Source organism: Cervus elaphus, chromosome 8 (assembly GCF_910594005.1).
Source record: "Cervus elaphus chromosome 8, mCerEla1.1, whole genome shotgun sequence".
NCBI lineage: Eukaryota > Metazoa > Chordata > Mammalia > Artiodactyla > Cervidae > Cervus > Cervus elaphus.
The window spans coordinates 22,953,815-23,056,202 of record NC_057822.1 but is presented as its reverse complement, the minus strand read 5'-3'; the positions used below and the strand labels follow the sequence as shown (position 1 = coordinate 23,056,202).

Here is a 102,388-nt window from a genome sequence, read left to right as displayed (position 1 = left end):
AACTCCAGCTCCTAATAATTCAGCACAGGGATAGAGGACCAAACCCAATAGTGAAATGCTACCCTTACATGTATCATCCACAAGTAGACACATAAGCATCTCATTGACAACACAGGAAAGAGATACTATATAAAAAGTTTCTGGGAAGCAAAAGATGGTATGTATCCTCCAACCACTTCTCATCCAGCATGTGCTAGAGCAATGTTCTAATTTTATTTTAGTTGAACTTTTTTTTTCCAAAAGTCTTTGGAGAACTCAGTTGCAAACTGAATAATCCTTTCCTCCTCTGTCAGTTCTACTGGTAGATATCTCCTGCTCAGGGCAGTTTGCAAGACCGTAATCTACAAGTTTGGAGGGGAATTATCTTCACCCTTAGGTTTTTCAAGCTTCTAATCCTTGAATGCTTTTAGGGTTACACATGGAACAAGTCTAGCTCTCTAGTTCATAAAAACTACTCTCTAGTGTAGCATTAGTTGCTCAGTCGTGTCTGACTTTGTGACCCCGTGGACTGTAGCCTGCCAGGCTCCTCTGTCCATGGAATTCTCCAGGCAAGAATACTGGGAGTGGGTAGCCAATTGCTTCTTGAGGGGATTTTCCTGACCCAGGGATTGAACCTGGGTCTCCATTGCAGGCAGATTCTTTACCATCTGAAACACCAGAGAAGCCGGTACCTGTAAAAAGCACCAATTAAAATACCATGAACTAGAATGTAGAAGACAATTTATACACTCTCGCACTTCCATGTGAAGTAGCTTGAAACTTGGGACCAACTTGAACGACTACTTAATTTGCTATATGAGAGTAAGTATTACAGAAGTTTGATGTGTGGGCAAGAGGAGCATGTGGGTATGAGGGTATTGCCTAAAGGACTGTACTCAAGAGCATTCAGTGACCATTCCAGGACCCCTTTTTGACTGATGTCTAGTCCATGTTGAGAAGACCGTCGTTACGACTGTGGGAAGTTGATTGGATATGAGAGCACTGACTCAACCTTCGTACCGGAGAAAGATGTTGAAGTCATTTACTTTGAAATTCTGACACTCCCATCCTCCAGTTTCCTCAGCCCCCAAAAGGTTCCTTACCCAAAAGAGTAATATTGATGTCTATAGACTCAATTATCTAAGCATCATTCTTTTTTACTGTAGTTCATACTGTTATTATATGCATATATAAAATAGGGCATATTATTCTCAAAAGTGTTTAATGTGGTTTTAAGGAAGTGAAATATTAGTAAAAACTATCCCTGCAACTAGACATTATAGTAAGTGAAGTAAGTCAGAAAAAAAATAACATGGTATCACTTATATGTGGAATCCAAAATACGGCACAAATGAAGGTAATTATGAAACAGACTCAGATAAAGAGAACTAACTTGTGGTTGCCAGTGGGGATGGGAGAGGAATGGACTGGGACTTCTATATTACATATCGAATCGATAAACAAGAATATTAAGCAAAACAAATACACCCCCCCCCACCCCCCGCCACCAACTATTATCCTAGTTAGGAATGAAACAAGGCTGTTTTTTTAGTGTTCAGCATGTTAGGGATTTGGGCCACAAGATGGTGCTCTAACCCTACTTCTCAGTGAAGTATGCGTGGCATGCAAAGTAACATTAGGGGGAACACTTTTCTCCCCAAAGGGGAAAGATTGATTACATGGAATTATAGCGAAATACGACTTCTAGACCTCCTACAGCTCTCTTCTGCGGCCTCGCCTTTTCTCCCCTCAGGATGTAAGGAATTTCACATATGAGCAATTCACTTCTGATGAATGAGCCAATGTTTGGACCTCGTTTTATCTTTACTAGAAAGAGTGAAAATTTAAGGGTTGTCATAGATAATACGTAGAAAAGACCTTTTTTTTTTTTTTTCTTTTTTTGGCCCCTTCTTGTTATTCTTTCCTCCTCTTCTTTATGATGGAAGAAAATGCATGGCAGAGGCAAGGGACACTGTCCATCTTGACACTTAATAAAACCGGATGTGGCCATCCTTCTCATGGGGGTGGGGGTAGGGTGGGGTCCAGCTCACAGCGTTCCCCAGCTGCAGGCAGCCCCTTGAGGACATGGTCAGGCAGCATGCCACACACCTCTGCATCTTTAAGCCCACCTTTTCTCTTCCCTTCAGCAGATCCCCGAGTCTTCTCTCAGTGAAGCCCTCTAGCATGGTTGCTTGACCCTAGAGCCATGGTTCACAACTTCTGTTGCTTCTCAGAGCATTTGAAAGCCACAGTTCTGGGATACCAAGGCTGATTGCTATACTGAATTGAATCTTGCAAACTGAGGACAATTTTTCCAAGAAAAAAAATGCATGCAGTCAAAAATCACAACCGCAAGCACACAGGCTTCTGAAAGAAGCAAGCTTTCTTGGCATTAGTAGTGTCTGTGCTTCCCACTCAGTGTTCATTGGCTCTTGTCCAATTACCTGGCTGCCTGTTAGTTCTCACTAATGACCAAAGAGTAAGGGTTTTAAGAAAATTTTTTGAGATGGAGAAAATTGAATACGTTAGTTCATTCCCCTTCAATTGAGGAGGAACCCATTATTTGATTATTCAGTGAACACCTTTTTAACCGATCTGTTGTGTGGTAAAATTGCACAGTGAACGTGTGACTTTATTTTAATGAGTTTTGCAGAAGAGAAATGAGGATATTGTCAGCTGGAGAAGGACATTTTCAGTCAGACGAGGAAGGTCTATCTGACTTTCTGATGACACTTTCTTTACATAAACTATTGGTATCAGCGTCTCCACAGCAAAACATGTCAGTAAGAAAGATTTATCAGCAGACGATACAGTTAATGAGGCAAATGCAGTCAAAACTCAGCACAACCCTCAGACTAACAACAACGATCACCATTAGGTCAGGCTCCTGACAATCTGCCACTCAGGTTTTGATCCTGGGATTGCTTTTCATCTAAGAGGGACAAGCACAAAGGCCTACCTGTCTTCTCTTTACCTTCTGCAGCTGGGATTATAAACTTTACTTAAAGTTTTTTGTTATTTTTTATTAAACTTTTTTTCTAATGTGGACCATTTTAAAGTCTTTATTGAACTTGTTAATAATTATGTTTTGGTTTTTTGGCCACAAGGCATATGGGGTCTTAGTTCCTCAATCGGGGATTGAACCCACGCCACCTGCGTTAGAAGGCAAAGTCTTAATCATTGGACCACCAGGGAAGACCCAGGATTACAAACTGGATGAAAGAGGTACAGCATTAAGGAGTTTAAAAATTTATTTACATTTTGCTGCCTCATATACAATAATCTGCAAGCAACGATGTACCTGGCATTGTGTGGAGTAGTGGTTTCTCGTTTAGCAAATTCCTCCTTTAAATCAGAACTGCATCCTTTTTTCTTCAGGATTTCAGTGAGTGTCAGAGGTGCAGTTTGGGGAATATTGAAAGAAACAGAGCTTAGCCAGCGGTGTTGTCCACTCTTTGGCCACCCAAAGTGGACTCTTGGTAGGACACAGTGTCTTTCTGCATCACAGGAGGTCAAGGACACAGCAGTCAGCCATCAGCTTACAAAAAACCTCACCTCTCCCAGGCAGTCACCACCAATCACATCTACTCGGCCTGTTCCCAGCAAACTCCACCCTTCCTCCTTCAGTTTTTTAGGTCCCTTAGTGCAGAGCTCAGGTGTCCTTCCATTTTTAATTTCGGAAAAACAGAGCTACAGGGACAAAAGCTACCCCTTTGTGTCTTTTTGTAAAGTTCTCTTAGGACTGGCATTTTTTTCAAGTCATCTGTCATCATTTCCTTTTCAGGACAAAGACTCAGGCCGACAAGACAGCGCTTTCAACTTACTTGGGTCAGTGCCCACTCTTTTTCCCATTGTGTCTCAGGTGAATTGAAATCCCCGTCTCATTAAGTGTCCAAGGAGTGAGTTTCCTGGTTGTTGATCTCTGCTTTTCCAGCTTGTCCGGGGGTTTTCCCCACACCAGCTGCGTGTCCTACAATTCAACTCAATTTCAACACTACCTACCTGGAGAGAGCATCAGGTTCCATAGATTAAGGGCTCAGAAGACTGCTTCCACTTGACATGCCAGTTGGAAGCTCAGGTTGTTACCTGTGCCTCTGACCCACTGGCTATAAATCAGAGGTTTCCATGACCCTTCCGTGGGTTCACTAAATTTGCTAGAGCAGCTCACAGAATGCAGAGGAGTGTTTCATTTACTAGATTACTGGTTTCTTATAAGAGGACATAACTCAGGGACAGCCAGATGGAAGAGATCAATAGGGCAAGGGCTGAGGGAAGGGCAAGGGTAAGGAGTTTTCAAGGAGCATGCTGCCCTCCCTGTATCTCAACTGTTGAGTTCACCAATCCAAGAGCTCTGCAAACCATCATCTTGGGTTTTCACAGACTTCATTTCATAGCCTGCTGCTGTTGCTGCTGCTGAGTTGCTAAGTCGGGTCTGACTTTTGGTGACCCCATGGACTGTAGCCCACCAAGCTCCTCTGTCCAGGGGATTTCCCAGGCAAGAATGCTGGAGTGGGCTGCAATTTCCTTTTCCAGGGGATCTTCCTGATCCAGGGATTGAACTCCCATCTCCTGCATTGGCAGACGGATTCTTTACCACTGAGCCACCTGGCTTCATAAGCATGATTGGTGAAATCATTGGCCATCAGTGACTGATAGAACCGCTAGCCAGCCCCCTAACCCGAGAGGTTGGGGTGTGGGGCCCCCAAATCACATGGTTGGTATTCCTGGTGACCAGTCCCCATCCTTGGGAGCTGCAAGTTACCTTAACATATTAACATAACAAAAGACACCTTAATTGTGCTCCTCACTTAAGACATTCCAAGAGTTTGGGGAGTTCTGTGCCAGAAGCCGGGATGAGGAACAAATACTTTATATATATATTTTTATTATAAATCACAGCACCACAGCAAATATAATCTTTTACCCCAGGTCTGTCATCTTTGTGGCAATCTCCGTATTTTAAATTTATTCCAGTTTCCTTCCAAGTGTTCATAAATGTTATCATTTTGAAGGCAAGGCCTTCAGACCCACTAAGTGTATCAAAATATAAAAGTTGAATTTTAGAAAAATAATTTGATGAACTTTCCCCCTAAATCCAGGAATTATAAACAAGGTTTACGAATCAGCTCCCTGGGCTGGGACGATCCCCCGGAGAAGGGCATGGCAACCCACTCCAGTATTCTTGCCTGGAGAATCCCCATGGACAGAGGCGCCTGGAGGGCCTGTAGTCCATGGGGTCACAAGAATCGGACAGGACTGAGCGACTAAGCACAAACACGAGTCAGCCAGGATCAAAACTGGGTATTGACTGATGAATATAAAAAAAGTTAATAGAAACTGCAGTAGGACTGGAGGCCAGAAGGGGGAGCTCTCACACCTGTGAAAGATGAACCCAGCAAGGAAAAGACAGACTTTTTGTACCAGGCAAAGACTCAGCCTGTGGGAAGCCATGAACCCTTTTCTATCACAGCTCTCAACTTCCTGTTCTCCTCTATAAAAGCATTTCCTTCTCTTGCCATGGGGGTAGATAGTACTCCTCTCACTATAGTTGCATATCCCAAATTGTAATTCTCTGCTTATCCCGAATAAACCCATCTTTGCTGAAGAAATACCTGGCATTCTACATGTTTTAGGCCAACAGGAGGAAGGGCTAAAGATGAGCTAAGTTGAGCAGATCAAATGAAAGAGAGAGGATATACAGATATATATGGGCTTCCCCCATGGCTCAGAGGGTAAAGAATCCGCCCACGGGGCAGGAAACATGGATTCGAAGCTTGGGTCAGGAAGATCCCCTGGAGGAGAAAAATGGCAACCCATTCCGGTATTCTTGCCTGAAAAAAATCCCATGGACAGAGGAGCCTGGTGGGCTACAGTTCACAGGCTCGCAAAGAGTCAGAGACAACTGACTCATAGATATATATAGCCTGAGACCCTTGGTGTTATGAACCTTCCATGTTCATAACTTCCACATTCAAAACTTCCATGTTCCAAGTTTTATATATCATAAATTTGAAACATTAAAATATTTTGAAGAAGCATTTAAAAATGAGACCAGATACTGCCAAATTTAACATGCCCAGTAAAATCTGACTAATTTACTGGGGAGCAGACTGCCTGTATTACATAACAGGGCCACTACATTGACAAGACAAACTCTTTTGGTCCTTTCTGGAATGAGAAGTGCAGAGTCGAGTCTTAGTGCTGCAGGCACTTTTATATCTTCCTGGACTAACGAGCACTTGGTCCTACTTCCTTATCTTAAATATACACTTGCAATAGTTAAAGACTTTTCTAGGCTAAGATTCTCTCACCCTTCTAAAATCAAGCCACTTAGGGAATGGACAATATTTATCTTTGTACTGCCTGGTACTTGGTACCCAGCAGGAATACGAATGAATGACTGAAGTGTATAATTCTCAAATTACTACTAACATTATACCTTTTTAAAACTATTCAAAATAACTGGATGGGATCATAAAATTGAACACCAGTAAAACTAGCATGTTTGCTAGAATACAAGTGGTCTCATGCAACCATTCAAATTCTTTTACACTTAAATCAGGAAAACAATTGTCTCCTCGCTCCCTTCTCTCTTGGTTAATAATCAAGGTGGTGGTTGTTCAGTTGCCGAGTCACATCCGATTCTTTACAACCCCATGGACCGTAGCTAGAGAATACTAGGGAAGTTTGCCATTTCCTTCTCCAGGGGATCTACCCAAACCAAGGGATCAAACCCACGTCTCCTGCTTGGCAGGTGGATTCTTTACCTCTGAACCACCTGGAAACCCTAACAATCAAGGTATCCACATTTAAAAAGTTGCAAACAGCAAGACTCAATCTATCTGACAAATAATTGTAAACGACAAACTGGTGAAGAGTTGAACATGAGGTTTTAACATACAAGGAGAGCAATAGAGCTAATGGGTTTTAAAAAAAAGTAGTTTTTGATTACTATTCTTACAAACTATTTTTACTTAGAATACAAACTATTCTTATTTAGATAAGGGTACCCAAATCTCTAGAAAATTAATAAAACAGATAAAATAAAAATGGTAAACTTAGAATTGTGATGAGTTCTCCAAAAACACAAAAGACAAAAAAAATCCCACAAAAACTTGCTTTGAAAAACAAGCATTCTAGCCTGTCATCAAAAATGAAACCACCACTGTCCACCGGGTAACTTCTTTCTGCTCTTGCTACCAAACCCCTCCCTACCTTTGCTGGGAAACCTCAGCCCTGGCCTGAGGAACCCTATCTGAAATTAGAGACAGGATTTCTCTGTGACAGAAGTTCCCCTGAACTGATGCTTTTGAACTGTGGTGTTGGAGAAGACTCTTGAGAGTCCTTGAACTGCAAGATCAAACTAGTCAATCCTAAAGGAAATCAGTCCTGCATATTCATTGGAAGAACTGATGCTGAAGCTAAAGTTTAAATACTTTGGCCATCTGATGTGAAGAACCGACTCCTCATAAAAGACCCTGATGCTGGGAAAGATGGAAGGCAGGAGAAGGGGATGACAGAGGATGAGATGGTTGGATGGCATCACCAACTCAATGGACATGAGTTTGAGCAAGCTGCAGGAGCTGGTGATGGACAGGGAGGCCTGGCATGCTGCAGTCCATGGGGCTGCAAAGAGTCAGACACGACTGAGTGACTAAACTGTGGGTGCTGTGCTAAGTCACTCAGTTGCATCCGACTCTTTGCAACCCCATGGACCATAGCCTGCCAGGCTCTTCTGTCCATAGAATTCTTCAATCAAGAATACTGGAGTGGGTTGCTATGCCCTCCTCCAGGGGATCTTCTCGACCCAGGGATTGAACCCAGGTCTCTTGTTTCTCCTGCGCTGGAACAGACGGAGATTTGGGGAGGTGCTGGCGTCAGGGGTTTTTTTGCTGTTTGCCTAAGTGCAAAGGTTTATTAGAAGAGGTTCCTGCTGCTGCTGCTGCTGCTGCTAAGTCGCTTCAGCCATGTCCGACTCTGTGCGACCCCATAGACGGCAGCCCACCAGGCTCCGCCGTCCCTGGGATTCTGCAGGCAAGAACACTGCAGTGGGTTGCCATTTCCTTCTCCAATGCATGAAAGTGAAAAGTGAAAGTGAAGTCACTCAGTCGTGTCTGACTCTTACGACCCCATGGACTGCAGCCCACCAGGCTCCTCCATCCATGGGATTTTCCAGGCAAGAGTACTGGAATAGGGTGCCATTGCCTTCTTTGAGAAGAGGCTGAGGTATTTTTAAAAGGCTGTTTCTTTTGTTGTATTTTCAAATAGCAGAGAAATAGCTTTTTCTTCTTCTTCTTCTTCTTTTTTTTTTTTTACTACTCATAACACTTTATTTTTACTTTGTACAAAATACAAAAATGCAAATCCAAAGAGTACAGACCAGTAGTGACAGGCACACTGCACAACAGCAAACCTTGTCTAGCAAGACATTAGTTTTTTAAACTTTATTTTAGTGGATACATGCATTATATAAAATAACAACAACAAAAACACACAAAGAGGGTAAAGATTTCACTATTTCTACCCCCAAAGTAATGCAAGATTACTTTTAAGACTTTGGATGAGACCAAAAAAATTTTAAAAGGCCAATAATATTTTTTTCATATAAAAGTAAAAGCTACCATAAAATGTCCTTTTTTCCCCTCCCCCATCACACTGACTAAATTTTTCTGAAAAGCCACACATATAAACAAAACAAAACAAAAATCCTAAACTGGACAGTAAATACTCAAGAGGGTTGTTAACCTAGGTAACCGCTCAGTAGTTTAAAGAATCTTTTAGACATTTTGAAGCCTTTCTATTCATTTCTCAGTACAGTGTTCCACCATCCTGCCCTTTTCCCCCTTAAGACTTCCCAGAACAGAAATGCTGCATCATTGAGTCTCTGAACCTAAGAACTAGTTTTGAAAAAGAAAGTCATGTACAAAAATATTTAACAGAACTAGGAAAGATGTAGGAAAGGAGTCTTTTCTTCATAGCAAAGTAGTCTTTGCTTTGCATGGTTCCTTCCATATATTCTTCAAGGTTTGTTTATCTGCCCCATGAATAAGACAGCACCTAGAGAATTAAAAGGAAAGAATGCATAACTCTAGTCTTTCAGATAAGATGGAAGGTATATCCAAGGGGAGGTTTCTGGGCTGTCCTTAACCCCACTGCTCTTAAGCAATGCTATCCAATGGAACTTTCTGCAGTGATGGGAATGGTCTGCATCTTCACTGTCCAATATGGTAGCCACTGGTCACGTGTGGCTATGGAGCCTTTGAAATGTGGTTTAAGAAACTGAATTTTAAATTACATTTCAATTGTTGTTGTTTAGTCACCAAGTAATGTCCAACTCTTTTGCAACCCCACGGACTGCAGCCTGCCAGGTTCCTCTGTCCGTGGGATTTCCCAGGCAAGAATACTGGAGTGGGTTGCCACTTCCTTCTCCAGGGGATGTTCCCAACCCAGGGATCGAACCCAAGTCTCCTGCATTGGCAGGTGGATTCTTTACCACTGAGTCACCTGGGAAGCCCTTCATTTTAATTAAAGTTAAAAAGCTAAGTCTCACGTGTGGCTAGAGGCTCCTGTTTGGACTGTTTGGCTCAGGAGCACACTAATTATAATGATTAAGATACAGTGAGATAAAAGGATAGGAGGCAGCTTAGGTTATTGATCAAAAGCAGAGTAAAAGCTAGAATATGTTAGTTTCTACTCTGCACCAACATGAAGACAACCTCTTCACAAAGACAGTCTTAATTATTCTTCATAACTGTACTAAGAGTTAGGAATTACTGTTATTCTAATTTTAAAGATGAAGCTAAAAAACAGAGCCAACTTTGAACCCATGACTTGAGGAGCTAAGATTGACTGAACTAACAATTCTCAGGTCATAACAGCAGGGTGTCCTTACAAAGGTTGAAGACATGTAGCTTCCTGAAAAATTTACCTAATTGCATTTATTTAAAAAAAAAAAAAAAGTCAGCAGATGTCAAAAAGCCCCAAAGGACTGCAGAGCTCTTCAGGTGTTAAAAAAAAAAAAAAAACAAAGAGACAAAACCTAAAATCCTATGTTTTAGAGATGCCATCACACTGTGTAAAAACAGTCTGATTCTCCTTTCTCTGCAAAGGACTGTTACATGACTCAAAGTGTTGGCACTTGCTGACACATGGGAGAAGGATTCAAAGCTGCACGATGGAGTGAACAATGGGAGAGGACAATCACTCACCTGTAGGATTATGTCGGATGAAAAACAGAAAAGGTCTGTCTACTATAAACCAGGGAGGCGATGACCTTGCAATCAGAATCGCAGCTGCGGGAAGAAAAGGAAAACCCATTGTACACCCAGCATGAGGCCGCAAAGGCAGCATGTAAGTCAAGGCAGGACATCATTCCCGTCCCAGAGGCTGGCCATGAAACAACAGGCCCCGTGGTCACCACTGACAGCACAGCCCCCATGGGCCAGGCCCTTTCCAATCCACCTCATTTAGTTCACACAAGCCCATCTCCTTTCAAAAACATGCTTACTCCAGGTAGCGCTCTTAGGAGGATGAACTGAAACACACTACAGCTCTTAGAACAATGTGTGTGTATGTGCTCAGTCGCTCAGTTGTGTCTGACTCTGCAACCCCATGGACTGCAGCCCATCAGGCTCCTCTGTCCATGGGATTTCCCAGGCAAGAATACTGGAGTGGGTTGCCATTTCCTCCTCCAGGGGATCTTCCAGACCCAGGGATCGAGCCTGTGTCTCTTGCATCTCCTGCATAGGCAGGTGGGTTCTTTAACAGTGTTTGCTACTTAATAAGCACCCAATGCATAGTCACTGTTACTATTAACTGCATTTCATTCATACCATCTACCTAGCTAAGGCCTGGCCCCTGGTCCTTCTGGCCTATCCAAATCCTTTCCCGGTACCAAGGACCAGCTCACTTCTCATCCATTTTGTCTGTGCCTTCTCCTTTGGGCTCATCATCTAGACTTTCTTCACATTGCCAGTGTAGACTGCTCATCTGGGGCCTACCACCTGACGTTGCTGTTCTGGTGTGGACACTGGAAGCAAACGTATCTATGCTTATGGTCTTAGATACGTTTTCCCTGCCCTGTTTCCCAATGGTAGCTTTGATCTAATAAGCCAGTGATAAGGCCTTGCAGAAGGGCAGAGGCCTGGCATAACTGCCCCATGCTTGCTGCGATGGCCTAGTCGTCTTCCTCAAGCCCCTGGGAAGCTTTAATGACTTGGGCTTGACGTTGTAAGGGAAACAGCTACAGCTATGCTTGGACAAACCCCTCAACCTAGGGTTATTACAATTAAATCAAAAGTCAGCAAGAGATATGGACTGAACTGTATCCCTCAAAATCTGTCTGCTGAATCCCTAGCCCCAAGTGTGACTGTGTTTGCAGACAGGGCCTTTAGGGAATCTTTATTTCATTTTCAAATTTTTAAATTGGATTTTGGCTGTGCTGGGTCTTCGCTGCTGCACGGGTTTTTCTCTAGTTGCGGCACGCAGGCTTCTCGTTGTGGTGGCTTCTATTTTTGGGGAGCACGGGCTCCAGGGCGCAGGGGCCTCAGTGGGTTCGGCTCCCCGGGCTCCAGGGCACAGGCTCAGGAGTTGTGGCGCATGGCCTCAGTGGCTCCACGACACGTGGGATCTTCCCGGATCAGGGATCAAACCTGTGTCTCCTGCGCCGGCAGGCGGATCCTTTACTACTAGAGCCACGAGGGAAGCCCCAGGAAGGCTTTCAGTTTAAATGAGGCCCTGAAGGCAGGGCTCGAATCCAACAGGACTGGTGTCCTTACAGGAAGAGAGGGAGAGGCCAGGGCTGTGAACACAGGAAAAGCTGTGGGGGGCACAGTGAGCGGGTGGCCGCCTGCAAGCCAAGGAGACAGGCCTCGGGAGACACCAGTCTTGACAACACCTTGATACTGGACTTCTGCCTCCAGAAACGAGAAGTACATTTCTGTTGCTTAAGCCGCCTACTCTGGGGCAGCTTGCCATGGCAGTCCTGGCAGACTAACACAGCAAGGCTGGCTTCAAGGGCATGTGACCTGGGCAGTCACAAGACCCCACACTCACAGCGGCCCTACACTTGGTCTAGTGCTTTGTGGATGCTGACTTGAAATTTTTTTTTTTAATATTATTTACTTATTTGACTGTACTGGGTCATAGTTGTGGCATGCAGGATCTTTAGTTGTGGCATGTGGGGTCTAGTTCCCTGATGAGGGATCGAACCCAGGCCCCCTGCACTGGGAGCACAGTCTTAGCCACTGGACCACCAGGGAAGTCCTTGAAATTCTTAGTAAGTTTTGAACAAAAGGCTCCATGTTTTCATTTAGCACAGGGCCCTGCAACTTACATAGGCGATCCTGATAGTACTAATTGGCAACACTGCTCAATAACTTTGGCAAAATTTAGATGTCATTTTCTAGCTCTCTGTTTTAAATGCTATTTTAAGGAAATAAAAATTAAATGCTTATTCTAGAAAGGCAATAAAGGGTCTATTTTGAGTCCAAGTGGTACATTTTAATGACCAGAAATATTTGACCCAGTTACAAGGAAAGCTAAGACAGTCACTTTATGAGTTCACAGAGTTTGGCCAAATCTATTCATCCAATCTCATATGGATAATTAGGGGGTACAAAAACCAACCTAAGACTGTTCTGTTTTCTCCTTCATTATATGAGCCATTGAGGAGAAAGCACATGGGGAAGTTCTAATTATCGAGGAAGGCTATGGAGCAATCCTGCCAGAATTCAACAGTTGCTTGCTAATTCTTCACTTGGTCCTGGATAGACTCGATTGGCTATTTTCCTATTAGTGGTTGCTAGTATTTTGTGTTTCAGTATGAAGATGGGGCTTTTCTGCCAATAAGAAGGCACAATATGCTTGATCTATCTGACAGTGGGGGCGGCAGGTGTCAGTTAACCACCATCCTTAGGTCAAGTCTGAGGGGTCCTGTTTTTATGAAGAAAGATGTATTAGAACACAGCCGTGCCCATTTGCTTGTATAGTCAGTCTATTCTGCTTTCACACTGCAAAGGCAGAGCTGAGAAGTGGAGAGGGAGCCTGTACGATTTTATCAGTTTATGATAAAATCATAAACTATGTCCCATCCCGCTCTTGACAGAAAAGGTCTGCTGACTCCTGTCCTGGAGGAATTTCTACTGAAGTACTTTCTGTCATGGAACAGACCCTGAGCTTCATGGATGCGGATTTTCCCAAATTCACCACTGTCTCCCAAGGGTCAGCCCGCAGCGCCTGGCTAGAAATCGGCTCAGGACACAGTAGCTGGGTTGATGAAGGGACGGGGTGTGCTTGCTCCCGGCCCCGAGACCCAGGGCTTACTCACTTGTTGCTGCTGAAGCTTTGGTTCCATCTTCACTGACTTCGATTTTTGCTTTTTGCAAGATGTGAGAAACATGAAGGTTTTCTGACCCTGTTTCCAGAAAATAAAACAGAAACAGCATTTGCTTGATATGTAGGCCGCTGGGTTGGGTGAGAGAAGTAATCTTGAAGCCAGGACAAGTTTCAGTCCTTAAAAGGGGTTAGGAAAGGGTGGGACGGATCGAGATAGCAGCATGGAAACATATACATTACCATATGTAAAATAGATAGCCAGTATGACACGCGGGGAGCTCAAACTATGACAACGTAGGGGGATGGCATGGGGTGGGAGGGGTTTCCAGAGGGAGGGACATATGTATACCTGTGGCTGATGCATGTTGATGGATGGCAGAAACCAAAACAATATTGTAAAGCAATTATCCTTCAATTAAAAATAAATAAACTAAAACAAAAAACAAAAAAGTGTCAGAAGAAGTGACTTCTGACAGTCCCCGTGATGGAAGGGTGTAGGGTGACTGTCACTGTGGTGAATTTCAGTCTCTGCTAAGGAACTGTGACGTCACTTCACAGCAGGGAGTCCAGGACCCCAAGTGTGTTAATGCCTCGGTCGGTTCAACTCCGATCACTTAAGAATTTTATTAAAAAAAAAATAAAAAGAGGGGAGCTTTAAAAAGGTAATCTAGTTTTCTGGAAGAAGCAAGCCAACAGTATTACTTTTCAATTACAGAATCTCAGATCCAGAAAAAATACGGAACATAAACACAAGGAACCTGTGGCCCAGAGTGTTAAGAAACTGTCTCCCAGTCCCATGGCTCATTGGTGGCAGAGTAAGAGCCGTCTTTTCCTAACAGAAGTCCCTCACTTCAGGGCTGAGTAGTGACCGAGGAGGAGGAGCCAGGCTCAGAACTGCAGCCAGGCCCCTGGGACCTTCTACTGAACACCCTTTCCTTCTCAGCAGATCTCACCATTCCAGCAACACCCACTGGGGTCAGCATCTGAGGAGGATGCAAACAGAAATTACTGTTGACCCTGAGGGGACACAGGTCTGGTGCGAAGGGAGAAAAGTGCTTTTTGGGTCGTCTGCTTTGAAATCGTCTGCACTGGTGCTCGGCTCTCATGACTGATTGTGAATGAGAGACGCGTTTCCAGGGCCCTCATCACCTGCACACGGTTAAACAGAATGTCTCAGAAGACTTTCTGGCAGCTGCTCCTCCCTCGGAACACCTGTGAACACCCTGTCACAGGTATCTAGTATTTAAGCTACAAGGCGGGATCCTGAAGGGGAAAGTGCAGGGTTCACTGGGATGAGGAACCTTGTTCAGGCGAAGATGCTGAGTCAGTAGGTCTGAGTCAGACCCACGATCGTGAATTTCAGACAAGGAGATGCTAATACAGCTGGATAAGGGAAGAGAGTTTGGTTAACATGGGATGAGAGTCTCAGAATATCTATGGAGCTGCAGTTTTACCAGGGGAGTCGCATTAGTCCCCACGACAGGTACCTACGTGTTCACTAACAGGCAACTGAGGTTGGTACTGAACTATTCTCTTATCACTAAAGGGGAAAAGTATGAAATGGAGCACAAATAATGTTTAAGCCTTGTCTGTGGAAGAAGCTGGCTGTGCTATCAATTAAAAAGACAAAGGACCATCCATTGAGATATGACTCTAGGGAAAAAAATTACATGTAACTGGCAAATGAAGGGATATCATACCAGCTGTGTCCTAGATGGTTTGGCAAAGGCAATTAATCAGCCTCCTTTGAATTTATATTTCAGATTAATGGGATTGAGATGCCAAAATCCTATTTGCACATACTGGCATCTGCAGTGGTTTGGTGGAAGTTAAGCCATTTGAGAGCTCAAACATTGTTGATCTTGAAAATTTGAAAATACAGGGGAAAATTGTGCATTTGGAAAAAGAAGAGACTAATATCTAATTAAGAGCCAAATTTTTAGGTAATGGAAACAATACATGAAGTGTTTCTTTAAATGCATGCAGTCACGTAGGTTTCCCATGAAATGTACATAGGAAATGCCTCATGCTGATATAAGTGTGAAGGCTCAGTAGCATCATTTGGCAAGGCATCCAATGAAACACTGAAGAGCTTTATAGCAACACATTCCTAATGTTGACCTTTTCTTTCTGAATAAATCAGAAACTTGGTTTATAACATACTGTTCAAGTCTAAGAGCAAGTTTTAAATTGAACATACTCGTTATTTTTGCAAAATTCGCCTTTGATGGATCAAACATATCGGTGATGCCAAGGACTTTCAGCGGCTCCTTCAAATCTGTTTGAGCTACAGCTGTGAACCTAGCACAAAAGCAGAAAACAGAGGAAAAATCATTATAAATGATACAAAAGGATATAATCCATGCCAGTGGAAAAAAATGTTTACAGACATGTTTGTAAATGTATACTCTGAACAGTCATATCTTAAATTTTAATCCCAAGATTTAAGTACCAGGTAAGTAGAGAACAACCCATCTCTCAAACATGCACATGGCAAAACGGAACAGTAACAGCAAGTAGGGGGGTCCTCACCCTCATGGGCAATAGGCTCCCCATTCCAGCCCAAGGAAGAGCTATGGAAGTACTTTCTCTTATGCTGAATGGGGAGATGCAGGGTTGCAATAGGAAATAATCTCCGTATTCTCTTACAAGTTAATTGCTAAAGGGATGTTGCCTTTAAGCTTAAATTATACCTACTGGCCCATCTCTGGGAACCCTGCCTCCCAGGTATCAGCATTAAGCTAACAGACTTTTGTTTAGCTCATAAGAAATAGGCCAGGCCCACCTGTGAATGATTGCAGGGAGGAAGAAATTGACACATCCCCTCCGGAGACTGATGGAAACCAGGAAATGTTCCACTTTACTCCCTCCCCTTTCAGTATAAAAGAAGCCTGAATTCTAATTCAGGCAAGATGGTTCTTTGGGACACCGGTCCACCATCTTCACAGTCTGCTGACTCTCTGAATAAAGTCGCTATTCCTTGCCCCAGCAACTCATCTCTCTCTCTCTTCCCTTTCTTTTAGAATATTTATTTATTTGGCTGCTCCAGGTCTTAGCCGCGGCACTCGGGATCTTTGATCTTTGTTGTGGCATGTGGGATCTTTAGTTGTGGAATGTGGGACCTAGTTCCCTGACTGGGGATTGAACCCAGGCCCCTTGCATTGGGAGCAGGAAGTCTTAGCTACTGGACCACCAGGGAAGTCCTAGCAACTCATCTCTTTATTGGTTGCTCAATGAGCAGTAGACTTGGTAACAGGGTATTGACAAGTGTTCAGTATTCTACAGTCTATCCCCGTATCCAACCACAGAACCACCATCGTTATTGGGATTGTGGATGGTCAAAGGGAGGAGATACATTCCTGCTAGTTACGTGTTTGCATTCTGGAAGCATTTTATCATTAAAACTGGGGCATTAGGAATGACATTCCTTTGCGTATGATATGGATTTGTTGGATACTTGGACTATCTGGCGTTATAGCTATATATGTAAATGTCAGTTATTAAATCTGTCATCAGAAGATGTGTTTACCAGATTTTATCACATCCTGTGGGAGAGCAGCAAGGGTAAGTGAGCAGACTCATCACAGATGGGCTATAATGGTAATTTACCATTACAATGATAATTTATGTACATCACCAGCCTATTCATTTACGGCAAGCACTGCCTTATGTGAAGGCTTATTTTACAACAAAAAACTCTTGGGAGGATTATTATAATACTTATGATGAATATATGCCTCTGATTGCTTAACTCAGTGACTAGAGAATTAAAAGCTATCAGAACTGGAAGGTATGAGTGTGTGTGTGCTCGATCGTATCCAACTCTTTGCAACCCCATGGATGTAGCCTGCCAGGTTCCTCTGTCCATGGGATTTCTCAGGCAAGAATACTGGAGCGGGTTGCCATGTCCTATGCCAGGGGGTTTTCCCGACCCAGAGATCAAACCTGCACTGGCAGGCGAATTCTTGACCACTGAGCCACCAGAGAAGCCCCCTTTGAACGGTGAGCATTACGAAAACCCCTTGTAGTGCCACCGCAGCTTGTGGTCTGGTGGAGGGCCTGGTGACCAGGCTGTTTTCTCTCCGTCCCCATCGTCATTATCCTGCCACGGAATAGGCACGCGGATTGAAAACCAACTTCTACAAAAGCACAGCTTTGTATTCCCACCATGCAATTTCTGCACAATTAAGTGGGGCTCGTGTTGCGCCAGCCTTCGGTTGTCCGGTACGGGACACAGTCACTCCCAGGGCTGTGTTTCCTCTTTTAGGGACGGGGCTACTTACTTGGGCAGGATGACCTGCACGCGCTTGGGCACCATAGTGCTCACCCAGCTATCGATGGTCTTGGTGCTGATGTGAGGGACGATGGCGGACAGCGGGACGGAGCTCTCTGTCGGCAGCGCAATCAGCATGCTGATGCTTTCGCCGTGGTAGGGCAGCTCAATGAAGTTGTACCATAAGCCACTGGGGGTGCTTGTCGACCCTAAAGAAATCAGAGGCAGGTTCAGGGCACCCTTGGTGACGTCCAGGAGGGACACGAGCGGTTGCTGATGGCCAGGGTAGCTTTTATTTATTTCATTGTGTTGACTTTGGGGCACATACTTTTATTGTTCTCCATTTTTTATATGCCCATTTCCCAAACATGTTTATTCACCTTTTGAATCTTTCAGATCCTCGGGGCCGACCACATACTGTGTGAGTTAGTCGCCCAGTCACATCCAACTCTTTGTGATGCCATGGACTGTAGCCCACCAGGCTCCTCTGCCCATGGGATTATCCTAGGCAAGGATACTGCAGTGGGTTTCCATTTCCATCTCCAGGGAATTTTCCTCACCGCACCCCCCACCCCCCCAGGCATCAAACCTGCGTCTCTTACGTCTCCTGCATTGGCAGGTGGGTTTTTTACTGTCTGAGCCTCCAGGGAACCCCCCACCACACACCACACAGTAGGCATCAACAAGCACTTCATTTTCAAAGGATGGCCATTCATGCATCCATTCTCCTTTTAACAGTAAGAAGATGACTGATATTCAGGCCCCATATGTATTTTTTTAAAAGATGAGAAACAGCTCATTTTCAAAATCAAGATAACATTCAGGCGAGTGTGTCAGGTGGTTTGGTCCTAACTGCTTCGCCTTTTATTTCGTTTTTTGTATTATAAGATATCTAGAAGACAAATAAATGCCCAGCCACATTCATCTACACATTACTCACTGCTTTCCCCCTTCATTTTCTGTTTCTATGAAAGCTTCCAAAAACAGCTTTCTTAGAAAGTCAAAGATAAGGGCAATTATTTCTTCCTTCCCTGGTAAAGAATTCTTTAGTCTAGACATGTCTAGAATGCCTTTGGCCACACTAAATCTAAGTAGAATTAAACCAGATCACAAGGCATGTAGAATACAGTGCTTTGTAAGAAGCTGACCTTTATCAGATGGATGAAGGGGTGAATGTGAGCTGCCTAAGCATGATTCTTTTGGTGGAGCCTCCGTGTGTGTGAAGAAAAGTTGGGGGTGGGTAGCTTCCCCTGTTTAGGGTCCGCTCTGTGCCAGGCCCACACCAACCATGCCAACACATTTAGGATCTACAGCACCCCACAAAGTAGATTTAAGCCGTCCTATTTCACAGCTGTGAAAGTGAAAGTGTTAGGCACCCAGTCGTGTCTGACTTTGCAACCCCATGGACTGCAGCCAGCCAGGCCCCTCTGCCCACGGGATTCTCCAGGTAAGAATACTGGAGTGGGCTGCCATTCCCTTCTCCAGGCGATCTTCCCAACTAAAAGGTCGAACCTGGGTCTCCTGCGTTGCAGGCGGATTCTTTACTGTCTGAATCACCAGGAAGAATTTTACAGTTGGGGAGGCTACAATCAGAGACACTAACTAACCTGTCAAGAAGAGACACGAGGCTGAGAAGTGGAGCAGAGCTCCTTATTGACTCAGTACATCTAAACCCAAAGGTGCTCCTCCTTCACTCCCAGACCCCCTACTCACACCTCATCCATTCCGGTAACTACCATCAGGGCTTTCTGATAGTTCATGGTACCCGTGCTTACTAACAAAGACCCAAGAATGATTTAAACCAGCACTTCTCACAAAGTCGTCTAGAGAACACACAGCCTGCAAGCCACCTGGTAGACAAAATGAATTCCACATCCCAGGAAGCACCGGATTCTTCTTGCACATTCATAATACACAACAGTCTGAGCAAAAGGCTCTGAGAGGTCCCGAAGAAAACTGTTCAACTCTAGTTATTCCCAGGTTTCCCAAATTAATTTGACCTTAGAATCCTTTTATCCCACGTGAAGGGGCTTCCCTAGTGGCTTGGTGATAAAGATTCCACCTACCAATGCAGGAGACAATTTCTGGGTTCAATTCCTGGGTCTGGAAGACTCTGGAGAATGAAATGGCTGCCCACTCCAGTATCCTTGCCTGGAGAACCCCATGGACAGAGGAGCCTGGTGGGCTATAGTCCGTGGGGTCACAAAGAGTTGGACAGGACTTAGTGACTACATAACAACAATAATCCCCTGTGCAGCATTCAAAACATTTAGCAACTAAGCAGTACAACTGAGGATCGCCCATCAGAGTAAGCCACAAGTGCAGTCATGGCGGGTGTTGGGGAGAAGCCCAGGGTGCGGGTGTGGGGCCCAGAGGGGCCGTGAGCATCCCAGGAAAAGAGCCTTCCCCAGGGCATGCCTGAGCATCCCAAGAAACCTTCACACGAGCCATGCAGTGGGAGAGCTGTTAGAGTTAACTACGTGAATGGAAAATCAGCATTTCTGGATCATGTGGAATTCTGAAATGTTTTCTTGAACACTTCCAGCTTTAGAAGAAGACCTCGGTGATCCTGGTGAGGTTCCTTAACCTCTGTGTGCCTCCTGGTTTGGAGAACAGAGAGATCAGGCATACAAAAAGTGTGGAGAAATGTATAGCCAACAAGGTCCTACTGTAATAGCACAGGGCACTCTGCTCAATGTTAAGTGGCAGCCTGGAGGGGGGACTTGAGGGACAGCAGATACACGTGTATGTGTGGCTGAGTCCCTCCGCTGCCCACCTAAAACTATCACAACATTGTCAATCAGCTATACTCTAACATACAATAAAAAGTTAAAAAGTGTGTAGCCCACAAGATTATTGTGAGGATGAAGTGAGAAGCCATATACAAGGTACTCAGCGGGGTTTCCCTGGTGGCTTAGTGGTAAAGAACCCACCCACCTGCCAACGCAGGAGATGTGGGTCTGATCTCTGGCTTGGGAAGATCCCCTGGAGGAGGAAATGGCAACTCACTCCAGTATCCTTGCCTGGGAAAAATCCCACGGACAGAGGAGCCTGGTGGGCTATACAGTCCTTGGGGTCGCAGAGTCGGACACAATTTAGCAACTAAACAACAAGGTTCCCAGCAGGGCCCAGCCACAGTGGGTGCCCAGTGAACGCTGGCCCCCTCTTCCATCATTCAGCGGACAAAACATTTAAGAATGAGAGAAAAGAGAAAGTGAGTTTCTCTCATGATCTTCACTTGACTGTTCTTTGGGGATGACCTTTGCTAACCACTGCATCTGAGACAAGGAACTTCAGTAAGCCCTTTCTCCAGATAGGGGTTGGGAGGGAGGTCCCAGGCAGATTCCTTATATGAGCCACCAGGAATATGACAAAATGGTGAAGCTCTTAGAATACATGACTCTACAGGAGGACACAACAGGATCTCCTTGAGGAAGAAACATGTGAGCAATCCGTGGGTCACCTGGTGTTTCCTCTTCCCATCACACGCCTCTGCCTGTGGGGCTGCCCAGGACACACATGGACCTCTCTCTCACCCAGGTTCTGTCTCAGACTGCCTGAGAATCCAAGATGAGATGCTGTGTCTTTCCCTTGCATCATAAAATGGTCTCAGCAGAAACTGAAAATGATGGGAAAGAGAGAGAGAAAAAAAAAAACACCCACTTCCTAATAAACCTTTTAATTTTCAAAGAAAACATTAGGTTCCTATGCTGGTAGAGCTCACTTCTGGAAACTGTGAAATGTGGGAAGTTGCTAATAAAGGACTGCTCCGTGGCATGAAATAGGACCTGGAGGCGTTCATTAACCACTTCTAGAAGTGTTTACTGTTCTGGTGAGAATCAGGGTCGTGAAAAATGAACTTATGAGCTGGAGTGTGTTCCAGGTGGGGCGAGAGCTGCTACTTCTACCAGGGAATCCAGCCTCGAGGGGACACATCGTTAACTTATCAGTAAGGTGAATAACAGCTAATCAATTTGCATCTAGTCGCTCACATCTGCCCGATGGTCCATTTCTCCCCAGCCCCACTTCTCATCACAGGAGCAGATGACAAATGTCGGCTGGGATGATTCCATACACAGCCCCCTTCCACACTTATCTTTACTTGTGGAAGTGAAAGTGAAACTGTTAGTTGCTCTGTCATGTCCGACTCTTTTCCACCCCAGGGACTGTAGCCCACCAGGCTCCTTTGTTCACAGAAATCTCCAGGAAATAACCCTGGAGTGGGTAGCCATTCCCTTCTTGGATCTTCCTAACCCAGGGATCAAACCCAGGTCTCCTGCACTGCAGGCAGATTCTTTATCGTCTGAGCCACCAGGGTAAAAAAACACTTTTTCTCTCCGTCCACCCAATCATGGAAGTAGCATGGTTTTACAGAGGGCAAAGGTTAAAGACACAATTATCTGGAGTCAGAGGACCTGGATTCAAACCCTGGCTCCAACACACTAGCTCTGGGATTTGGGCAAGTTCCTGAACTCCAAGTCTTAGTTTCTCTATCTGTAATGGGATGATAGTATCCACCTTACAGAGCTGTTGTGAAAACCGAATGAGATATCTCACGCCTGGAGCTCAGCCCAGTGGCTGCACAGAGCAAAAAGCCTTCATCTATGGGTATGGGCAGCTTTGTAAGATACTTTACTTCCGGAGTGTCAGAATCGATCCCTCGGGAGAAACCACACCTGCTTCAGTGGGGCACAGCTCCTGAGTGGAATGAACCAGGCGAGGAAGTGGCATCTGGGGATTTTGTGTCAAAGCAGGGAGCCTGTTGCCATCCCAGACCTCTTTCTGCCCCAGGCCCTCCATCCTTTAACATCTGGGAAGCAGACTGAGTGTTCTCCAACGAGGAGAACTCCTGGAGTGTATAGAGATGTGAATGGATCAGCCCCATTCATTCTAAAGAGAAGGGAAAGGGTAAAAGAGGGAAACTCAGTTTTTTCTCTTAGATGAATGAAAGTGAAAATGTCAGCTGCTCGGTCGTGTCTGACTCTTTGTGACCCCATGGACTGTAGTCCGCCAGGCTCCTCTGTCCATGGGATTCACCAGGCAAGAATACTGGAGCAGGTTGCCAATTCCTTCTCTAGGGCATCTTTCCAACCCAGGGATCAAACCCGCATCTCCTGTATTCCCTACATTGCAGGCAGATTTTTTACCGATGAGCCACTAGAGGAGCCCTCTTAGATGAATGGTGATCCACAAAATCTTTTAATGAACAGGCAAAGAATCAAACATTGAAAATACAGAGAAGATTTAGAACTTTCTGTAGGGGGTGCTTTGGGGATGGTCTGGTTTTTCTGGAAACCCCTGTAAAGTCCTCCAATTCCTACTTTAAGGCCTATAATGGAGGAGATAACCAGGGTTCTTAAGTGTTAAGAACCCTTCTCAGCCTGTAAAAAAATATTCAGTATCAGGAAAGCTTTGTATACAAAAGTCCGTCTAATTACTTCTACTACAAGCAACTTTGTGGATTTCAGACTTCTTAAGGAACTGTTGAGGCTATTCTTAAGTAGAAATCGAAATATATATTTGAGAAAAAGAAGCACACGTTGATCCACTGTACATAGTAGTCTACAATCAGGCTGCAATGGAAAGGGAGTCTGGGGAGAGTTGATGGAGAAGGAGATGTGGTTGAGTACTGGTGCCATTTGGTGGGCGAGGGAACACTGCGGAGAGAACCAGATGGTGAGGGCAATAGTGTGTCTACCTGCGGGACCAGAACTTGGTAGACAACTCAGGAGAGATGTAATATGGACACACAGGTGTGAGCTGTATGCTCAGAGGAGAGTGGAAACTGGAAACATACTCTATATTCACAGAACACACGCGCACATATACATATACATGTATGTCTGGATTCTTCTGTGGTCTTTTTCAAAACAAGCAAGTCTCTTAAGTCTAAACTCATAGCAATAAAAATAAAAAATCTGTTAAAAACTTTGACTCAGCAATTCCTATCCAAGGAAATTACCTTTATTGATTTATTCATTTGGCCATGCTGCGTGGTTTGCGGGATCTTAGTTCCCTGACCCAGGGCCCTGGCAGTGGAAGCGCAGCATCCTAACCACTGAACCAACAGGGAATTCCCAAGGAAATTATCTCCAGCAGTTCCAACACAAACATCTAAAGATTCATGTACAAGAATGCTCATTCTAGTGTTGTTACAGGAAAAAAGTAAATGGCCATTCAGAGGATACTATGATACGTGGAATGCTATGTAGCTGATAAAAGGATCAAGTAGATACAAAGAAGTGACATAAAGTTTTCTAAGGGAGATTGTCTAATAAAACAGATTACAGAATAGAAATTATAGTGTAATCTCATGTATGCAAAAAGTTGCACAGACATATTTTATATATCCACAGAAAAGGTCTCAAATGATACACCAAGCACTTAATAGGAGTTTTTATACTGGAAAGGGGATTATAGGAGAATATTTTCTTTCTGCCTTATATACTGTTACGTTTGAAGATTTTGCAATGAGTGTGAAATATACTTCCACTAATTTTAAGGCTTTTTTTTTTTAATGGAAAAGTTTCTGCCCTCAAAGTGCTTACAGCTTATGGAACTTAAGTCAGAAGGGTTTTCCCCTCCTATTTCCATCCTCTCCCTTACTGTTTTACTAAGTGAATCCTCTCAGAGACCTTGACATACCACAAAGTCAGGAAGGCTGATAAATGGGTAAATGGAATAGCAATGTTCCAGCAAAGTGACCAAGGATGGCTCAGCTAGGCTGAGGCCCATGAGAGGCTAGGCAGCGGGCACCAGAGGCCGTGTAAGTGACCAGCTGCCAGGACCGCCTGCCTCCCAGCCCTGGCTGGTCATGTGGGTCAGACAGTGATGAGACAGGCAGAAAATGGGTGACCTGCTGGGTGGTCTACTGTCATGAAAACAAATGCCTGCCTGCGGCCACCATGGACTGCTGGGCTTTCTTCACAAGACAAACTGGCCCCCTCTTTCCATGAAAAACTGCCTTGCCAGCCAAAGGGGGAAACCTGGGAACAGACAATACCACTGGACTCTACTGTATGGTCCATGGAAGGCCCTGGGTTCCAATCCCAGGTGCAGAAAGTGCGGCAGGAAGGACAGCCCCGGGCCACTTGCAGTGTTGACTTGGGAGGGAACAGGACCAATGGGACTTTCATGGTCTACTTTGAAATCAGTACAGGTGAGTCAGGGTCCAACGGCGAACAGGCAGGACACCAAACTGGGGCAATTAAAGTGGAGTTTCATGGAGGGACCACTTACAAAGCAAGGGCAGAATACAGAGGAGTCATAGGATGGTACCCTGGGTCACAAACATAAGCGCCATTACCAGCCTTAGGCGGGGAGGGCCGAGGGGAGGGGGTGGTGGCCGAGACAAAGGGCCCTTGGGCAGGTCCTGACAGTGGGGGACCTTGCGTGGAGGGATGAGGCGGCCCTGGTGACGCAGGGAGAGCGCTGGGGTGCCAACGCCTGACTCCACCACCTGCTGGGTCACCCCATCAGCCAACCAACAGGAAGCCCAGGGGCAAGGAAACCCACTGATGCAGCCTCCTGGGGGCTCAGAAGGGAGGGGAGGAGCGAGAACATGAGTCAGAGAAGGCGGGGAAGAGACCCTCCACACCATGGACCATAAGAATGTATTTGTCTCACTTTCTGTAAAGCGCACACATACTCTTATTAATTGAGAAGCCACCTAGAGATAAAACTCCCAGGAAACACCCTATATGTTGAAGAAATTCTGACAAATACAAACATTTTCATCTTCATGGGTATGTCTACAGAAGCCTTGCATTTCAATCCTTCCTGACTTATTCATTATTTTTCAGCAATAGAAATATACAGTGAGGCCCTCTCCAATTTGGTTTATTAGAATGTACAAAGACTGATCTAAAACAAAATAGCTTTTCTTCAGATAGAAGCTAGAGGCAATGCTAGTGTTCCAAAGATGTAGGCAACGTAACCTGAAAGTGATTTATAGACAAAATCAGTCTTCTATTTTTAAAATTTTATTTATTTGCTCTTTTTTTTTTTTGGCCATGCTGTGTGGCTTGTGGGATCTTAGTTCTCTGACCAAGGATTGAACCCATGAGAGTGTGGAGACCTAACCACTGGGCTGCCAGGGAACTCCCAAGAGACGTTTATTCTCCTCAGTTTCTTCGCATGACACCTTTCTGTAGGACTTTTAAATACATATTATCTTTAAAAAAAATGTACTGAGTAAGTGACAAAACACCACCTGGAAGCTTAATAAATGACAAGGGGGAAGAAAAGTGACTTTGGTTATTGCATCCCTCCCATGAGTCATTCCTTAATTTAAAGAATTAGGCAGCTAGAGATATGAAGAGAAGAGCCTGATCTAATATATACTGTACATGCAAATGGAGTGCTTGGGACCCACATGTCCACATAAAGGTTAACTTATAAATGAAAAGGAAGTGTAACTGGACCATGAGTATTTCAATGAAAGCAGGTTTATAAAATAATCACCAGCCTTAGTTCTCTGTGGTAATGAGGCAGAAATGGGTCATTTTCTCTCCCTTGACTATAAAACTGACATATGCTCATTTAAAAAATTTTCAAACTCAAGGAAAAAATAATCACTTGAAATACTACCACTTAACATTTTACTGAACATCCTCCAAGACATGACTGTATGAATATATAGAAAGTATTTTACATAAACGAGATGAAACAGCATCTGCTGCTCTGTAACTTGTTTTCTGAAATCAACCACATATTATATAACTTTCTACTTATATAAATCTAATTGTCATGTGTGTTCCACTACGTGTACCTATATAGCTTCTATTTGTTGCCGGTGTGTAATTATCCTCAGATTATAAACTCCTTGGTGTGAAACTGTTGGAGCACAGCTTCTAGAAAGTCAGTCAGACCACAGCCCTCCCACCCCCACAAGGATGCCCCCCAAGGGCATCCACGTGCCCCACACCACAGCCATGACTGGGCTGGCCTTGTCAGTCTCTGCAATTTTTGCTAATCTGATCAGTGGAAAAGAAATCTAATTTTTACTTTCAGTTTTAATTTGGTAATATAAGATTGCTAATGATGAGTTGACAATGCATGCATATGTTTACTGTCCATTTATACTTCTTATGTCCTAAATTGCCCTTTTATCTTTAAATTTCAACCTAAAAGTGATGCATGTGTTACATATACTTCATGTTGCTGTTTAGTCACTAAATGGTGTCCTACACTTTCACGACCCCATGGACTGTAGCCCATCAGGCCCCTCTGTCCATGGGATTTCCAGGCGAGAATACTGGAGTGGGTTGCCATTTCCTTCTCCAGAGGTTCTTCCTGACCCAGGGATCGAACCCACGTCTGCTGCAGTGGCAGGCGGATTCTTTACCACTGAGCCACCAGGAAAGTCCATACTAATACATAACCTTTGTAAATAATGCCAAGACTTACCATGAGCTTTTAAAAAATCCTGCCCTCCCCTCCCCTGTCCTTTTTAAAAACTAAAAAGGCAGACTGCTCCTGAACTTATTGACAGCATGCGAGGCCCTTTCCGAGGCTGGCACATTCGAGAACACAGCCTCACCCAGTGTGCACTCACCGCAGCGGAACACAGACAGCTGGGCCAGCATGGGCACTTGGTAGGATTTCCCGTCAGCTGCCACAAACGTGCGCTTCTTGGTGTTCTCAGGCAGAAACCGTGATCTCCACAAACCCTTAAAATACACCGCGTTGACCAGGACCAGTCTGGTGAGGGCGCCGTTGAGAAGATCTGGGGACAGCAGATTGTCGATCATACCTGCGCAGGCAGAGAACAGACACGGGGGACACTTGGGACCGGCCATTCATCAGCGCAAAAGGCAGCTGAGGGATCGGGGGGAATGAAAAAATCTAACAAGTGTTAAGATTCAAAGATTTTTAAAGTTTAAAAATTCAAAGATTTTTACAAGACCTTTCACAATATCCTCTTGTCCTTCTAATTGTTTTCCTCACTAAAAATTAAAAGCTGAAAACAAATTAAAAATCAGTGAACCCAGAAAAGACTTCAGAAACCCTCTATTTAGAACAAACTTTTCATCAAGAAATTCTTTTAAAGTTGTAGGATATAAGAACAACATATTAAAAATCTGTATCTGTTTCTATACACTCACAATGACCAACTAAAAAATAAAATGAAAACAAATCTACTTACAATAGCATCAAAAATTATCAAAGGAATATATCTGATAAAAGCACAAGACAAAAACACTGAAAAAAATTATTTTATAACTAATTCCCTATAAGCCCCCTGTTTTAAGAACATTTTACTTATCCACATAAACTATACTCATTAATTCATTTCTGTGTTTGATAATAAGGATCTGTATGGCTGCCAGTGAGGGCTTTTGGTCGGCACAAGATAAACTGTTGTCATGTTGATTTATTTTAACTCCCGGGTTGATTTAATCCCAGTTAAAAATAAAGGAACACTTCAGCCTATGCAATGTTATCAAAGCTAAACGCTTAAGTTCTCTTAAGATTTTAGGAATGTGGAGCATTAGTTTGGAATCCCTGGTTATTACAAAGCTACTTAAAGAAGAGGTAGGACTAAAATCGGTATCTATATTGATGGGTCAGGGATCCATCTAGGCTCATATTACAGAGATTAAAAAGAACCAGGGTCTGTCTGTAGGGAAGAACTATTTGTTAAGGAAGAGCTCTTCACAAGACATCGGGATGGTCCAGCTTGTTTGTGTCGGAGTGAAGCAGCAGATATCGTTGTTGTGGTTTCAGGATGCTCCTGTGAATGCATGAAGATCCCCCTCAAGTACTATCTCTGCCTGAGGCTTTGGATTTTCATTTAGGTTCCTCTTGCTTGGCTTTTAAAGATTCAACTGTGTGTGGGTGTGTGTGCGCACCTGTGTATGTGTGTGTATCTGTCTCTGTGAGTGTGTACAGGTTTAAGAGAGATCACTAATACCAAAACTATTAAAAATGAGTTCACTGTAGCTTTTAATCCAAAAAGTACCTAATATAAATGCCTAGTTACAATACATTAAACGGTGGGAATAAAACCAACAGCTTCTGAAGAAGCAAGACTATCTAATTCAGCAGAGAGCTTTAAGTCCTTTTAAATGAAGCTCAAGGAGACTCAGATGGACAATAAACAGATGTTTATGTGCGTCATGGTAAAGGAGAACACCGGGATGGATACCCTGACCCGCAGGGTTCTCAATAAGTCAGTGTCCTCACTGCTCTTTACTTACACCAGGGGGCGCCAACGCCCCCTTATAGCAGGATCTGCAGGAACACAACTGCTATAAATAGCCATCTTTCAATGCAAGGGACCTCTGTGAACACTGGATCCTGTGGGAAGGAAGTGAGAATTCTGTGCTCCAGCGAGTCGGATTCTCAATAGCTGTGTCTTGCCTTCACTGGGACCATTATCCAGTCCAACTGCTACATACCTTTGAGACACAGCTCAATGGTCCCCTCTTCTTGTATCTCTTCTCTGACCCTCCTCCCATCTCCCAAGAGTTTCCATAAAACCCAAGGCGCAGCACTATCATTACACTGCAGCGTTTTATTCTAGCCAAATGTAACATCTGTCTCCCTCAACTAAACTGTGAGCTGCACAAGAGAACCTTGTCTTTCATTATTGAAAAATCACACCTAAGATTCTATGTTCGCTCTTCTGTTGGTGCACACCAAGAGTCTGAAGCAATCTCTTCTGCCCCTTTTCCTGAGACAAATAAAGCCTCTTATTGCCACTAGGTTTAGGCTGGCTCAGTGGTAAAGAATCTGCCTGCCAATGCAGGAGGCACAGGTTCAATCGCTGGGTCTGGGAGTTCCCCTGGAGAAGGAAATGGCAACTCACTCCACTATTCTTGCCTAGCAAATCCCAGGGACAGAGTAGGCTGGTGGGCTACAGTCCATGGGGTCACAAAAGGGTCAGATACAACTTAGCAACTAAACAAGAACACTGCTACTGGTAGAACTAAGATATAATAAGGGAACACAAAGAAATAAGAAGAAAAAAATGCATGTTTAGAGGCAAGGAGGGACCTCCCATCAATAATTGTCATGAACATGCATCCATCATCTATTCACCCATCCATCTATCCATGCATTCATTTCTTCGATGCCTGCCTACCATGTGCCAGGAACCAAAACAAAAATAAACCCTGTCCCTCAAAAAGCTATAGATTAGAGCGAGGTGGAGGCTTACATAAGTGACTTGGAAATACAATTGTAATAAATATCCTGCAGTGAAAGTATGGATACTTAAGGATGTGAAGGCAAGTAAGAGGGGGATTCGATCTGGTCAGTGAGATCAGGGATGGGTGGGCTCCTTGAGGAAGGATTACTTGAGTCCACAACTGTAAAAATAGCTCACATTCACCAAACATTATTTCCAAAGTGTCAACCACTCTGTTAAATGCCTTATGAGTATTATTCATATTCCCATAACAGCCTTAATGTTATTATAAGAATTCTAATAGGTACCACTGTCTTTTTTTTCTTCAGTTCTTCTTTTTTTTGCTGCACCACGATGCTGGCAGGATCTTAGTTCCCCCACCGGGGATCAAAGCCATGCCCTCGGCAGTGAAAGTGCTAAGTCCCATCACTGGACATCAGGAAAGTCCCGGATCTGCTATTATATCATCTCCCCATTTTACAGAGGAGGATGCTGAGGCACAGGGAGGTTAAGTAACCAGGCTGATGTTACACGGCCAGTAGGTGGCAGAACTGATACTCAAACTAGGCACTTACGCGTGTAAGGGCTATGCCATTCATGAGATAGTGTGAAATCAACAGGCCAGGGGCTACTGGAGAGAGAAAGCATTTCAGGAAGCAGGATGCACGGGGGTGTCTGTGATTGGAGACAGGATGGCCGAGAGACTGGGAGGGGGTCGGCATGGCTGAGTCCGAGGCCACAGAAGGGGGTCCCAGGCAAGCCATCACCATATCCCTGGCACACTGGGAAAGCTCCCCCACCCTCTGCAGGGCAGGATTTGTCATCTCCACGTGGTGGTCTTCCACATGTGGACTGATTTACCTCCAGGGTCTCTCTGAGACCTCGCATGTAGCCACGTGCCTCTGAGTGGGGCCATCTGCAAATCTGTAGGAGTGTTTCTGGCTGAGTGGACAGTGACCAGAGATGCTACCCGTCTTGTAATGTTCAGAACAGCCCCACACAATGAATCGTCCTACTTCCTGCATTAACTTTCCAACGCTCCGCTGCAGAGTCATGTTCCTGAGAAACCTGCTCAAGGTCATCTGAGCCCAGAGCTGCATTTTTCTTGTTGTAAACACAAAGTATTTTTTTTTAATAATTTATTTTTAATTGGAGGATAACTGCTTTAGAGTATTGTGCTGGTTTCTGCCATATATTTTGAGTACTGTTGATGGACACTGAATTTGCCAGGAAAGTGATGACCACGCAAACCAAGAGGAGCCGGTACTTGTTTTGGTCGGAAATTTACAAAGAGTTTTGCAGTGTTTTAGGAAAAAACCGCATCAGTGATGGTAACACAGCCTGTGGTTTTTCTGTCACCAGTAGGGCGGGCCTGACTCAGTCTGCTTTTGTGGCTGTCAATTCACAGTATGAATGTCAATTCCCATGTCAATTCTTATTCTAAGATTCTGTTGCATATTCAGGGGTGGCTGTATTCAAGGGTTTACCTATTGAACTACATCCATAAACTACTTTTGTTTTTCCTAGTATTACAGCTTGGCATTATATTAACTTTTCAAAATTTATGTATGTGTGCATAGGTTACAGGAGCTATGCATTTCACTTCAAGAGAGTATGAAAATCCTTTTTTGACAGTGGGGTCTGCAGGGTAGAAGAGCACTTTTCTAGCCTTACTGCTTTCCTTTCCCCAGATGCTGTGAGCAATGCATTGAGTCAGTGTGTGTTCAAAGTCGCCTGAAACGGGACTTACTGCTCCCAGGACACAGTACAGGAGACTAGGTGGGGTCTGATGTCACATCACACAGCCACTCGGCATCTGAGTGCCGTAAGCGTCCTGCCTCAGTTCTCAGTCCTACAGGCTCGGAAATCACACTTATCCCCTCCCACTCGCTGGTCTCCTGACCATTTCGTGGTTTCAGGATGGGAGCCTAGGTTGCACTGTGCAGGGTCGTGTTGAGAAGGGATGGCACGGGTTTACCAACACCACCCTGGCTCTCCTCCACCCTCCAGAGCATCTTTTCTAGCCACTGATGTGATTTGCAAATATTTGCCTTGACAACTCTGGAGGGAGACTGGGGGAGAACTTGCTTTAGTGTAGAAGGCGAGGCCCCTGCCTCTGAGCTTCTCCTTAGCAGACTGGGGTTCCAGGGATCGGAATTCTAAACACATGCCATTCTGATGCTGGAACCATGCTTTTGAGATATGTGACCGGAAGAGACAGAGTTTCTCCAAGTTTCCTCTTTGGGCTTATTCTCCATTTTGAGTCTCTTTTGCTTCCACTCTGATGACCTTAACTCCCCCCACTTTGTGAAAGACAGTTTCCAAATCTCTGTTTTTAGCCTTAAATTTTCTCTGTTGTTCTGTACCTATCCCACCCCCTGAATGTTTCCACCTGAAACTGCACTTCACAAATGAACAGGCTAAAAACACTGATCTTAAGACATTTCTTCAGTTTCACGGGGGAAGGGACGCACATGCACAAATGACCATCATGGTGGACATGCTCTATCTAATGAAGGGCAGGGTCGTGTAAGCACATGCCAACCACAACCCACCAACACACCTACTTCCTGCGATGACAGAGGCGAGAGGGGAGGAAGGGGAGGAGAGAGGCAACACAGGGGCAGGGGGCCGAGAGGTCCAAACTGTTATGTAGAAAATACGCCAAGGATGTATTGTACGGCACGGGGCATGTAGCTAATACTCTGTAATAACCGTACATGGAGTGTAACCTCTAAAACCTGTGAATCGCTACACTGTACACCCGTACCTTATGTAATACTGTACATCAACTATATTTCAATCAAGAGAGACAGGAATGTGTGGGGAAGGCTCAATCCCAAATCTTAAAGGCTGAGAAGCACATTCTGGGTAAGGGGGATGCAAATATAGAAGCAGGAAGAAATGAGCAAAAAAAAATCTGCAGAACAGACAAGGGCCCGGGGGCAGGGACCTGGACATGAGATGCATCGAGGAAGAAAGAGAATCCGCGGAGTTGTATTCTGCCCTGGTCCCTGAGCCACAGGGAGACAAGTCCCCGGGGTGGGGATGGCACGAGCTATGCCCACAGCAGGAAAAGGGAAGGAAGAAGAAAGACTGAGCCTCGAGGCTGCTAAGAGGGGGAAGGACGGTGCAGTCAGTGGGGTCCAGGGCTTTCACCACAGGCGGGCCACTGACCCCAGGTAGGGTCTCAGAGCCTGACTCACGCCTTCGTCCACAAAGCAGAAAACCACCTACTCGTCCCCGGGACCCGAGGCCACTCACCCTGCGTCTCGTTCCTGACCCACGCGTTGATGGATGCACAGGCGGAGGCCGGGTCCTCGAAGTCCGCGTTGCGGACTTCACACTGGAACACGTCCTTGTTCCTCGTGACGAAGGGCACTTCCATCTTAGAGTCGTTCTTCACAAACACGGCGTTGGCCACCGTCACAATGTCTTTATTCTTCTTGGAGACGATGGCCTTGTTGATCTTCTTTAACATCTTACCGACTCCTGAAACAGAAAAGAAAAAATGCAGCGATGTTTCCGTAAGAATTTAAGGCTTTCTTTTTTTTTAAAATATCGTCTACAGTATGAAAAATAAGGATAGTATAATAAAAAAGATGAGTATGAGGAGCAAGAGACTAAATCATCTGATTTTTCAGAGGTCTCCTGTTAAGAAAAGAGGGGAGGGTGGGAAATGACATACAACCCTTCAAGATCAACTGCGGGCTTCCCAGATGGCTCAGTGGTAAAGAATCTGCCTGCCAATGCAGGAGATGCAAGTTCGATCCCTGAGTTGGGAAGATCTCCTGGAGAAGGAAATGGCAAGCGACTACAGTATTCTCGCCTGGGAAATCCCGTGGACAGAGGGGTCTGGCGGGCTACAGTCAGTCCATGGATCGCAAAGCATCAGACATGACTGAGCACACAGACACACAAGATCAACTGTACGTCTTGCCCCAAAACAGGCATCTCCCTGGGCTTCTCTGCACCTTTTCCGTGGAGAGCTCGCTCTCCTGGGAGATGGTCTTGGCAGCAGGGAGACTGGCACCCTCGTCACTTATGTACCCATGGGGAATCAGCCCAAGGACTCTCCCTAATCCGTCTCTCTTTCTTCTGAAGCGCTATTTCCTTTCCTGACAAAGATTTAACAGTTCAATTTCTTGTCTCTATTTTGAAAAAAAAAAAAAAAAAAGGTGTCAAAAAAGCATCAGAAAGACTACGAAAAACTGCCATGCGCCACCATCCAAGAACAATGCGATTTTTACTTGATACCAAGCTCACAAATAAGGGGACTCATTTTATGACAACATAAGCTTTACTTTTGACTTCCCTGGTGGCTCAGACGGTAAAGCGTCTGCCTACAATGTGGGAGACCCGGGTTCAATCCCTGGGCTGGGAAGATCTCCTGGAGAAGGAAATGGCAACCCACTCCAGTATTCTTGCCTGGAAAATCCCATGGATGGAGGAGCCTGGTAGGCTACAGTCCATGGGGGTCACAAAGAGTCGGACACGGCTGAGCGGCTTCACTTTTCAGTAAGCTTTATTTTACATGAGTGACTTGTACGCGCTCCATTTGGTTTCAGGGCATGGAGAAGAGGGAAAGAAGTTATAGAGGATGAAATGCGTGCCTACAGAGAGCTCGACTTACAGATCTGTCTAACTCACTTGGGGTCCTTTCAAAATGACACTGTCCTAAAACAACCAGCAGAGTCACCTTGACGGTCACTCTGGAAGAGGGCAAGTGAGAGCCCCACAGTCTGGCCCTTTGTGAAGCCTCTGGGGACCCCACCCCTCATGGGTTCTGAGGGGCAGGCCCAGCAGGACGGGCAGGCCCCCTATATGATGAAGGGACCAGCCGACGTCAGGGCCCAATCCTGGCACTCATTCCTTTCAGCTGCACGGCCTCCTCTACGGGCCCCGGCCCCCTCCTCAGAAGAGTTCAGGGCAGGTCCTCCTCCCCTGCCCCGGACTATCTCACCTCCCTCCACAGCCAGCGTACCACCATCCTGAGTTCCCAGAGGCTGAGCCCAAACCAAGGCCTGACAGCCCACGCAGGCTCCCCAGGATGAGTCTGTCGTGTGAACTGACGGTGAGCGACTTTGGGTCGGGGGAGGTTGCCCACCGACCAATGTTGTCAACATTTTAGAAATACTACCTGACACGGATGTGGCTTGGCGGGAAAACAAACAAGAATCTAGTTGCTCTTTTGAAATGGTGTTGGCCGGCAGAGCCTGACCGGCCCTGGGAGAGGCCAGGAACCCTATGGGTGGTTCGCTCTGAAGTTATAAATCACCAAGAGTTCTGTGGGCTTCCAACGAGGGCAGCACAGCGTGTTCCAAGCATTTAGTCCTCCTGCGCTTCCAACAGGTGAATGAACTGCAAACTCAAGCGGAGGTTTCACGCTATGCAAACAAGAGTAGGGGCCAGCGTAAGGGGGTGGGGGCGGGTAGGCCTCTGGGGCTGGTGGCCCCAGAGGAGGCTGCTTGGAGAAGAATCTAGCTGGGGTGCAGAGGGAGGCGCGCAAGCTCCCAAACCCCCATCTCTCTGCTCCCAGGGTCAAAAGGGTCAAGATTCCTAGAACCTGATGGCCAGTGGGAGAGGAAGAACGTGGGTGCGAAAGCACACTCACTTCCCAATAAAGCAACCACGAACCAGATGTGAGAAAGGACTTGTTCAAGGTCACGGCGCCTGCTGGTGCCAAAGACCAGTGCTGCCCCCCGTACCCCACGCCCTGGGGAGGTGGTGGACGGGGACTCGGGTGAGAAAACCTGAGCTAAGGCTGAGTGACAACGCTTGGAGATGTAAGCTCCTAAGTTTAGGCAGGTAATTCAAACAGGGTTTTCTTTCAAGAAAATGAAACCATTCCTATTGGGCCTTACTTGAAATCAAGCTTTTTATTTTGCAACAGTGATAGAGTCACAGGAAGTTGCAAAACCATATATTTTTCCCTGTATATTTCTACCTTTCACCTGAATTTCCCAATGATAGTATCTTGCGTGACGGCAGGATACAGATCCACAACCAGAAAACTGCCACTGGCCCAGTCCCCGTGCACCTGTTTTACATGCATGCATGTGTGTGTGCAGCTCTTTGCAATTTCATCGCCCATGGAGACTCATGTGTCCACCACCAGTGAATACGCAGATGGATTCCCTAGCACAAGGCTCCCTCCTGCTGCCCGCCAAGGTCACAGCCACCCACCTCCCCAAGCTTATGGATTTAAAAGCATATTCACAGCCTTAATGCATTCTGAGCCCTGTACACCATGGGGGTGGGGCGGACAGGAAGTTTTGTTTGAGATGAGAAAACGGGAGCATCGAGCGATCAAGTGCCTGCCTGTAGCCCCACAGTGGCAGAGCAAAGCCCAGAGCCCAGCTCTCCGCCCCGCCACTGGCTCTTAGAGGAGGCTGGCCCTCAGGCCCAGGGGGCACTAGCGAGATCCCTCCCGGCTGAGCAAGGGGCCCTCCTGCCCGGGACACCTGCACAGCCAGGCCCTGGCACACGCACCGTTCACACCGTATCTCATCACCGTGGTGAGCTGCTTCTTGGTCCTGCCGTCGGCTCCCAGCTGTAGCATCCCCAGGACGGACGCGATCCCGTGCGGAGAAATGATGATGTTGTCATGAGGCTGGGACTTGACGATCTGATTGAAAACCTGGATGCCGGTGTCGGAGCCAAGTTCCTCCAGAGACAGAGGGTTGAACTGGGAGCCCACAGAAGGCAGCATCACGGAGGCCACCAGGAAGAAGGGGAAATGCCAATTCATGGTTCCTTCTGGCAAGGACAACCTGGAAAAGGAGACGGAGAAAATGTTTACGTTCTACACTGAACAAACATTTCTGGAGGAACTACTTTGTACTCAGGCTGCCCTGGTGGCTCAGTGGTAAAGAATCTGCCTGCCAATGCAGGAGACACAAGTTCGATCCCTGGGTGGGCAAGATCCCCTGGAGAAGGAAATGGCAACCCTCTCCAATATTCTTGCCTGGAAAACCCCATGAACAGAGGAGCCTGGCAGGCTACAGTCAAGGGCTCGCAAAAAGAGTCGGACACGACTCAGCGGCTTAACATCAACAAAACAACTCTGTACCCAGGTGGCTGTGATTTACTAAATTCAGTGTAACTGCACATCTTTAATATAGTCAAGGTAGAACAGCATAGATGAAACTGTTTTCCTTTATATTTTGTGGGGGGGATGGGGAGCGAGAGGAAGGAAACTTCCAGCTGCTGGTCCCAAGACTGCAGCAAACACGACTCTAATCGTTGTTTCTTTTTCGTAACCACCCTTCATCCCATCAGACCGATATTTACCGAGCACCTGCAATGTGCCAGGCCCTTGTCTCAGTGCTGAGCACAGACTGCAAAGAAAACGGCTGTGAGCCCTGCCCTCCTGGAGCTTATCTTCCAGAGGGGAGACAGAAAATCAGGAGGCAATAGAGTCACTTCAGAGAGGGATCAGGGTCACGACAGTATGAACGGTGGGTTTTCAATCAGATCGTCAAGTCCCAGGAAGCGGTAGGGGTGGGGCAGCATGGGCCTGGATGGGCAGGGAGGTCACTTCTGCAAAGGGACACATGCGCCAAGGCTGGAGGAACCAGAAGAAGTGCAGATCAGGGGAAAGGATGCGCCGGGCAGAGGGGCAGAGGGGCAGAGGGGGAGCAGAGGTGGGTTGTCAGAGGTCGATGTGGCTGCAATATAAGGGACGTGGGGAGGAGGGGTCGGGGAGGGGGGTGAGGAAGAAAAAGGGGCCAGATTCTGAAGGGCTTGTCGAGCCCCATCTGGCTCTTGCATTTCATTCTACAGGTCGTGAGACCCACTAGAGGGTTTGAAGCAGGGAGTGAATCTCTTAGGTTGCTGCAATCATCTTATTAACTGCACGTACACGATTTGTACCATAAGCATATGATTTTCTTAACTAAAGAATGCTTAATGAAACTAAATTTAAGTGAAAATAAATGTAAACCTGCAAGAGGGCAGAACAATCTGCAAATTCGTCCACTGTGAAGATGGCATTGTTTACAGATATTCTCAATTGTGGTGATTCCTCTGAAATACGCTTTCTTCCTTGATTACTGCTTACTGAACTTTCTTTGGCTGTGACAAGTAAGAGGCAGGAAATTTACATGTGTTTATGGAAAAGCCAATACTCTCGTTAAATAAGAACTTGGCAGCGGCAGCTGGTAAAACCAACGCAGAACTCAAGACGTGGCTCACGTGGCTCCTCCCTAGATCTGAGCTCCTGATGGGCACACGTTTCTCCAGGAAACAACTGGTCCTCCTGTTACAGGCTTCCCTGGTGCCTCGGATGGTAAAGAATCTGCCTGCAATGCGGGAGACCAGGGTTTGATCCCTGGGTCGGGAAGGAAGATCCCCTGGAGAAGGAAATGGCGACCCACTCCAGTATTCTTGCCTGGAGAATCCCATGGACGCTAGGTGTATTTACATGGGGAAGGTAGGGGGTGTGTCTTCAGAGAATAAGACAGAGGGGAGCCTTTCAGCAGAGGTAACCTGGAGTGAGGGGAAAACAGTGTCCATGTGCTCCAGGGAAGGAAAGGGAACCAGGACAGCATCAGGCAAACACGGCCATGTGTGTTCCCTTAGTTTAGTCACCAAGTCGTGTCTGACTCTCTGCAACCCCGTGGACTGTAGCCCGCCAGGCTCCTCTGTCCATGGGATTATTTAGGCAAGAATCCTGGAGTGGGTTGCCATTTCCTTACCCAAGGGATCTTCCCGACTCAGGGATTGAATCCTTGTCTCCTGCGTTGGCGGGTGGATTCTTTACCCCTGAGCAACCTGGGAAGCTCCGTGTTCTCTTGCCTTCCTCTCTATTTACTTTGCCTGCTCCCCACCCCAGTAGATGTTCAATAAATGCATGTGGGATTAAACTTGATGCCTTATATATATTCTATTTTTGTTATTAATTATTTTTCATTGCATCAAAATAATGTTTATTGAGCATGACTAGAAAATGATCCCTTTTAAAAATTTATGTATTTCTGGCTGCACACAGGTTTCCTCTGGTTGTGGAGCAGGGGCTCTAGGTTTGCAGGCTTAAGCAGCTGTGATGCACAGGATTTGGCTGGCCCACAGCATATGGAATCTTCCCGGACCAGGGATCGAACCCCTGTCTGCTGCATTGGCAGGTGGATTCCTAACCACTGGACCACCAAGCAGTTCTTAAGAAAATGATTCTGTTCAGTCCTGAGCCTCACTCACTCTTAGCTTCAAACGTTTCCCAACAGATTGAAAGGCACTGGAGTGGGAAGAGGCACCCACTACTTCCCCACCTGCTCCCCACCAAATACGCGGGACCCCGAGGTGAGCCACTAAGGCCATCGTTCAAAGGTGACGGTGTAAGATTCTTTATATTGGGAAACAAGCACGTTATAAAAAATTCAGAATATTCAGAGCTCGTCCAGAGCTTAATTGTAGAATGAGTGTGTAAATGCAGCCTGTCTAAATTCAAAACATGTAAGTGACCTACATACACTCCCACTCAGGGCTTTCCTGTGGCCAGGGTGGCCTAGTCTGACTCTGGCACCTCGGACCAGGTCTAATACTACAACAATTCTCCGAGTTTCTTTTGGCCTGGCTGACAATGCAGAGCTCTCCAATCCTGACTATGGACGCTTTACTCAATGCATCCAAAAATTAGACAACAGACACTGTGTCCACACCTTCTCCCTCCCTCCCCCCACACCCCCCGCTTTTTTTTTCCTGGAAATAAATGTCCTCTTTAACCTTTAAGATACTACAAAGCCAGCATAAATATAAAACAGTCAGTACCATCTTTGTTACAAATGGCCAAATCCGGTGACTGGTACCAACTTCATCAATCTGAACTGTTGACTCTTGCATTTTAGTGGACTCTGGCAGCTGCCTTCAGTATGCCATAATCCATACTCCCCAAGCCTCCCAACAAAATTCTCCTGGATTAGCAAATATTTGAATCTGCATTCTCAGAAAGGACATCAAACTGGTTTAGCCTCTGCTAGCTTAAAGCTGATTTACCCAAACACTACAGATTTATGTAGAAGATTGTAGAAAGGATTGGTAAGAAAAAGCTACGTTCCAAGGTCTTGGAATCAGCAAAGACTGTCTCCCAAATAAATAGCCACCTTATTTAGCAGAATTTTGCTTGGTTGTGAATTTTAGCTAAAAGAACAGTTTCATTATAAAGTGGGGGAAGTCTGCCAGGGGTGTTTTTCTTGGTTCCTTGGATTGGGAAGTATTTGAGAGATGTCTGTGTGTAGTTTCATAACAGTACACTGGGACAGGGTCAGGGGCTGTGCAGAACTTGGAATCAGAGCTGTTTGTGATTGATGTTCTGGGCATAACTTCTTCTTGGCCTCAGTTTCATAGGCTAAACGCTCAGTTGTCTAAACTTACCTGGCTTGTGCACATGTCTAAGATTAAGCTTTTACTTCTTCCCAAAGTTCTGTAGCCAGGACAGTGGGTATTAATCCAAACATTACTATCGGCTGATAACATTCCTGATATGAATACATATTCATGTTCAAACAGTCTTTTACATGAAATAACTGTTAGAGTTATCAGGCTTTGAAATGCTTACTCTCTAGAAGGAAGAGATTCTCATTATGGGAGGAACATAATAACATCCTATTTTTTTAAGAGAAATTACACTTTAAACGTTCAGGTAAGAGAAGCAATAAAGATGTGGCCCAAATGTACTACACAGCATCAATATGGACGATCCTAAATCTATCTAAATGGTTCAATTGCTTGAATAATCTTTTCATAGTAGTGAAAAGTTTCTACTTTAAGCCATTCTTGTAGGGAAATCACAAACCTATAAATAAAGTCATTATTACAGGTGAAAATGAAAAGTCTCTCAGTCGTGTCCAACTCTTTTCAATAGTCCATGGAATTCTCCAGGCCAGAATACTGGAGTGGGTAGCCTTTCCCTTCTCCAAGTGATCTTCCCAACCCAGGGATCAAACCCAGGTGTCCCACATTGCAGGCAGATTTTCTACCAGCTGAGCCACAAGGGAAGCCCATTATTACAGGTATATCCTTCCAAATGTGGGCTTCTGTTTCCCCATGAACTTCTAGTTTCTCTTACTTCAAATCTTTCCTTTCCAGAGTGAGGAATGGTTTTGAGCTTTAAGTGAGATTTAGTGTTGTAAATTTGGCTTCCCAAATGGCACTAGTGATAAAGAACCTGCCTGCCAATGCAGGAGACACAAGAGACGTGGGTTTGATCCCTAGGTCATGAAGATCCCTTATAGTCCCCGATGGGACTAGCCACCCCCTTCTCTTAATTCCCACAGCATTTTCTATCTGCACCTCTCGTTTTGTTTTTCAAGTATTTTTATTCCCTCCCAACTAGCCTGGAAGTTCACAGAAAGCAGGGCCAGAGCACTTTAGAACCCCCATGCCCTCAGGTTCTTGTTTAGGGCCCTGCCATTGCGAGGAGGGAAGCTAAATCTGAGGTCTAATCCAGCTATGTGAGGTTTTGGTCTGGAAAACAAGATGCTCTAGAAATATTTCAGGCCAGCAGTCCCTGACATTTTTGGCACCAGGGACCACTTTCATGGAAGACAGTTTTTCCATGGACCGAAGACAGGAGGTGGGGGGGGATGGTTTTAGGGTGACTTGCGTAAGCAACACACAGCCTAGCTCTCTCGCATGCACAGTTCACAGTAGGGTTAGTGCTCCCGTGAGAATCTAATGCCGCCGCTGCTCTGACAAGAGGCGGAGCTTGGGATGTAATGCGAGTGATGGGGAGCGGCTGTAAATACAGATGAAGTTTTGCTCACCTCCTGCTGTGTGGCCTGGTTCCTAACAGGCCAGAGGCAAGTACTGGGACCCCTGTTTTAAGCATCTAAGTTAGAAGATGTCACATACAATCTAGATGTAGAGTTCTTCTCAGGAAAAAGGAAAATGGATGGGCATCCTGGAACACAGGGCCCTCATTCCCACGGCAGACAGCCTGCACAGCAACCAGCCCCGGGGCTGGCGCCTGAGTTTCTGCATCCCTGATTCCCTCTGCACCCCACCGCCTCATCCCTGCCAGTTGCCGCCGCTCACATTACCTCCCTTCTGGAAAGGCCTTGTGGCCAAATTCCTGCAACTGCTCATCAGTTAAACAACGGGGGACCAGTAGAGCTGGTCACAAAAGATGAAGCTTATTTTCAATCTTATAAATTCTTTCTCTCTTTTTTTTTACAAAACAAAACATCTTTTACATATAACACATGAGCAGATGATAAGTAATATACTTGTCAGCTCAAATGATAAATAATGTGATATCTGTCGAGTCTATTTAAAATAACAAATAAGATGTCTATAAACAGTTTTGGGGGGAAAACACTGGAAACACTCTTTTGGTGCCAACTCTTAGCCAGATGATTCCCATCTGTTTTAAGAGGACACAGGAGTGTCTAATAAAAAAATGCTCCATCCCTTCTTATTCTCTAAAATATGTTTAAAGTGATGTATCTGGTAAAATGTATATTTTTAAAAAATCTTTCTGTCATAAAAGATTTCAAGTATATGCAAAAATAAATCCTCAATATCTAACATCCAGATAAAATAACTGTTAACTCGTGGCTTGTTTTCTTTTAAAAGCAAAGATTATTTTGGAAGCAAAGGCTAGACAGTATATACTTCAAAGTATTTTCAACATACACTCTAAAACTAAGGACTACATACACATATTATCCCCCTCAAAAATTAATATCTCTTTATTATGTTAAATATCTAAGCAGTGTTCAAATTTTCCTGATTGTCTTCCATTTTTGCAGTTTATTTAAATCAGGATCTAAATAAGCTCCGTACCTGACAACTGGTTGACATGTCTCTTGTCTTTTTAAAAATCTTTCCCTAGCTACGTATTTTTCCTGCGAAGTCTTTCTTTGAAGAGACCAATTTGCTTGTTCCATCGTTTCCCAGTCTAGATTTTGCTAAATGCATTCATGTGATGCTGTTTAACAAGCTCCTCTGTCTTCCTTACTTTCTGTAAACCCATACTTAGACCTAGAACATTGGTCTGCAGACTCCTGGGTCAGATCTGGCCACACTTGGTTGCTTTCTCTCCGGTTGCATTTGAGTTCCTACCAGCAAGTTGAACAGACAGCTGCTCAGTTGGACCACAAAGCCAAGAAGCATTTACTACCTGGCCCTTCACAGGAAGTTTGCCAACTTCTGCTCCAGAGGTTGATCAGATTTAAATCTCTTTTTTTGCAAAAATATTCCACAGAGGTTTTGTACAGGGGGCTGGAATCAGGAGACAGAGGCTGTCTGTCTCTTTTTTGTGATGTTAACACTTACTCATGATCATTCCCTAAGTGCCTTGTTTTATTATGGCTTGCCAAATGGTGCTGTTGTAACTCTTTCTTTATTAGTTGGAATATTTCTATAAAAAGAAATTTCCCATAACCAACTATTTGGTTGTCTTGAGGTTCAGTTTGTATAGCAAAGTAATAATCCCTTCCTTATATCATTCTCCAAATAATGACTTGGTTACTCAGAATTCTTAATGCTAACCAGAGGGGGTGTCCTTGTTTGTTTGCTTAGTATAATTATGAATGCATGTTTTCCAACATATTTTAAGGCTTGTTATTGACTGAGATGCTATTACTTTTATTGATGCTCAGAACAAGCCTCTTCAGGCTGGCCCCTGAACCTTTTATATGACCCTGCAGTCTCAATAGCTTCCTTGTTTCTGGTTTGGCAAGATGTTCTAGGCTTGTTTGACATACTTCCTGTCCCAGTTGGAATCAGATACCTCTCTAGGGAACTCTGGTTCCTTTTAGTGGGAGACAGTATTTAGAGACCACAATCTGAGTATCCTGATCAAATAAACCCTAAATTAACTGTGGGGATACTGGGCAACAACAATGTGGAAAAATACAAAATCCATTTACATCCCTTTCTGGACTGCAGCCAAATATTAAAATTCAAATTATGGAAGGCAGATTGTTTACATGTGAACTGGTTTGCTTCCCAGGGCTATACAGCCCTTATAGTCCTGGATACTGAGAAGATGAGGGTATGAGCTGGGCATTAAAAGTTGGGCTAGAATAATTAAAACAGATCACCCTCATGTGGAGGTGGTAAGTCTCCTGGATCAACCCCATCCTGAGTGAGATCCTAACAATGCAAGCTCCTAGAATGAACAACTGGCCCACAGCATGACAAGGAGAATCCCCCAGTTTATCGGGGGGGGGGGGGGAGGGGAGGCATGACAATCAGCTCCCTCCCTTGATAAACGCTGACATATTCTCAAGTACTAGGAAACTGGAAATGGTTAATATCCTTCTGATTTCAGTGCTTGTAGGATCCTAGAAACTTCTAGGTTCTTGGAAACTAAGACCCTTCATTAATTTGCCTCTGGATTAACCAATTCTTCTAGCAGGGGGCTACAGGAGGTAGAGAAAAAGAACAGCTGCTGCTGCTAAGTCGCTTCAGTCGTGTCCGACTCTGTGCGACCCCATAGACGGCAGCCCACCAGGCTCCCCCGTCCCTGGGATTCTCCAGGCAAGAACACTGGAGTGGGTTGCCACTTCCTTCTCCAATGTGTGAAAGTGAAAAGTGAAAGTGAAGTCACTCAGTCATGTCAAACTCATAGCAACCCCATGGACTGCAGCCTACCAGGCTCCTCTGTCCATGGGATTTTCTACGCAAGAGTACTGGAGTGGGTTGTCATTGCCTTTTCCAGAAGAATAGCACATCAGATTATATTAGAATCATGACATCTCCCAACAGCTTTCTTGATAGAGCTTCCCAAAGAAGTAAATGTGAAGGAAAGGCGTTGGGCTGCCAGACTGTGACCTCTAAGAGGCCTGAAGTAGGACTGTGCTGCCTAGCCATCAGGCCAATGCTTCTCACCAACGCTTTGCCAACAGGCAATAGCCTAACTGGTAAGGGTACCTGGCAAGAGGCAGCCTGGAGAACTTCAGGAGTTGCCCTACGCAGGTGAAGTCCGTGTCTGCAGAGTGACTGTGGCTGTTAATGCACAGTAACTGAGGTTAAGTCTGGTCCTACGATGGAGAGAGGGGGACTCCAGTCCCTCAAACCTCTACAAACATTACTGACATATGTCCACCAGGATCTGTCCTTGTTTCCAAATATCTACCACATTCTCTTAAGATAGAAAATTAGATAAACAAGCAAAATTAAAGGGCATCTTGATATCCTTCTTGGGAAGCATATGGAGCGCTATCTGAATGAGTTAGCATTCTTAAGACTTAAGAGAACAAACAGGAAATGCCAACTGATAAAAGTGACAGCAGATCGGTGGCTTTAAAATGCCTCCTTTCAGGTTACTAGAGAGAGGCTGAGAGAGACCTCTTTGGATTTTTTCTTAAATTTTTTAAGACTTCAAAGCAGATGCTTGATCTGTGACACTAATTCCTTTTGCCAAAAAGGAACCTAAAAATACCCAGGAAAGAAATGTTCAGATACGGAAATGTATGGCAACAGTGTCTAAAAGGTTCCTTCAACCAAGAGACAGATATTGTAAGTACGCTGTAACTGACATCCAAGTGCCTTTCATCCACACACCATTCATTCCGAAATCTCTTTTGGGGTGAAAGGGGAAGGCTAGGAGAACGAAGGTAATTGGGGTTTTGTTAGTTGTCCATCTCTTTTTTTATGGTTCTTTTTTTAAAAATTGAGAATTGTCCAACTTTTAAAATACAAGATAATGGGACGTTTATTTTCTTTTCCTCTAAGTGTCAGGGGAAATTTATCTAAGTTTCAAAGCCCAGTTTTACCATCCACTAACAAAGAGATCCAAGGCAAGTCACAATCTTTATCAACTTCAGCTTTCTCGTTTACTGCATTAGAAATCAAATTTCAAGGGTGGTCATGGGAATTCAGTCTGCACAACAGAAAGGCAGACAGGACCGAGCACAGTGCCTGGCTCAGAGGAGCAGGCTCAGTAAATGCTGTCTCGTGCCCCTCAATGCTCAAACAGTCTCTGATTTTTGTTTCAATAGCTATTAAGAAAGTCTCAAGGATCGAGCTAAAAAAACAGGTTAAACAATACTTACACCTTAATAGAGCCCTGTCTGTATCTTTACAACTTCTTTAGACAATTTACGGAGAAGGAGATGGCAACCCACTCCAGTGTTCTTACCTGGAGGATGCCATGGACAGAGGAGCCTGGCGGGCTACAGTCCGTGGGGTCGCAAGAGGCAGACACGACTGAGTCACTAAACCACCACCAGACTATTTACAACACAGAGCAACAGAGCGCTGGCGTGTTCCCACATCTTTATAAGAGAAAGAAGGGGTTTTATAAGGTGGGAGTGGAGATAGGTAGGGCTTCCCAAGTGGCGCAGTGGTAAAGAATCCACCTGCTGATGCAGGAGACGCGGGTTTGATCCCTGTGTCAGAAAGATCTCCTGCAAGAGGAAATGGCAACCCACTCCAGTATTCTTGCCTGGGAAATCCATGGACAGAGGAACCTGGTAGGCTACATCCACGGGGTCACAAAGACTTTCACAAGACTAAGCAACTGAGCATAGGAGACAGGTGAGTATGTTCCAAAAAACCTTTAATGGTTGTGTGATATGTTTTTTTAGGCTGCTGACTTGGGCCATGAAATGTTTTACATGTGATGTCAAGTCCTACAGACTTCCTTATTGACAAATCTTTAAGACACAACAGTTTATATGGACGACTCTCTAATCAATAGCCTAAAATACTAGAGTGATACAGACTGGTGGTTCTCAATCTTTAGAACAAGGCAGCACATTCTTGAGACCTAAGAAAAGTATTACAGATGCTTCATGACTAATTATATTTTTAGTACTGGGGCAAAGATACAATAAAATACTACCATGAATTCATAAACACTATTAAAATGCAAATTCTTTCTATCTATACATAGTAGCATCTTGATACATTTTAAGACAATCATGTTTTGAGATATTATTTATTCAGTCTATACTGAAAGTTAGACCAGGAACATGACTTTTCTGACCCCTGAGAATAACTACAGGTTGTCTACAGGTCTTCAATTCGTAGGTGAGAAATCAATGTTCTCTAGACTGTTGCTTTAAAAAAAAAAAAGAAAAAGAGTGAACAGTAAGTGCTGAAAGTGTAAATTGATAAATTTTTTTTCTGAAAAACAATTCTTGGTATGAAAATTCTTAAAAGTATGTATACCTACTGGAACAGCAAGAGCTCTTCAATCTTAAGGTAACAATAATAATTATAAAAGATTTGAGCCTAAAATGGTTCACTGTGGAGTTGTTTCTCATAGCAAAATCACTGCAATATTCTTTGCAATAGATAATTGCAACAGCAATGATCACTGCAATCTAAATTTTCAAGGGAGGGACACCGTGGGTGACCTCCTAGCAGCTCTGTGCCCTTCTCCTCCAGCTCCTGTGGGCTTTGAAGCTAACTGTATGTACCCGTTATTTTCAGAGGCTTGCTACTGCGAGTTGGAGCCCACAATCTTAGTGGGTTGTACGTGGCTGGGAGGTTACATACACCATTCTGCCCAGAAAAATTAAATAAACTTCCCAGCTCATACAGATCATACAAGGTGAAGAGATGTCTGAAAACTGACACATTTAGCCAGTCTATCATGCTGACTCTTGGGATGCAGTTGAAAGGGTCAGCTGAGGGAAAAGTAAAGAAACACTGCCTTCTTTCTACCTCTCTGTCCTGTGCTTAAATCATCAAATACTCAGAGTAAACAAGTGACCACAGCTCTACATAGCACAGGAACTGAACTGAATGCTTGTTCCTCCAGGGCCCTGGTTCCAGCTGGGAGGGGACGTGACACTGCCCCCCTCCCCCTGCCCCAAGGGACATTTGGCAACGTCCAGAGATGTTTGGGTTTGCCATCCGTGGGAGGGGGTCCTACTGGCTTTTCACGGGTTGAGGCCAGGGACGCTGCCTGAGCCGGCTCCCCGCTGCAGAGAGTCATCCAGCCCCTAACGTTAGTTGTGCCGAGGATAAGAAGGCTGTTCCAAAGCACAAAGAAGCACACGTGTGCACTCTTCCCCCGTGTGTCACGACTGACTTTCCTTAACTTAGAATCGAGGCTTCAGTCTGATCACAGGCTTGTTTCTTGTCAAAGTGACAAATGTCACAGTGACTCTCCCTGGAACTTTGGGCTCGAGGCTTCTCTACCTAGGGGAGGAAGGCATCCTGCCCGTCCCTTTCGGGAATCCCAGACGGGAAACTTTGTGTTACCATTAGATAAAGCTGTGGCCTTATCAAATTGGGCTCTTCTACAAGCCTGTGAAGTTCTGCGGCTGGAGCAGGGGGTGGTGCCCGTGTCACCCCGAGCCCCCTGCAAGGAGCAGCATGGAGGGCGTTAACAGCGGGCCCAGTTGTCCCTGCACCGCGGGAGGACCAGCCCGAGCCTCCCTCTGCTGCGGCTCACCCCTGGTGTCCCTCCCATGAAGCAGGAGTAGCCAGTCATTACCCCCATCAGCCTGCCCCCTCCCCACTGCCTGCTCCTCCACGCCCCATAGTCCTTTCTCTGCCCCCCACCCCCTCAGTGGCCCAATGGTAAAGAATCCATCTGCCAATGCAGGAGATGCAAGAGACGAGGGTTCGAAACCTGGAGAAGGAAATGGCAACCCACTCCAGTATTCTTGCTGGGAAAATTCTATGGACGAAGGAGTCTGGCAGGCTATATAGTCCATAGAGTCACAAAGGGTTGGATGTGACTGAGCACGCACGCAAAGCAAAGCCCGCTCTATCATTCAGGCCCATGGAACCAAAACTGCCAGGTACAGAGAAAAGCCTGAAACACTCACACATACCCTACATTTATACTTACGGCTGACTGCGCTTACTCCTTGGCATGTTTCTGAACTAATTATATTCAGTTACATGCTTAGCTAAGCAAAACTGAGCCCAAACCTCTGTTTTCCTCCCTTTCCTCATGAAAAGGGAGCAGAGGCCAGCAAGAGAGGGAAGGAGACTCAGCTGATGAATGCTGAATTGCGTCTCCAGGCAAGCCCTACGCCAAATTACCCGCAAAATGCCACCTGCAGGAGGTTCCCGTTCTGCCCGCAGAGATGTCCTCTTTTTCTCGGAAAGAGCGTTCAGAGGTAGTGGGAGGCCTCCCAGCCCTGGGGATGATGGAGGTACCTTTTCTAGGCTCTGAGGGCCCCTGCCCTGGCAATGTTAACAGAGGATGTGGGCTTTAATCGGGCAGGAAGTCGAAGACTCCTGCATCCTTACTCCAGGCAGCAGGGGAAGGGGGCAAGGAAACCGTACTCAGCTAAGAAGAGAGGAACTCTAGATTTAGAAGGCTCAAATTCACAACGAAACCTGCTTGGTTCTTTTGAAATCAGGTGGTCTTTCTGAGGATGCCACATAAAGAACTGTTTAATGAGGCAGTACCGTTGGTCCATTTATCAATTTCACAAATATTAACGAAGCATTGGTGTGCCAGGAAGAGGACTGGGGGGAGAATCTGGTCAGAACGGGCTCGGCACCTACCCTCTGGAACAGAGTCTAGTACTGTGGTTCTCCACCAGGGTGGTCTGTCCCCCAGGGAACATCTGGAAACAGCTGGAGGTCTTTGGTCATGACAACTGGGCATAGCGGAGAGGGTGCTATGGGCATCTAGTGGGCAGAGGCCACGGTGGTGCTCAACACCCTCTGAGGCTCAGGACAGCCCTGCACAAGGACCTGTCCCCTCCATAACGTCAAGAGGGTCGAGGTTGAGAAACCTTGGTCTAGAGGGAAACAGACTTCAACGAGACCATCATGAATCCTGGCTGGATATTTACATTCATACTGACATATCTGCTTTGCAAGTATGTACAGCAAGTACAATGTACAACAGAGGACCCGAGACACCCCTGGGGAGAAGGAGGGGCAGGCAGGGTTTGGGGAGATGCTCTGAGGAAGGGCCAGCCTTGCAGGATGAGCTCAAAAGGACAAAGGGGGTGGGGGCTGGGGGCAGGGGAGAGTGCTCCAGACAGAGGATCTCATGTGCAAAAAAGTCTTGTGTTAGAAGGTACTGTGGATGGTTCTGGAAACAGAGATTTTGAATTTTTTTTTTTTTAACACCATCATCATCCTACAGTCCTTGTAGGACCAGGTCTACCCTGGGGCCATAACCTTGAGGAATAACTCATCATGACACATACTTGAGTTTAAACTAGACAGAAGCTGGAAGAACAATGCTTCACACTCCAATATCCATCCTGTCTCCCTGCCTTCTTTTCCAAAATCAGATACTGCACGTTAGAAGAGGCAGGAATCAAAACCCTATTTTGTCTTAGATTCGAAACTAAAATTATGACTCCCATAACAAAAAACTGATGAATTAGACCTGGTGGCTCATTGGTAAAGAATTTGCCTGCAATGCAGGGACCCAGGTTTGATCCCTGGGTCAGGAAGATCCCCTGGAGAAGGGAATAGCTACCCACTCCAGTATTCTTGCCTGGAGAATCCCATGGACAGAGGAGACTGGCGGGCTACAGTCCACAGGGTCACAAAGAGTAGGACACGACTGTAAGGGAGTCAGGGATGGACATGTACACTGCTGTATTTTAAATGGATAACCAAGAAGAACCTACTGTATAGCACAGGGAACTCAGCTCAATGTTATGTGGCAGCCTGGATGGGAGCGGAGTTTGGAGGAGAATGGACACAGGAATATGTACAGTTGAGTCCCTCTGGTATTCACCTGAAACTATCATAGCATTGTTAATCAGCTATGCCCCAATACAAAATAAAAAGCTAAAAAAATATTTGCTCTACCGAGGACTCGGCAAGGACGATGAAAAGACAATCTACAGATGAGCAGAAAATATTTGCAAACATCCTATCTAACAAAAGTCTAGTATGGTATCTAGAACACACAAACAACTCTCATAACATAAAAGTAAAAAAACATCAAACAGTTCAATCTGAAAATGGGCCAAAGAAACAGACTGACATTTCCTTGAAGAGAACATACAGAAGGTAAAGAAGCCCGTGAAAAGATATTCAACATCATGAGCCATTAGGGAAACACAAATTAAAACACCACAACAGTCTGGTACTACACACCTATCAGAATGGCTAAAATAAAAACTAGTGATAATACCAAATGCTGGAGAAGATGCAGAGAGTCTGAATCGCTCACACAGTGCTGGTGGGATTGTAAAGGGGTACATCCATGCGGGACAACAGTTTGGCAGTTTCTTGTATGTGTTGAACCATACAATGCAGCTATCTTAGACATTATTTAAGAGAAATGGAAACTCATCGTCACACAAACACCTGCACCAATGTTGTAGCAGCTTTATCTGTAACAGCTTCAGACTGGAAATAACCCAGATGTCCTTCAACAAGTGACTGGTTAAATAAACCGTGGCACGTCCTACATGGAACACAGCACAAAGCAGGGACAAGCCATGGATACACACTGCAACTGGGATGGGTCTCAAGGGAATTACGCTTGAGTGAAAACAGGTAATTCCGAAAGGTTACACACTGGGGAATTCCCTGGCGGTCTGGTGGTTACGATTCAGTGCTTTCACTGCTGGGTCCCAGGTTCAATCCCTGGTAGGGAAACTAAGATCCCCTACAAATCACATGGCATAGCCAAAACAACAAGCCCAAAGGTTGCGTATTGAATGATTCCACTGATAAAATAGCTTTAAAATAACAAAATTACAGAGATGGAGAACATACCAGTGGTAACCAGGACTCAGGGGTCTGAGAGGGAGGTGGGTGGATATGACTATAAGAGGCTGACGTGAGGGGTCCTGGTGATGAAACTGTTCTGTGTCTCGACTGTGGTAGGGACACAAATCTACAATATGATGAAACTGCATAGAGTCAGCACACACACACACAAGTACACGTGAAACTGGATGAAATCTGAACAAGGTGGATGGACTGTATAACACAATGTTAATGTCTTAGTTCCAGTACTGTAGCTATAGTATACAGCTGAGTACTACAGTTGTGCAAGGGCTTTCCACGCGGTGCAGAGGTAAAGAATCTGCCTGCCAATGCAGGAGACACAAGAGACGCAGGTTTGATCCCTGGGTCGGGAAGATCCCCTGGCGTGGCAAATGACAACACACTCCAGTATTCTTGCCTGGAAAATTCCATGGACAGAGGAGCCTGGCAAGCTACAGTCCATGGGGTCGCAAGAAGTTGGATATAACTGACTAAACACACACACAGTTGTGCAAGATGATTTTTGTAGGAAGTAGGTGAAGGGTTACCGGCGATTTCCCTCTACTGTTTTTTGTTATGGCATATCAATCTGCAACTATCTTAAAATGAAAAATTAAAAATAAAAAGCATTATTTTAAAATTTTAGTCAGCAAATGCACCTTAAGACAGACCTTTTCATTATTTACTTTCTTTTCCCAATACTGCAAGCACACTAAAAATGTCAATATTCTTAAAAAAAAAAAAAAAAAAAGTCAAAACTATGTGTCTGAATAATTCTGCCTTTTCATAATTCTTTGAGAGAGCACCAATTCTTAGTTTTCTTGGCCGCTCTAAGCTCCGGAGACAACCACTCAAATTCAAACTGGGTCCCCCACCAAGTCACTGCCTGATTTCTGACAAGCACTATACTTCACCTGCCTACTGCACAGGGCACGTAACAGTAGTCCCTGCTGATGCGCTGATGTGAGGAATAAAAAAGGGTGACACAGCTCAGGCTCTTTGGACAGTTCCTGAACACCAAGGGCTCAACCAAGCTGCCTCTGTCACGATTCACGGGGGGTCAAGGAGTCCTTGGGTCTCTGTCCTCAGTCTCCAAATGTCGACTCTTCAGCCCATCCGAACAGTTCTTCCTCAACTGCAAAATTTCCCCAAGTTCCAATCTCTGAAAATCAAAGGGAATTTTTAAAGCTGCCTTTTCTGTTTTACTCATGGTCTTTTTGCAACTGTGGACCATTTCCTTCATTTCTTTGGGCTTCAAGGATCTACCATATGACTTTATCAGAGTTTCACGTGTGGGCACAGGTCCTCATGGAAGGGACCTGAAAGCAGGCCTGCCCTCCTGGGTAGCAGCTGGGCCCCGTGATGCCTCCTTGAACAGCCCTGGTGATGGTGTCAGGGCAGCTCTAGAAATTTTTTTTTTAGAAAAATGTATCTGATATCACTGGGTGACCTAGGATATGGCTATCAGGCTCCAGTGACTTCCTGGTGCTCCTTCTGAGACTGCCAGGCTCAGGTATAAGGTGACATGCTTCCTACCAGCTGAAAATGAAATAAGGCAGGACCAGACCGATGCAATTCAGAAAAGTTTCAGCGTGGCAAAGCCAGAAGAGCCCTGTCTCGGAAGCATGGATGGTGAGCCGAGTCTCATTACTGTTTTATTTGCTTAGGTGGAGGGGAAGTCTAATACAGAACATGCCTGATGATTGCCCAAGGAAGCCATTTAGAAATCATTCTGAGCTGCACTAGAAAACCTATTATGATGGTAACTGGAGAGAAGAAGCAATCCAGGAGAAATATGTTAGATTTTAGCTCACAGGGCAGACTCTAAAACCCAATGTTTCTTTTGAAAAGAAACACAGGGTAGATAGATACAGAGAAGTCCCCTTACCCGTTTTCACAGAAATTCTACGATGGGAAGAAAAAGGAGCCCTCCTCTCTAAACTTGAGGTTCCACCCTGAACTACCTACATCCCAGTAAGGGGGCTCCCCATCCTTCCAAGAGTCTAAGCAGGAAGTCTGGGAGCCACCCTGCATCCTCTCCCTGACCCCATTTAACCATCAACAAGCTCTATCCTTCTACTTCTGAGACACTTCCTGAATGGTCTATGTTCTCCACCTCCTTTGTGCTCAGCAAGCCACTGACAATCCTGAAAGAGAACATCAGTCTCCCACATCCAACCCAGGTCTGCACTGTCCAGTGACCTTGCTGATAGGGAAGGCTGACCTTGACCCTTGGCACCAACACCTGCATCAAACAGGTCTTCCTCGAACTCTTACCCTCCCACAGCCTCCAACCTGGCCAGTTTGCTCTGATCTGGCTTCCTCTGCAGGTACACTCTCCCCCTGGCAGCATTCAAAGCCTGCCAGGCTCTTTCCAGACTCAGGCTTCTGTAATCCTGCTCTGACTACCACACTTGTGGCCTCTTCTTCTCTTTGTGCCTGGGGCGGGGTGGGGGGAAAGAGTACTTTTTCTGTCCTGTTCACACTTCCCCAGCATCCAGTGCTGCCCAGGGGACAGCACAGTGCTCTCTTGGTAACCAGGCCGTCGATGAAGAAGCCAGGCCTTCGGTAATCACCTGAATTCACCTCATGTAATAATACTGATTCGGGGCCTCCCTGGTGGCTAAGAGGTAAAGAATCCACCCTATAATGCAGGAGACATGAGTTAGATCCCTGGATGGGGAAGATCCCTTGGAGGAAGAAATGGCAATCAACCCTAGTGTTCTCACCTGGGAAATCCCATGGACAGAGGAGCGTGGCAGGCTACAAAGAGTATGGTCGCAAAGAGTCAGATACGATTTAGTGACTAAACCACAACCAACATCGATTACAGAAGCCACCACGTTGCAAGCACTGACAGGTTCATTCAGATTTTTCCATTAGATGTTATGGAAAAATCCAAACGAACCTTTTGACCAACCAATATTTAGGGAGTCATTTCTTTTTTAAAAAAACAAACAAGAAAAAAAACATTCTCGAGCAGGGCTTCACAGCTTTGGCACTACTGACGTTCCAAGTTGGATAGCTCTGTGTTGCAGGGGATGCTCTGTGTATCGTAGGGTGTTGAGTTGTCTCCCTGGCCTCTCCTATCAGATGCCTGTGGCACCACACACGTGGCTGACAACCAAACCTCTGCAGACACTGGCAAACATTCCTGGGAGAGAGGGGCCTCACCCTTGGCTGAGAGCTGTTGATCCTGAGAAAAGTTATATACTGGTGGTTGAGACTTCAATTCTGCCCACAGAATGCCTAACTGACCCATGCTTTGATTGAATTGCAGGAGCAAGAATGCATTTTTTCTAATATCTAAATATGTTTTTTGCATTTTTTATTTTGGCTCCTGGGTCGGGAAGATCTACTGGAGAAGAGATAGGCTACCCACTCCAGTATTCTTCGCCTTCCCTTGTGGCTCAGCTGGTAAAGAATCCGCCTGCAATGCGGGAGACCTGGGTTTGATCCCTGGGTTGGGAAGATCCCGTAGAGAAGGGAATGGCTACCCACTCCAGTACTCTGGCCTGGAGAATTCCACTGAACTGTACATTCATGGAGTCGCAAAGGGTCGGACACGACTTTTACTTTGCACTTTCATAGCCCATTAACAGTGTTGTGATAGTTTCAGATGAACAGTGAAGGGATTTAGCTACACGTAAACAGGTATCCAAAGGATGCATTTTGAGGGGGCTTGCCACGTGGCATAGGAGATCTCAGTTCCCTGACCAGGGATAGAACCCACACATCCCTGCAGCAGAAGTGCACAGTTCTAACAACTGGTCTGTTTCAGGGAAGTTCAAGAATGAATTTTAATACAGTGTTTCCTAACCGGCACTTACATGTTTTCAGTTCAGTGCAAATATGCATTTCAAGCCTCTAGTAACATTTATGAACAACTCTTGAGGGGCTGGTGGGTCTATCCTGAGAGACTCAAGCTAGCTTCGCTAGGTGACGGGCTGAAGTGAAACAGGAAGCAAAGTGTGGCAGAGGTGGAGGGACGGAACACGTAGTCCAAGAAGAACTGGGGGAAGGATGAGGCTTCTCATGTTTGATCTAACCTTCCATCTGTGTCTGGTGCATGAAAACAGAAGTGCACGACAAGAGGGCACCTTAATGCTTTGGCTCCTTGCTGAGTGCCCTCCTGCAGGCAGCCTTAAGTGCTCTTTCTTTCCACGCTGTGGCAGAGCCCAGGAATGAAATGGGAAGGATGGAATCTCAACATTGCTCTCACCCTGTCGACCACATGCCCCTCAGACTAACATAAGGCTATTGAGCTTGGAGGAATTCAAAATGACTTCCTACTTTTACCTGCCACACTGCAATAATATTTTCAATTATTGGTTAAACTGCAAGTACCCCCACGAGTCATTTAAATAAATCTCACATGTATGAAATAGCCAATTGTGTTCTCAGAGCAATTCCCAGCTGTAAAAATAGACCCACACTGAATGTACTTTTTTCTGCAGCTAATTGAAAATACTGCACGTAGAATGCATGAGCGAAAGCCCCCAGGAGGAATTTCAATTTGCGTTCCCTGTTTTAGAATGTACAATCAAACGCTGTCTTAAAGTGCTCTGCACATTTGAGTCAATACTGCTTGCCTGAAGCCCCAACGCTCCTACATTTTCACACCAGGAATTGATGACCTGAGGTTTTTAATGCTCCAAGTGGCTTTTTAAACAATGGCTTTAAGAGGGCTGTGTTTTCCAAGAATACAAACACTCCTGGACTTGATGGATTCAGACCTCTGCAGCCCAGAGAGGCTTCCCAGGTGGTGCTGGTGGTAAAGTACCCACCTGCCAATGCAGGAGACACAAGAGATGCTGGTTTGATCCCTGGGTCGGGAAGATCCCCTGCAAGACAGCATGGCAACCCACTCCAGTATTTCTGCCTGCAGAATCCCGTGGACAGAGGAGCCCGCCAGGCTACAGCCCACAGGGTCACAAACAGTCAGACATGAGTTAAATGATTTAGCACACACAAGGCCCAGAGAAAATCCCCCAGGAGGCAGCAATGAGTATTTAAACAAAATCCCAAAGGAATATTTAGGAAGATGACCACTCTATATTTACACCATCTTCCCTGGTGGCTCAATCTGTAAAGAAACCGCCTACAATGCAGGATATCTAAATTCAATCCCTGGTTCGGGGAGATCCCCTGGAAAAGGGAATGGCAACACATTCCAGTATTCTTGCCTAGAGAATCCCAGGGACAGAGGATCCTGGTGGGCTTCAGCCCATGGGGTCACAAAGAGTCGGACACAACTGAGCAACTGACACACCACTCTATATTTATATGTTGTCTGTCGCGACACCCTGGCAAGAACCATCCAACCAGCAAAGTTATGCAACGCTTAGAAACCATCTGAAGTGACGGGAAGTATAATTTCAAATTTGGGTTCAATCATCCAACACTGAGGTTCTTCCTTTAGTCTGACTCTGTTTTTCTCGCTGAGGTCCCTGCTGGTGCTTTCTGAAGGAATAGGGCGAGGGACGGTGGAGCAGGGGAGGGGAGGTGTTCTAACTTGGTGTCCACTTGGATATGGTGGTGGGGTAAGACTATTGAGCCCTAGGCCTGCCTGTGTGGGATAAATCCCATCCCTGCTCTGTGACTCCACTCTCCCATCAAATCAGTGATACCTGCCCCTGCCCCCATCCTGCAGAATCCACATACAAGACACCATCCTGAGAGGTGACCTGGCCACTCTTTGGTCCCACAGAACTCTTCCTCATGGGACAGGCCTTTACACAAAGCTGAGGGAGAACAGGGATTTCTGGAATTAAAAATCAATGACTTACAACACTGTTAGTTTTCAGTTTCAGGTGTATAGAACTGTAAATCAATTACACTCCAATAAAATTTTAAAAAAGAATCAGCACCAGATATACGGAAAAAAAAAATCACTGACTTAATGAAAGTTCTCCTCACCCATCTCTAACCTCTGCTATAAGATACTGCAGTGAGAGATCATTAGGGATGGAGGAGGCTGAGTTTCTTTTTGTCATGAAGTCACAGTTTTCTCTTGGGCTCCAAACTCACTGTGGATGGTGACCACAGCCATGATATTAAAAGATGCTTGCTCCTTGGAAGAAAAGCTATGGAAAAGCTGCTGCTACTGCTGCTAAGTCGCTTCAGTCGTGTCTGACCCTGTGCGACCCCAGAGACGGCAGCCCACCAGGCTCCCCTGTCCCTGGGATTCTCCAGGCAAGAATACTGGAGTGGGTTTCCATTTCCTTCTCCAATGCATGAAAGTGAAAAGTGAAAGTGAAGGCGCTCAGTGGTATCTGACTCTTAGTGACCCCATGGACTGCAGCCCACCAGGCTCCTCTGTCCATGGGATTTTCCAGGCAAGAGTACTGGAGTGGGTTGCCACTGCCTTCTCCAATGGCAAAGCTAGACAGCGTATTAGAAAGCAGAGACATAACTTTGCCATATAGGTCCATATAGTCAAAGCTATGGTTTTTCCAGCAGCCATGTAGAGATGTGAGAGTTGGACCATAAAGAGGGCTGAGCGCCAAAGAATTCATGCTTTCAAACTGTGGTGTTGGAGAAGACTCCTGAGAGTCCCTTGGACAGCAGGGAGATCAAACTAATCAATCTTAAAGGAAATCAACCCTGAATACTCACTGGAAGGACTGAGGCTGAAGCTGAAGCTCCATTCCTTTGACCACCTGATGTGAAGAACTACTCTTTAGAAAAGGCCCTGATGCTGAGGGAAAGATTGAAGGCAGGAGGAGAAGGGGATGACAGAGGATGAGATGGTTGGATGGCATCACCGACTCAATGGACACAAGTTTGAGCGAATTCATGGAGATGGTGAAAGACACGGAAGCCTGGCGTGCTGCAGTCCATGGGTCTCAGATTCAGATGTGACTGAGCGACTGAACAACAAAGAATGTCTCTCCAGCTTCTCAGGACCAGTTATGTTCACCAACAGGGCAGCCAGCGAGTCACTGCGCACAGGAGAGGGGAGAGCTAATTTATGAAGCTCTTCCTGTGCGCACAGCCCAGTGGATGCATCATCCTACTGAATCTCACATCAGCCTTTTGGGTTTGAGCTGAAGTAACAAGAGATGCAGAGAGGCTGAGTCATCTGCCTCACATCACACAGCGAGAAAGAGGCCAGAGACGACGTGGACATGCCCACCACCACGTGACAGACATTGCCAGAGGCTTCTCCGGGAGAGAGGGCAGAGGTGGTCCCGTCACTTGCCTCCCCCTGTCCACTCCCTCTGGGTCCTCTTTCACCCCCGAGTCAGAGCTCAGGGTTGGCGCTGATCCCTGCCCCCAGCTTCGCCTCGCCTTCTGCTCCTGGATGCTGAGCAGTGTTCTAAGCACATCTGCCAACCCTCCGCCACGCTGCTGCAAGAGGCGCCCCTTCTTCCAGCATGAAAGTCTCTGTTTTTTTTTACGTTCTAAGTACCATCTGTGCTTGAATACATGGTGTCTCCCAAACAGGACAGTTCCCTCGTCCAGCAAGAGAATCCCAACACCTCCACCCCAGCGCCCCCGTCCCGCAAGTTCTGGTCAACATGGCTAAGTATGTGAAATCACATATATTATGATCTAGAAATAGAACCTTTCCATTTCCACCTTCCGTGAAGCAATTTAATTCAGAGTTTTCCCCAGACATCTTCTCCATGCCTGTCATCGCTTTTTGAGTCTAACCATTTCCCTCAGCACATTATCTACTTTCCTTCCGAGCTGCCTGTGATACTGTACTTTTCAAATCTGTGTGTGACACTTTATGAAAAAAGTCTATCCTAAGCCATAAGAAGCCCCCCCACAGATCATCAGAAGAGTGGCCCTCACAGGCAAAACTATATCCGCGATCCCCACAGCATATTACTGGCTGTGTCACATTTTAAAGTGACCCTTTGTGGCTTAGATAAAATTTGACCTGACAGAGTAGCTAACCTTCTCAGCAAACCCATTTCCTCTTCTACTGAAGGCAGAGTGATAGCTTGTGCTGTAGGTGGGAGTGACTATAAGACTGAAATGCAGTCAATGAAATGGGAGTAGAAATGTTGCCCACAGGCCTGGCCCATCCAGACCTGCCATATGCAATCTGCCGTGACCTTTCTGGTTCCACCAGCTTGATGCCAATCAGCATCATGCCCTCGGAACCGACCTGTTAAACGAAATGGAACCACGTGATGGAAAGAGGCTGTGTCGCTGAATCACCAGGTTGGAAAACAACACACCAATCTGGGGCTTTATGCAAGCGGAGAATAACGTTCCATCACGTCTGAGCCATGGCACATGTTTGGGTTTATTTGTTACAGCAACTAACATGACCATAACTAACACGACACATTCAACATTTGGTGATTGTGAAACCATGACCTCAGGAATAATGACTAAGCCTGTATTCAATTTCTCTGCCTTTTTAAAAAAATGCCTTTTCATCATGCAATCTCTCTAAGCGCTCATACTAAGTATTGATAAAGGTGATTTCAGGCTTATGTCCTTTCTGCCTGTGTTCTCATGAGTCTCATCCATCCGGGGCTTTTGCTAAGCTCTGACCAATAAACATATCAAGATCTTTGCAAAATGGAAGATTCTGTAAGGACCGTAATATAGAGCAAACCTCTCTTTGTCTGAGGGACAACTTCAGAAAAATTTTCACTTCACATTCACAGAGTTTTTGAACTAGGACATTCTTTTTCACAGACAAAATTCCCCCATTTTAGTGCCTTTGGGGGCTTCCCAGATGATATTGGTGGTAAAGAACCCAGCTGTCAATGTAGGAGATGTAAGAGACATGGGTTTAATCCCTGGATTGGGACGATCCCCTGGAAGATGGCAAGGCAACCCACTCCAGTATTCTTGCCTGGAGAATCCCATGGACAGAGGAGCCTGGAGGGCCACAGTCCACAGGGTTGCAAAGAGTCAGATACAACTGAAGTGACTGACTTAGCATGCATGCAATGCTTTTTAGTGACTCATTAAGGCATCCCCAAGGTACCAGTTTGGCATACCTGACCCAGAAAAGAGCAGGCCTTGCTGCAATTCGGGACACTTCAGTGTCTTGAAGTCTAGAGTATTTACTGAAAGTGAAAGTTACATGCAAGTAACGTTTTACACTTTCCAAAGTCATATGTTAAAACTGTCATATTTTTTATGAGATCTGATCTCTCTGCCATGGAGAAGTTATTTCCATGTATTTAGCCATAGATAGCCCATGAGAGACTAAATGACCAACTTTTATTATGGATACAAATCAGTAAATAGCAATTCTACACAATTTAAGGCAAAATGGATTCTGTGGAGAGTAACCTGAAAGAAGAAGAAAGGGCCACATTACCCAAGAGGGCCGTCTGCACGTTTGTGCTTGTCAGCCACAAGCCAACACGTCACACTGGGCACACTCTTACCTCTACATATACAGACACACGCATACGAACACACATGCATTGTAGCGACTGACATTTAAGCAACTCCTCTGAGTAAAAGGCTTTAGCATCAGCATGGCTGAGCCTTCCAAGCTCCTGAAAAGTGGGTATCACAGCGCTCAATTCAAGGGGAAGGAAACTGAGACCTGGACACAGTCCATTTCTTGCCCAGCTTCCTGACCCTCAGGGAGCCTCCAAGTTCCTCATTCACAGAACATCCTAGGGCTGCTCAGGTGACCTAACTTGTAATATTTTCTATTTCCCTGTCTGTAAAACAGGAACAGTTTAATCTCTCTCTGCAATGAAGCTGCATCCTTATCATCTCCATTCTTTAGCTTTGGAACTGGAGCTCAGGACTGATGGCGGGGAGTGGGGGTGGAGGACGCAGAGAATGTTTTGCAGACATAAAATTACTAAGCATAGAACAAGACACTTAATCCAGGTTCATTTGACTTTCCAAGTCACCCTCATCCAGCCATGGTCTGTGGGTTCGACCACCATTGTTTAGCCTTGGTTGTTCCCTGAAAACACTGTTTCAGAATCAAAAATCTCTACTGAGACACCCAGATCTGGAGTGAACATCCCATGGGCAGGAATCTCAGAAGGGTGCTTCACACACTTGAACCTCAGTGTTCTCATCTGTGAAGTACGACTAATTTCCACCTTACTTAATTTCCATCTGTTTAGATTCAACAAGATCGTGTATAAAAGGTGTCCCATAGCACTTGACACCCTGATGACCCACTGATCTTTCACTTCATTCCCCGTTTCAAGCATCTTCTGGGCTCCTCTGTGTCAGGTACTGTGGAAGGAGACCAGAGGAATAAAAGAGACTACAAAATCCTGAAGATTTCCTAGTGGGGCGGAGAAGACACACACAAATAAGTAGAACACATGATAGAGAGTATCAGAAAAGCACATTTTTGCCAATGTGTATATAAAAAATATACTTATCCTTCTTAAAGAAATTTTAGACTACTAAGTGATATACATGCATGAAACAACTCTGTTTTCAGTAACTGCTGAATCAATTCACATTAGTATGACTAGCACTGGTCATGATTAATGACCTAGCTGCACAAGAAGAGGTTCACTATGAATACTTCGGCATCTCTGGCCAATCTTCTAAGTTGCTACTTTAATTAACATGTCTTTAAGAAATGAATACAGGTTTGGCAAGACACCATATGAGTCTATCACTAAAGTAACTTCAAAGAGAAAACTTTTCTTTTTAGAAAGAAAACTCTATAATTAAGTCATCACCCAGAATCTCCTTGGCATTTCCCAACTCATTGTCCAAGCAACAATTCAGGTTTGGGCATACACTGGGTGCTATAAAAAGTCCCACATGTATATTTGCCAGTAAAATTCTTAAATCATACTAATGGCAGTTGAAAATACATTTCCTATCTAGGAATGTTGGCAATGGTTAATCCAACATTCACAGAACTGTATAATGAAGGCATCAAATCATAATTAGATGACCATGTGCTTAAAATGGCTATTTCTGGATATATGGATATCACTGGATACAATAAAATGACTTTTTCACAGTCAGACAAACAAGAACAAAAGGGGAAGACTTTGGATGCTACATCTGCAGAAACCTAAATATTAAAGATTACTTTTACCTAAGATTACTTTTCCTACTGTGCAATTTATTCATTCTTCATAACTACAATAAGAAAAAAAAACAGCAACCAGTCTGACAAGGCCAGCCTGCAATATGCCCCTAGAAAGACCTAATGGTAATACTGCTGCTTATGTTTCCTCAAAGGTGGACTAAAAGTGAGTTTATTTCATGCACCAGCTATCCTTTGCTCTGTGGCCAATACCAGAGGAGCTGGAAGCCTGTGGAAAAGACAGATGATCAGCTGATCACTGGGAATACTGTTCACGAGAATTTTACAGAAAAGGGGTCTGGAAACTAAGTATGCAAACACAGACAGCAAGTTCCTCATTCACGAGGTCAAAGGCACAATGAAAACACAGGTCCCAGGAGTGAAACGTTCACATGGACTACTGTGACGAATAGAACCCCACCTCCATCTCATGTCCTGGAAGTCAACTCCAATCGAGGCTCTGTGCTCAGCACCTAAAGCATACTCTCCACTGCATCCTCACAACACTTAAGAGGTGATTACCTTCATGCCCAGTTCACAGATGAAGAAACTGAGGCTTGGAGAAGTCTAGTAAATTGGCTACAGCCCCCTGACCTCCAGCTAGTATCCAATATAATCTAGATACAGATGAAAGCCCATTCATCTCTACATGCTCCATACTCTTAATTACTACACTATACAAAGGAGGAAGAGGAGGATGGGGAGAACATATACCACAAGATATGACAAACTCTGAAATAAAGTTAAAGATAAAGAAAACCATAAAAACAAGTTAAATCTCAATGTTTTAACCTAAGTCTACACAGTTGTGGAGTAGACATCCTTTAAAAATATGTCACCTTTGTCCTTTAGTTCAGTTTCATCCAGCTTAAACATATGTTATTCTCTTGGACTCTGCGTATATGCACTCTACCTTTTCAATCCAAAGGTCAGTATTAATTTTAGAGTGTGAGTCCCAGGAAAAAAACAAGTCTCTAAGAAACAACCGGGCCCAGGGGCCCAAAGGCGTGAAAACATTACTTCAAAGCTAACACAAAAGTATTAGCCTCTTTCCGTCTCTGTTTTGATTGTCTTATTGAAGGACATTACACAGCAAGGAAAGAAGATAGTCTCTTGAAAGGAGGCCCGTGGTTTGACACGGGTTTCTTTTTGAGAGGTTATAAATATTGATGAGTCATAAATCTTTGGCGGTTCATAGTGTGAGCTCAGAGCTCACACGTTTACAGACCTGGGTTCAGGCTCTGGCATTGACACATACAGACTGTATGAGTAACCACGGACACCTGGGCGGCTATACACTCTTCTGCACAACTGTCTGAATGGGAATGATGTTAATATCTGTCCTACAAGTAGCCATGAGGCTGGAGGAGAGACGCTGAACCTCTATCAAACCTCTGCATACAAATACTAACCAGCACACTTCTCTGACTACTCCTCCTTCCTCTGACTGCAGGTTTCGACCATGTGACTCAGAACCTAGCCAATCACAGGCTCTCATTCCCCTGACCACAGCCATTGGTCCAGGGAAAGGCACATGACCCAACCTGAGCCAATCAGAGTGCGTCCCTGGGATTTTTTTTCTGACCTAAACAGCCAGGAAGCTCATCTTTCCTCTTTAATCCTGAGGCTGTAGGAAGGTCAGCCTGAAGGTGCCTACAGTCGTGGTTCAGAGACAAGACATGGTGGGAAAGAAAAGAGGTTCAAGGACGTGTCTCTAGTTCCGGCCACCTCCAGGGTCAAAGCACCCTTACCCTGGCTCCGGGTCAGCAACGTAAGCCAGTAGCTCCCCCCAGGCTCTCCGTGTTTTTGAGTCAGTTATTTTGACTACACTTGATCATACTTCTGCACTTGTAACCAAAAGATCAGACAGTAATTAAAGTGCATATAATCTAATCAGTGACCAAATCCTTAATAAAAATAATTTTCTCCTAAGTGGATTCACTGGTTAAAAAAAAAAAGACCAAAAAAAAAATTTTTTTTTTTAGTAGAAAAGGCAAACACCGCCATTATTTATACGGTATTTTCTCAAAAGAAAGAAAAATCTATTTTCATTTTCAGTCACCTTGTTCATTTTCCAGTGGGGTTCATATTCAATGTTAAACTTTCTCACCTGCCCACATTCACTTTCAAAATTTGGCCCATAAAAACTGGGGCCAAAAACAAATAGTTATTTTTTTCTATAGCTGTATTAGTTGGCACTAAATGCAGAGGGTGTGTGGGGGGTGGGGCACGGGGCGGGGACAAAGGACTGATGCTATTTTTATCATGCTCATAGAAATTCCCCAGGTTACTGGACTTCTCTCTGCTGTAAGGTGGGGGAGGTCATTACAAAAACAAAAACAAAACAAAGTATATTCACCAAGGTCTGCAGTCATTGTAAGAAATCCTTTCTGCTTTTTCATAGGATTTATTTATGTTTTACATTAAAATATCTCCATATTATCATTCTCCCAAGAATGAACTGATAAAAATAGTGGCACAGTGGGCTCCAATTTTCCAATTATCTTCTGAGGCAAAGGGCAAAGTCTGAGGTCAGACTGAGGCAGGAGCATGGGGTGTTCCTGGTCTCATCTTGAATTAGGGCATCCACCCCAACCTTTGAAGGAATTCAGGGAGGAAATGGGGATGAAATGTTTGTCCAAATGCATGAATGGAATTACAAATAGAAGACTGCTGAGGCTCAGTGGCCATCCCCATGCACAAAAAAGAGGCACAGAAGGAACGCCAACTTCTCTGGACTGGGCTGACATCCAGACCTGGAAATCTAACAGCAGAATAAAGGGAGAATCATTTACTGTGTAAATTGACTTGGCCTGTTGGGTGAAAGGTAGCATTTCTCAAAAGAGAAATAAAACTGTCCTAGTCTTTCAGTGTTCTTAAACAAATTGTGAACTTAGAGATAAGAAATAACCTAAAGGTGTAGTTTATTGCATCTGACTCCATTCCATACCTAAGGGTGTTTTTTTAAACCCAATATTGATTTTTAGATTAGACATACAATCTACTCATGAGGAAAGATGGTTCTGCAAAGAGAAGGAGGACACATTTATGAATGGAGACAGAGGTTTACAAAGAAGATCCCAGTATACGGGACTCAATGTATCACACATTTTTATAAATGCCTCCAAGTAGGAATACAAACCAAATACATCTTCCTGTTGGGCCTCAATGCTATTTCTGAGCCCTAAAGAGCCAAACTGAATGATTTATTTGGTTTAAAAGAAAAAATGAAAGAGAAGAATTTCATGCAGATAAACATATAACTGCATTTCAGAGAAAATTTCATCTAGGCCTGATATTTATGAGAAAGCTGGGTCAGAAAGGAAAATAAGCCAAGAAGTTAAACTGTTTTGTTTTTTTTTTAATAAAACATTTGAGATCACTATTTCAACACACCTATTGTATAGGTAAGGAAATTAAGATCCAAATGGTCAACTATATAAATCTTTTATGGCACAGTGCATACCCTCTCCCAACCCAGGCCTCCTTCCACTAAACTTAGCTTAAGACATTAGCCAAAAAACTGCCCTGGCAAAAACTGAAAAAAAAAAAAAAATCATAACAACAAAAAATGGGTCAGAAAGAAGGCATGCTATCACCATCATTGAAAAGGTTAGTGGAAATAAGCTAGAAGGTCTTCTACCTTGTGGGCTTCCCTGGTAGCTCAGTGGTAGAAAATCCGTCTGCTAATGCAGAGGACATGGGTTCAATCCCTGGTCTGGGAAGATCCCCTGGAGAAGCAAATGGCAACTCACTATAATATTCTTGCCTGGAGAAACCCATGGACAGAGGAGCCTGGTGGGCTATGGTCCACGGGATCGCAAAGAGCCGGACACTACTCAGAAACTGAACAACAACAATTCTACCTTCTACAAATTGTGAAATACGAAGTATAGCCAGTGGACTTCAAGGAAGACAGAACGAAGCCAAAAAGGGTTCAAATGAGGATAAATGAAGTGAACACAGACACAGAAGCCCTTCTGTGTTAGACTTCCGCTTTTTTCTCAGTAATGTTCTGTCTTAGAAGACATGGTTGATCAAACATTCTTTTTATGTTAGGATATAGATTGATTAAGTGCAGAAGTACCAGCACCAGGGGTAGAGGTCTAGAGGCAGAGCTCCCCTTTAAGCCCAGAAGACAAGCACTGGTTCATAAAATGTGCAGAAAACTTATGAAAGATATGAAAATGGTTTAGTTCAACATCCATTAAACGCCTTTGGGTCATGCACCATTGCTGGTGCAAATGTAACCAGAACTGAAGCACAACTTCACACCATTTGGGAATCTGGTGGATAGAGCATGTTGCCATGACACAGTAACCACCATCAGAAAGGCATCCATTGGGTAGTGTACATGTGTGTGCATACCACATGTGCATCAGGGAGGACTGGCGGATACTACTTACTGGTCTTCAGGAAAGACTTTTTGGAACAGGTGACACGAGATGTGAGTCCTGAAAAAGTGGAAGTTGGCCAGACAACGAACGCAGAAGATGGAGAAAGAGAATTCCAGGCAGAGGTCCAGTAGGAGCCAAGATAAGGAGGCAAGGGCAGCATCATGGTGTGGTAAGTCTGTAGGAAGTTCAGTTTTGCAAGAAAATAAAGTTGTGGTGTTGGAAAAGACTCTTGAGAGTCCTTTGGAGAGCAAGGTGATCAATCCAATTGATCCTGAAAGACATCAACTCTGAATATTCATTGCAAGGACTGATACTGAAGCTGAAGCTCCAGTACTTTGGCCACAGATTGAGGGCAGGAGGAGAAGGGGGTGACAGAGGATGAGATGGTTGGATGGCACCACCGACTCAATGGACATGAGTTTGAGCAAGCTCTGGGAGATAGTGAAGGTCAGGGAAGCCTGGTGTGCTGTAGTCCATGGGGTCGCAAAGAGTTGGACACAACTTAGCAACTGAACAACAATGCAGCAGGGAGATGGGAAGGGACTGAAGAAAGCTTGGCCTTTGTCAAGTCATTACAAATGGCCAGCAGCCTGGGGAGGTGCTGGAGAGAAGGGCCCTGTGGCAAGTTGTCTGGCTGAGTGCTGACTTGTGGGATAGGACTGCCCAAAGGGAGCTAAGTGCTCTTGGGAACACAGTGCATGACTCTGGGCACCATGTGAGATGAGCTGAACCATGTTCCAAGGGCTGAGGTCTTCTGGCTTTGGGACATTGAATTCAGCCTGCCCTGTCTCCTCCTGTGGTAATGGGGCAGGAGGAGGGTGGTGAGGTCTGTGGAAATGGTTTATTATCAGCAGAGACTGCATTTCAGTACAGGTGAGCCAATACCAGAATTATGTATCTGCAACCCTCCATAGAGAGGCTCAAAAGTATTTTGAGAAATTCTGGTACAGCAACTTTAAATGTGAACAGAAAGATCACCTCTTCAATCTGAGACACTGACCTTGGGACACAACACAGCTACTCCTTCAGAATAGGGCTTTGTCCCCAAGAGGAAAGCGCTGAGTTTTCTCGGGAGGGACACAAACGGATTCTGACTTGAGGGGCCCACGGTAAGTAGGCCCAGCAGCAACGTGGACAATGGTTTGAAAGGCGTACAAAACTAGTGTGAAAGACCAGGCAGGAGATGGTGCAGTCAGTCACTCAGGACTGCCCGTGGTCATCCCCCAGCCTGTGGTTGCCAGCTCAGAAGACCATGGGCGCTGGGAAGCTGCTGTAAGGGGGGACCATGGGTCCAGGGGGAGTGGAAAGCAAGCAGTCTCCAGCCTACCCGGGCCCTGGGAGCTCCATGCCAGCCACGTGCTGCTACATGGCAACGCAGGCCTCCTGTTCCAGGGCCCCTGGTTTTTAAGAGTAGCTGTAAATCCAAGTGATAACTCAACCTTTCTAAAGGTTAACTCAATTTCTGTAGACATGTGTTCAGGCCAACGATATGTCTGCCAGCTAGAAATGGCGCACTGGCCATCACTGTGCCACTTCTGGACTGCAAAGCAGAACCGGGCCACAGGTTTAAGCTGTGGTTTAAGGGATTTCACAGCACCAGCACTAGGACTCGGTGACTGTCTGGATGTGGGGGGCTGGTGGCTGCTGGAGGAGTCTGGCGACCCTGGGAGGTCCCTGCTTTAGCCCCCTGGTGAATGGTGGCGCCATCACATAAGACAGGGGACAGGTTTTTGCTAAGGATGAAACAGGTATGGGGTGGATGATTAAAAACTAAAATCGCTTTTGGACTTATTGTGGGAGCATGGATCAGCCCACTAGATTGGAGGGAACTAGCTGAAGATACAATCTGGGACTTTGAACTGGTGAAAGTGGAAGCCATGGTAAAATGGTAACTCAAACATTCCTCATAGAGCTCAATATGGGTGAGACCTGAGCCCCAGGAAACCCCAGGAGGTAGTGGAGTTGCCAGGGAGGCAGAAGGCAAACCAGCAGGAGATGGCAACTAGGGAAGAAGAAAAGTATCCAAGAGAAAAAGAGGAAAGATCCATACCCAGTCCTGCAGAAAGGTCTACAGGACATCCTCAGATCCTTCAGGAATTATGGTGTCTCAATGGGGAAAAAATGGAAACAGTGACAGACTTTATTTGCTTGGGCTCCAAAATTCACTGCAGATGGTGACTGCAGCCATGAAATTAAAAGACCCTTGCTCCTTGGAAGAAAAGCTATGACAAACCTAGACAGCATATTGAAAAGCAGAGACATCACTTTGCCGACAAGGGTCCATATAGTCAAAGCTATGATTTTTTCAGTAGTCATGTATGGTTGGACCATAAAGTAGGCTGAGTGCCAAAGAATTGACACGTTTGGGCTGTGGTGTTGGAGAAGACTCTTGAGAGTCCCCTGCACATCAAGGAGATCAAACCAGTCAATCCTAAAGGAAATCAACCCTGAATATTCATTGGAAGGACTGATGCTGAAGCTGAAGTTCTAATACTTTGGCCACCTGATGTGGAAGAGGCCGACTCATTGGAAAAGACCCTGATGCTCGGAAAGATTGAGGGCAGGAAGAGAAGGGGGTGACAGTGACAGAGGATGAGATGATTGGATGGCATCCTCAACTCAATGGACATGAGTCTGAGCAAACTCTGGGAGATGGTAAAGGACAGAGAAGCCTGGCGTGCCGCTGTCCATGGGGTCGCGAAGAGTTGGACACAACTGAGCGACTGAACAATAACTCCTACTGTGGGGAGACTGGCCAGGTTGCAGAGTTGAGAAGAAAGGGGAGCCTGAGGAAGGGTTAACTCACTTAAGAAGACCTGGATACACAGGTGGTCACTTAGATGAGTTGGGGATGCAGGGACAAGGGAGGTTATGATGCTTTTAAAATACTGTTAACGTGCACATCTGTGGCTGATTCATGTCAATGTATGGCAAAACCACCACTATACTGTAAAGTAATTAGCCTCCAATTAAAATAAATAAATTTTTTTTTTTTAAAGAGTTCATAGGGAGTCATGAGGCACTGTCAGATGTGTCTCTGTCTCTCTGATCTTCTCTTAAGTCCCTGCCCATCCCCCGATTTTTCTTCTATTATTCTACCGTATTCCAACTCTATCAGAGCATAGTTATATTTGCTTTCTGTCTGTCTGCTTCCACAAGAAAGACTGTTTCAGAAGAGCACGGACCTGCTATCTTTACCATACATCAGGGCCTAACAAAGTGCCCGGACACAACAGGTGCTTAAGATTTCTTGGATGTGGGTAACTGTGAAAAAGTCTGTGGGAAGGAAATGGGGTGGGACATGCAGAGACATCAATCCAGTGACTCCTGTTTTCCCTGCAGAATGGGTCATTAGTCACCTGCCAAAGGGGTAGGAGGGTGGGGAAGAGATCTCCTATGGTCAAGAAGAGTTGTGATGGGAGGACCAATCTGCAACCCGGAAGGAAGGAGCCTGTGGTGCAGAGACACTGAGATGCTGATTTCAGAAGCTGAGCAACTCTGGGTGAGGGCAAGACCCGGATGTAGAGGACCCAGTAGCCAGAGTGGGTGGAGATCCCTGGAGTTGAGCTGGTCAAAGAAGCAGGCAGGGGAGCATCTTCTACGTGAACTGTGGGACTAGGGGAGGAGAGAAAGCCCACGGGACAAAGTCATCCATGCTGTGGGAGACGGACTGGTTGGCAGAGGACGGCTACAGAGACGGGTAGCTGGGGCCTGACTGGGTCCCCACCTCATTTTCAACTCTGCCACCTCAAACAATCTCTGACTAGTATTTGGTTACTGACGTGTGGAACTGAAAATTACTGTCCTTTAGAGACTGACTCATTTCTGTCCTTTTAAAATTACACTAATAAGTGAAGTTCACGGGAGACGAAATTTTCTGCATAGATTGATTTTTTAAAGAATAAAAAAAAAAGAAAGATGACATCTTGCTGACCTTCTAATTGCCCTGCACTGTACAATATTTTTGAACCACATTTCAAGCAAGAATCAAAACTCAGAGTTGAAAGAAAACTTACATGATTTCAGCTAACACCTTCATTTGCATGCCTGAAGAAAATTTTCGCTGAAATATTGCAAACAGCCCATAATTACTGATTTATATATGCAGACAGCATTGAAGGTATCTTCAATTTCTGAAGTGTGCTTTAGATATACAAATTAGCAACGCTTACATTTTTCCCAGTTATCAGTGTTCAACTTTCGATATAAAATCTCCAAAGTATAAAATTATCACGTAGATTGCTCCTGAACAGTTCAGAGGGGTAATCTGCTTCCTGGCTTGAAAGAGGAAGTCAAATCTTCAAACACCTTTTTATGTTGATGCTAAATATAAGAATATAAATATAAAAATGCTCCCTGAGAAGTAGTCAAAGCAAGACACAGCAGCATTAGAGATTTCTCGAGAGAGACATAGGCGAAGATTATTTTTCGTTCATTAAAACAGTAAAACCTTTGAGAGCATCTTCCATGATACCTGAAGGTGGAGTGCTGTCTTATGTAATAGAAGCCTTTCCTCTGCACTCAGTTTGTAGGCAAATTAAACACCCAGTTCCCCCAGAATTTCTGAGTACTTTCACCTTACCTGTAGGCACTAATCTGTATTGCAAGTCCCATTGCGACAGGCGATTAAAAAAAAAAAAAAAAGCAAAGATCTGCTCCACAGGGTTAAATCGGAGGCAGGAAACCAAAGGCTCTCCCCCAAACCACACGTTACCCCCACTCTGCTCAGGCAGCGGTAACAAGTAGGAGTCCGTAGGAGTCCTCCGTAAGAGGAGGTGCACCAGTAAAGTACGGGGTAGGGGACGCCCGCGAGTACCTGTGTACCCCAAGTTCAGGGTCAGGGGCGCCCGAGAGGACGGACCGGCAGCAGCCACGGCGGCCCCAGAACTCCCGGTCGCGGGCACACCTGGACGCCACCGTAAGCGCGGCCCCTCGGCTCCCCGCCCGGGTCCCACCCCGGCTCCCCGAGGGGCCGGGCGCGCACGCCGCCGTGGCCGAGGCAGCCCGGTCTGACGAGACTGAGAAAGTTCCTCCGCCCGACGCCAGCGCCCCCGGGCCCCGCTCGCCCCGCAGCCTCCCGGCCGGGCGCAAGGTCACGGCGCGCAGCCTGCGGCGCGCGGAGCTCCGGGACCGTCCCCGGCGCGGCGGGCAGCCCCGGCCGCTCCCCTCCCGCCCCTCGGGCGCCCGGGATCGGCCGCGGGCGCGCAGCCCCGTACTCACCGCCCCTCGCTCGGGATCCCCAGGTGGCGGCCGTGGGGCGCGGCGCGGCCGGAGCCGGAGCCGGGTGTTGGCGGGGCGGGGGAAGTCGGGGGAGGAAGAGCGGCGAGGAGTGAGGCGGCGGCGCCTGCACAAGCCGCGCAGCCTGGCAACCCTACAGCGCGAGCCGCCGGCCACGGCGGCGGGGGCTTTATCGGCGGCCCGCGCGGCCCCCGCCCCTTCCTGCCGCCCCCGCCCCCGGCCCGCCCCGCCCCGCCTTCCCGCCGCCTTCTTTGTGTGCCGGCGGCCGCCGCGTCCCCGCGCCCGCACTCCGGGGCGCCCCCGCTCCCGCCGCCGTCCCGCCGAGGCCGCCCCCCGCGGGTTCCCGACCCGGGGCTGCGCCGGAAAGCGCCGGGAGACGCGCCGACCCCGAGGTGCGGCGCCAGCCCGGGCCGTGCTGCACGTGGGTCGCCGGGCTCGGCGGGGGGTGTGGGAGGCGGGGAGGGACCCAAGGACTCGCGGCGCGTCCCTGGGACGCCGGGCGGGTCGTCTGGGCTTGTTCTCCCACCCCCCACCCTCCCCAGCCTGCCCCGGGAGAGACGGGGTGGGACGCCCCGGGAGAGTGCCTACCGTTCCGGGTGATGGGGTGAACGGTGCCAGGTCGCGGCTGGGGAGGGACAGATCGCCCGGTGCCCCAGAGCCGACTTCTCCCGGCCTCGGGGACAGAGGAGCGGCCGCTGGTCGCCCTAGGCAATAGGCAGACGAGGGAATCCAGAAAACTGGATTCCTGCTTGTGGTGACAGCGTAAGGTACCCGCAGAGCCCAGGGCATCCGGCCCTTCCCAACCGGCTACTGTCGCCGATGGGACCTTGTGCGCCGCAGAGGGGCACAGACCCCAGAGGCTGGCGACAAATCACTGCCCCGCTTCCAGCTGTGTTACCCAGATCTCCCGTATTCAGCCCTCCTTTGCGTCAACTTAGGTTCGTGGGTACCCAACTTGAATGACATATAATTTATGTCGCCCTTAAACAGTGCGGAATCCTCATCACCAGGCCCACGGCCCCAACTGTGAGGGGGAAAAAAAATGTAAATCTGAAACACATCCTTGAACTAAGCTTGCACGTACTGATGAGAGCAATTTGGACTCTTGGAAGGATTTTCACAGCCTCTCATAGAGGGAAACTATCTATGGGAGGTTTGGTCCTGAAACAAAAAGGAAACAGTTCACAAAGAGAAAATGCCTTTCACTGCTTTACTCTCGTGTCTAGTATTTATATTCAGTTATATGCAGGATACAGATCCTTTTTCCTTGTTCCCTCTGCCTGAAATGCTTTTTTTTCTCCCCATGGTCTTCCTCATGACTACTTCCTTTTACCTCCGGTTGCAACTCAAATGTCACCCTCTCTAGAAAACCTTTCCTGGTCACTTGAGCTAAAGCCACTTCCTTCTTTCTCCAACCCATTACATTGTTAATAACTCTCATCATGATTTTTTTTTCACCTGTTTCTTGGCTAGTTTTTTCCCCCATCCTTTCTCACTAGAATATATACTCCCAGAAAGCAGGGAAGAGAAACCAGTTGAATATGGTTTCTAAGTCACCTAGTTCTTAGTGCCTGGAGCCAGTACTCCATCAAAGTAGTTGCTCAATAACTATGTTTTGACTAGTGGGTGGGCAATGCCAAGTGACTATTAACAAGGTTAGGTATTGCTCCAGGGACAGCGTTATCGCTTGGTCTCATCTGGCAGGGTGAGCTGGAGCTGGGAACAATGAGATGGAGGTGGAAGAGGCTAGAGGAGAAAGCCCAGAGGTGGAGAAACTGGAATTAATGTCTTCCAGATAGGAGTCATCCAGGGGACCAGAGGAGAAACAAACGAGAACCAAGATGTAGGTGAAGCCAGCTTCTGAAAGCCTGCCTGATCCCCCCATCCATTTCTATCTCCATCACTTTTGAAAACATTTTATTTATTGTTGGCTGCACTGGGTCTTTGTTGTTGTGCCTGGGCTTTCTCCACTTGTGGCGAGTGGGGGCCACGTCCTAGTTTCGATGCACCGGCTTCTCATTGCGGTGGCTTCTCTTGTTGCAGAGCACAGGCTCGAGGGCTCGCGGGCTTCAGTAGTTGCAGCTCGTGGGGTCAGTATTTGTGGCATACTGGCTTAGTTGTTCCCGTGGCATGTGGAATCTTCCTGGACCAGGGATCGAACTGGTGTCCCCTGCGTTGGCAGGTGGATTCTTATCTGCTTACTCCATCACGCTTTTTAAATTGAACACTTTTATTGAGATAATTGTGAGTTCACATTGCAGCTGTAGGAAATATCAGAAAGGTTCCTTGTATGTTTTGTCCTGTTTGCTCCAAGGGTAGCATTTTGTGAAACTACTGTGTAACATCACAATCAGGATATTAACATGGATAGATTGATTCATGTCTCAAACACTTTGGTAACTACTTTCAATTTCAAATTTTCAGTAAAATTACTCTGATTTTTGAAAGAAATGAAAAAATATTATTTTAAAGGGTTTCAGTTTCTTGTTTTAATGGAATCAACATTTTTTTAAGGTGAAAAATGTTTTATTTTCCCAATTAGAACATAGTGAGGGTTCAGATTCTTCATCTGTAAAAGACAGTCCAAAATCTTTGAAACTTGTTTCTGACCATTCACTTCCCCGCTCTACCCAGTACTGTCGAAGGAACGTTTTGAGCAATACTGTACATGACTTGTCAATTCTGAAATCAGACAGGATGCAGTGTTAACTAATATGCTGAACTATGCCTAGCCACTAATGGGCCTTTCTCTCTCCTTGGACATTGGATGAGACTGCCAATGAGTGCCTTCCAGAGGGAAGTGATTCAAGACAAAGACCCATTCTGCCAGTGCGATATGCTGGGAATATCAACTATGCTTGCTACAGAATGTGCATGGAGGCTGCTGGCCAGTCTCCCCAATGCCAGCAGGAGGACACAGGTACAATCTCCCAAGATTTCCATGACACTCAAGTGACCAGGCACGTTGACACCCATCATTAGAGGCTGCCCCAAAAAAGTTGTGTTGTTCCTACCTCACTTGGTGCCCATGAGCAGCAGTTCCTCTGGCGTTTGACCCTCACTGAAATGGATTTTTCATTGGTGTGCATTTTAAATCAGCATTTCCCTCCTGTCTCTACCTCTGTTTTATTTGAAAAATCCAAATCGTTTAACGCTCCTACCCACTTCTTTTTTTACGACTTCACATTCATAGCAGGATTTCATTTTGTCCTTCAATTGTGTGGCTTGCCTTAATCCTCTGATAGAGCTTCAAATTGTTTATTCCTTAAAAAAAAAAAATTTTTTTTTCAAGTGACCTGGAGTTTAGCCAGCTCCAGCCAGTCTCTGAGTTTGGCTTTGTGTCCATAAGCCACAGTTGGGAGAAATGCAAGAAAATGCCCAAACAGAATAAAACAAATGATCTATTTAGTCTCGTTTCCTCTCTTGGAAGAGGTCCAGCTTTGAGTGCTTTGGAAGAAGATGAAAATCACCCCCCCCCCACCCCGCCCCACCTCCACCGTTCTCTCAAACACCCAAACAGTATGACCTTGTATTTAAATAAAAACTACCCTTAGCTCCCAATGGGTGATGGTGTTTTGTCTGGAAGAACTACTGATGTTTCTATAATAAGATAATAATGGTTGCTCCTCTCCTATCTAACCCCTATTTAAAATACATTTCATCACAAGTCGACTTGTTACACAACTTCACAGATGCAAATGCTGTTTCATAAGATGGTTTTAACCAGAGGCAAGGAGATTGGTTACAACAGTTCTCTTAGACAATTAGTTTCTGGGGCTGTTGCATTGGTGTGATTTTTTTTTTTTTTTTTTTTAAGCTTATAATAGGCAATTGTCTTTTTATTTCCCTTTCAAGTTGGCTTTCAGATAAATCCAGTGTCCTCTTGCTGTAACTTCTGAAACAATTCACACTTTCTCATTGTCATCATTACTTTTTCCCAAGAGCTTCAGAGAAAAGACATTGCTAGGTGCTGTGTTGAGGATGACTTGCTACTTATAGTTGAGCAAAGAAAATGGAACACCCGGGGCGCTGAGGGTCATTGTGATGCTCACCCATTAAAACAAGAGCCTAACTCGTCTTCCTTTTATCACTGAACATGGATGCCACGTCTCTTCTTTTATACTCTCTCTGCTCTCTCTTCATACCTGCATCACTGTGTCTCCCTAACCCATCCCTCCACCACCCTTGTCTCTCAAAAGTTACCAGTAACTTCCAATGGCAACCCTGGTGGTTTTCCATCATTCGTTATCACACTTGTTCTCTTGGCACCATTGAACTCTGGTGTTTTGTCCATTTTTGAAATGTCTTTGCCTTTTCTCTCTCTTCCAGTTCCTCAGCCAGCCTTTATCTTTGGCTCATCAAATTGTCCTCCTTCCACATGTGGGTGCCATATACTTGTCTGCCCTCAGCTGTCTCCTCTCCTTCAAATATTCTGTCAGTGGCGGGACCGTTGATTGATTTGTGGCCACCCCCATCTACTCCCTGTCTTTTGATTGCCAAATCTGGTTGCCTTTGGAGAATTACCTCTCCTGCTTTATGCATCACCTTATTGGCAGTGGATTACAAGGTGTCTTTACTTCTAGCCAAGAGATGGCCATATGACCAAACTCAATGGATCCCTTCCCAGGACCCTGAATACTGAAAGGAGTGGGGAAAGTAGTTGGAATTGACTCATCCTAGCTTGCTAAGATTGTTTATCAGTTCTTCCCATCTGGATCTCCAGAACTGCCTTGGTCCCTGACTCTTCTGATTAGAAGTCCTCACTGGACTCTTCTTTAGTTAGATTTGGTTTCTGTTGCTTGTAACCAAGAATTCTTAACAGAGACATTCTAGATGCATGTAACTTTGCTTAGTTCTGGATGATTTCCAAGCCTGTATCTACAGATGGTCTTGACCCCTGTTCAAGTTCCTACTTACATTATCTTCAAATACCTGGCAGATACTTCTAACTCATATCCCACCATCACCTCCCACCTAACATGTCTAAAGCCAATTTATTATCTCCCTGCCAAACCATCTCTTCCTCCTGAACTCCATAAGGCAGCAGTCCCCAACATTTTGGGCAACAGGGAACAGTTTCATGGAATACAATTTTTTTCCACAGATAGGGGATAAGAGGGCTGGTTTCAGAATGATTCGAGCACATTACATTTACTGTGCACTTTATTTCTATTATTATTACATCAGCTCCACCTCAGATCATCAGGCATTGATTGGATCTGAGAGGTTGGGGACCCCTGCAATAAGGGTTTTAAAGGGATGACTACCATCTCAGTCACAGAAATGAGAAAGATGGAAATGAATTCTGACAACACCTCTTCCCTTTATTTATCCTATATCCAGCCATTGCCTGGATGGGATTAATAGCGTCTTCCTGACATCTCTTATTTATCCCTTGCCCTTTTTTTTTCAGATTAGCTCAGACTCCTTTCACTTCATACCTGGACCACTCCAATATATCCTAAACTTTCTGCTTCCAGATTCTATCCACCTCTGCCTGCTTAATTTTTCTGAAGCACTGCTTCAATTATGCCACTTCGTTGCTTAAAATAGTTTCATGCTTATCACTAAGGTCCAAATTCTTTGGCTTGGGCCATCTTTTGTAAAGGTTGGCGTCATAAGTTCTGGAGTTAGAGTGCCTGGGTTCAAATACCAGTCTCATCAAAATATTTTTTTTTTCAAGTAACTTAACTTCTGAGCCTCAAGTAATAGTATAACCTACACCAGAGTTATGTGAGAACCAGCTGGTCCATGAAAAGGGTTTAGCTGAATGTAGATAGTAAGTGCTCAGTAAAAAAAATCATTACACTGAAACCCCGCCACACTCTAACTCTAACCTACTTTGCTAACCTTATCCTCTTATTTTCTCTAATATGTTCATAAAGGCTTTACCAATGAGAATTACTCATCTTAAATTTATATTATAGTTTTCTACTATTGTGCCTTTGTTTGAACCATTCTATCTACCCCAAATACCTTTTCTCTCCACCTGTATCCATTTCTAGCCTTGTATTATGAACTATCCTAATCTTAATGCCTTAAAGTAGCCATTCTGTTAATTCACAATTTTATGGGTTGGCTGGGCAGACTTCAGCTAGGATGGGTCATCTCTGACTCACCCAGTGTTGTTGGACATGCGCAGCTGCAGGTTTCAAAATAGTGCCACTAACATGTATGGACCCTAAACAGGCTTGGCTGGAACTCCATCTTCTCTCTCCTCCACTTTGTTCATCTTTATGGGCCTTTACCCTCCTTCCATATTTCAAACTGAGAGGCTTCTTTCTATGTTGATTTTCCAGCAATACGCAGACTTCTTTACATGATAGCGCAAGACTCTGAGAAGGTGAAACCAGAACTTGCAAGACCTCTTAAGGACTAGTCTTGGATTTAGTACAATGTCACTTCTATTGCAAGGCTTCCCTGGTAGCTGATAAAGAATCTGCCTGCAATGCAGGAGACCCCAATTTGATTCCTGGGTTGGGAAGATCCTCTGGAGAAGGGATAGTCTACCCACTCCAGTATTCTGGCCTTTAGAATTCCATGGACTGTATAGTTCATGGGGTCACAGAGAGTCAGACATGACTGAGCGACTTTCACATACATACACTTCTGTTGCATTCAGTCACTTCTGTGACATTCAAAGTAGAACTATCTCAAAGAAGGAGGAGTAGTAAACTCTGCTTCTTGATGAGAGAGACAATAGTCACCAGGGGCTGCGATAATAATATATCACAGACTTGAACAACAGACATTTATTCTCACACAGAGATCTTAGAAGTCCAAGATCAAGGTACTCTTAGGGTTGGTTTCTGGTGAGACCTATCTTTGTGTCTTACAAATGGCTGCCTTCTCACTGTGTCCTCATGTAGTCTTTTTGTGTGTGTGGACAGAGAGCAAGAGAGAGATCTTTGTTGTTGTTTCCTTTTATAAGGACACCATTCGTATTGGAGAAGAGCCTCACGCTTTTTTTCCTCACAGATATGCAGAAAATACCACTGTAATGGCAGAAAGCAAAGAGGCACTAAAGAGCCTCTTGATGAAGGTGAAAGAAGAGAGTGAAAAATCTGCCTTAAAACTCACTGATCCCATCACTTCATGGCAAATAGATGGGGGAAAAATGAAAACTGGCAGATTTACTTTTTATTGGGCTCCAAAATCACTGCAATAGTGACTGCAGCCATGAAATTAAAAGACACTTGCTCCTTGGAAGAAAAGCTATGATAAACCTATATGGCATATTAAAAAGCAGAGACATCACTTTGTTGACAAAGGTCTGAATAGTCAAAGCTATGGTTTTTCCAATCCAGATGTCAGCATTGAGCCATAAAGAATGCTGAGTGGTGAAGAATTGACTCTTTCCAACTGTGGTGCTGGAGAAGACTCTGAGATTCCCTTGGACAGCAAGGAGATCAAACCAGTTAATCCTAAAGGAAATCAACCCTGAATATTCATTGGAAGGACTGGTGCTGAAGCTCCAATACTTTGGCCACCTGATGCAAACAGCCAATTCATTGGAAAAAACCCTGATGCTGGGAAAGCTTGAGGGCAGGAGGAGAAAGGGGTGACATAGAATGGAATAGTTGGATGGCATCACTGACTCAATGGACATGAATTTGAGCAAATTCCAAGAGACAGTGAAGGACAGGGAGGCCTGGTATGCTGCAGGCAGTAAGGTTGCAGAGTCAAACGTGACTTAGCAACTGAAAAACAATCCTAATTACTTCCTTGAAAGGCTTTTCTTCAAATTAGCCCCACACTGGTTGGGGCTTCAACATATGAATTTTGGAGAGACACAATTTAGTATAAAACAAGAGAAGTGGAAAAATCACTTTGCAAAGGACCCGCAGAATGGGAGGGGTCAATTTTGGACTTAATTCACCATCTTTCTCTGCCACTGAATTAATAAGTTTCATGCTTCACAATTTCCCCCTCTCAGCCTAGCTGGTGTTGAGATCTCCTCACTCAGCACTCTTGCAGCTCTAAGTACGGGTTGTTTATGTCTCATGACCACATCCTGTCTTGGATATAAGCTTTTGGTTTAGGCTCTAACTTCAAGGCAATCACCATTTTTTTCATATCTTTATGTTTTCATGCAGTGCCTTGCACAGAGAAGGTCATAGTAAATGTTTGTTGAATGAATGTTAAGCATAACTAATTTTACCAGTTTAAAAAGTGACAGCCACTCACAGATAACACTAGTTTTGGCACCTGGGCAGTTAATATGCTTCACTGCTTCTTCCATGTTCTCTTCTAGCTTCCAATATCATTGCCTGGGGGTGGAACTAGAAGACCAGACACCGGGAACCAGAAGGCCTAGGTTACTGTCCCATTCTGCCTCCTCTTAATTGTGTTTGTGAGCAAGTAATATGATTTCTCTGAGCCTCAGTTTGAAAGAAGAATAGCAATGCCTTTTTAGGTTTGTCATGAGAGGGAATATGATATTTAACGGTAAGCATTTTTTGAAATCCAAAGAACTTCACAGATATTATTACTTGTATTACTCTGGTCTGGTTGGGCTGCCATAACAAAATACCATAGACTGAGTGGTTTAAGGAACAGAAATTTATTTTCTCTCAGTTCTGAAGGCTGGAATTCCAAGACCAGGGTGCCAGCATGGTCAGTTTCTGATGAGACTCTCCCCCTTTGGTTCTGGGTGCCTGCTTTTCGATGTGTGCTCACATGACCTCCTCTTTGTGCCTGTGAAGGGAGAGAGAAAAAGAGAACTCTGGGTCTCCTCTTATAAGGAAACTAAGCATATTGGAGCAGGGCCCCACCCTCATGACCTCATTTAACCTTAGTTTCTTCCATAAAGACCCTGTTTCTAAATTCTGTCACACTGCAGGATAGGGCTACAACAGATAAATTTTGAGGGGACAAGCATTCATTCATAACATTACTATTGTTTGGGGCATCTCAGGTGGCACTTAGAAGTAAAGAACCCACCTGCCAATGCAGGAGACATAAGAGATGTGAATTCAATCTCTGGGTTTGGAAGATCCCCTGGAGGAGGAAATGGCAACCCACTCCAGTATCCTTGCCTGGGAAATCCCATGGACAGAGGAGCCTAGTGGGCTATAGTCCAAAGGGATACAAAGAGTCTGACATGACTGAAGCAAATTAGCAAACACGCACTGTTGTTTTTCCTGGGAGAACACAAACATTCAGCCCACAACATTATTATTGTTAATTTTGAAACATACAATTGATTGTTTTAGTTTTTTTTTTAATATTTATTTATTTGGGTGCTCCAGGTTTTAACTGCAGCATGTGGAATCTAGTTCCCTGATCAGAGATCGAACCTGGACATCTTTCTCTGGGAGAACAAAGGCTACCGGGCCACTGAGGAAGTCCCACAATTGGTCTTCACTGGTCTATCTTGGTTCTTTGTTGATTCTGCTCTATACCAACTCTTCTGGTGTGCCTTCCATAGTGCCTGGCACACCATAGAAATCAATAGATAATAGCATTTATTATTGTTTTTCCAGTCCCTATGGACAGATGTTTGGGAAGGGGAAAGTGAAGGCAAGTGTTCTGAGATTTCCAGTTCTAAACAGAAGGAATGACTTTTTCTAGGTTACCAACCGCACCAGGTTAGAAAGCTGTCTTCAAATGTTCAGGAAGACCCTTGAGTTATCAAAGGTGACTCAGATTGCAGAGTGAGAATAACCAGGGTTTGAAATCTCAAGAATGGCTTCTGAGTGAAAAAGAAAAAACATTTTTTTAAATCACAATTTGCTTAATAATCTCTATAGCCAGTCACAGGGCAGGAGTGAAATGCATTGCCTCTTGCCTCCCTGTAGGGCAGTTCTTGCTGTCCCAAGCTCCCAGCATCTCTGTTGTGGAGGAGTTCCCTGTGTTCTACCCTCTTCAGCTTCTGCCTTATCACCTCTCCTTACACACCATTTTAGATTTAATGCAGATAATCATGTCCCATCCTTATGAGACCTTGAGAAAAGACTGGTTCTTATTGAAGAAAAAGTCAGTTATTAAATCATACCAGACATAGAGATCCATTGTCATTTTTAAAGTAATAATTCCATAAGGAACCACTGAAGAAGCCTTTGTAGTCTTTCCAAACTATGCTTTGTGCATTTCTACCCTGAAGGATCTAGGAACCAATGACTGAACCTCAAGGGAACCTGTGAGTGTGATCTTTGACTAACTGTATCTTTTAACACACACTGTTGATGCCTGTGTCATCTTAGCATTGAACATTTCTTCAAAGACTCCTAGAGTGAAGAAGGAAACTTACTGATCAACAGGCCAGCATTTCTTAAAGTATGATCCAAACCAAGATCATCTTTGAGATTCTTATTAAAGTTGCACCTGGAAAAAAAAAAAAATAATAAAGTTGCACCTGGGAATCCATCTCAAGATCTATTCGTTCAGCAGCCATCTCAATATGAATTTTTTTATAGACATCGCTTATACACATACATCTAAACACTGATGTAGTCCAAGCCTTTACTTCTTTAAAAAAATGTTTAATTGAAGTATAGTTGATTTACCATGTTGTGTTAGTTTCAGAGGTACAGTACAATGATTCAGTTATACATGTTTATATCTATTCTTTGTTAGATTCTTTTCCCTCATATTATTACAAAATATTGAGTAGAGTTCCCTGTGCTATACAGTAGATTCTTGTTGTTTACATATGTGTGTGTGTGTGTGTGTGTGTGTGAGTTCCAACCTTCTGACTCCCCTCACCCCTTTGTGACCATAGGTTTGTTTTCTGTGTCTGTGGGTCTGTATTACCAAAAGTTTTACTTTAGTTTTAGGTTTGAAGGATTTGTTAACAAAATAAACCACTATTTACTCACAAATAATTCCAATTTTTTATAGAAGATTATTTGGCTTAATCTCAATATACAGTCATTAAAAGGAAAGAAATAGAAACAACAGAGAGAAGTAATAGCATATACATCACCAAATTGGGCCGACCTACATCCAGAATTGAACAGTGCTGGGAAGTCCCTCGTTAACAGCAATCTGGAATCCCGAGTAAGAAAGTGTCCTGGGAGGTGCATCCACTCCACGGGTGAGAATTTGAATTGCAGTTTGTGGGGCTCCCCCTTATAATCTCAGGCCACAAACTGATATCATTAGTTTGCATGCAAAAATGCAGCTCTGGTTTTACATCTGCAATGCTGTTTGTTTCACCTTGTGAGTCACAAAATTTCTAGGCCCTGGGCTAGGGGAGAGGGGTCCTGGCCAGACCCTCAGGGGTTTAAGAAATTATAGGGCCCACTCTCTTTCTTATCTAAAGTGCTGCCTCATCTGCTGTGCTTGCAGGCAGTCACAGAATCCTGGCAGTGTCCAGGCAGGTCAGAAGCAGGTCAGAGGCCTGCTCTCCTGCTTCTGAATTCTGAACAAGATTTTCTCCATTTTAATTTAACAGGTTCTATTTCTGTTTTGTAAATAAGTTCATTTGCTTCACTGTCTTTTAGACTTCACACATAAGCGATATATATGTTATTTTTCTTTCTCTGCTTGGTGAAACCCTTACTTCTGAAGACATAGTCCTTAGACTGGTGGTATCAGTATCATTGAGTAGCTTATTAGAGATGCAGAATCTCAGGCCTTATCCCAGACCTACTGAATCAGAACAAGATCCCCACTAGAGCCATATGAACATTCAAATTTAAGAAGATTGCTCAAACTCATTTATATATAAGGCAGCTGGGATCCAAGAACCCAGTTGACTTGCCCAAGGTCACATGGGTAAACCATGGTGTCATATGGGTAACTGGATAGGAACCTATGCTTGCAGTCAGGAGGACCCCTGTTCAAATCCAGGCACCCCTATTTTCTAGCCTGTAATTTTAGGTAAGTCCCTAAACATAGCACTAAACTTCCCATTATTCATTGTTAATGAGGTTTCATAGGCCTGTTGAATAGGTAAAATGAAAAGCATGTTAAGAGCACCTGAAAATTTCTCAGTAAACAGCTCTGATGATCATTACTCTAACTTGGATTTCCTGATTCTGTGCTGCCTCCTGGGCATCCCATGTTGCTTGCAGGAAATGGGAAAAATAGTGCTTTGGATAAATTTGGTCTTTTTGAGTCTATTCTATCTAATTTACATTCTGGGGTTTGAAAGAATGAGGACAAGGGTGGGGGCCCTCAAAAGGAAAGTAAACACAACATGATACAGCTGAAGATTCTCAGATCCTGCTTTCCAACTCCTCCTAGCTTGGCCCTTCCCTTGTGTCCAGCAGAGCCAACCACCCCCCTGGAGAAATGATCAGGTGGGTGAGGTGTTTGCACATTTCCACTGCCTTCAGGGGCTTCTCCCTTTCTTCACCCTCCTCTGACCCCCAGCATTCTCACACAGGCTCCCTGCAGCCTTCCTAAAGGGGGCTCCTCCTCTTCCCATCTCCTGGAAAGCTCAATAAACTTAGGGTCTTACCCCAACACATCAAAAGTCACCTTCTCTGTGCCTCATTCCAGAGGATGGGCCAAGCAAGGTGATAAAGCAAATATAACACTTGCTTCATGCTAATATTAAGTTGCTTCAGTTGTTGTCGACTCTTTGCAACCCTATGGAATGTAGTCTGCTAGGCTTCTTTGTTGATGGGATTCTCCAGGCAAGAATACTGGAATGTTGCCATGCCTTCCTCCAGGGGATCTTCTGGACCTAGGGATCAAACCCACGTCTCATGTCTCCTGCATTGGCAGGCAGGTTCTTTACCACTAGCGCCACAGGGGAAGATTCACTCCCTTTCAAATAATATTTGCATTTTGATAAGCTCTTTTCTTGTCTTAAACACTAAATAGCGAGCAATGTATTATCAAGTTGTTAGGGCATTTATATGATGCTGTAGGCTCATCTTACATTCTCTACAGAGTCCTAGAATCAGTCATTTCTTGAAGGAGCCCCGATTCCTTTTATTGGGGAGCAGCATTTAGAAACGAATATCTGGGCATCATGTGTGTTTGTTGCTGCTGAGGCGTGGGACATTGCCAGAGTCCCTGTGCTAAAGTTTTAATGCATATGTTATATCCATATATATGATACCCAATGGCTCTGAGAGTGTCCCATCTCTTGCTCACTGTACATCTCCTGCTTGACCAGCTTCACCTACACTCTATTTACCTAACTGACCTTTCCTCTTAGTCGTAGAGCCCAGTCACTGAATGCTAATATACTTGCCCTCGGCCCCAGCTGGTGATTGTTCTAAACTCTAGGTCACAACCATCTCTACTAGGATAGTTTATCACAGGGCCATCTCCTTCTGTTGGTTTCCCTAACATCAATTCTCTGTATAAACGGTAATCTCCCTCTCCCCCTTCCCACCCCTCTCCTCTCCCCACCGGTGAAGACTGCTGCCATGTCCTGCTTATTGTCTGCCACACACGGTGGACTGTCACTTCAGGACCTTGCTTCCAAAGTCTAAGCTCCTCCCTGTCCATTAAACCATTGATGTCTCTGTAACTGATTCTGGACTCTTTTTTCAGTCTTTTTTTTTTTTTATGGTTCCAGCAAGCAAGATATCTTTTTTTTCTCCCCAATTATTTTTATTAGTTGGAGGCTAATTACTTTACAATATTGTAGTGGTTTTTGCCATACATTGACATGAATCAGCCATGGATTTACATGTGTTCCCCATCCTGAATCCCCCTCCCACCTCCCTCCCCATCCCATCCCTCTGGGTCATCCCAGTGCACCAGCCCTGAGCACTTGTCTCATGCATCCAACCTGGACTGGCGATCTGTTTCACACTTGATAATATACATGTTTTGATGCTGTTCTCTCAGATCATCCCACCCTCACCTTCTTCCATAGAGTCGAAAAGTCTGTTCTATATATCTGTGTCTCTTTTTCTGTCTTGCATATAGGGTTATCATTACCATCTTTCTAAATTCCATATATATGTGTTAGTATACTGTATTGGTGTTTATCTTTCTGGCTTACTTCACTCTGTATAATGTGCTCCAGTTTTATCCATCTCATTAGAACTGATTCAAATGTATTCTTTTTAATGGCTGAGTAATATTCCATTGTGTATATGTACCACAGCTTTCTTATCCATTCTTCTGCTGATGAACAAAATAGAAAGCCCAGAGATAAATCCACGTACCTATGAACACCTCATCTTCAACAAAGGAGGCAAGAATATACAATGGAAAAAAGACAACCTCTTTAACAAGTGGTGCTGGGAAAACTGGTCAACCACTTGCAAAAGAATGAAACTGGAACACTTTCTAACACCATACACAAAAATAAACTCAATATGGATTAAAGATCTAAATGTAAGACCCAAAACTATAAAACTCCTAGAGGAGAACATAGGCAAAACACTCTCTGACATAAATCACAGCAGGATCCTCTATGACCCACCGCCCAGAATATTGGAAATAAAAGCAAAAATAAACAAATGGGACCTAATGAAACTTAAAAGCTTTTGCACAACAAAGGAAACTATAAGCAAGGTGAAAAGACAGCCATCAGAATGGGAGAAAATAATAACAAATGAAGAAACAAAGGATTAATCTCAAAAATATACAAGCAACTCCTGCAGCTCAATTCCAGAAAAATAAATGACCCAATCATAAAATGGGCCAAAGATCTAAATAGACATTACTCCAAAGAAGATATACAGATGGCTAACAAACATATGAAAAGATGCTCAACATCACTCATTAACAGAGAAATGCAAATCAAAACCACAATGAGGTACCATTACATGCCAGTAAGGACGGCTGCTATCCAAAAGTCTACAAGCAATAAATGCTGGAGAGGGTGTGGAAAAAAGGGAACCCTCTTACACTGTTGGTGGGAATGCAAACTAGTACAGCCACTATGGAGAACAGTGTGGAGATTCCTTAAAAAACGGGAAATAGAACTGCCATATGACCCAGCAATCCCACTCCTGGGCATACACACCGAGGAAACCAGATCTGAAAGAGACACGTGTGCCCCAGTGTTCATCACAGCACTGTTTTTTCAGTCTTGAGGCTGAGCAAATAAGGGCTTGCAGGCCTGTGGAGTACATCCTAACACATAGATGTGAAATAACCCACTTATTGCCTCTTAAACCTATATCCTGGATGTTTACTCTGATTTACTCATGAGAAAAGGGTTTCATGTGTTCTAGAATACATATCTTTGTAACACTGGATGCTTCTGATTCTTATTCATGGGAAAATACACTCTGTACCACACTACAGCAAGACAATTAGCTCAATAGCAATTTTATCTGACACCTATTAATATATCAAGATATATATTCATAAAATACATTCTGGGGGATTGGGATGGGGAATACGTGTAACTCTATGGCTGATGTATATCAATGTATGACAAAACCCACTGAAATGTTGTAAAGTAATTAGCCTCCAACTAATTAAAAAAAATAAATAAATAAATAAAATAAAATACATTCTGTACTCAGATCAAAATCTGGCAATAAGTCTGTAAAGTTGCCAACCAATGTGTAGCACTAGTGGTTTGTCTGTGAATGCCACTCCCCTTTCTTGCTAGCAGAATCTGAATTTCATTCAGACATCTATGTCTCTGATACCTATCTTAGAAGTAAATCCTCTTTAATACTGGCCTACGATAATTTTATTCTCTTTGCCAATGCTTGGTTTAGAGGTAGAAATGATCTGGAGGGAAGTCAGTTGGCAGGAAGCTTCTGAAAAAGGTTGTCTTGATGATAAAAAGTGGTTTGTACTGAAAGGGGATCACTTCTATTTGTTGCCCAGAACTACAGCAATCACGCTGTGACTACAGGAGGAACTAAGTTACATGCTAGGATGGAAGAGACAAAAGAAGGACTCTGAGTCTTTGATGATGTCACTGAGCTGCCGAATTAACCAACTCAAGAGATGCCCTACCTAGGAACACCAAAGTCATATGAAATAATAAACAGCCCACATTGTCTTGAAAATTTTGAATTGTTATTTCTTTTACTTTCAGCCAAAAGCATCATCATGAATACATCCTACTTTAGAATATTTTAAAGCAATTAACTTTTGGGGGAATCCAAAGCCTTTTTCAGAATTCATGCATTCACTCACTCATTCATTTTAAATAAATATTTACTGAGAAATGGCAGCCAAAAAGGGATTGATCAATAATCACATACACATAAAATGAAAAACTGTGATAAGCGGTAAGAAAGGAAAGTATAAGAAACTATGTGAGGGAAAACTGGAAGGATATAATTTAGACTGAAAGGAGTGGTGTTAAGACTTCACTTGGCAAGTGATGTGTGTGAACAGAGGTCTGAAAGCAGATATAGGAGGAGGAAGGTATAGGGATGGGGCACAGTGTATGCAAAGCAGCAGCATGATGCCCTGGAGGAAACTGAAGATCTATCGGATGAGGCTGAGAGGTTGCGGGAAGGAGTGGTACATCTCAGACTGAAGAGGTCTGCAGGCTCCAGATAACACAGGATAGGTCCTGGAGACCATAACAATTTCTCTCTTTCTTCTAAGAGAAAAAAAGAAATAAAATTATGTGCTCTAAGCTGTGCTTCCCTACTGGCTCAGATGGTAAAGAATATGCCATGCCAGCAATGCAGGGAACCCAGGTTCAATCCCTGGGTCAGGAAGATCCCCCAGAGAAAGAAATGGCAAACCACTCTATTATTCTTGCCTGGAAAATTCCATGGACAGAGGAGTCTGGCAAGCTACAGTCCATGGGGTCGCAAAAAGCTGGATATAACTGAGTGACTAAAACACACACACACACACACACACACAGAGTTGTGCAAGATGATACCTTTGTAGGAACTAAGTGAAGGGTTACAGGCAGTTTCCCTCTAGTGCTTTTTGTTATGGCATATCAATCTGCAACATACAATCTGCCCAAGCCTGCAAGGCCATGGCTTTCCCATGACCTCACCTTAAAAAAAAAAAAAAAATTGGCTGCACCACACAGCTTGTGGGTGGGATCTTAGTTCCCTGATCAGGGATCGAACCAGCACTCCCTGATTGGAAGCGTGGAGTCTTAACCACTTGACTGCCAGAGAAGTCCCCAACCTCACCTTTTTCCTCCCACCTCTCTATGTACCATCTCTCCAAATATTCATCTTGAATCAGGATCACAAGAATCATGAGAAGTGCACTGACAAAAGCAGAACACCCATGGAGAGCAGAGCAAAAGGGAAGAAATGAAGAAGCAAAAGCAAAATATTTCAGTGGATGAATGGGAGTGGAAGGGTGGAACCCTCTAAATCAACAGGCTGCCCCCATCAGCTCTGCATCTTAAAAGATTATTCTGGCCCTGGTTTGAGTCTGCTGGTTAAGGGTGGGCACGAGCATAGGTCAGGATGCCCCTGGGAAGAAACAGCAGAAGCTCTGACGGCTCAGACCACGGTGATGGAAGAAGAATACAGGTGCAGATATAGTCCAGGGAAGCAGTGATAGGACGGAGAAAGGGTGGGTGGAGAGTAGTGTCTCATCAAAGCCGTGGATCCCATTTTCAGGAAAATGAACATTCACAACGTTTTATATAAATACAGTGACTCTTACTGCGGACTCCTGAAACTGCCTCAAGGGGCAGAGTTGCAGACTTTTAGAAAAAAATGTACGTCCTTCATCCCTACTTCTGATAGCAACTGAGCAACAGCCAGGCTGATGTTATTCTTTGTGAGGGTTGCCCCAGGTGGTTCAGTGTTGCCTGACCTGAGTAAAGCCACTGGCTTTAATAGCCCAATACCCGCAAGACCAGGGCGCTGCCTGTGAGGAGACTGGTCAAGAGGATAGCGCAGGAAGGGCTTTCATAATTTTTTCCCCCCCCAAAAAAATGAGTAAAGAAGAAATGCAGTTTCAAAATGGGAAAAGCCAGTGGATATCTAGGGGAATTCTGGGCAGAGGTGAGAGGAGGCAGGCCCCCAATAACAGAATGGCCAGGACAGATGCCAAGAAGTGGGAGGGCATACAAGAGGGAGCAAGGTCACGTCAGGTCCCGTGACTTCCAGCCCTGCTTTGTGGAGCCAGGAAGCTCACAGCGGCCCTTGTCCTGGTGGCCTATGCTAAGGAGCGCAGCGCCTGCCCCACATCACCTAGGGCTGGTCCATCAAACCCGTCTTCTGTTTTGCAGCCTGTGTTAAGCGTTAGTCAGTCAGTTGTGTCTGACTCTTTGCGACCCCATGGACTGCAGCCCACCAGGCTCCTTGTGTCCACGAGATTTCCAGGCAAGGATACTGGAATGGGTTGCCATTTCCTTCTCCATTGCAGCCTGTGTTATGATGACGTATTCCAACTTGGTCCCCAAGGATGTAGGGACACCTCCACAGGCCTGTGGGGGGCGGGTAAGCAGACTCAGACTGGGCTAGAGCAGCAGGGACTGAAACAATTGGGAGTGACCCATTTAGGAGATCCTGCCCAAGGAAGGTAGCTAGCCATCTTAACCAGCAGATAAGATTGGGTTTAATCAGGCCTGGCATTAGCAGCCAGCTGGTCCAGTTTGAAGACCAAAGGTACAGTAATAAGATCTCTGAGTAGTCATAGTAACCAGCATCAATGGTTAGTATTTTGAATCCAGTGGGGGATACATTTGGGATGAAGCAGCGTTACCGACAAATGGCTATTGGGTTGAGAACAGGATTCAGCTCACTGGAGAAACAAGGTGGAAGGAAGGGGCTGAGCAGGTTTTTTGGATTCTAGTCCAGCAGGGAATGAATCAGGACCTGGCTGGATACAGTGAGGGGACACACACAGTGCTGGCTGTGAGCAGGGCTTGGAGGGAGGACACAGGTTCTGGTTCCCGCTCTGATCTTTTAGGTGACTGTTTATCTAGGCTCCGGTTCAGACACAAGTGTGGCCCTGCTGGTTTGGCAGCTGGATATGTTGCCAGGCTTGTCTCTCATTGGCTGATGAGTACAGTTTGAATAACACCTACCAGGTAAATGTCTCTGGTCTTCATCCTGGGCCTGCCTGAGACAATCAGACTTCAACACTGGCATATGGATTTTTGCTGAGATGTAACCCTAGAACTGCTCACCCCTCCATTCATTAGACTTTCCTCCTCGCAGGATTTCCCTTAGCCTGCCCGGTCCAGAAATTGTTCTCTTGGGGTGCTGGCCATTCACCACCCTCCTCCAGAATCCTCAGGCAGCTGCCCACCAGACTGGGCACTCCGTTTCCACCTCCAGTGCAGGGGATCACCCTGGTATCACCCAGCCATTTCTAGTCCGGGTCTTGGAGCCAGATTTCCTGTTCTGAGTTCTGGCTCTGACACTTCCTATGAAGTAAAATCTTGAATAAATTTCTTCACCCTCTGAGCCCTAGTTTCTTTACCCATAGATGAGAAAAATAACCCTAGAGCAAGGGTGGATAAAAGGATTTCATGAGGCCATGCATGTGAAGCACTTGACCTAAAGCTCAGCACACATAAATACTGCGTGATATTATTATTATAGCACATGATTGGTTGGTCTGGTTGGTCTTAGAGCTGGTGCTGCCCACTGCCCTGGCCCTGGCTCCTTCTTATTTTGGCTTCTGTCCTTTCTCCACCAGTCTAGAATGCTGCGATACTCTCAGGCCAAGGTGCCTTAATGTGCCTTAGGGAAGTTCTGCCATTGCATTCATGTGAGAGGATATTCACATGTATATTAATATACATGCATGTATTTTTACAATTTTATTTATTTATTTTTGGCTGTGCTGGGTCTTCACTTCTGCATGGACTTTTCTCTATTTGCAGGGAGCAAGGTCTACTCTCTAGTTGCCATGCGAGGGCTTTTTATTGCAGTGGCTTTTCTTATGGAGCAGGGGCTCTAGGGTGCATAAGCTCAGTAGTTATGGAGGATGGGTTCAGTTGCTCCAAGCCATGTGGGATCTTCCCAGACCGGGGATTGAACCCATGTTGCCTGCATGGGCAGGAGGATTCTTTACCACTAGGCCACCAGGGAAGTCCCACATGCGTATATTGTAAAGGAAGGCTAGGGATCAAATTCCATCAGTTTAGTATGATTCTTCCTTTTTAAAAAATCACTTCCATCCTGGACGGAGAACAGATGGACCTCTACCGCTTCTGAAAACATAGTGAAGGTGACACCTCTTCTTTCAGAAAAGCTTGTTAAGGGCTGAGTACGTAGGATTGATGGAAGAAGATCATTTGATCCTTCAGCTTGGTTCACAGCAGGACTGGAATTGGTTTAAGAATGGTAAACATACAAGAAGATATTTGTAGGAAGGGCAACGACATGTTATTCTCCACCATCGCTAATAATAACAGTATAAAAGTAAGTTAATTATAAGAGGCGAAAGTCATGGCATCTGGTCCCATCACTTCATGGCAAATAGATGGGGGGAAAATGGAAACAGTGGCAGATTTTATTTTCTTGGGCTCCAAAATCACTGCAGATGGTGACTGTCACCGTGAAATTAAGACACTTGCTCCTTGGAAGAAAAGTTATGGCAAACCTAGACAGCATATTAAAAGCCAGAGACATCACTTTGCCAACAAAGGTCTGTACAGTCAAAGCTATGAGTTTTCCAGTAGTCATGTATCAGTATGAGAATTAGACTACAAAGAAGGCTGAGCGCTGAAGAACTGATGCTTTCGAACTGTGGTGCCAGAGAAAACTCAGAGAGTCCCTTGGACAGCAAGGAGATCCAACCAGTCCATCCTAAAGAAAATCAACCCTGACTGTTCTTTTGTGTGGAAGCTGAAGCTCCAATACTTTGGCCACCTGATACAAAGTGCTGACTCACTGGGAAAGACCCTGATGCTGGGAAAGATTGAGGGCAGGAGGAGAAGGGATGACAGAGGATGAGATGGTTGAATGGCATCACCGACTCAATGGACATGAGTTTGAGCAAAGTCTGGGAAATAGTGAAGAACAAAGAAGCCTGGTGTGCTACAGTCTATGGGATCACAAAGTTCAGACTTAGCAGCTGAACAACAAGAACAACCAAAGTCAGTTTAGATACAAAGAAGAGAGGACAGAGATAGTTCTAGCAGAATAAGCTTAGAAAATACAAAACTTGGAATTGTCCTTGAAGTCACGTTTAAGATATAAAGTGCAGTGATGTTACCATAGGCAAGCACTCAATGTGGATCTGTTTAGTCTATATGGTCTCACAGGGCGGTAGTAATTATCATGGCATTTTCCCTCATAATGGGTAAATTTCCTTCTCCTTCACCTTTTTTTTTTGTTTTTTTTTTTAGATATTTGAAATACAACCTTACTCTGATTCTAAACAAAAAGGAATGGGAATGACAGTAACAAACAAGATTCCACCTCTCAATATTGTCATATGACTATAGCAGTCTCATATTTGAAACTCAAGGAGGAAACAGCTGTGTTCCAAAACACCTAAATATGCAGGTCCAAAAAATGAAGGTACTTTTTTTCAACTGCCACATTCACTCCAAAGCCCATCCATCTCCTTCCGCGTCCAAAGATTAAGCACATGTTCTGCTTAGCTATATAATAAAGTGGCAAACACACCACACCACTGACATCACAGGACAGTTGCCTATAAAACTAGACTTCTGACACTGGGCCCCAGCTTCACTTTCTCACAGGTCATGATCTTCATCCAGGAGAGCATTTGTCTGAGCAACCTCTGAATCATTCTTGTACTGTGCTGCCAAGGCTGGGTCCGTGACCACCTCTGGCAGGGAAAGAGCAGGCAGGCATGGTGACAGACTCCAAGTTAGGATCTCCAATCAGTTTTCTAGCAAGCCAGAGGAAGGGCTTTTCAAAGCTGTAGTTACTTTTGGCGGAAATGTCATAGTACTGAAGATTCTTCTTTTGGTGGAAAACAATGGACTTTGCCTTAATCTTTCTGTCCTTAATATCCACTTTGTTGCCACGCAACACGATCTGGATGTTCTCACACACTCGTACCAAATCTCTATGCCAGTTAGGCACATTCTTGTAAGTAACTCTCGATGTTACATCAAACATTATAACGGCACACTGAGTTTATATAATAGTCATCTCTTGGTCCACCAAATTTCTCCCGACCAGCTGGATCCCATACATTGAACTTAATTGGTCCTCTGCTGGTATGGAAAAAAGAGGATGGACCTCAACACCCAAGGTAGCTATATTCTTCTTCTCAGATTCACCAGTCAGCTGATGTTTCACAAATGTAGTTTTTCCAGTACCACCATCATCAACCAATACAAGTTTGAACTAAACTTGGGGTTCTCCTTGGGCAGCCATCGTGATGTTACTTCCAGAAGCATCTCCACACCCGTCTGACTGAGGCCTCCTTCACTTTTTAAAACTGAAAAGTTTCATTATATTTTAATTGATGTATAGTTGCTGTATAATCTTATGTAAGTTACAGGTGTATGATATAGTGATTCACCGTTTTAAAGGTTATACTCCATCTATGGTGGTGGTGGTTTAGTTGCTAGTCATCCAACTCTTTGCGACTCCACAGGCCATAGCCCTCCAGGCTCCTCTGTCTGTGAAATTTCCCAGGCAAGAGTACTGGAGCGTGTTATCATTTCCTTATTCAAGGGATGCTCTCAACCCACATCTCTTGCATCTCCTGCATTGGCAGGTGGATTCATTACCCCTGAGCCATCTGGGAAACCCCATACTCCATTTATAATTATCACAAAATATTGACTATCTTCCCCAAGTTGTGCAATATATCTTTGTAGCTTTTTAAAAAATTAAATTTAATGTTTTGTTGGAGGATAATTGCTTTACAAGGCTGTGTTAGTTTCTGCTGTACAACAATGTGGATCAGCTATATGTATTCATGTATTCCCTCCCTCTTGAGGCTCCCTTCCACCTCCCCCATCCCACCCCTCTAGGGCATCTCAGAGCACTGAGCTAGCTCCCTGTGCTTCCGACTAGCTGTCTATTTCACATGCAGGAGTGGACACTTGTCAATGTGACTCTCAATTTGCCCCACCCTCTCCTTCCCCCGTGGGTCCACAAGTCTGCTCTCTATATCTGATATCTTTTCTTGCTCTGCAAATAGTTTCATCAATACCATTTTTCAAGATTCCCATATATATGCATTAATATACGATATTTGTCTTTCTCTTTCTGACTTACTTCACTCTGTATGACTGACAGATAATATTTGATCTGTATGATTGATGACATATTTATTTATTTGGCTGCACTGAGTGAGTCTTAGTTGCATAGCACACGGGATCTTCAGTTATAACAGGCAAAATGTTAGTTGGTGGCACGTGGGCTCTAGTTCCCTGACCAAAGATCGAACCCAGGACCTCTGAGTTGGGAACACAGAGTCTGAGCCACTGGACCACCAGGGAAATCCTGCTTATAGCTTGTTTTATACCTTATAGCTTGTATTTCTTAATGCTCTCCCCCTATACTGTCCCTCCCTTGCTTCTCCCGCTGGTAACCCCCAGTTTGTTCTCTGTATCTGTGAGTTGGCTTCCTTTTTGTTATCTCCTTCACTTTTCATTGTTTATGTGTGTTTTCACTTCCCCATATTCTCTACTCCCTTTTTCATTTTGCCTTCGTGACTATGTTGCTGTTGTTCAGTCTCTCAGTTGTGTCCAACCCTCTGCAATCCCATGGACTGCAGCATGCCAGGCCTCCCTGTCCTTCACTGTCTCCTTCACTCATGTCCATTCAGTTAATGTTGCCATCCAACCATCTCATCCTCCGTCACCCGCTTCTCCTCCTGCCTTTGATCTTTCCCAGCATCAGGGTCTTTTCCAGTGAGTCGGCTCTTTGAATCACGCGACCAAAGTATTGGAGCTCCAGCTTCAGCATCAGTCGTTTCAATGAATATTCAGGACTGATTTCCTTTAGGATGGACTGGTTGGATCTCCTTGCTGACCAAGGGACTCTCTGAGTCTTCTCCAGTACCACAGTTCAAAAGCATCAATTCTTCAGTGCTCAGTCTTCTTTATGGTCCAACTCTCACATCCATACATGACTACTGGAAAATCATAGCTTTGACTACATGGACCATTGTTGGCAAAATGATGTCTCTGCTTTCTAGTTCACTGTCTAAGTTCACCATAGCTTTTCTTCCAAGGAGCAAGCGTTATCTTTTAATTTCATGGCTGTAGTCACCATCTGCAGTGATTTTGGAGCCCAAGAAATAAAGTCTGTCACCATTTCCATGTTTTCTATTTGCCATGAAAGGATGGAACAGGATATCATGACCTTCATTTTTTGAATGTTGAATTTTAAGCCAGCTTTTACACTCTCCTCTTTCACTTTCATTAAGAGGCTCTTTAGTTCCTCTTCACTTTCTGCCATTAGGGTGGTGTCATCTGCGTATCTGAGGTTATTAATATTTCTCACATGAATCTTGATTCCAGCTTGTGCTTCATCCAGCCCAGCATTTCGCATGATGTACTCTGCATTTAAGTTAAATAAGCAGGAGGACAGTATATAGCTTTGATGTACTTCTTTTCCTATTTTGAACTAGTCTGTAGTTCCAAGTCAGGTTCTAACTGTTGCTTCTTGACTACATATAGGTTTCTCAGGAGGCAGGTGTCAACTACCAACTGGCATTTACCAAGAGCATTGCCAATGGCTGAACAACAAAGGCATTTGCCATCTGCCTCTACAGAGATTGTACCCCTTGCTGCAATAGCTGTTGACCTTCAACAACCCCTGAGGGAGTTCAGTATGCAGTGAGGCACTCTGTGCTCCAGGGAATCTGGTGGGACAGGTCTTTAGATAGTTGGATGTTTTTAAGAACAGATTTTATTATCTTAATCTTTGCATCTCCTCATATCTAGAAAAGCACTAAATCCCTTCATGGTGACATCAGATCCTCATGACTAACAGAAACCTTCTGTAAAATGAGTGCTTGATGGCATTGAACTTCCCCTTCACCATAACCTTATATATTTACTTTCCCCCACTGCCACTTTGGAGCAGTCTCTCAGAGCTATCAGAGATGCTGCCTCCTGAGCTGTAGTCCTCATCTTGCCCCAAATAAAACTTAACTCCCAACTCTCAAGTTGTACATCTTTTTTTAGTCAACAGTTATGGCAACCATGAAGGGACCCAGAGTAGACTTCCTTCCTTCCACTGGACTCTGTGAGGAACTGGAGCTTTGGTACCAGCAGCGGCCACTTGCACCCATTTGCCTCCTCGGAGAGTGCAGACGAATTTGGGTAAGACTCTCCTGGTTCTCGAATCTCCCATATTGGTTGAGATTCTGAGTTTTATTTGGTGGTGGAGCAGGTTACCTGCTTCCTCCCGATAGAAAAGATACTGGTGGGGGTGGGGGGTGGTGCCCAGGTGAAACATCTGGGGCACACCCACTCATGGTTTAGACAATGAGTGGGGCTTGATTGAAAGATACCAAGAAATTCCCACCCAGTCAAAAGATGCTGGGTAGGAGGCTGGCTGACAGATGGCAGGGGAATTGCCCACCCAGTGGAAAGGTACTGGGGAGGGGGGCTTGATTGGAAAAAAATCAAGAAATACCTGGGGCTCGGCTGAAAGATGCCAAGGTCGCTCTGTTGTAGGAGACTCAATGGGATTGGCTAAGTGGTTAAGTAACAGGTTGATCTGACAATTTTCCTCAATTTGACTGCCATTATAGAATTTGTCAGGATAAAAGTGAGGTAAATAGTTGAGAGCTTTGCTCTGAAGGAAAGGGACAAGACTCCTCCTGGCCAGCTTCAGTTTTCTCAGGTGTCTGAGAAATTTACGGGAGTGGTGGAGGCCTAGTCCTCATACCATGCAGTGGTCCCATAGGGAACGTATTATGGCCATAAGAACCGGCCATTCAGCAACCTGAGCAGCCACGGTGGTCTCAAATTGCTGGAGGCAGAATCTGAGACACGTAAGAAGAGCTGAAATGACTCTGGGGAGGCTCCAGGAGGAGTTAAGCTCACAAGCATCAATGGGCCCACTACCTAAGTTCATGAGTGTTTTTTATACCTGACAAATTCAGCTTAAAATGGGAAACAGAATCTCTCAAAAACAGAAACAAAGGGCTGTCAGAAAGCTAGCCTCTGACTAACACCCTAGCCAGATTCGTGTACAATATGTACGGAGCTCATAACTCGCAAGTACCTAGTTAATTGGAGAAATTATACTAAAAGAGATGTCAACCTAAAATGGCCAAATTGGGGTTCTTTTGATATTCTAAAATTGATATTTTTGCACACACAATTAGAAAAGGCCGGCTGTGCTTTGACTGGTATCTAGAAGCTTCTAAAACAGGAAATGATAGAGTAAATTCTTTGCAGAAAATCAACAAGAAATTTCTTGAAACTATATCAAAACTAAAAAAAAAAAAAAAAAGGCTGTTAGCACTGACTTTGCCAGGTCGCAGGTCTAGTCGAACTGGGAAGTCACATTTGGCATTTATGCCATTTGGCTTTTGATTTCTGGGCATCATTTTACCATATTTTGGGGGCAATCTTGCCACTTGGCTTTTGATTTCTGGGCATCTCTTTGCCTTTTGTTTCATTTGGAGTGAAAGTTCTGGTTTGGTTTGGTTTTGTTGGTTTGGTTTGAGTGGACAGACATCTGGAACAAACTGCTCAAGCTAATATGGGAATTGCTCACTGTAAGGTTCCACACTCCACCTGGGAACCCTTTGGGAAAAAAGAAAAAAATTTTGATGGCTCAATCTATAGCTGTGATCCAATGACAAGAAAAATGGTCTAAAAATGTTAGATCTTTATTGACATAGGATAGGAAAATGGACCGAAGTTCCCTTATGTCCAGAACTTCCTCCTATAATCAACAGCCGGGGACTGATCTAACTAAGACGGCTACTTCCCCAGAGGGATAATCCCTGCTGGGACCAATCTGCCCTTGTTATCAGCCAAGTTGACCACTATCTGTTCTAAATTTTGGCTTTAAAACTATGGTCACAAAAAAATACAATTGTTTACAAAGTGGTCACAATATTCTTTAGATTCCAGAGGAAGCTTGAAGAAAAAAATATCTCTTTAAGAATTCTTGCCCTAAAAAAAAAAAAAAAAAGAATTCTTGCCCTGAGGAAATAACTTCTATACCTTTAGACCAGAGCTCTCTGGATCACTCATCTAGATCATCTCTAATTCCTGAAACCAAAAGGAAAAGAAGGGGAACAAAGTCTTTTAAAATCTTATTCCAACTATTTTTTATTCATAACTAAGCTTGGAAAACAAAGCTATAGGATCCCTTGTGTCTATTTGAATACATGTATGTCTCAGTGTGTGTCTTTGATTTTGTTTTGTTTTTTTGATAATATTGTTGATTGCTGAGATCAGTTTGTAAATGAGCTCTAATCTAATTGGCCTTAAAAAAAAAAGTAAACACTTACAAATCAAATAATTCTAAATACAAGAGAAAGTAACCTAAATGAATTTCAGGTTCAAGTGAACTGGAAAATGTTCAGTATTAAATACCTGATATTAATGTTTGTTTGTTGATCTAAATAATATAGACATGTCTAAGAGTAATTAACATTAAGTAGAATATTTTCACTGTACCTAGGTTTAATGTGTTAAATATCATTATATCTGTTACAAGTTTGTCAGCAAGGAAATTACCTCAAGTGAAGAAATTTCTAAAGCAATGTAAGTGAGATATGAGCCTTTAGATAGATTCTATTAAAAGTAATTATGCTCTTTAGGAATATGTGTATAAAATAGTCTCTCCAGATTGGAGTAACTTGAACTTCTAAGCGTTGTGCTAAACTAAGTGTTGGAAGTCAATTGAATAGCTATGTCATTTCCAAATAAAATAAGATTTTGAAACATTTACTACTAAACACTGATTTCCTCTTACAGAGAAACTAAAGAGATTTAGGATTAAAAATAAATGATGTTTGATGCCATCCTAAAGTGTTCTCTCTAAGAAAATTAAGGTTTCAGAAATTATCACTGGTATTTATGCTCACCAATTTATAAAATGCTAATATGAAAGTCAGTTCTTGGTTGCTTAAGGGAAATAGGAAGTGTGTTTTCAGTAAAGAAGATATGGGAACTGGAATTGCATTTTATGAAGGGAAAAAGAAGTAAGCCTGACTTATAGGTGGCTTTTTAGGATGGGAGTACACAGTAATGGGTACAGAAAGTGATAAAGTTTGTGAAAAGTGAACCATGAGGAAAGAGTTTTGTACATGGTTAGGTCTAAGTTTAAAATAAAGTTAATTAAGTTTACCTTTTAAGTAAAGTAAGCTGGTGCAAAAGCTTTAATTTAGCTTTTCTTTCTGTTAAGAGGACACCTTTTCTTCAGATACTGAACTGCCTTTGATAATAGATTTAAGTTTCTTTATCTCTTAAATGATCTGTTCTGAAATCTTTATTGTTACTTTGGTGAAATGAATAGCTATTGTTTCACAATGACCTATAAACCTATCTAACTGAGTGTTTTTAACCATTTTGATATTTGTTGACAAAATTTCCTAAATCATTCTAATGAAGAAGATTTCTAGCTAATTTTGGGATGCTTCAGAGGGCCCCTGAAACATCCCAAAGAGAGATATTACACTAATCAGGTTCATTTTGTATACAGAATTACATGGGGCATATTGTCAAGTGAGTAATAAGTCTCAGGTTATATTGTATGGTAAATGTTACTAATATAGATATCCTAGAAACTGTATGGAGTTCCTAATTTCTGATATGTTTGGGTAAAATGTTATCAGGTGTAATTCTAATTACTATCTCAAAATATTGTCATAGCACTAACCAAGTTTCGCAAAGATGCTTCCTCTTCAAGAAGATTTATAAAAAGGACTTTTGGATAAATATGTTTTTGAACTGGGTAAGGATTCTAATGGAAAACCTGATGACTTCACAAAGGTTAACAAAAGGACTGAATGAACTGGTGAATATGTTTATAACTTTTATGGTTTCTATCTGAAAAATTACTGATTTGAATCTGTGTTTTCCAGGTGTAAGGAAAAAACAAACCTTCTCCTCAAACTAATTATGACAGTAATTTGGTAAAATTATATTTTATAAACAAATTGAAGCATTTATCTTTTCTCTCTATCTGAACCCTCCAGAGACTGGAAGCTCTTAGTTGCCAGGAACTTTATCAGATAAGTTAGGACGGTTATCCCAATAACAAGCACAGCATCTCAAGGAATTTTGGAGATCTTGAAAGGGAGGAATTTACTTAGATCTGTTAGGCAAAATCTGTGATAAGCCTTTGGCATGACTTTTCTAGCCCTGAAAGGTTTTATTTTAAAAGTTCAGTCTGAGACTATAAAAGTCTCAGCAAAGCAAACAAGTTTATGATCAATTATGGTTATATAAATCATCAGGCCAAGTTTATTGAGACCAGACCTATATTACAAACAGGTTTTACCTTGGTTATATTTGGTAAAAATGATGATGATTTTAGGGAGAAAGAGATGTTTGAATGAATGTTAAATCCCAGTTTGTTAATGGAAGTCTGTGTCTACTAAGACCCGTTTCCTGGATAGTTCTTTGCTGTTAGGGTATATTAATATAAAATTTAATTGAATTATTAAAGGCCACTCTAGGTTATTTCTGAGGCTTATCTCAGTAATCTGTCTTTGGATGAAGATCAGATACCTCACACATGACCTGCAACCAAGACTGGAAGAAGACATAATTTAAGAAATTGTCTCCAACCTGGATGGAAGGACCTTTCTATTAGGTACTGTTAACTAACTCATGCACAGTGAAATTGAAGGGAAATTAACTCTTGGGTTAACTCCCACTTTCAAAGGCCCCTAAGCTGGACTGGTCCATAGAGAGACCAGCTGACCTCAGACTCACCTTAAAATAATGCTCAAACAGAGGAAACTACACTACACTAGGATAAGGAGAAGATAACATCAGAAGTAGGCAGCTTGCCCAAAATGCTGATCTGACTCGTATGGTCATTTATGATGTTCTTGATTCCTTGGACCTATGCCTATCAATCAAATGTTTTCTATCATGGACATGAGTCTATGCTAGTTTAAAACTCAAACCAATTGTTTGGTTGTGGCCAATTACCTGTGTCTAGTACTTCTAGGTTACCTTGGTGGATTTCTGTACTCTAGGCCTCTGATTAGATACCCCCCAGGAAATTTATTTTAAATGAGTGTTCAGTCCTGTTCTGTTTTTGTGATATTACTAGATGGGATCCTCTCATCTGGCAAATTAATAATACCTGCTCTGATGCTGGCCATAGATTTAAGTTTTCTCTTAGGGTCATTCAAACTCAGAGTGACGAGCTAAGTAGCAATAAAAAAATTAACCTCTCATCTATTAAAAGGAAAATTCCCACAATTATGGGGTGGATCTGCATGGTTAACACCAAGCTATGGTCATTTAAGTTTAAAAGCTCCTCTATGTTGGGAAGGGTTAAATCATACTAAAAATGATCAACCTGGTAATTATGAGACAAGACTGGGTGCTTTATGAGCTATGTCTGTTATTACCCTTAGAGAGAGTGATTGGTATAGAACTCAGTGGATTTGTAGCACTAATTTATAGCCTTCACATCTACAGGGATAGATACGAAGGTGTAGCCTGGGATTCCCATAAATTTAAGGTCATACATGTTAACAAATTAGCG

The 102,388-nt window shown here is 44.5% G+C and overlaps 1 protein-coding gene across 3 annotated transcripts; it reads right to left on the bottom strand.

Moving 5' to 3' along the window:
• Positions 1-8,408: 8,408 nt before the first annotated feature.
• SERPINE2 (serpin family E member 2) lies at positions 8,409-72,690 on the bottom strand. 3 transcript variants are annotated; one of them, XM_043909871.1, is made up of 9 exons: positions 72,561-72,690; positions 36,213-36,493; positions 32,985-33,212; positions 27,144-27,341; positions 17,598-17,796; positions 15,515-15,615; positions 13,307-13,393; positions 10,188-10,271; positions 8,409-9,036 (listed from the first exon to the last, which is right to left on the bottom strand). In XM_043909871.1, the coding sequence occupies exons 2-9, from the start codon at positions 36,469-36,471 to the stop codon at positions 8,999-9,001; spliced, it is 1,194 nt and encodes a 397-aa protein (XP_043765806.1). In that variant the 5' UTR covers positions 36,472-36,493; positions 72,561-72,690; the 3' UTR covers positions 8,409-8,998. The 3 variants fall into 3 exon arrangements, with proteins under 3 accessions (XP_043765806.1, XP_043765807.1, XP_043765805.1); XM_043909872.1 differs by lacking the exon at positions 72,561-72,690 and adding an exon at positions 71,955-72,226; XM_043909870.1 differs by lacking the exon at positions 72,561-72,690 and adding an exon at positions 71,317-71,338.
• Between the last annotated feature and the right edge of the window lie 29,698 nt (positions 72,691-102,388).

What these genes read in the sequence shown, in the direction of transcription:
- SERPINE2 (XM_043909871.1), bottom strand. Translation starts at nt 36,471, where the DNA reads ATGAATTGGCATTTCCCCTTCTTCCTGGTGGCCTCCGTGATGCTGCCT. An exon ending in GATGAGATACGGTGTGAACG is followed by an intron (nt 33,213 to 36,212) that starts GTGCGTGTGCCA and finishes TTTCTGTTTCAG; the next exon opens with GAGTCGGTAAGATGTTAAAG. An exon ending in GCTGTCTGTGTTCCGCTGCG is followed by an intron (nt 17,797 to 27,143) that starts GTGAGTGCACAC and finishes TGATTTCTTTAG; the next exon opens with GGTCGACAAGCACCCCCAGT.